We start from the raw sequence: 132,049 nt of genomic DNA, 5'->3' as shown, positions 1-132,049 counted from the left end.
CTGATAGATATGCAAGTCATAAATAATTAAAAGGTCACGTATGCCTAGAAATTCCTGAAGTGTAGCATCTATAGGGATTTTGCCTAGGAATAAAGGGCAGCAAAGCAATGAAAATTGTTCTCTTGAAAGTGAAAAATAGACTTTTTCACTAATCAATGGACAGACAGGAGCAATCAATACCCAATCTAAAGAAGAAAAATCAATAGCACTCAAAACATGGCTCCTCTTTTGCACAGTTTATCCTACGATAACATTTTCTCATCCCAATGGCTTGGAAAATTCCAGTGTCTTTGCATGTAAATTCTCTTTCATCAACAGTGTCCAATTTCCTTTCCCAGCTGTGTCATTGGGATACTCTGGAAAAAATAAGACGAAAAAAACACCACTGCCTCCATTTCTACCACAATTTATAAAGAAGAACTGTTCAGGTATTTTTGTAGCAATCATGCTCCGTAATGATTATTCCATCCCTTCATCATAGTGTAGTATAAAGCTTCTGCTGTTTATTAATTACATTTTGACTAAAATATTGACATCAAAATACAAATTTCTTATCAATAATTTTTATAATATTATAATGAAGTTAAAGAATTGTTAAATAGCTGGACAAAAAAATATCACTGACAAAGCAAAGTTAGTGAAGGAAGTTACAATGACAAATTGCTGATCAATAAAATAGTATGAAAAGCAGGACAGTTTATAAAGATGACAGCTACTGCCCACTGTATATAGGAAAAGAAAAAAATTGGAAATAGAAATCAAATTAACCTTGTTATTTTCTCAGGGAATATGTATAACTGAGGGCTTCAGTAAGAACTTACTCCCATCTGCCACTGAGCAAACGGAAATAACTGCAGGTTTTATGAGCTTTTTTTGCTACAGTTCATCAACACAGTGAAAATTTTATTGTGGATCTAATTAACATGAACTGAAGGTAATAGGATGGCTTAAAAACAATTGAAATTGTGATATATTTTCCCCTCCATAAAGACATCAGTGTGTGCATTTTGCCTTATAAATGCTTCACTCAAAAGCATTTATTGATCCTGACAACTGAAAGGGCGGAGAGTGGACAGTCTCTTGCACAGCTCACTGCAACCACAATAACAAAAAACAAATTCAGATACCCACAACTGGAGAGTGGTAGAATCAGTCCATCCTAAGGTTAATGTAAAATCCAAATCAGTTTGCTAAAAGTTCGCTCACAGTGCAATTTGTTTTTATCAGCATGGTTGTCTTCCCTGTGAAACATCTGGTAAAGCATATGTTGCATCGAGGTAAGGAACTTCTCAACCTTCTGGATAAACAGTTCTCAGACATATAGTTCTTGTCATGGTAAAGTGGGTCAGTTATTTATAAAATTATACAGTTGTCATAAGGAATATCCGAGGGAGATTTAGAAATTAATTTCCAATTGCTGAAATGAAGGAACTGGAAAGTGTCCTAGGTGTTTTCAAAAGAAGGAATTTACTAGTAAAAATTTAATTTGACTAAAGGATAAATTTTAGACCTAAACAATTTCATATACACTTTGCAGCATATTTCTACAGAGCAGAAGTACAGAAAAGAATGGAGAGGTTCAAGGAAGTGTGTGAAACTGTGGGACTAAAATGTGAGAATTTTTTGAAGGATTTGCATTTGATTAATTTGAAAAGATTCCTCCAAAGTCCAGTGCAAATATCTACTAAGCCGCCCCTACTGTGAATATTTATCTCCCAGTCAATTCCTTATTATTTTTATTATTTCCATTCCTCTTTTGCCATTTAATCATTCTATAACTCAATTTTTCCTTCTTTCCTCTGCCTCTGTTCTGTCTCATTTTCTAAGCTTTCAGTTCTCTAAGAGTCCAGTTTTTACTATATGTTCAACACTTTGCAGTCCTCTTAGATGTTTGGTATTTTTTTTAGTGTGTGATATGTTTAAGGTGGATAATTATATGTTTAGAAGTGCAAGGCAGCCTACCAGCCTGTGTTACTGGACTATCTTAATGACCAAGCATAGAATTATAGAATCACGGAGTGGTTTGGGTTGGAAGGGACCTTAAAGTTCTTTAATTTCACCCACCCTGCCTTGGGCAGGGACACCTTCCACAAGACCAGGTAGTCTCTAGAGCCCTATCCAACCTGGCCTTGAACACTTCCAGGGATGGCGGGTCCAAAACTTACCCAGCCTACCTGTTCCAGTGCCTCACCACTCTTTGAGTAAAAAATTTCCTCCTAGTATCTAACCTAAACTCTACTCTCAGTTTAAAACCATTGCCACTTGATCCTGTCGTGTCCTGCATTTGTCTAGTGCAAGACTGACAATGGATAAAAATCCACCTGTGTTTCATAGCTCACTACACAGAAAATTCTATGCCCTCCCTGTGTAGCAGTTTGCCAGCTCCTTCTTGAAAGTGAGGGAAGCAATTTTTGTTGAGCGGTACTCCAGTTATAACATGATGAGTTTTTCTGGAGGGTGAGAGGGTGCTCCTGATTCTTCCTCAGGCTTTGAGTTGCCTCTTCTCTCAGAGAAGATGGGAGTTTGTGTGCCTTCATATGCTGCTGCCAGAAGATTCACAAGAAGCTTTGGAGGTGGTTCTGGAGCAAACAGAAGGAGTGAGTTTTAGTTACACAGGACATCACAGTAGCAATGGGATAATGTAAACCTGGAGGCATGGCTGATATTAATGACAGCACCTACTCTGACCATAGTTAGAACCCATCCAAAGTCATGTTGCCATGATGAAGATGTCCTCCTGCCACTTGTTAAGCTGTCCATCTGCCTCTTCTTTTGTATCACATCCAAGGATTAGCATGGAGACATAGCTTTTGGTGTCTTCTGTGTGCTGCTGCTTTATATGTCCTCCTCACTACCAGAATTACACTTCCTTAGCTACTATTCGGTAACTAATGACAGATTTGAGAGAGTTAACAGACTGTGACTGCAGTGTTCCCCCAGTGATGGCAATTAGTTGCCAATATTGTTCATGCCTTACCTGCAATCAGGATGTGGTACTTCTGCCATAACTGTACCTTACTATTATCATTCCTGCCTGTGCTGTTCCAGAATAAGATATCTGCAATGGGCTTTACACACTCAGTTTTGATGTACCTGGAAAATGTCCAGATTATACTCTTATGAGAAGGAAGATTCCAGAGACACTTGATTGCAAATTCTTGCAAATGGGTAAGTAAAAGAAAATTGAAGACTTTGTATGTCTCGGTAATGAATATTTATAACGGTATTAGGCTTTAGTAGTGTATTCCCTCTAAAACATATAAACTTATCATGAATGATTGAAGAAATAATCCCTGTTTTCATTAAATGAGGCACATCTCCACTCTTCATTTTTCAAAGAAATGTCTGAAAATGTGAATCAAACATAATAATGGGATGTCACTTGCTTGAGTCCACAGAGGCTGAAATAATAGCCCTGGCATTGACAACATGACTCAGGCAGCCCAGTACAACATTAATTGCAAGACATGGTTTTCAAGGATATGCAAGGGGGACAGTGTGTGTGTTTAGCAATGCAGAGGGCATCAGGCCCTGCTTTCCTGTATATGCAATGCAATTCTCTTGTTAAAGCTTCTGGGGCCTTTCTGTTGCCATCCCTACCCATGTGGGATGAAATGCAACAGTTGTTTAGGAGAGGAGATGGATGGCTTGCTGCCACATTTATTGAGAAAGCAGTCCCAGGGGGCTGTTCGTCTTCACCTGAGTGGCAGAGAGGGCTTATGGCCTGGAGTTATAGGAACAAATATACACTTTTGTCTCCAAAATAGGACAGAGGTCATATGTGTCTTCATGGCTCTAAATAGACAGTTCTACTGCATCCAGAGGCAGGAGAAGATAGTTCAAAAGGCAAAGGAATCTTTGCATAACAAGTCTTTTGTATCTATTGTTGTTCAGGAGAACTGACACATGCAAACAAGCCACTGTTTCCTGTCAGAGCTTCATAAGAAGAAACTTAACAAGACAGGGTGGAAAGATTGAACCAAACCACATGGACAATAAATGTACTCATTTCTATGGTTGCCTAAAGTCCAGATTAGTATATGCACAAGGATTGCAAGCTTCAAGCCCAGAACTTGGGCTGAGAAATCACTAGAAGCTAAAAAAATAAATGACTATGCTTATGGTCATAAATTAGGACACAGATTTTTTCTTGCTTATATAATTTGTTTACCTTTACATGAGGAATAAATTGTTACTACCACTGTATTAAAAATATATATAAGTATTGTGAAAGACATAATTTGAAATATGTGAGTCATAATGGTATTTCAAAGCATCATAGACCCTATTATTTAGATGAAACATAGGCAAGTTTAAGTTTGTAGCCCATAAATCAAGAGTAGCAGCAAATTCAGAATTCTCTAAGAAATAGAATTGTGCAAAATAGATTTATTTGTAATTTATTCTATGCCTGAAAAGTCTGAGTCCTATATGCAGTAGTTTTATGATCGGAATTGGATGGGATAAGTGGTAGGCCAAAGCTGATGACATCTGCATCCAGGGCAGATGGGCAATGATGTCATGAGAGCAACATCTGCAATAAGTAGAACAGTACAGATTTTGTACCAAAGAATGATGTGATTTATAGCTTTCATGAGGCTGACAACCTTGATGACAGGTCAAGTGCACATCCAAACTGGATTTCTCAACATGGAATTCTTTAGACTTGAGCACACGTGGGTGGGAAAAGCATGACTTTCTTAATCTAACTCGACTTGGGAGCAGAATCTTGGGGAACTAGTCCTGTCTTTGTTTCGCTTCCCTTTTCCCTCACATATAGTTTCTCAGGTATTTCAGTTTCCCAGGGATTGCTGACTGTGGGGTAAGCAAGAAACAAAATGTTTAGAAAGATTCAAATTTAGTTTTTCAGGTTTATAGATAATATGCTCAGTGAAGGTCTGAATTATTCTTTTGTTTATTCTGGAAAAGGTTCCTCACACAGACTGAATATGCCTGTTTCTGCCATTGACATCCAGCACATTAACTGTTCCTTCTTCTGATCCCAAAATTATCAGTGCACATGAATTCTTCACATAACGTGTTAATGTGAGAATTATACATAAAGCTTTTGTCTGCTATTTGAGCAGTATCCTCTAGCTGGGAGTAAAGCTTATTTATCTCCAACTGATTGCAGAAATAAAAGTGAGTCTAACAAACCATTCTGCAAAATGTGGTGGTGTGCAGCTGTGACTAGCACAACACAGCAGACATGTTTACATAATTATAGGGAGCTTTCTTTCTTGCTTAAGAAGATTTGAACTTTCTGGTTCCTTGTACTCGGAGCACTATAAAATCTGCAACATAGACTGGTCGACTTCATAGGCCAAAATGTTGGAGCATAGCAAGCATAAAACCAAATCCCTCTCTGCCAAAGAAAGATGGTGCCATGTCGTTACACCTGGTGTCTTGATGATGTTCTGCACCAGCCACAGTATGATGGGATTGCAACTGCTGATTCAGATACAAGAAAAAAGAGAAGTAACACAGCTCATCTGACAAAGAAACAGAATGGTATTGGCTAATTAATGCTAATGCACACATATCCCCTGCCATGAGCAGGTTAGGAGGGCGTTTGTTTGATGCTGACATTTGCTGAAATTGCACAGACTAGACTGCAGGAGCAGGTGCAAAAAAGGTCTTGGTGAAAGGATGGGAATTTCAAGGCGATTGATTGATTGACTGATTGATTTAATATGTAATAAGCTGTGCTATTCCAGCTAATAAAAACCAGAAAGTTGAACAGGGGGCATGGAGGGAAGGCTAAAATGCAATGTCCTGAAATGTTCTGCAACAAATTCCAGGAGGTGAAAGAAGTAAAAAGGTGTACAAAAGTTGGTCCAACTTAAATGAAAAAGTACATTTTTCTGTTAGTTCTGTGAAAAGGAATAACTGGCATTTTTATACATTATTTATTTGCATCTAACAGAAGATGCCAACAAGTTACTTTTAAATGCTTTTCTTAGTCAATATATTATTCAGTCTGGGTTTGTTATGTGCTGGTGATATTTTAATTTTATTTTAATGTGCTTGTAACATCACTAGAGCTCCCAGGATTCACATAGCTTTTCTTAGAAGAGAAAAATAGGCTCTTCCTTTTCTTCAGTATTTAGTTACTCCTATCTCTGTCCTAAACTAGATCAAAAGAAGACAATTGTCTTAACCTCTTTAATGGATTTATAGTCATTGGAGCATATGGTTTTCTTCCTGATAAGCCTTCTTCCTTACTCAGCCATTCCACTTATCAACCTTTAACAGCTTTTCCCAATCTTCTGAAATAAGAGTCTGCTTCATGTTAAAAAAGGCATGTGCACTTTAATTCAAATTTTCAAATATAGATCTGAAATGCAGCCTAAATTTCATTTTTAAGAAAAATATCACACTTCTATATTGAAGAAAGATCTGTGCTGAATTTTACTTGGGGATTTGAAATGAATACAGACCATTCCTTTTAAAGTGCAGCATAATATTGCTGAACTGTGACCTTTTAAGTGTTTGCTATTCTACTTTTACCAAGCCATAGGCTCTTTGGATCCGTTTAGTCCTTTGAAACTTTTGAATTTCCTACCAGGTTTCTTGTTCTTAGTTCCTTGAATGGGAAGAAGGAGAACAGAGAGAAAGGATGGTATCTTCATTATAAATCTTCATTCTGAGAGCCCCTGTAAATCATTAAGAGGATAATACTTAAATTACACAGTTTGTGAATAATTGCTCTCCTTCTATAATTTCTCAATAAATATCATTAACATTTACCACAGAAATTAGTTAAAAGCTTCCTGCATTAAGTAAGTTTATCAGAAGAGAGAAGCAGAAGGAGAGGATGCGCCTTTATGAAAGTTTCACCAAATTAACAGCAAAAATTAAAACTGTACAATTTTTGTGGTTAACCTACATTTTATTTTCAATTGCAGCGTGCATGCAACAGGAGGAAACTCATGTTGAGTAAGGAAGAACACAGGAAAAGACAGAAGTTGGGACCATCTCTTAAGACAATTTCAGTGAGCAATAGAGATAATACTTATTCAGGTGGAATCAGGCACATGGGAAGAGTGATGACAGTGACCCTTTGAGATGTTTCTTCCTGCACTGGATTCAAGAGCCTCATGAATTTGATTCCAGCACATTGACACTGAGGGGCCAAAAAAAGCTGTTTCGTAAATGTAGATCCCCTTTTTTTTCTTATAATCAGAAAGATTCTGTCTTAGAGAGCATAATTTCATGTACTTCAGAAGATGATCGAAACAACTCCATGAAACAAAACTGTGGAAAACATCTCATCTATCATTTTGAAATGTGACAATAAATTTTAAACAAGGGTATTCAAGTGGCGCTCTATTTCCCGGTGGTGAAGGTGTTAAATATTAATGGCTATGCTGCACCTTGTGATTGATATTTAACAGCAGAGGACATGTTCTTGGAACTGTAAGTTAGTCATCTGAGCTTTTGGTAATTGTGAGTCATATTTTTAATGGTAAGTTATTTCTTTGAGGAATATGAGTGCTATCAAGCCTTTGTTTTTCCACAGGGCTGTCTTGGGTATCCTGATGACATCTATTATAGTTTCATTTTATTCAGGAAGAGGTAAACTAGTATCTTACCAGGGAATAATTTCAGAGTCTAGATGGGAATCTCATTAAAATCATTGCTGTTTTTTCTCCTTTCCTCTCCATGCACTCTACTTTTTAAGAGAACAGTTATAATGTCACAAGTCTGCTGATTTAATTTGAGATCAGACAGTTAGCTTGTCGTCTAAGCGTTGCAAAATTGCCAACCAAACTGAAAAAAAAAGTTTCTTAATTTGACATGAAATAATCTTGTAAATCAGCTTTATATTTGGGTTTTGGGGAAGACATAGTAATCTGTCAACTCTTTGAAGTTATTTATTTTTTACTGTACTATGAAATTTGGACCTTCATCCAGTTGCAGCTACAGATTCACTCAAACTTTGAAGGATGTTGCTTGGCACCCTACTAAGTTTGTGGTGAATTGAAATTAGTACTGTGAATGTCCTGTGCACCACAAAGCAGCAATATTTTTTCCTAGTGGTTTAACTTTCTAACTAATGTGGCAGGTATCTAGCATTCATAAGGGTTGGGTTTTTGGGTTTTTCTTCCTAGCATATGAAGTAATGAAAAATGTGACAAGGGTGAATTCAGGTCTCAGTTTGATATTATTTTTTGTTGACTTGCCCACAGAAGTCCAGTAGGGTCTGCTGCAGAGATCATGTGCTCTTACCAAAGCACAATTATTGGGGCTGAAAAATTGTTTCAAAGGGAACATGCATGGACAAACTTGAATATACAGAAATTTTAAGGAGTGGAAAAAATCAGTCTCATGTCTATATATTGTTTTCCTGCTTTTATAGGTGTCTTATCCTTTCAAAGCAGTGGAAAATATCTTAAACTCTGCTTTTGTTCATCATTTATTTTTCCCCTTTCTTCATTTGATAACTGTTCAGTTCCTTTTTCTTCTGCTTGTGGATCTGTTTCAGAGTTTCTCACCGGAGTAGCCCAAGTGGAGGTCTGCTGTCTCACAGGCTGGGGTGGAGGCAGGAATAGCCTCCCTGCTGAAGGAGGTTTCTCTCCCATCTTCTTTCCCTCCCTGTGCTTTTCACAGCCATAGATCTTATATTTAGCTGCAAGCATGTCTTCAGTCAGGTCTGCCTCCTCATTTTGCAGCTGAGGAGACTGCCAAGTCTTTGTTGTCAGAGAACTCCAGCTGAACAGCACACCTCCCCAGGGACCACTACTAACCAGCCAGCTTTCCTCCCCTTAGGGAGATGAGTTGAGCTCAGCTGGTTAGAGCATGGTGCTAACAGCACTCAAGGTTTGTGGGTTCATGCCCATACAGGCCATTTACTTAACGTTGGACTTGATGGTCCTTGTGGGTCCCTTCCAACTCAGAATAGGTTGTGAATCTTATTTTCACTTTTCAGTACCTGATTTCAATGTTCTGTCAAAAAGCTTTTTGAGGTATTTTTGCTTACTATGAAAAGTATCTTCTAAATTACTATTTCCTCCCAGAAAACTTCACTTTCCACACTGCAAATTTCACAGCAAAGCCTGTATTTACCAGGAGCTTCCATCTGCCCTATTCTCAGGCTTCAAGCATTAAATTGACCACGCACCTAGTCTTCACAAGAGCCGGGACTCCACCCCTCCTCTCCTGCCCAGCATGTATTCTCTTGGTGCCTGGGTGCCTGCCTTCCCTGTTGCTTAGCACATCCTCCCCAGTCGTTTGGTCCATCCAGGAATGGCTGTAAAAAAGAAGCTTTCAGCAGTGGACCTGCCTCCTCTCAGTGCAGCCAGAGATGTGCTCTGATTCTGCTCCTCACTTGTTGCATTCCCCAGGGAGGTTTTGCTGTGTTTATCATGCCCTAATAACATACCTAATCTTCAGTGTGCAGAAATGAGCACAGTGCAACATCTGCAAGGGATTTTAAGATGGAATTGTTTTGAAATAGCTCTAATAGATAATTTGTTAGATGCTATAATGCACTGTGTCCCCAAAGAAAGAGAAAAATCATGCTTTGAAATCTAGTTTTCTTAAAAAGAAATATTATTAAGGTAAGCTCTGACTGGTTTCCATGGCTACTATCTACTGTACATCAGTATTCACTGTGACCAGCATTTTAAATGGCCCAGGGTGAGTCCTGAGCGCACAGATTCACACCTGTGACATATCATGTGTCGCACCATAGAAGCAGTTTCAGGTACTGATTATGACATTGATATTTTCTGTCATAAAATATTGAATATTAAATCAAAATAATATTTTACTTGAAATGCAGTGCAGTCAGATGAACACCAAAGTTAGAACAAAAATCTGCATTCCCACCTGCCTTTCTTTACAGAATAGATAATATACAGTTTTCTAAAGATAGAGCTAACAAATATGATCTGTGCTCAGAGAAAGGTGCTCTAATACAGTTTTCTTACAAACTTAGGAATACATATTTTCTCATGTGTTAATTAAAATGCAAACATTCTGTTCATAGTGGTTGAATCAATCTCCAGTGACCTTTTTCCATGAAGTTCTGTGAAGAGTAATGTATTCTAAGGACTGCCAACAGTACCTAAATATTATAAAGATTCTGCCCTTGGTGAGACACTGATTTCTTTATTTCTTAAAGTCCAAAATTTTAGAAGCCTTAAACTTTTTTTTTCCCCATCTGCTAATACTTTGAAATTTAAATGAGGAAGGCAGTTCCTGACGTTTTCTTGTCACCTGCTGAAGGATGCAGTCCAGCATGTTAAGTGGACAACAGACTGCCTTTTCCTTAACTAAATGCTGTCTGAATAGTTGGTGCACCTAATCAGCCGTGGTACAATCTTCAGGAGTAGTAAGAGGAATTCAAGTTAGCAGTTTTGCAGATGTTCACAATTGTGCCTCTTTACAATTAGAAAAAGGATATTTTTTGGGGATGTCTCTAGTGAACTTCGGGTATTTTACTGTGCTCACACAAGCAGAAAGAAGAGTCTTGTCAATGCTCACTGCTTATTCTAAGTATCTGATCATTATAAATCCACTGGCGCTTCATTACAACAGGACCAAGTATAATAAATTTACTAAAATTCATAGAGATGTCTAAGGCAAGTGCCAGGGAGTTATTTGATATTGGTTAAGCATTAATAAGAAAATGATTTAGATGAAATTCTGGACAGTAATGAACTATATTAGGCAAATCAGATGTTAATGTTAACAGCATGTTTTTTAATATTAATATCTGCAATAACCTACCTCATTTCTTTTCAACCATGAAGATATTTCCCATCATGAAAACATCACATTTACATTGCTTTGACCTTTCTATGTCAATTAGTTTTCCCCCTTTTTCTCTTATTAAGTTGTATGTAATGCTTCCAGTTTGTCAGAAAATGGAGGTCAATGTCATCCTAAATGGCTTGCAAAAGCTTTTACCAATGATTGTGTGGACACACAGGGCATTCTTAGAAGATGCTAATCTTCAGCCTTTTCTATCCTGATATTGTTAATCTCCCTGTGCACTTAGTCATGAGTTGAATAAAGAAATACCTTTAAATAGTTCTCTCTTTTCTATTGTATACTAAATTCCTCACTCCTGAAGTTTGTTAGTGATGTGCAACGCACAACTCATTCCATACACAAAAGAACTAACAAGAACCTATCCTGTGAGCAAATGATAAAATCAGTAATTATGTTAATGACGTCCAAGGGAAGGCAGCTCCAAACACTTAAAATCAGATGTCTCTGAAAATGAGTAAAATGGGATAAAAGAAGAGTAGAGATTTAAATCATAAGCCCCTTGAGGGCCCCAAGTCTTGTGTGTCCTGTTCCTTCTACCCCCACATTGCTTGATTTGAGCTTCTACCCAGCATTACGGCTGCAAGAAGCTGCAGGGGCTGTATTGCTTCTGTTCCTTTGTCTTGCTAACACATTGCAGAATTTGGGGAGAAAAGGGAGCAAATAAACATTACTTACCTGCTTAATGGACAACTCGTATGAGAGGTTGTATTGCTATCACCCCCTTCTCCCACTACATGCATGAGGAAAAAGTCTTCTTGAATAAGAAACCCCATCTTCCTGAGAAAAATTTAACATAGCTAAACTCTTGGAGAGGAAATCAGATGAAGCTTAGTTTAAAAATCACAGGGATCACTTGAGGGCTACAAGCTGTCAAATGTAACAACCATGAGTGAACATGTTTGCCCAGAGCCTGTAAACCCTTGGTAGAAGCTTTAGGTCTTATTTACCATACGGTTCCAGGCAGCTGCAATTCATCCAGGCCAGCATTTTTGACAGGCAGCCAGATATGTTCACGCTTCCTCTCTGAGAGGCTTCAGAGCTGAATGCTAAGCAGTGAGCATCATCACTCCAAGCACATTTGACACCAACATCCCCAGTGAAACCGTGCAGTTTGGAGTAAGAATAAAGTAGTAGACAGGGATGTGGAGAGCAGCTCAGCTAATTGCTTTGATCAAGAATCAATCTATTCACTTGCAGGAACAGCTACAAAGTCTGATGCAGTAGTGGAGGTGGGAAACTGCCTTTATTTTAATAAATACACACTTACAGTGTGTGACCCTGCCAGGGTGGCAGGAATGTGTGACTGAAGTTTTTGTAGGAGCCAGACCTACGTGTGACTTAGACTTGTTTGCTACAATGGATTTATCTACCTGCAAAAGCAGCTGTGTGTCTTGCCAAATCTACTGGTGTGTAAATGTCCACAGACTATACTGTTACTATTTGCTTATTTGATTGTGTGTGGAAACAGAGTTCACAGCCACTGAAAGTGATCTTACCTGTGTTACATGTCTATCATATATGCATTGGTGCCTAGATTACACATCAGAGACAAGTCCACCATTTCTTGCTCCACTGCCTTAGAGAAAAATCTAGTACATTCTAAAGTTATATTTTATGATGGATTTTTTATATTTCTACAAGTAAACCATCTTACTTAGATATGTGTCAGAAAACAGGCACATCCTGCTATGAAAATAGATATGAAAAAAGGCCAAAGAACTTACCACCACATTGGAAAATGAATCACTTTCCTCACATACACTCACCCCATGTTAAAACAGAAAAGCAAAATGCAAAAATTCCCAGCAATGAAATAGACACATCCTACTGCAAGTCTTTAAAACTTGTACATGTTTCTCAGATACTTCTAACCACCCTTTTTACAACATTTTTCTAAATAAGTCACTAGAGAAATTAAAACAAAAACAACAGTGTGTAAACACCTTTTACCTGCCAGAGGGGATTGATGGGAATTCAGTTTTTTAATGGGATAATAAATAATGTATGTACGTGAGTGTGTATAATACACACACACATGTATACACATGCACCACAGCACACATGTATTAACAACTATGCATAAGTCAGCAGGTTTCAGGGGAAGTAGAATTTTTAATATAACTGTTATTAATGACAATAGATAGCCCACAGAGAGCTGAAGACATTGCAGCTAATAGCAGGGTCCCCCTTGAGTTTGCCAGACTTCGGGTTAGGATCCAAAGTATTGCACTGCTGCCCTTTTCCCTAAATGTTTTCTGAGCAGTGATTCAGGCAGGACATTTGACCAACACATTTCAAGAAGAAACAGATAAAAAAATGTTAATGCAAGGCTAAGCAGAGGCAATCACTATTTCAGTAGTGTTATCAAGACAGAATGTAAGATTGTTAATGCATCCAACTATGTTTTATCGCATCTGATGGCAATAATTTACTTTCAATAGACTTAATGGCCTGAAGTATTATGCTATTATCATGTCAATGCTGTATTAGGAAAGAGTGCTAGTTTGAGTGCTAGCAGCACCTTAGTTAGAAGACCATTATATCATATGCTGTGGAAAATGATATAACATTGTTACTTATAAGGGCATAAGAAAAAAGAACTTCAGCGCTGTCTTAACAGCCATTTCCTAATTCATGGTCTGTTACATACTAACACTGAATATTAGGGTGAGTGGGAGAAGATTAGCTTTGAAATGAGGAAGAATGAGAATTTATTTTATATTAAGAAGAAAAGCTGTAGAAAGACTGAAGGCAGGTCCTCTAGAACTTGCTGACATTTTACAGAGCACAAGTTTGACTACTTTTATTTTTTAAACAGAATTGACTCTTTTGTTTATTAACTTTGTATTTAATCAAAGGAATCTAGTTAACCATAGGATACACAGCATGATTTAGGCTAAAGGTACAGATTTGTGTTTATGAGTCAGATCCTATTGTGCACACCCACATGATGTCAACATCGGAGAACTTTTGCATGTGTGGAAACAATGTGAGCTGCTGGCTGCCTTGCAGGGAACTACTACAGCTTTTACAAACCTAACCTTCTGCATTAGTGTTCAGGGATTTCAGTAGGGGATGTTGTGGGTATGGGCTTCGTAATAGAAAGGACTGGATGCAGGGCCAGGTGTGGTCTTCCCAGTAATTAGGAGAACAACAAAACAGCAGAAAGCAGCCTTTCCTATAATGAGACTGGAGTATGTGCCCCACAGGGTGATGCTGACAGGAGGGAGCTGCTGTCCCCATAGCTCTTCTGATAAATTTGTTCCTGCTCTCATAAGTACCTTGTCCTTATGCTACATCTTCTTCCCTCGGGTAACTGTGGTATCTGTTATGCAGCTCTGTATCAGGCATCTGGTGTCTGATTACAGCAATTATTTCAATTTCTAAGGCTACTGCTAGACATTTTCTGCCAGTTGAGTATTTATGGGAAGGATGCCAAGGCCTTAATCATCTCACATACGTTTTAAATTATTGATTTTTATATAGATGTAAAATCAACAGAAGTTTATTTAGGTATAAGGGTTTTGTTCACTTCTAACGTTGACTTTTAAAATTCAGATAGAGAATTTTCTATATTTAATCTGGAAAACTATCATCTCTTCAGCTTCTTCCCACCATTGTCCGAGAGGTGGTTTGGAAAGCTTTCATACCATCTGATAACTCTTCCAATCTGTGAGGCTTCATGGCATCACCTTTCTATAAATACATATTCCCTGGGAATCTGTTGGTACAGGACTCAGGTGCTCCATCTCCTTCAATTATATCGTTTGATACAGCATGTTTGCTCTCTGCCTGCAGCAGCTGACATGTCGGCAGGCCCAGCTTCCCCCTGAGACAGCTGACGTGCTGAGGATGCTGCCTCCAGGCTGCACACAGGCCTGGCATGTGGGAGCACAGCCACAAGTCCTCTAGTGCAGGTCCTTACCAGTGTGGTGGGGGCTGCAGCACCACCTGAGGAGACCCATTGTAGAACCTTCTTGAAGAGCTGGATGTTAAAAGCCTCCCACTGTATATGCACAGAGATGAACATCCAAATTACCAAGCTCAAGATTTATAACCTGCTCTCTTCATTCCTCTTGGTAAGGAACTGGGCATTTCCCACAGCACCCCACTGGGCTAAGTTAACTCTGTGTAACAGCATTCTCTGTATGTACACACCACATTTTTATATGTATGCTTTATATTTTTTAGCCTAGAAAAAATATTCAGAATATCCTGATCTACCTTTCAATCTGATTTTGATGGTTTTCAGTTAAGCCTGTAGCATGATGCATTTTAAGTGTAAATTATCTTGAAATAATAAGAGAATGAAAATGAGTGAGGAAAAATACACTTTAATTATTTTTGTGGGCATCTTAAGTCTCCTACGATTGCATTTAGTTCAGAGAAAATAAGCTCTCTGCCTCCAACATCAAGTAATTTGCCGTACTAGATTGATGGAAATATTCCCAAAGGAAGCTGCTGCTCTGGAAAAAGAAAACAGCATTAGACATTTAAAGCTTCAATGGTTAAAACGTTTACTTCATAAATATTAAAGCCAAGCCAAAGCTTCTAACTGTTCCAGTCCTGTACAGGATGGTGTTCAATCACAGTGGAGCAGAGAGGGTGTCAGGGAAGATGCTGGAAAGGATCGATACCGTTCCCTAGCAACAGGGCTACGTGTCTGGGGTTCCTGCATCTGCAGGGACCCTCCTGACCTACTAAATTAGGGCAGCAGTTTTGCCTCTGCTGTCATTGTGCTTTCTTGGAACAAACATTTGCACTGCTCTTATTTCTCAGATCAACCCAGAGATAAGAGAAACAAGTAGCAGTGGGGTGGGAGGAAGCTAATTATATTTCCTCTTTAAAAAGGCGACTGTGTTGTCTGTCAGGATAATCCTTTAAAGAAAGGTAGCTTTGTGAAGGGAAAGGAAACTCAAATGCACTGATATAATTATTGCTTTCTAATGTCAAGTAATGGACCTGATGTTTTATTATAGAGCAATCTCAGTCTGTAGCCGTGGAGTATAGCTTCTGAGCAGGGGTGACATTAACTGTGTTCACAGGGCTGCATAATTATTATGGAAAATGCAGGCAGTGAAAAGCATACATGGTTTCTTTGTTTTGCCATTCTTTTAACACTTTTGAACTTTGTAAGTTAATTGTGGGTGGTAGCTTGAAAATAATTCAGTTTCCCATTACGAAAAAGCATTTTTAAGATTCTTCCATTCTACATGAGAAAGCATTGACTCAGTATGCATGTGCCTTTTTCCTCCCTGTGCCCCTGAGAGCCAATATGAGGTCCAAAAAAATCTGTTTTGATTTCAAATTTGGTTGGCTAACCAAACAGTACAACAGGACAAGAGAAGCAGACAAATAAAAGTTAACTAAGATTTAATCCAAATGCTTACTGAGACAATTTTTTTTCATCTGACAACTATAGAACAAAATAGAAAACATTTTGTATCAGGATAAGAAGCATATTTTACTACTGTTACAGGAGTATGTGTTATGTATTAATCTTGATGCCTCTGACAAATTTAATATGATTTATTGACAGACGTTAATTTAATTTTTCTTTAAACGTAGTATCAGGAGCATATGTCCTGTATATTTTCTCTCTCTCTTGTTTTCTTTCTCCTCTTTAAAGGAACCCCCAAATCTCCCAGTGTTCTGTAAGACATTTGGGTGGTCTGTCTGACCCCTGCATGACATGGCTGGGCCCACCAGTGACAGGTACTGGATCACAAAAAGAGCCAGTTTCAGCAGCAAGGCTCCTTGCTACTAAACCTGTATTTCAAAATATCATGGGCTGTTTGTAAGCTGAGATTCATTCTTGTCCTGATCTTAGACTTTTCTTTATAACAAAATACACTGAAAATGCAAGAAGACACTGGAATCATTAACTGATTCCTCTGAGTGGTTATGAAGATCATCTTAAGCCAACTGGTTTCAGTTGCCTTCACAACACAGTTGTAATTAAAAGCATCCATATAGCCTAAAAGTTTTTAAGAATCTGGAGGAAAATGTACCATCTGCTGTTGATATACCAAGTATTGACTATTGCCTACCTTAGAGTAGATAGTTAATACTTACATGGGTCTCTAGTTTCTCCTATATTGAAATAATTTCAGTGCAGTATGTTAAAAGCAAAAAGACTGAAGGTTGTAGAAGCACTGTTGATGCTTTTTTCTCTATTATCCCTATGCTAATTGACTTGTACAAGTATAACTCTGAGTCAAATTGAGTGCTCAGTCACAAAGTAAGAAAAATCTTTCATCTGAAGCCTATGGCCATGGGCCATTAATTTCAGAAGGAAGTCTCAGGCCAGCACCCCTGTCAAGTGGCTAAATGAGGGCAAATAGCACTTGAAATAAAGATGAAAATCCAATGAATCCTTTATTTAATTTTTAAAATATTAGTATTACAATAGGCTGGACTAGTTGTACTACCTCATCTTAAATTATTTTAAGCTAATAGTCAATATACAAACTCCATCTGAGCAGTTTAAGGTGCATACACTTCACATTTATCACTCCACTGTGTTTGCAAGCCAGCCCCTCTATTCTGAGGGAGATGAAGGCCAAAGCAGTATCTCTCAATAACCTTCCTGTTTCTATGACGCACTGCAAGATACGGCAGGGCAACATTATTGTGAATCCTTGGATGAGCATCATTCCACAGCAATTCCTCTCTGCCATCTGAGGAACAGGATTTTGGATCTTGCCTGCAGGAAGATTTTTGACACAAGACATCTATGGTCATACAAGCTGACTGCTGTTGATATAAATAAGTCCCATAAAGCTCTGGCCTGTCTCTATTCTGTGCAGGAAATGACTCTACAATGAGTCCTAAGAATATCCTAAAGGTTGCTAGGTTTTTCCTTGGCCTGAGGAAAACTTTGGCTTTGGCCAGCTCTATACGTTAGCAAAGGGGCCTGCCAGAAGCAATGGATTTTGTTAAAGCTTGCCAGATGTTCACCAATAGAATCACCCCAAAGAAGTTCTGCCACCTAATACAGATAAAAGCAGGCTTGGCAGTTACAGCCTGTGGTGAGGGGAAAATGGCTGTCCCTCTACTTTCTATCAGATTGGTGAAACAAAGGAAAGAAAAACACTTTCTCCACTGCAGTCCTGTCCCAGCCAGTCTTAGCTGGACACCTGTACCTGACTCTGGGGGTGGGCTCCTTACCTAAGTCTGTTCTCAATACGCAGGCAGCAGCTATGACCCAAAATGAAAGGAAGGCCATTTTTGTATAACTTTATCAGAAAAAAATTAATACCCTGGGATAGGGAAAGTCACTTTTTTGTCAAGCAAATGTCCTGACTGACCCACTGTGAAAGATGGAAAAACCTCCCATGCCTCCAAAAATATACAAGAGTAATTGAACAATTTGGGCTCACTGAGGTGTGGAGGGCACAGCTAAGAAGTGCTGGCACATTCTTCAGGGCCTGACAGCTCCTTGGGAAGAGTCTGTTTTTTTGTAAGCTGCTCATTAGTCAGATTCTCTGTAACACTTGGGATAGCCCCAGGACTTTAATCAATTGTCTTTTCTCAGTAGAAAACTAGACAGCCTAGCAAAATGTAATGTTGGTGCTCATAAGAGGCCACTCCCTGGCATTGTGTTGTGTCTTATGGGGTGTGAGGCTCTTCCTGGGTGCTATATGCAGTCAAACTACATCTTTGTTTAAGGATAGCAAACAGTCAGTAGCAAATACAACATTATGGACTGCCTATTTAGACAAAATAATATATCAAAAAGCCCCCATAAAAGTAATTGAGTTCCAAAGAATCAATGGGAAGAGGGAGACGAGGCACCTTCCAAAGGCAGCTACATCCCATCCACACCCCATCACTGCTGGTGGGGAATAGCAGTAGGTTCCTCTGTCAGACAGCCCCTCCTGGGTGTCCCCTGGGAGCAGATGACCTCAGCCCTGCACACTGGCAGCAGCCCCAGCTCTCTCTCTCTCTGTCAGCTGAGCAGCCCAGGCCCTGGACAATGTCCAAATGTCCATCCTTTTACCCTTCCTTTAGGCTACTGCTTTGATAAGAACTGAAAGTTTGTGAGAGCGTATGGAAACAAAAAGGAGCAGGGCTCAGTAACTCACCAGTGGGAGTCCCTGCTGTGGTTGTACTTTATTTAATGACTTCTCATACAAACACTGTCCCTCCTGAAGGAGCTAATCCTGAAGGTACTAATCCTCCAAATCCTCAGGGGACCATCTTTGTAGAGGCAGCTGTAAAGTCTTTGAAATATATATGAATACAATGGTAAAAAACCAAGTGCTTCCAAAACCTTGGACATATCCATGAATAGTGGCAGCAGTCCTGGCTGTACATTTGCTAGGTCTCAAAAATTCTAATGATCTGGTAAGTCTGAATTTTGCTGGCTTACTTTTTTTTTTCCCCATCTTGGTGGCTGGATGGGAGAAATACAGGCTATTCTCTCAATTGAAAAGTAAAGTTTTTTTGTCTCCATAGTATTAATAAAAATCCATGCTCCTTAAATACCTAGTTCATTGTTTAGCAGTGATGGTTGGAATAATGGAAATGTAAAATATTTGCTGTGATTCAAAAAATATTTGGGATTGTTTCTTAAGTAGCACAGCCATATGATATGCTAGTGTATTACATTGGGGTGAAATGTGTTCAGACAGATGACGAGAGTGATTTAACTCTGGGGCATGAGCTGTGTTTCATCAAGGTATTTGTTGGCTTTTGCTGATTTGTCACTATAAAATACTCTAAAGTCTCTATGTCCATAACCATATTGTAAATGTGGAATTGAGATAACTGCAAATGTATTGCAGATCAGCTAAGGAGAATAAGGTGTCTCAAACACAATATTGAATACATGTGGGCAAAGAAATAAATGAAAATTTTGGGGCTATGAAAGACACTGTTGGAAAAAAATGCTTCACACTTTTATCCAAGATGACACCTTGGTTGGATTTGATGATCCTGAAGGGTCCTTTCCAGTTCAGGATATTCCATGATTTTATTGCCTTTTATGAGTCCAACATTTTTCGCTATGCACAGAACAGGAAACTGCTGGTAATGGTTTGCTTCAGAAGGGTGCTTTTTAGTAATAATAATACCAACAACAACAACAAACTACTTTACTCTCTAAGTTTCTCTTGAAATGAGTGTACACTTTCTACACCACATTGTGATGGTCAGAAATGCACCAGCAAGCGTGGCAAAGATTAAGTAGGCACTGTAAGATCCCAGTTCACTCTGAGAGTCATCAGTATCTTTCTCACTGTGTCCCAACACTGCTGTTCCAGGCTTCTCTGCCAGATTCATTCTGCTGCTTGCATATATTTATTTATTATTATCATATGTGTTATACACACAGAGTTGTAAAACAGCAATAGTTTTCAGAGGTACTGCATAGAACAATGTCAAAAATGATTATATGTTACTAATCAATATGGTAATAAGAGGCTTCCAGTGCAAACCCCTACAAATGACCTGAATTTACAATGCATGAGATCAAAACAGGATTAATATCCTGATGATTTGCTATAATTCTACCATCATCTAGAAGAAGCAGTGCTGATAAGACAGAAAAAGTGTTAAAGGACATTGCTTGTTTCATATGTGATCCAGAACCTTCTAAGTACCTTATAAGAAGTAATTGGCATTTCAAAGAAAGAAGTGTAAATGAAAATGCAGATGGAGGTCAGTACTTTCCATGGACGGGTTATAAACAATCTTCCCCATTCACTATATGTAAAAATTATTTCACACCTTTGCTCTGGAAGTGATAGTCACTTGGCATTAGCCACTAGTCACTAGCCAATAAATTAGGTGGTTGGAATAATATTGGAACCTTATGACTGTGGTCCTTAAAAAGTAAAGAAGAAAAAAAAGTCTTTTCACTCTCTCTTTCTTGTACTCTGAGTGCAGTTAATTTTACTGTTGTTTCCCATGACTATCATCCTATATTCATCTGTACTCTTAAATGTCTGCCTTAAGTCCAGTTCACATGTGTGGATTCCTGCAACATGAGACTTCAGTGGGACTGGAAACAGTGTCAAAGAGCAAAGAATCCTGCAGCTTCTTATTTTAAGAAATCTTGATCTACTATAAAAAGAGATGATCTTTTTTCTCCCATCTACTTTGCAATCAGCTAACACACATTCCTCATACAGTTACATGGAATACTCTGACTTAGAATTTCCACATCACAAAACTTAAATAAATTTGTTGTTTTAATTCCAGTAACTTCTAGAGTCATTAACTAAGGTGAGGTAATTTAGATATTGGATATACTTTTTCTAAGAGATGCATCCCAGAATTCTTAAAGACCTTGTATATAAGATCTTACACAGACTACTTACTTACTCTTTGCCTCAGTACTCCTTGCTGCAGGGTTACATCAAGGCTAAAAAATACAGGGTTATTATTTCAATTATTATTGTCTCTATTCTGCAGAGTGCTTCCTGGATATGCTCAAACCTCAAGGAAGTCTGTGACAGAACGAAACCTATGGATTGAGCAGAGTAATTTTCATCACTTTCTTTATGGTTTTTGACTGAAAATTGAGTTGCTTACAGAAGAAAAATAGGTGGGGGGGGGGGGGAGGGCAGATACTCAAATGTATAAAGTAATCTTTGAAAAATTTTTGTCCTGATAATGACAATGTGTCAATTTGTTTTCATGTGTGACTTGCAGTGATGGCAGTCAACCACATGGACTTTTCCAACAATTTAAACTATGGTGTGAGAAAAAAGGAGTGAGTTAGCATGTATAGCACTGAACCTTGACCTCCCTTGTGTCTATTTTTAGGTGACCTAAATCACTGTGAGTATTGATTTCTTACTCATGGAATAGTTCAGTGAGGTTTTAGTGGAGTTCTCACCAAGATTTTTTGAGTAGGATAAATGAACACACATTTCATGCTTTGCTATATCATCAAATGTAATTCCCTGGGAACCCAGAGTAGCAAAGTTTAGTATTTTACACCTCTGTCAGTCCAAAAGGACATCTGCTCCTGTGCAGATGATATTAAAAATAGGTATTAAATTATACTAAAAATAGAGAGGGAAAGAACCCAACAAAACCTAGTAGAAATGTGGTTTTCCTATTGACTTTGCAATTTCAACTATTTATATTTCACGTCTTTCCCTTGTACAGGATACTATAAAAAGATTTAAGCTTAAGAGTGTATTTCCATCTCCACTAAAGATGTTAATTAAAAGGGAGACACTGTAAGTGTCACAAAATTACTTTATTTGAAAGCTCTTATTATTCTAAATGGCAAATAAATGTTATTTAAAACTACTTGTAAACTCATCACGTTTTTCTTCCTCATAATGAGTCTCATAGCTATTTCCATCCTAGTTTTTCAGAGGAATGACTGCAGAAATAGGGATTACCAGATAGTTTAATGCCTTATTTTAAAAGTGCTACTCGGATTAATTGCCATCAGTGCAATGCCATCTGTCATTGTCCCACAACAACATGTAAGCATCCAATTAGCAAACTCAGGATGCAGTTTAATTAATCAAATGCAACATTTCAAATTTAAGACTCCTTATTTCTCTATTCACTTCAATAGCCTCTTCTTTCTTTTAATATGGTCTCATCTCAGCTCTTTTGTTTCTCCTCTTTGTATTACCTCACCTTCAGCTTGCATCTTAAAATTTCAATTAGAAAAAAACACTTTTTCACATTTTTATGCACTTTCCCCATCATTTATACAAAGACCTAATTTAGAAATATGGTAAGTAGTCTTTTTATTCAAAGTACAACCTAATTGAAAACATAATTATGTTTTTGACCTTTGCATTTGAAAAATCAAAATATTTTTGGCTATGGCTGCCTAGGTTTTATTCATATACAAGTTAAAATGTCAACAAATTGCATTAAGCACAGCAACAACTTTCATTCATTATCTTTAGTCCTCTAAAGAAAGTCTGGTAGGCTCTTTTGCCTACGTACATTTGTGATTCAGTGAAATAAAGTGACACTGTGTTGGAAGAGAATATTGAGGAAATTGTTTTCCAAGCTTGGATTATTTTGTATTAAGAGAGGGTTTTTTCATCAAATTTGGTAAATAACTTCACAGATAAATGAGTTTTAGTTACAATGCTGCTTGCCATGATGTGATAAAATATTTCCAAAGCGCTATTATTCCTAGTGGTGGTAGCAGAAATGCCGAACATTCTTGACTATTTGAACCTGTGGGAATGCTTTTGTAGCTTCTCCTTTTGTTCAAATGGTCATCAGTAGACTCTAATTCTATCTCATCATTTTATTCTGCTGCTCTCAAAATGATCACAGCGGAAAATAATTCTTTCTGAACATACTTTATAAGAATAGAAATGGCATTTTCGCTATCTAAAATGTTTGTATTGAGTGGACTGGTCCTAGATTATTCTGAGATAATAAATGGTAATCACAGTATTGAGGAAGACATCTGGCCTCCAAAGCAGGAATGTATATTTTTGGACATTATAGGGACAGCCTTACATTTTTATTATTTTTTACATTGAACACTGGACTGCTTTCTCTTTTTTTTTTTTAAGATAATTCCAGAAACACATTTTAAAAAAATACAGAACAAAAAATAGAGTGAATAAAACAACCTTTTGATACTTGCAGCTGTCATTCATTACTAATCATCTATCATTCCTAAAAGTTGTGTAGCTGTATTACCACCCAGAATGGAATAGGGGTTGCTTGGATTGCATCCTGGAATTATGGCAATTGAGACAAAAATCTTTCAGCAGTTCCTTTGACCCCTTCTTAATCTATGCTAATTGCTGGGTCAGTATTCTGGGAAAAAAAAAAAACCAGTAATAAAAACTGTATTTAAAATGATGCTGAAATGGCTTCATACTGGCACTCTGAGATCAGTGACTATAACCCCTACATCTCATTTCTACCCTCTTTCACATAGACACGTTCTTTGATCCTTTCAGTGGCAGTGTGTGAGTGGCAATAAAATTACGGGCTATTTTGTGCAGCAGCATGCTAAAGATACCAGAGCAGGGTGATGGATGTCTACAGGAGAGCTGACTTAAATTGTGGTCAATACTATGGATCGGATTTTTAGGAAAAAAAGGATCTTTAAGAAATACAATTCATTATTAAGCAAGACTTAATTGCACTTCTGCTTCCTCCCTGATGTCTCAGAGATTTTTCCAGAAGAGAGAGTGATACCTTCTATATCTTGCCATGCCACCCAACTTCTGTATAAAATGATCCCTAAGTTTCAGCCCTTGACCATCAGCTGTGTTACAACTGGGCTGAAACACACAGATCATGCCTTCAAAGATATGATATCATGATACGATATGATTCAAAGACATGATATCATGATATCACATCTTCAAAGATTCCTTAACCTTTGACTGCAAATTCCTTATTTTTCCTGTGTTATTGAAAGACTTCCTCCAGTGAGTGCACATGAAAAGTAGGAGAGGCAGGAGGATGGCAGGATCAGGCTTTGAAAATTGTCTGCTATTTACCAACACAGGAAAAAATGAATATACTCTATACTTGCAAACACAGAAACATGTAGGGGTTTGTACTGTTTTGCCTCTTCAGCATTTTCTCACAAGTTTTAAAATAGCTATAAGCTGTTGGTGCATGCTAATGTAGGCTGGTTTTCACGCTTTCATCACTGATCTTTCCCCTCTGCCTTTTTCATCATTAAGAAGGGTCTGTGTATGGGCTTTCTCAGAAGATTTTGTATTCATTCATCACTGCAAAAATGCAGTTCTGCAGATGTCTGATACTTCCCATGAGACTAACGATAGAAATTTTAAAGGTCTTGTTTTAAGTGGGAAAGGAAATTTGCCAAACAAGATAAGCAATCTGAGCAATGCAAAGACCTTGATATACAAAGCAATTTGGTCATTGAGAGGGACATGCAGGTGGGGCTGTGATCCAAAAATCATTCTTTTGATTGCTGTCTGATCCTACAGGACCTGTCTTGCTGAGGTCTGTGAAAAATGCTTGTGCTTGTGAAGATCGTTGCCACACTGACAAAGCTTGTGGTCTGTCAATGTGACACTACTGACGTTTTTGTGTCAAATCACCACTGCTCCACATGCTCCTCTAGAGCCCCCATAACCCACTCAAGACACCAGCAGGGAGGACTCTGAGGCAAAAACATATGTTCTATTTTTCCCAGGGGCTGTGAGGGATGTGAAAGATATGATGTGGGTGCCGCTCCCCAACACCATCTACAAGCTGTCATTCCAACCAGTGCCTCTTGGAAACTCAGTCTGATATACTTTAACCAGGGGAGTTTGTAGAATGGCTTTTGGGTGAGGTTCACACTAGGTACCCAACACCCAGCGCCTGGGGGATTTTCAGCTGTGAAGATTGAGTGTCACAGGAAATACAAGGGGAAGATATTTGAGTGGCAGCATCAAAAAACCAGGGAAGTTCTGGCTCCACATTCCTCTTAGTGCTTGAAAAGGTCATGTCACTCTGATGTGAAGAGGACAGAGGGCAAACAAAGCAAACACAAGACCTCATGGTTCTTGCTCTCAGGGAAAGACTAACAGCTCACACAGTCCCGGTCAACAATCAATAATGTTCACACTATTCACCAGCTCAAGAAATGGGAGTTGTACAGAGGCAGGCACAGACCTTCCTTGGCCAGTCCAGCATGGGCCAGGTGCTCCTCCTCCCCTGTGGAGAGGCAGGGCACTCCGCCATACCCTGCCAAGGATGTACTCTTGCATTGCACTACAGGCAGAACACAGTGGACAAACATGCACCTGCCTGTGCTAAACAAAGTCACAAACTAGAGGCTGAAACCCAGCAGTGTTGGATGTCTAAGAATTAAAAGTATGTGCAAAGCCTGTTAAAAATTAGATAAAGATTCAGTGTCTTGTGCTTGTCAGGGTATCCCATTTCCCATATAATATTTTGCAATATTCTCTATATTTTTCACTTCCTTATAGACCAAAAATGATCCTACTTTGCTTCTGAGAGCTGATAAAATGTTGTAAAGCAACATGTTTGGGTGTGGAGTTGAATTTATTTGGCAGACATGAGAGAGAAGCATAAAAAGTGATATCTGTTTTTCTCAGAGAAACCACGTAACTCCTCTGCCAAAATAAAATCAAAAGTTTTGGCAACGTATGTGATTATTTTCACTCTATATTCAGATAATACTGCATATAAGTATTTCATAGGGAAATTAGACACAGAGATGCTGGTGATTATATTGCCTTTTACTAATGGTAAGAACCAGAACATATCCAGCAAATTTAGTGACAGTAGAAGAGATGAAAACCTCCCATAAATTTAGTGAAACAGTTTATGAGGAAGTAGATAACATTAAAGCATAGCTGTAGTAGCTGGTCATAATTTTCTTCTCTGTGACATGGCACTATGCTTCCTTGCTCATATAGAAGTCAATATAGGATCATTTCATGGTAAATCATAACATTTATAAAAATTTGCTTATATCTGCTATTGTGTACCTATGAAGAAGAAATAAAACACTAAATTGTTGACTATCACTAGCAGAAAACCAGGTTAATCTTTGAAGCAACAATGATTAAATAGCAGAAATTTAATACTTCTGTTGGAACCCAAAGTGCAGGAAGTGTTTCTCTGCCTGTTCTGAAAGACCCATCCCCCCAGGAAAACACTGTTTTTAACCTTCGTCCATGGAGAAAGCTGCCAAGGCTTTGGGATGAATTAGAATCTACAAGGGTGTGAGTTAGGTAGTAGTATAATATATAGTTTGTTACAGAGTGAAAAATTTAGAATTTTTAGGTTTATTAGTATAGTAAGTAGATGAAAGCAAGATGGAGGATCCCTGTGGTTTTTCAGGTCTCTTCCTTCTTCTTCACCTACTCCATTTTCTGCAGTGTTAGTAGTACAGAATGATTGGTTACGAAATGCCACAGTATAGGCCACGAGAATGGATAGTTCATTAGGCATTGGTAGAAAAGTAAAATACATACGCATTTAACAGCTATTGGATAATTTACCTTTAAAAGGCCTTGAGTTTTCCTGCATTTGCCTTTTGGTATCTGCTCTGCTTCGTGCTATGTTGCCAGCATGTAAGTTACTGATAAGATATAACAAACAACCTGAAGACTGAGAAGATCCAAAAGTCCCGTTCGTCTCTTATTCCTGGCAAGGACTTTCTCCCCCATCCAGGGAGGACACGTGGGGGTCAAAAACCCGCACAATTTCTTATTTAACTGTTTTTTGACACATATCCATTTTTACATGAGGTTCAGAAAAGTACAGTGTTCAGTGTTTGTCAACAACTTTCATGGCTCAGGTTTTATGTCAGTTTTGCACTGAAGTAAGAATGGAGTTATATATACATATGTATCTGTTACTGTCAATGCAAGAGTAAATTTGTCATAATGTTTGTTAAAACTGAATTCTCCTGATCTGCTGATGGGCAGTAGTCTGCTGATTGATTTTCCTGACCAATTGAAAGACCAGGTTTGTTTGGGTGACATGTCTGCTGGAGAAAGAATGTGAAGTCTGGTTTGGGTGCAGTCCCCTGAAGGTAATTTAATTTTTCCATGCAATAAAACAAATCACCAAAGTTTAGAGGTGGTGGCTGGAGATGCTTGGTTATCTAGTCTGTGATGGACATTTAGTAACTTCCAGCATGAAAGGCAGAACTGAAATTTTATCATAAAAAAAGCAGAAAAACCCCATAACACTAAATGAACTGCACAAAACCTCATGGAGGGGGCAGGCCCCTTTCACTAGCAAGCTGAATATGAATTTGAAATGGAAATGCAGCTGGTGATCAGGAGAAGGGAAAAAGAGTACCTCCCCTTTCACTAGCAAGCTGAATATGAATTTGAAATGGAAATGCAGCTGGTGATCAGGAGAAGGGAAAAAGAGTACCTCCCTCTGGTTAAAGGGATAGAAAAAGATTGCAGAGAAATCATATTGTCAGTGCTAAACTTTGTTCCTTATTTCCTTGTTCCAATCACATCAATTACCAATTGTCAGAGAAAAAAATCTGTCTTATAGTTGAAGAAAGCTCGTACAGATAAAGGCTGTGATAACCACATCTCTTATTGTAGCATGGATGGACATAGATTTGGTTGCAATTAAAGGTGTACTAATGTAAATACCAAACCCAAACTAAATTATTAGCTTTTATATTTCACCTTATTTATCTCCCCCCACATAAAATCAGAAACAAAAATCTACTTTTATACTTTGAGATCTTACTACGTGTTGATCTTTGTCCATATTTCGCTAAGAAGCAAACAAAAATTTAGAAATATCTGTGGATGTGTGCAAACTAACAGTGTGTTTCTGCGGCTATAATCCATGCTTACTCCATAGCTCTTTAAATACTGCAGCAACAGAGAGAGGTCAGGGTAACGATACTGAGAGTTGAGGGTGTTCAGCCTGGAGGAGAGAAAGCTCCAGAGAGACCTTACAGCAGCCTTCCAGTACCAAAAGGAGCACAAGAAAGATGGAGAGGGAGTTTTTACAAGGCCATGCAGTCCCAATAGAACAAGGGGAAATGGCCTTAAGCCGAAAGATTGCAGGTTTAGACTAGACATTAGAAAGACATTTTTTACTATGAGGGTGCTGAGACACAGGAACAGGCTGCCTGTCCGGAAAATTATGGACACCCCATCCCTGGAAGTGTTAATGGCCAGGTTGGAGGGGGCTTTGAGCAACCTGGTCTAGTGGAAGGTGTCCCTGCCCATAGTAGGGGGGTTAAAACTAGATGATTTTAAAGTCCCTTCCAACCCAAAAATTCTGTGGCTCTATATTCTATTATTCTATAATTCTGTGATACACTTATCCCGTTAGCCTGCAGATTTTCTACTTTTCTGCTGCCAGCAGATCTTAATGGAACATATATTTCCCTCACGTTTTCCATAGCCAGCTTTGGGGATTATGGATTCATCATGTCATAACAGCATTTATTTCAGTTCATATCAGGAAGAGGCACATTTAATCTCAAGACTCTCTGAAGTGAATTTATTGAGTCAGTGCAACACAGTCAACATTATAACATCTTTTTGCCCCCTTTTTTTCTCTTCTCCCTGATGTGTGCACTGTGTACCCTTCAGCCTTATTTAGTTTTTTTGTTCTTTCTCTGGTCTTCCTCTCGCTACTTCTTTTTATGCTTGCATAACTGACACATCAGTGTGCATCGCTTTTCTTTGCATTCAGAATGAGTTATCCATGGCACAGAACACTAAAGTCGAAGAGCAGAGAAACACAATTAGCTAGGACAATATCCTGCCTTGGAGAGGCCTCAGAACAAACTCTGATATGTAATGAATCAATATACAGTTGTCATGGCAACCTTCAGGGCTCACATTTGACCTTGCTACCATGGAATCCTCTAAGAAACAGGCAAACAAGAGTGTTTGTTGCATGAACCCTCATAGTCCTGATCAAACCTGAACACCAAGTTCTGAAAAGCCTTGCAGCATCTGAGGTGTCATTAGTGTAAGAAAAAAATAAATGCGTTAAATTTTGGATCCATGTTTGATGTTTCTTTGAGGTTACAAGTATGGAAACAAATTGGAATTCTAAGTATCTTGGGATCAGATTCTGCTTGTATAGAACGAGTTGCAGAAAAAACCAGTCAGAAAATCACATTGTCTTTCAGCGAGTCTACTGTGTTTTATTATGCTATCTTGAATCATGGTTTTTGGAGGAGGGATTAGCAAACCTAGTGCATATGCATCATGGCTAATCTTGGTCTACAGGATCTCTTGTGTTTGTGAAACACTGAGCTGTTGTCAACTACTTTATTACTACCTTGCAAAAATTAAGAATACACTTTAAAATATGCCAAAAGCAAAAAATACTAAACAAGAGTTTGAGGGGGGTAACTGGGGTACTTCCACTGATTTTGGAGAGTAATCATTGCCTCCAGTGACGCTTTGAGGCTAAAGGGGTGCATATAGGTGTAAGCTGCTCCAATGGCATAATGCCTCTTGCCATTTTTGTTGCCATCTTGTTTTGCAGTATTCACCATATGCAATGAATACAGATCCTTTCTGTTTTAATAATGTTTCTCCTGATATACAGCTACTTATTATTTCCTGACTGTTAATTTTTACAAGCTTTCTTTTTTGAATTACTGACACATGGCATATTACGGCTTCGTTCTCTTACAGCTGTGCTGTTTGAACACATAAAAAAATGAAAGCTTGTATTATGCCTAGGGACACTTTAAAACATAATCTAATAAAAATCTTTAATGTGTAGTTCTTGCTCTTTGGGGAGGTTTATGAACAGCAGCTTTGTGTTTTGTTCCCTGGTGAGTCTTTGCATGGAACTATATCTGACATCAATATCAAGCAGATCAAATTGTCTGGGTTTCTTATTCTCTCCAATTTCAAGATTTTTTTTTTCTGAAAGGATTGTAGAATACAGAAAAATGGGATCACTGCCTCTCAGCTGAGGAGAAAAGTTCATACTAAGAAACCTGCTAATTTGCTGAAGTGTGTCGATGGATTTTCAAATGACAGGAACTAGGAAGTGATGGAACCTGTGTAAGTTAATACATCTTTCCCTGTGCTCAGTTTTTCTAGGTTTACCTTTTGATTGGCCTTGACCTAATTAATTTTACATTTTTTTGCTTTTGGAAAACTTTTCCTTGTAATGGGGTTAATTTTCAGGATAAGAAAAATATAAGTTATGGGGAAATATTTGATTTCTAATTAAATTTAGGTTTCTGAATGATTTTCACTTTTGCAAAAGGTGTTCCATTAGGAATAGGATGCTGGGTGCTGTGTGTTAAGCTGGCCTAAGGCAGTAAGAGCTACAGCCTCTCTGTAGTGATCTGCATCTTCTTTTTGAAAAAACTTCATTTGAAAAAAATGAAGTAAGAAAAAACTCTATGATCTTTCCAGCCCTTCTGAGTGCAGTCATTCTATCAAATTCTCTACTGATTTCAAACCATTTGCATTTCTTCAGAGTCCCTTTATGTTTGGATAATGATGTACTCTTACTAATAAACCATGTGTGATTTACTTTGTGCATCACTGGAAAAATGCAAACCCAAGTGATGAATGGTACAGTAAAAACTGTTTTCTCTAACAAATTAGATAAATAATTTGTAAAAATTACATGTAATTATAGAAACAAAATCTGGATATTATATGCAAGGGGTTTAGGACTGTTTAAGTTAAGCACAAAATTGAATTTTGTGCTTCTTTCACGGTTTTATTCTGCAGGCAGTTCATTTTAGATTTGCCACTTTCCCACAGTTTTTAGTATTAAATAGTGGCCCAATACTGTTTTATATTGCAATGTTTTATTTTTCAGGTCTCACCTTTTTTTAAAATTAAGATAAAGTAAGTGATATGGCTGTAGTTACAGTGTCTGACCTTTCAAATAACTGTACTCTTTCCAAATACTAGTCCAATTGGCAAGAAGAATATGGCTTCAAATCAAGACCTGTGTTTTATGTCAGACTATTTAGCTCTGTGAGGAGCTAGGAAAGCTGGGACAGGATGGGGCCAGGCTGGTAGGCTCCTGCAGGCATGGAGGCTCCTAATGTTAGTACATCACTGATATCTGATAGGTTTGAGGTGCCCAGGGACAGGAGGGTCATAAAAAAAACCAGAGAGGAAATCAGAAGAATATGAAAAAACCTTCCTCACTCAGTATTTTTAACACACCCTAAGAAAGATAGAAAAAAGATGCACAGAAGGCAGCACAAACTTGCACTGTTCTATAAAAATCTCTGACAGGATCTCTCATCTTTCTGTTAGTTCATATGAGCACACAAAACTGCTTTTATCAACATGCTGACAGGCCTTTAAGATACCACCTCTGCTCCATTCAGCAAGCCTTGCTGCAAAGAAACTGATATTTACCGAAACTTGCTCTCAGTGTTGGCATAAACTTGCCAAGAGGCTCCTGTAGCAAGGTAAGCTCTGACTAGAGAGAAGAAAATATTCTTAATGAGGGTGGTGGTTTTGGAAGGCCAAACAGAAGAACTCTAGGGGTCCCTAGAAGCTGTTCTAGGATATATGTTTTTTTCCTATGTAAATAGAATAAGTCCCTTCTGTGTCTGTTTTAGTGCTAAGAAGCTTCTTGTTACACTGCTTTGTGGCAGCTTAAGCTTCCATTTGCTAAACCATTAATACTTGGGTTTCATTCATTCTTCTTTCTTTGATATCAGAATTACCAAATCATCCCTCAGTGTATGTTGCCTACCAGGCAAAACTGCTGGATTAGAAACATCTGTAAGGTTCCATTTATCAGGCTTTCAAACTCTGTGCTACTGAGCAGGGTTATTTAGCACTTTATGGGCCTATTCAGTGGTAATCCTTCATAATCTGCCTTTTCTTACTCCTTGCCTGTAGGCTTTCATTCTCCAAAATACAATTAGGAGGTTGGTTGCCAACAGAGGAGGTGTTGGGGCAGGGTAGAGAGTGAGGGAATATGATGGAAATGGGGAAAGGCTGACATCAGTGAGATAGGGGAAGGAATCATGGAGCAACTTAGGAAAAAGATGCAGATGAGCATGATCAAGACCCAGGTAGAAAATACACTAACCTATCACAACAGTAAGAGCTGAAGATCAAGGCAACATCTGTCATAAGAACTGCCAGGAACCTTGAAGCCTGTTTAGCTTGCAGAAGATGGAGGCACCTAGCTAGGATGATGGCTAGGAAAAGGATTTAGCAAAGTTGGGAACTAAAGAAGGCATATTCCTTCTAAGGCATAAAACTAAAAAGACACTCCTTTCCTTCACTTAGGTCTCATAGGACACTAGTGTGAGATGAGGTTTCTCATCTCTCAGGTCCATTGGAATGGCACAAGTATTGCCCAATTTCTTTGTATCCTACAGTAAAAAAATCACTTTCCTTCCTCTCACGTGAAATCTCCCCATAAGCCCAGCCATGACCATGTGGCTACAGAAGTCATGCAGGCTCTCAGATTTGCAAACCTGAGTGACAAGGATAACACACCCCCTGGCCATGCCTCAGTTTTGCTCTCTGTCAGCCAGTGTGTAGCCTCCTGCTTTTCCAGGGCCAGTACAAACAGGAGAGCACCATGGGTGGCTGAGATGTGGCAGGGAGCAGCGGCTGGTGGGGATGGCAAAGCAGGCTGCCTTGGCCACTGGCAGTGATTACACTCTCCCTTTTCCTTGTGGGGAACAGAACTCTCTGGGGCTTTGCTTTCTTCTCTCTCTGTATCTCTTCTTTTCTCTTCCCCCTCCTGCTTCCTCCACTCTTCTCCTTCCCCTTACCGGAGCAGAGTAGTCAACGCCCCTCATATCTGGGGGAACAGTTTATGTTAGTTGCACAAAGAGAAATTTAGAACTGATTCTCCTTTTGCTTTTCCCAGCTGGATTTTCTTCCTCCTGATAGTTTTAACGTAGCCACATTTGTTGACTAATTTTTTAATGTTAACTGGCAGCATGCAACTTAAGTATGCCCCACACAAGGATAAAATAAATGTTTCAGACAAGCAGCTAGGTTGGCCAAAATCATGCAAATTTCAGCCAAGTCTGTGCTAAATTTGCTCACTAGTTTTACAAGAGGCCACGAACAAAAAATGTTTCCTGCAGAGCAATCCTTAGAGCTGAAAAATAAGTTTGAAAAAAATGTTCAGGAACTTCATATAATCATAGAATGGTTTGGGTTGGAAGGGATCTTAAAGATCTTCTGATTCCAACCCTCCTGACAGGGAAAGGGGAACCTTCTGTTAGACCAATTTGGTCAGGGCCCTGTCCAGCCCAGTCAGGAACAGCTCCAGGGGTGGAGAATCCACAACTTCCCTGAGCAGCCTATTCCAGTGTCTTGCCAGTTGATAGTAAAGGATTTCTTCCTAATGTCTAATTTAAACCTACATTCCTTCAGCTTAAGGCCATTCCCCCTTTTCCTATAACTACGTGCCCTTATAAAAAGTCCCTCTCCATCTTTCTTGTAGGCACCTTTAGGTACTGGAAGGTGCTGTAAAGTCTCCCCACAGCCTTCTCCAGGCTCTCTCAGCCTGTCTTCATAGGAGAGGTGCTCCAGCACCTCTGCTAATATTTGTGGCCCCCATCTGGACTCAGATATACCCATCTTCATAAAAATCCCCATATCAGACAGGTCTTTGTGCCCAGTCATGAGCAGCAGAGACATATCTGGAAGCCATTCAGATCACAGATCACTGACCCTAGATGGCTTCTCTCCTGTTACCATGACAGTTGTCACTTGGAAGGGTGGTCTTTACATTCCCACCTTTCCAGCTGAGACCAGATCTTCCCAGACTCTGATGTGGCGATGAGAATATTTCCAAGAAAAGCAAGAAACCCCTATCACCAGATTGTTTTTCTTCTGTTTGCACAAGTAATTTATATCAGGTTAAAGGGGAATGTTGCAAGGCCTCTTTTAAAAGAGTAAATCTTGACTTGGGAAAAATACCAAACCGCATCAGAACACACTCTGTTTGAAGAAAATGCAGTAATTTGCATTAGCCAACTGAATATATATAGCCAAAAAGGAACTGAAAATATCCCCTAAAGGTTTCTCATTTATTTTTACTGCATTTAGCAGCTAATTCCAATTATATTTATCAAACATACAAAATCCAGACTTGTATAGTTCCTGGAGAAGAACAGGCCAAACAGTTAGATCCAAAGTGCAGTGTTTCCTTCAGCTTCCTTTGGATCCCAGGAGTTAAGGTCTCCTGTGCAGAGAAGGCTGGGGAAGCCATTTGCAGAGCACAACAAGGTTTCGACTTCTTAGGTGTGATCAATGCTGTACATTCTTGAGTGCCATCTACTGGCTTTTCATTAACTATTTACATACTCAAACAGAAAGTGCTCCTGTAGCCTCTGGTATAATGAAACAAGACAGAATCCCAGTATGATTGTACCTATGTTTCAAAATGTAGTGCAAGGGACTGTATCTTAAGATGTCCTCTTTCTCGTGGTAGAAGAATAGAAAAACAAAGGAAAAGATCCCTAGCAATTTTAAACATAAGCCAAGAAATCACATATTTTAGTAATTCTCAATTGCAAGCATGTTGTCAGGAAATAAAATGTACTCAGTACCTATTTGCCTCCTGTTGCCAGGAAAATTAAATTTTCTTTAAATCAAAGCTGAATGGTTTTGTTTTTCAAAACAAAATGCTGAATTTATTTTGGTTTTGTGGGTAATATTTTAGTTTATTCTAGTTTCAGAGATTGAAATAATTGTTGTCTTTTTAAGAGGAAAATTGAGACACTTTTTAGACCAAGCAGTCATTTTAAAATGAGAAAATAATTTGTTACCAAAAAATATTAAAGTTAACATTTTTGGCATTTTAAAAATTAAACATATAAGTTTTATTTAATTGGCATGAAACATCCTGAAATATTCCAAAATCCCCAAGTTCAACCATTTTTTTTCTTTGGTAGATGAAAGGCATATGATGTTCAACTGAGAATTTTCTGGCCCAGCTGTAGATCTTTTACTCTATATAGACTTGTCTTAAAAAAAAAAAGGCAATTTAGCACAACTTTTTGTTTTTAAGACAAGACTTGCACTTTCTTTTCTGAACTGAACTGTACAGATAAAGTTCATTGTATCTAACAAGAGCTTGAATCTTTGCTGCCACATTAGTTTTTGTACGATTCATCAAACAGGTGATAAAAATTGTAATTGGGAAATTTTTTTGACTCTCAGAGTCCAATTTTTCACATTTGTGCTCCCAGCTTATCACCACTACTGAGAAGATGAAGCTATATTTTATTACTAGGCTTGACCTGTCTGAATAATGCTGGTTTAGTCTGGAAAGTATTTTCAGACAAAAAGTCCCAGTCAGATTTGAATCCACTCCATTGCATTATGCTGCTAGACCTGTCACTTCAGAGGCCAGGGATGATTCCTGAAAGTGTGGTGTTATAAATAGAGAGAAAAGGATTGTTATAATAGTCTCTGGTCTGAAGCTGTAGTGAAAATGGGTATGTTGAACTGAGGTTGAAATGAACTCTTTCCAGTATTTCTAAACTGATTGAGTGGTTTGGTGAGAGAAAGGAATAGAAGGTCTATTATAACACTTTTCCCCTCTGTTTTCCTGCTAGCACTGTCTGAAAATGAATCCCCAGGATCTATAATGTTTTCAGGTTAACAAGGCCATGGAAAAAGACCTGGTTTGTATTGTTACAGGGCAACAGGAGGAAATGAAAAGCACTAAAAAGTGTATCTCTATTTCCTTATGGTGTGGGGGTAGTAACTGATATCTTAAAAATAAATGAAAAAGGTGTAATATGATAAGCTTTGAAACTCAAAGTCATCTACAGTGCAGTCAATAGCAAGCCTCCATTTGTTGTCTTACTAACAAGACTTTTTTTTTTTTGCAGGTCTGTAGCTGGTAATGTCAAGAGGGAACTAAAACAACAGAAGCTGCCACTCACTCTATTCTCCTCAAAGGAAAGGGCTTGCAATTTCATCTGTCCAGCCTATGTAAAGGCCTGATAACATGAAAACTGTCTTCCATCCCTTTGTTTTATGAAGGAAATGTTTTTCTGCATCTGCTGCTTAACCCCAAGCTCTGGCAAAGCAAGAAAAACTCTGCCCAGCCTTCAAAATCCCACTAGTCTGTCTAATATATTGTTTTCTAGGATTCTTTGATGTTGTTTTTCTAAATATGTAATTTCATTGGTCATTGTTAAATTTTAGGATGATTTCTCAAAGTAATTTGTTTTTTTATTCCAATAATTCCAGTTCATAAAATTTCCCATCATTAGAAATTAGATAAAACAAAAAAAACCAAAATAACCCTAAATAGTTTAGTTTAGAATACTTATTTGAGTTGAAAATAACATTTTAGTTACTCCTCTCCTGATCTACATCTGAAAAGTTCCGTCCCTGGGCAACTCTGTTCTCTGTCATAGATTGTTATTTGTGCTTTCATGTCAAAATTTTGAGATTCATACGTTTTAAAGCTATTCCCATGATGATCATTTTGGTTTCTCTTCTTATAAACTGTCATGCATTTCAGCGCTCTGCCTGCTACATTTTCTTGTTTGGCAGTCTCACACTGGAAACAGTTAAGCTGTTCTGCATGAGTAACATTTTTCTAGAATAGCTTTAAATAGATATCCCTGTTCAGTAAGTGTTTAATGATTTTTTGTCTTTCTGGGCATTAAAATCCTGTTTCTGTAATAAGTTGCATTTTGCTGTTTGAGGAAGATGCATTCTGTGGCAGTACACCTGGAAGGAAGCAGACATCTAGTTCAAGCAGCAGTCTTCAAAGGCAGATATGTTATCCTTTTAAGACAGTAGCTGACAGTTTGCATTACTCAGGTAGCTCTTCTTTCATCACAGTTGTTGTTCTGTCCTTTAAACTGCTCAGTTATGTGTCCTATGGCCTTATGAGTTAGCAGCTGTTACTATAAATGGGAAGAAGACCCAAGCATTGAATCCGCCCTTGAGAATCAGCCCATGATATCTTGCACCTCTGCTCACTGGCACACTGATTGCGTAGCAATTAATCTCGAAGTCTGATTAAGCCAGTGAACACTGCAATTCAATACATTTGCCACCTTACCACACTAATTAGGCAAGAAAATCCCATGTGCCATACATCGTGCTGGGTTATTCTCCTGATTAAACCCATCGTGAGTCTTGTCATCTCTCCTTTTTTATATTGAACTTGATAAGCACTTAATTGAGCCTCTGCAGTGGTAGTCATGGCCTAACCTACAGTGTTCCTAGCCAAGGTCCAGCCAAATTCTTTCCTATCAAGTGAGACTTTGTAATATAAATGTCATTAAGAAATCAATTCTAGAATAAAGTGTCCTTCTTTCTGCAGTTCAAAAGTAAGATATCTTTCTCCATAATGGTGCCAATACTTTACCACTAAAAAGCTCACAGGTATTGGTGATTATTTGGACAGGAGATGTAATTTAATCCAACATATCCTTAACTTGCTTCTTATGACCTGTAGAGATGTCGCCAAACAGCAAAGGTACAAAAATTCTCTAAAATGCCCAGACAGCCTCACAAATGTAAGATGTCAGTGTTTGACTGGAGATTTTTGCTAATTTTTTGAGTTTTATATTTTATGTTAAGCCATTAAGTAAAGCAAAGAGGCTTGGGGGCAGATCTGTTTCAGTCTGTTTGCTGTGCTTAGCAAGTGGGTTAATTTCCTCCTACTGAAATTGTGACTTAAAGGACTATCAATCCTTCTGCATCTTGGAACATTAAACATCGCTGTTCATTTTCAGCTCCCTGTGTGTGACTCAAATGTTTTCTTGAAATGTAGCTGATTTCCTGCGGCTCTTACAATGGCATAAGGCACCACCAGATTGCAGAGGGTGCCACAGGGTGGTCATCTCAAGGCAACCTTCCAGATGGAGAGAGACAGTGATCTGGAGAGGTGGCTGACATCTTCATTGCTGAGATAAAGCTTCACCTGCCCTCAGCAGTGGCTAAGCTGCAACTGACTGTGGGAGTTGCAAGAGCAAAGCAAATACTTTACCCTTAAACCAAGTAAACAACCAATTAGAGCAATTTTTCACTATCCCAGTTACAGAATTTATAAACTCCACCTAAATATAACAATATTATCAGGAAAACCAGTGAGAAGTGCCGGGGACATCTGAATGCAGGACTCTAACCTAACATATATACATTCCTTCCTTGTGCTATTGTCCCCCAACAAACAGCAGAACTGGAACATCAAATATTAATAATGTTTAGGGAATTAAGTGCAGTGGATCTACACAATATAAAAACTGTAACAATAAAAAGTGCTAATAATTTTAAGTAATGGATAGATTCAAATAAAGCCAAATCTGCTCGTAGGTCTTCTGTGAGGAAAAATATGCCTAAACTATCCATGTTAATTTTTTATTATAAATTACATGTCTGCCTTTAGATTGCTATGAAAAATATTGCAGTATGGTCTGTGACCAACCTGAATGATCAGTGACAGTTTAGATGCTGTAGGGTACCCTGTCTCCAGACACCGGTGTAGAAGCACACAGGTCCCTTGTAAGTACCATATCTGCCAATCCCATTTGGATGTCTCAGACACCGTGGAGGTTGTTCACATCAAGGGACATTAGATGCCTTTGTTAAGACCTCTGAAAAAAAAGTCAGATATCTCATTTGGCCTACAGTCATCTACCCTGCGGGATACAAGTATGCTGAAATCTTTTGCCACATCTGCCATATGGATGTCCTGGAGAGCTATATGGTCATCAACTCAGTGGAGCACAAGAAAGAATTTAGCTGATCAACCAGGCTCTTAGAGGAAGACAAACCTTGCTCTGAGCTCCAGATATATTTTCTTAGTTTTTTTCTACATTGAATGCAGATTTTTCTAGCATTCCCATGTAACACGTGCACAGAGCATACAGGCAGAAATAACAATCGGCAGAAGTTTCCTGTGAAATTTAAAAGTCATTCTAAGCTATTCAAACTTAAATTTGAGAATGTAATTTTTTAAGCATTATTTCAACTGAAGTATTATGCTGTCTCTATCCCGTTCTATCACTTGTCAGTCTGGTGTCATTTTTCTTACTACAGACTCAAAAGCCCATTTCAAAGGCATTAGTTTTGTAAAGATAAAGTCACAGAACAACTATGAGAAGTGATTGTGAGACTGGAGTGAGAGAACTATGGTTACTATGTGAAAATTGATACCTGTGAAGTTTTATCAAAGCATACCTGGGTAGGACAGCTGATGAATTTCTCTTTTAATGCTGTAAATGTGGTCATCACTGTTTGTTTTCAGAGTAAGCTGTGCTTTCTGCTTTACCGTATCCAAAATGGCCAAGACTTAGTGATGCTGAAATTTCTATTTCCAGTTTTGTAGCAAATTAGGTAGGGAGTATGAAAGTAGCTGTTATTTCACAAGTGATTGCCTTGCTGTGTTATTCTTTGCTTACCCAAAATAATGACTGTCGGATCATAGAAAATTCCACTTCTTTGTAATGTTGCTACAGTTACACCAGTCAGAGCTTAAATAAGCAGGTTAGTGCTTATTTAAGTGCTAGGCTAGTGCAAGGAAGCTTTTACCTCTTTTGTACCAGTTTGTACAAGAGGAACAACAGAAGTTTAATTGCAATAGCAAGCCAGGAGTATTAATGAAATAGCTTATTATGGGTAGTATATTTTGTTAATATATACTATATAATGTATACTATATAATATTATACTGTTAAAGGATGCTGGCTTCAATCTTCACTAGAATTTTTTTCTTCAATGCTCAGAAGTTACCACTGATATTCATGCTCTAAAATCTAGGCTTCTTTAATGCTTCAAGAATTTCAGAGATGTTTGTTAAATACTGTATTTAAGGGGTATTTTTTTTACAGCACTGAAAGGGTCACAAATATTGGAAGCTTAAGAATTTATCAGAGATCAACTTTTAAGTAAATTTAAGGTTCTGTATATCAGCCATGTGCAGTTTACTTGATGTATACCTGGCCAAATATCAGGAGGTGCTTCAGAGAAAGAAGTAATCTTTTTCATTCTTTTTATCAAAGACAGCAGCTCTAAGATAGGAACACTATCTGAGTTCCTGTTATGAGTGACAGCAAAAGGATGTCAAATTGCTATTACAGCAGCCTACTCAACCAGAATGGAATTCCTTATGACATGAAGTCCTTGGTGCATAATAAATTAAGCAGATGAAAAAACATTTCCAGATATTATACTGTTCATACCTGGTATAACATACCTTGTAAAAATTACTTGAATGCAACCATGGTAGAATTTGGAATACCAGCAAACTGAAATTATGTAGCAAGAGTAGGAGTGCTTCTGAATTTGGTTCATTACTGCACCATAATAAATAGTTACCATTACCTAAGAGCAAAATCTTTTTTGTAATAAAATGTTGAAACTTACTTTTTATTTTGAGTATTTAACCAACTCAGCTTGCATTGTATATCAAGCTTTTTTCCCCCATTTTTTGCTGCTTTTTTTATCCCTGAAGCATTTCTATTTCTGAAGTCTCTAACAATTTTTCTGGAGTTATGATAATGACTAAGCATTTTTAATTAGTGTCATTTAATTTAGCAATTAGAGCCCTGTCGTGTAGCAGCACAAAGATACTGTTTTAATATCTCCCTGAAACTATCATCATTTCTATCACATTATGTACTTGCCTGCTGTTCAAATAATGGACTCTCTTTTCTCCTTCCCCTTCGCTACCCGGAGGGTAGCTCATGGCTCAACTTGTTCAAGTAGAATTTTATGTTATTTTTTCTGTATTTGATCCTTATTTACACTGTAAGAAGGTGAAGAAATCTGAATAGGAATTTGCAAATTATTGACATGGGAGTGCAATTCAATGGTCCTTGTGCTCTTGAATTACCCAGGTGCCACTGAGTACTTAATCTGTGCATGTCAGAAAATAATACCCAAAACAGAACACAGCCGGTTGTGCAAGATGCTGGCACAAAAGCAAGCAGGTGTAAACAACCCATGAATAAATGTGTGGATGTTACTGGAAGGTTTCAAACACAGAGATCAACATGAACTGCCACCCACCAGTGTGACATGGAATTGGCTTAGCAGAGGGCTGGACCCTTCAGACCTTTAATACTCTGAAACCATGAAACGGAATTCTGTCTTTCTTCTGCTCTCCTAAAAACTTAGCATGAACAAATACATACTTCAGGGGTGTACTGCAATACAGAAATGGGCTGGAAAGATTCAGTGCCCTTGTGAAATGTGAAAAAAGCAACCACCTTCCATTTCCTATATTGCTTTGCCAAAGCTCCTCTGCAGAAGCAACAGCCTGATTTTTCTAAGTTTTTAGGTTTCACCACTGTTCTTACCAAGTGTCTGGACACCTGGCACTTATACCAAACATGTTAAAGTTTAACCTACAACTCTACTGAATAGCTAAGAGACTCAGACTTCTCAGAATGAAAAATACATTCCTTCAGATTAATGACATGGGGCACATAATAGTTCTGTGCACCCAGTGGCTTCACTTCTTGAGTGTTAGTGAACCTCAGATAATGTAATGTAACCTCCTTTTTTCCCCCTCAAGATTAAATAAGGAAGAAAATGTAGCCATTCCAAGAACTAACATAGTTTATGGAAGTCCCTTGGGTTCTATGCAGGAGTTAAATGAGAACAAGTCTCCTGAGAGTTCCTCTTTACCAAGGAAGAAAAAGTATTTCTAATAGTACCGTATCAGGGTAGAATTACCAAAAGCAGTATCACATTAAAAGCAGTGTTTTCAAGGCATTTGAAAACTGTGAATTTACTGACATGTACTTATATAATTATGCAGAGCTGAAGGAGAGCTTAAGCAAGAAATGAGTTCTTACAAGGGCAATGAATTTAATTTTACTACAAGGATTTCCATTTGACTGTTCACTTCAAGGTTCTTTGCATGGGTCAGAAATCTGCTCAACTAAATCCTTTTTGTCCTAGCCTTAGTTTACCCAGACGTATCTCAGTACATCCTCTCTTCAGATTTAAATACTTGCATGTTCAAGTTGCTGTATTGAAATATCTCCCCAACTGGACTCTTGTTGTTCTAGGCATCAATCAGCCACCCAGCCCTCACTATCACACAGGCAGAGTTGTGCTTATGGGTGACCAAAATACAGTCAGTCACCATCTGGTTTCAACTGAAGAGAGGAGCAAAACCTCAATTAATAAGAGGAAGAGGACTCAGCGATGTCCGGAAAAAGTGATAGCCTCCAAACTTCACTTACTCAACACATAAAATTGACAACATGGTACTCAGTGCATTTTTATAACTATCACAGGGCTATCTATTTTGACTAGAAATGCTTCAGGATGTGTTTGCAGGATAAACATACTGTCATAGAATCATAGAATCCTTTATGTTAGAAATGTCTTTTAAGTAGGAGTCTATCTGTTAACCTAGCCATGTTCACCACTAAACCATGTCCCTAAGTGTCACATCCACACATTTTTCAAATAATTCCAGGAGATTTCACTACTTTTGTGGGCAGCCTATTCTCATGACTGACCATCCTTTCAGGTGGAGAAATTTTTTCTAATGTCTAATTGAAACCTCACCTTGCACAACTTTCCTCTCATCCTGTCACTTGTTATTTGGGAGAAGTAAACCCACCTGGCTACAGCCTCCTTTCAGTCAGTTTTAGAGAGTGATACAGTCATTGATGAACCTCTTTTTCTCCAGGCTGAACAACCCCAGCTCCCTCAGCAGCTCCTCATAAGACTCGTACCCAGATCCTTCACCAGTTTCATTGCCTTTCTCTGGACATGCTTCAGCACCTGAATGTGTTTGCTGTAGTGAGCGGCCCAAAACCGAACACAGGATTTGAGGTGCAGCCACACCAGTGCCAAGTACAAGCTTTGTTTTTTGACAAAGCTTCCCTTTTCAGAATGTTTAGTGCCTCAGCAATCCAAACACAGGAAACCATACTGCTCCACAGCACAGCAATTGAATCACTGTGACCAGCCCCCTTCCCTTTCTCTCTTGACAATATCTTGCCAAAGCAGCTGAAAAATAAGTGGCCCAATACAGAAGAGCCCACCCTGGTCTGTCACTCTCAGTACAGGTGCAGAAGGGTCTGAGATGCTTCTCTTTTCACTCAGTCATATTTAGTACCAATCCATTGCCATAATCTTAGTTATTATTCCAGCTTTAATACAGTGGTTTCTTTAGTATGCATTGATGTGTATTCTCTGAAAATGAGAGCTCTCATTATTTCTATTTCAAGGTGAGACACAGGAGAATGGACTTGCAGTGACTTGCCTGTAACCAATATCCTAGGAATGATGCAATAATGATTTATGAAGTCATGGATATGTGGAGAAGATGCATTACATACCTAATTCATGATTTCTTACTGACTCCAGTAATTCAGGAACTAGAGAGTATCAAGTGAGATAATCAGATGGCAAATTCAAAACCAGTGAGGTTCTTCACACAATCCCCAGGCAAAATTTGGGCAGCACAGCAGGGGTTTTTGGTTTGCATAAAACTTACCTGACCAAACCATGCATTAGACAAAATTATGGAAGGGAAAATCCATCCTGGAGGACCCTGAACTGCATTGGTGGAGGCTACAAGAAAACATCAGAAAAGATCTTTGCTCTTAGGCATCCGTGTTTGACCAGACTGTGAATAAGACATTTATTCACACCAAACCTTTGCTCTGACTCAATTCATATCCCATGGCTATGCTACACATCCAGAAAATCTGTGCCAGATCTGTGAATAAATCCTTGGCTGTCCAGAATATGATAAGCTGAATATATATTCCTGACCTAAATGACAGAAGGTAGAATAAGAAAATTAAACTGTCAAAAAAGGCCAGTTTAAAAGGTAATGCTAATATGGTGAAGTGTGTAAAGGTCAGTCTGCAGTGTTGCATGCAGTTTTCTTCCTGCTCTACTCAGTGCTTCTTTTACATCCTAGGCACAAATCTTACCAGGTTTTGTGTTTCCTTGTCATAAATGATGATAGCATGATATACATTTGAAAGGTTTTTCAGACTTCTCAAGAAAGAATAGAGGCCTTTAAGCCCCAAGGACAAAGAGATTAAAATAAAAACATTCAAATGAAGTAAGTAAGTATGAATAAAAAAAGAGACAGGAACTGGGCCTTTAGAAGTGTTAGCTTTAATAAAAAAAAGAAAGCAGTTTTAGAAGGAGTGTCTGTCCAGGTCTCTACGGCATACACCCAAGATTGTTGTTGAAAAGTGTCTTTCACTCTTCCAGCACGTTAAGATAAAGTGCTACATCTTACATTTCCTACTGGTATATAAAAGCATCAGAGAACCAAGAAGGTATTTTAAAATGACATGTACTGACTTGTATATTGATACTAAGATTTTTTCTATACCGCCCGCAAGCAAAAATCACAGAACTATGGTGTTTCCATAGCAACTGCATTTTAATAAGGTGAAATTTCCAGTTTGATAGCGCTGAACAAGTAATAATGTCAGTTTCCAATGTTGCAGAAGCTCAGATGTCAGGAAGCGTCAGCATAAAACACAAGGCTAAGATTGATTCTTTGCAACATCCATCTTTATTGCTATTATAATTTCAGGAAAAGCCAATAAAAGATATGATTAAAACAGTAATCTTATTTTTCACACACTTCATATATCATAAAGCATCAACACTTAAAATATATCAATTTAAAGCTTATTCATACATCTCTGCAAGAAACATCTTGCTCTTACTGATAGCTCACTTTTCACCTTTGAGCTTTTACTAAACAATACTTCAGGAGAGGGTTCTGAAAATAATTTCCTGGCAGTGGATGTAAAAGCTCAAAAGCTCATACACTGGCCATTGGTTTATGCTGTTGTTTTTCAGTCAGACCATAAAAACCTCATTAGCAGTTTTTGCCGCAAAATCACCATTCCCTTAAGGTCAAAAACTGAATTCAAGTGAGGTTTCTTTTTAAGAACCCAGAAGAAATGACAAATTGGGATCTGGCTTTTAAAGTCGATGGAAGGTCTTTCAAAGGCTAGACAGGTCTTTGGTTTTCTTTCCAGTCCCTTTCTCTGCGTCTGTCATCTAATACAAGCTTTTCTGAGGAGTTACAGTGGTTTTAGGTTGGAGAGACTTGGTAAAATGTGAAGCTAAAGAAAAAATTTATCCCCATGACAGGAAACCTCTTCCATGGGTTAAAGTGCAGAGTTTGCAATGTGAAGTGATTTTATTCATCTCCAGCATGGTACTGACTCCCAAAAAAGGTGGCGCTAGAATTACTTCAGGTTGCAGTATGAAGCTGCTCTCTGCAGCTCCTCCCTTCTAGTATAATAAAAATCAAGATTAAAAATTAAAATAAAGAGAAAATAAAACTAAAAAAGAACTGTGCATCTCAAGAATATCAAGAAGACGCTTCTTAAAAGGAAGGTAGTAATGAAATCACTTATTTCCCGAAATCAGGGTTTTAAATAAAATATCATAGGTGCTTACAATAAAATCAGAGTTGACAGAACAGGATTTTTTTCCTGAAATTTCTGTTTATGAGATTATTTTCCCTTGAGTTTCACAATGAACTGTATGGCTCCATCTATGTTGGGCTGCAATCATGCCATTGCTTGAGTGGAGGTCAACTGGCAAGGAAAGGGCTATGTATGTACTGTAGAATCATCTAAAAGAGGATGGTCATAGCCAAATTCCCTATTGGGACTCACTGGTTTTATTTCCCAAGCTGTGCTTGGGATTGCTGGGAACTGCTGGCAGTTTGAGTCAAATCTGTGCCAGAAACCATTCCTCTGACTTCACCAAGACAGTGGATGTACTTCCCTGGGAGTACTTTTTTAATTCATACCTGTTTGTTTTATTGCGTGAGTGAGAACAGTGACTGGCCAAATGCCTGTACATACTGTTTTGTTAGTGATGCATGCTACAGCCTGGAGAACATATATATCTCCTCATTATCTGTAAAAGAACAAAATATATGCTGGTATCTTGTAGAGCACATTTAGGACCTACTGAATGCAAATGCTGTGTAGTATTACTGTGAATTTAACTCAGATTGTATTGCAATCACAACCTAACTTGGCCAGAGGTAAGAGTTTTTGAAAATTTCACCACCTGAAAATTGGTATAGTATAAAGCCTCCGTAAATTATTTTTTATGTATGTGTATGTCTTTTAATGACAGATAATTTTAGTCCTCTGTATTCAAATTGCTGATTTAAAAACTTAGTGCAAACTAAGGAATGTTTATATTTTACATATATAATACATTAGTGCATGAGAATTAAACTGCCTCCAAATATAGCCCGCATAACCCTACATAGTCATTTCATCTACTTTTTCATTAGTTGCATTTCCTCATCTTTACAGTGACTATTAGCCATATTACACACAATTCATCCAAAAAAGTTATCTAAAGCGATGCATATGAGAAATGATGACAGCACAAAACCATAAAAACATGTAAGTTAAAGTATTAACATAATAATAGTGCACTATCTTGAATAATTAAATGGATATATTTAAAATTAGATGTTTTTGCATGCAGAGGCTCAAATACCATAAATTCAACAGGACTATAGATGGTTTAACTCACAATTTGGACCCGGAATTTCACAGGAATGCTGATTTCAGAGTGCCTTACCTTTGTGGCATGTCTGTGTTCTGCAGTGGGGTGGCAGTGGCTTAAGAGGGGACGTTGGACATCAGGCTGTGGTGAGGATGGAACCTCCAGCAGAAGCCTTGGAACATATTTAACTAAGACATCTTGGCATCAGCTTTAAGCCAGCCTCAACCTGCAATCCTCTTTCTAGCTGAGCTCTTTGTGAAAGATACACCGAGCAGAACACCCATGTCTCCATGCTGGTGGTTATGGGAGGCGTTAGAATGATGGAGCAGAAGACAGTGATCCCATCTCCACGCACAGGCACTAGTGCAGCTGAGGAGCTTGCAGTGCCACTTCAGGAGACACAGACAGGCTTAAATGGACAGCTGGCCTTCTGAGACAGGGCTGGAAGTCCCTGTCCTCCTCTTAATGTGCTGACAGCCTGGTGCCAACTTCTGTAGTGTTTTCCTTGTGTAGCCATTAACCATGGGGAAATGCGGCAAGAATACCCACACTTTGGGATGGCTGGAAAAGAGATTTTACATGATAATAGCACTCTGATGCTCTAGAAATGATCGTGATCATTGCTTTGGAGACAAAAGTAATTTTTGTCTTCTTTTTTAAAATCTATTAATCGTAAGTGACTTAAGGCCTAGGATCCCCCCCCTACCTCCTACTCTGAAAAAACTGTGGGGATAAACTACATCATCTGGAAGTCCCCTGACAACACCCTTGAGAAAGCTGAGGGATGGTGCAGCTCTTGACAGCTGTTCCTGGGCTCTGCATCCCACACATACCAGCCAGTATCACTCTGCAACCTCCCAGCAGGAGCAATGGGACAGAGCACTCTGCCTTTGCCCCTTGCTGTCACTCCATGCTGACACATACTGGGAGTCCTGGTTGCAAAACAGAAATGTTTTTGTCCATCCTTTCACACAAAAATCATGAGACGTTTTGTATTCAAACAGGAAATTGTAACATTAGGATGTAACAACCCTCTCCTTAATTGTGATTTAATCTAGATTAGTATGCTCTGATTGATGTCATTACTTAACCAATATGGAAATTTATGACATATGAATGGTAAGAAGCAACATTCACCAGTTTAAGTGGTGAACGTGACTTATGAATATAAAATATATCAGCCTTCACTGGACTTAGAGAATGCAAAATGCAAGAGATGATCTCTGCCCTGCAAATCTAATAAACCAAGTACAAAAAGACAAAACACCTGAGGTGATGGATGAAATAACAAAGGGTAAAGGTGAGCTAATGACTGTGAACAGCAGCAGCAGCAGTCTTAGATCTGAAGGACATTGAACTTGCTAGAGAAAAAAGGCTGAAAATGTCATGCTGAGGATGAGAGTGAGAGATATATCTCCTAACCAGAGCCCTTCCTGACACTTACAACTAGGTTGCAAATATCCAGCATATGACACCTTTATAATTCCTGCTTTCTTTGTAAACTATATTAAAGCTGCCAAAATAGCTAAACAGTCTGTGCTATAATTTGAAAAATGCTTTAGTACTAAGCAGAAGACTTCATTTTAAATCACATGACAATATGGAAGTAATTAGAAGTGCTCATGTTCACTGGACCTACTACTAATTGTGGTATATGCATAAAAGTAGATGCTGGATAAAAAATTATATGCAATTTACTTTTGCAGAGTGTATTCACATGCTAAATTTCAAAACACCCAGCAGTACAGGCACAGAGAAACCTTACTGTTCTGGACATTTACTAATGTAAATAATTGACTTCTCTCAACATTAACTTCCGTGTGATTATCCTAAGAAATATATTTATTACAAGAACTTGAAAACAATGGCTTATTTTCCTGTAAAAGCTAATGTTGATTGGAAATATCTGTAGCATAGTTGAAGAATATGTATTTGCTTCTAGCTATAGTACAGCAATTTTTCACCAGCCTGACCAGCAGCAGGAGTACGTGGTGATCTAATTAGCAGGGTTCCACGGTATTTATTGCTCCTATTAGTGCAGCATGACAAACCCGGGCATGGCATTTAAATAGCTTGCCTAATGATAGGCAATATGTTTGCAGCAAAATCAGATAAGCATTGAGGAGTCAGAAACTCCTGGCTCTGAATTTCATCCACTAGATCGCACTGCAATCAAATTTCCAGATGTCATTGAATTTCAGAGACTCACAGGCAGACTCATAATGGATTTCTGACATACAGATATCTAGATGGCTGGATAGGAATGCTGTGGGATTCACTCAAAAAACAAAGGAGCTTGGGGCTATGCATCTTGGGGCATCTAACTTGCTTTACAGGTTAGGCTGTATTCTCCAAAGCTTCTTTGGAAAGACGAAAAGCCATGGTCCACATGGTTCATTACAAAAATTACAACGTATTGGGTTAGTATTCGCAACGGAAAACGACACCTTCCTCACAAATTTAAGTTCTATAATATTTTCGTCTTTAAAGTAGCAACATCACAATAAATGTTCATATCAATGCAGTGTTCCTGGACACTCATGGGCTGACATTTGTCATTTTGATATTTCACATAACAACTGGCAATCTAGCAAGTACTGGGGAAAAGGTCATTACAATGAGGGGCATGGGATCACAGGCACACTGACAACAACAAGTCTCAAAGGTTTTATTTTAATATTGATTTTTTTAGATTTGTGAGTGTGGGTTCCTACTCACCATGCCCTGGGCTGCTTGCTCCCCATGCCTGTATGGACAAGAGTGAGGTTGCAGCCAGCACCCATCATGCATTTGCGTCTCCCCATATGGCATTCCAGCTGAATGGCTGCATGGATAAAATCTGAAGGAGGATTATTTAGAGAGTTCAGTTTCAAGGGTGAGCTCAAACCCAAGCTAAAATGACAGTACAAATATATCAGACAGAACATTTCATTTCAGCCCAAGGTTTTTAAAAGCCTGCTACCCTCCTGTTATTTTCAGAGAAAATGTCTAATGGAGGCATGGTATAGAACTCAAAATATGTGACTGGCTGAAATGACTGGTGGAAATTCCAGTCTTTCATAATAGTGATACATGGGTGTTTTTATCAGATGTTAGGCAGCAGAAGACATTCTGATTTTCTTTGAAATAAATAGAAACAATTTATTATGGATTCTCTCAAGTTAAGATGCAGTTAAATTCTTCTCTGAGTTACATGCGCATCAAGCACTTAATAGTTTAAACACACAAATTCAGCAAAAATTTCAAGTGATACATTTTAGTAATTGCAGGCAAGATTGTGAACAGGTTCATAACCAATGGGACATAAAGTACCTAAATTTATGGGCCAGTTGTAAGCCAAGCCTATATTTAAGTTTTATTATGATAAATAGTGCTCCAGGGGAAGAGACATCCGCACCTAGGTGGAGTTTAATTTGAGAGATTAGCAGTGTTGAAGAATTATACTCCAGGAATTTTCTGTCTGTTGGAAAGTTTTTTACATAAGCTATTGATCAAGCAAGAGGAATGATTTCTCAAATTATGCTGGTTACTTCTCTTTTCTTGAAATATAAAATGGATAAAATATCAGCTGGAATGTCTGCAAGATTTTGATTCCACTCAGTTTAGTATTTAATGACTATTAAGGGTAATTTTTCTGACAACAAAATTCAAATTTAATTGGAAGGAAAACACACTCTAAACATAAAAAGCATCTTACTCATAGAGATAATGAGTAAATCACTATGTAAATTTTCAGTGCCGCAAAGAGAAGAAATGTTTTAGCTCTAGATAAGAAGTAGTGTCTACCTGTTGTGAAAAAAGCATGTGTTTCCATGAAAGGCTGTAAGCTTTCTCTGAGTTTTCCTTCTGCAGTGAGCAATGTAAAGTCTTTCACAGAATCATAAAATCAATTCGGTTGAAAAAGACCTCTGAGGTCACCAAGGCCAACCTTTGACCAAACACCACCTTGTCAACAAGACTAGGTGCCACATCCAGTCTTTCCTTAAACACCTCCAAGGCTGGTGATTCCACCACCTCCCTCGGCAGTCTGTTCCAATGCTTAACACCCTTTCTGTGAAGAAATTCCTCCATTCTACAGCAAATGCTTCCAGTGATGCTGCCAGCACACTTTATCTCCATTGCCACTGTTGAAATCTGAGCAATCTCAGCATTGACTCCTGGTGCAGAGATCCATTACTCAGCATCCTCCATCCAACAGCTGCTACTCAACTTTGGCCTCTGGTACTCCTCTCTGCTTCCCCCACCTTCTTTCCTCACAAGATTTACATGTTTGGGCTTTTTTTAGCAAGAACTTTTCCCAAGATGAATCTTCAGTTAGTAGAAAGTTAGACGGGGCATCTGTTGGCATCAGATGGAAAAGAGCTGTTAGCGGGATACTGAGAATTATTGTCAGCCTGTCACACAGCCAAGGAACTCCTGGCAAATATCCTACCTCTGCATCTGAAAATAAGATGCAGAACCCCATCAGTTATTCTCTTCATCCCATCAATTGCATGTATGTCCCCAAACTGACTGTGGAATCACGCTTGAAGTCTAAATATTTCATTAATGGATTTATAGTCCATAAATATCTTCTGGAATTTGTGACAAATTGTCATGCATATAGGGGGTATACATGGTAACATACAAAGGTAGCAGCATCATTCCATCCAACAGGGTGGTGGTTCACCATAAGCCCTACTCCCAGTGTGCACCTGGAACTACATCTCTTTACTCATCAGCTCTCTGAAGAAACTGCTGTGGTGGGTTTTTTCCATAAATGTTCACCACAGAGGGCAAAAGGCAATAACACTACAATTTTAAAAGCACACTTTAAACCCACACTACACAAATACAATATCCTTTGCCAAACATTAGCAGCATGAAACACAGGCAGGAGAGAACATGTGACTGTTTCACAACGCCGCTTTCTGTGACTGTAGAAAAAGTGACCAGTGATTCATTTAAAATCATACAAGCTTTTAGTAATGTGAAGGAAGCTGCAGCTATTCTACCTTTTGGTTGCAGCAAAGAATGATTTCTCAAGTACAAGATAGGCTGCCTGAACTTAAAAATCAAAAATGTTTCCCATACATCTGAGGTAGAATATTTAAAAGGTTTACCAAGAAACCCCTGTAATCCCCGAAATGTCTTCTGTGGTACAAATTCAATAGAAGTAGAGATTTCACAAATTTAAAGTCAAGACAAACATTTCTCAAGGTCAAAGTTGGAAGCTGAATTTCATGTGTTACAGCTGTTTGGATACGGAGTAGCCAGTTCACAGAAAAACTCTTAATAAACAAGAATGTATCCAGCTTCAGCACAGTACCAGTTTACTGTGCCATTTTCTTGTATAAAGAGGAAGATTTTAGATTCTAGAATATCAAAGAGAGGCAGTAGCTATCTACACAGGAAAATAATATCTAAGTGTTCCATGAAGTAAAAATCTAATTTCAGGAAAAAAAAAGTTTAGAAACTCCAAATATTTACAACATAGGTCAGGTTCATTAGGGATGACTTTTTGTCATAACGATCACATGGTTTGTTGGAGATGCATAACATGTTGTATGTATTTTAAAGATGTGGAGATGTAGCAATTTTATGGTCCACGTTAAGTTCTACATATACAAAAATATTCCTACTTCACACAATAATAATCCAATATCTATTTAAGAAAAAAGGTAAGAACAACTTTAAGACCCTCTACAGTCAAAATACGTCACACTTTCAAAGTGTTACAACAATCAGCTAGAAAACAGGACCAGATTGATTCAGAAGAAGCACAGCATCATAAGAAATGTTTGTTGGAAGGGACCTCTAGAGCTCATCCACTCCGACTCCCCACTCAATGCAAGGAAAACTTCAGAGTTGGTTCAGGGTACATAGGGCCTCACTGAGTCACATTTTGAAATTTGCAAGGATGGAGGTTCATAAACCTCTCTGGGCAATTTCTCCCCGGTCTCTCACATCACAACATAAGCCTACTGGAATATCCCATGCTTACAGGGTGCAGCCATTTCCTCTTCTTGACTCCTTGTACATATCTGAAAATAAGTTCATCTTCTATTCTGTACTGTTTGGACAGCAGAATAGAGCAAGAGGAAGTCTTCTCTGCTCTGGACTGAACAAGCTCTGTTCCCTCGGCCTCTCCCTGCATTTTGTGCTCTCCAACCCCTACTCAGCCTCCTGGTCCTCTGCTGGACCCCTTTCAGCATGTTGATCTTATAGTCTTGTCTGTCTGGGGTAGCCCAAACCTGGACATGAAATTTCAGGTGAGATCTCTTCACTGCTGAGCAGAGGGAAATAAACACATCCCTCAAGCTCTCAGCTATGCTTTTGCTACACAAATGTGCAAGTAGCCATTGATGCCAAAGGGGTACACTGGAACATGTTCAATCTGTTGCCCATCAGGACTTGCAGTACTATCCCTAGGCAGCTGAGGCTGTGTTAACAGTGCAGGACTTTGTGTTCATCTTTGCTGAAGTTCAGGATGCTCCTGTCAAGCTCTCTATGAATGACAGCCTTTCTCTTCAAATATATGAAAACCAACAATTTTCTCATCCATCCCAGTTCTGTGACATCTATAAACCTGGGGAATGTGCAGGGGAGATGATGAAGATATTCAACAGGATTGCTCCTGAAGATACCGATACACGAAGAGAGGCACTTGTAACTGACTGCCATTGGCCATGGCTCTCTGAGTCCAGCAGTCCAGCCATGTCTTCCACATACCTTATGAACTACCCAGTCAGGCCATCATGCCTCACACTGACTAGTAGCAAGAGAATTCGAGCTTAAAACCCTGACATTTTTGAGGTACCACAAAACCTATTCCTGTCCTCTCTTGCAGTGAATCAGCCAAGACACAAGTCAATCAGGGTGTTCAGTCATGATTTGCCCCCAGTGAATGTGCTAGGTCACCATTTTTACTTTTATTTATGTGACTTAGGACACACAGGCATCCTCCACAGTCTTTCTAGGCGTAGATGTGAGGCTGACCAGCCTGTATTTTCCTAGATTTTCCTTGCATTTGTCAAAGATGGGAATGGTGTTTTCTTTGTTTTCCCAGTTACTGGAAACCTACCAAGTCATCGCACCTTTTCTAAGCCTAATAGACCACAGCTTTGCTGCGTCATCTCAGAGATACCTCAGCATTTGATCCCATGGACTTGTGTGTATCCAGCTGGTCAAAGTGGTCACCAATTTGCTTGCTCCTTGAAGTGGATAGTACTTCTTTCTCCAGGAAGAACATACTATGCCAGTAAGGACTAGGGCAAAGGAGACACTAGCACCTTAGCCTTTTCTGTGTTCTTTGTTCCTCCCATGCATGCCCAGACCACGTTTTTATATTCATCCTTGGCTGTCTTTTCCATTTCCATAAGCTTCCTTTCTGCTTTTGAGCTCAAGGGTAATCTGTTGAGCCAAGCTTACCTCTTGCAAAAACTGCCTGTCTGCTAATTCATTTATTCAGACTGTTATACCTTGAGGAGATTGTCCTTGAGAATCTATCTCTTGCTTCCTTTGCCCTTTCAGACAGCCTCTTAAGGGATCCTGCCTACCAAGGTTCTGAAGTAACCAAGATTGTTCCCCTGAAAACCAGTTGTTTTTGCTGTTTGTCTTCTTTATTTCCCTTAGGTGCTTAAATTCAGCTTATGTTCACTGCAGTCAGAGCTCCCAATGTCTGTCATTGGTTGGAGAATGAGTTTTTCATTGTTTATGAGTAACAGGATCCACAGAATATCCTTCTCCGTCAGTCTGTCTCACAGCTACACAAAATAATCATCGCTTATGCCCTGCTTTGTTGCACTCCTAGCAGATATTGGAGTGATGAATGTCCCCAATGATAACCAGAGCTTTCAACTGAGGGGATCCTTCAAGTTATTAAAGGTTTTCCCACCTTCTCCCCTTATTACTTGTGCAATCTGTAGCAATCCCCCAGGTCTTGTCTTCACAGCCTGTCTTCCCCAAAGAGCTTCTGCTTAACTATTGCAGTGGTCCAGTTGTGAGATACCTACCAATCTTCATAATCCTAAGTGTCATGTTCTATGTTTTCTCAGGATTTTTTATCTCCTTCCCTATCTCTTTCCCAGGAAGCACACATTAATTTATAGCTACTTAAGATGGGATCCTTTTTTGCTCAGATCTCTTGGGAGAGTATAGGAACCTCCCATACAGGCACACTCATCCCCTATTTCTCCCCTTAAAAGTCAAGGAGAGGAATTCCTTATGGAATCTAACATAATGACAGCAAGAATCATTGTGCTGCTTCTGTACCAGATTCATCCCATTTCTCCATTGCAGACCTTCCAGGCCTCTTGAAATGACTGCCTGAGAGCAGAACCAATCCCAGCAGCAGAGAACAAACTGCAGGCTGCATGTCCTGGTGCCCCAGGTGTTCCCTCCTCTGCCTGGCTGCCAGGCTTCACCAGCACACACCTCTTCAATGAATAACTGAAAGCTGTCAATCTGGAAAGAGAGAGGTGTGACATGAGTGTGGGCACTGTAGCAACTGCCAAATTGAAAAACTAACCTCAGAAATAATTTGATTTTCAGATAGTGAAGGACAACAATTTCTTTTAAGTTAACAAAACAAATGACTCCTGCTTTTGCTAAGGCTATATTAATTATTTGTCCAGGACAGTAGGAGAGGTTCTGTAATGTGCAAATTTTGGTTTCTGCATATATCCACTTAAAACATGTTTTAGGGGTTTTATTTTAGAGGAACTAAATTAGCATCTGGAGTCAATTAGGTACCTGCGGTACATTTTTTGAATTAATTTTCTGCCAAGAGGAATACAGCTTTTGCTGTCAAATACTGTTGCGTGCTGTAAGCCAATTTGCTTAAAAATGCACCAGTTGAACCCAAAATACCTATGTAGATTCTTCTACAGAATGCATTAAATTCTTACTTACAGAGAATTTACTTCTTACTGCTTACATGGTGAACCATATCATTTCATGTTCAATGCTACAGGCAATAAAAGTTTACAGTTTTACAGTTTTTGCATAACTGTGTAATAACTTTTAAATTTCCTTTCACGTTAACTATGGGAAAAGTCCGTAGACAATCCTTTCACACAATTTTCTTCAAAATATTGCTAAGAACAACAAAAGAAAGTCATACACAAAAACTATTATTTTGGCTGAAACCGGTAAAACAATTAAACTGATTCTGTGATTCTGATTTAGATCCAGTCTAACTTCTCACAACAATTTCATATAGAAAGAGAAAAAACATTATAGGAGTTATTCTTCAAACAAATCTCAAGTGGATATATAAGCATTGAGAAGTTCTGCAAGGAAAATAGTCCCACTGACAGACTCAGAAGGGTAAAAATTTATTTATTCCATTTTTGATTTCTGAATTCAGTCATGACAGATTTATTTCAAGACTGATTTTTTTTTTTTAAGAAGAATTTTAAAAACTCAAAAGCATGTGAAAAATAAACATAAGCACACCAAAATTTTAAAAGTACCTCTTGATAAATAGTTTATGACTGATTTTTTAGGAAGTTCTGTTACTGGGGAGTTTCAACCTGGGGTTTCAGGTATGTATTTCAAGATCTTACTGACACTAGAAGCTTTCAAGGTCACAAGAAAACACTGGAAAACAGTTCTGTTTTCCTTGATTGCCACAGGACCAGCTGTCCACTTAAGCCAGGCAGCCACTTGTTGAATGCTATGGAGGGTGTTCTGGCTCCCTGAAAAAGTAATTAGATTCATCACCCTTTAATGAGGAATGCCTATTTGTTACTTTTAGGTACATTTAAGCTGTGTTAAATCATACCTAACTCAAACCAGATTTGCTTGGTTGCTTCTTAAGGTTTTTTGTCGTTTTTGCTGTTTGCTGCTAACACCCATGCCGTCATCTATCATTTCTTTCTAACAGTTACTGTTGTTCACCACTACTTTTTTATACTTTATTCCCATAATAAAGGTACACATTCACCCTCCTTAAAATATCCAGCTGGGCTGAGCTTATGTTTGATGTGTTAGTGCTAGTGAGCCTTGGCTCTTAAAATACTCCCCAATTTCTTACTGAATTTGTGCATTGAATCAGATTGGATTCAAAGTAGCTCTTTTTCATTGATGAAGAATTACACAATCAGAAATTTCTTTGGTGTAATACAACACAACCATCTTTCCCAAGCCTACTGAAATCTATGTAATCTACAATTTATAACTCGTAAAACCTGTTTATTTCTGGTTACATAACTTCAAATTGAAAACATTGCATACTAAAAAAACAATACAACTCTTGTGTGACTTATTTGTCTTAAAGTTACAATTTGAGGTGGTGAAAGCCTTTTAATGCAGGAACAGGACAGGCCAAACACTATATCTGAGTTTGTATCTGACATCTCAGGTATCCTCTATGGAAAGTTTCACCTGTGATGCTTTGGATGCTGAGATGGGAAGAAATTTCCTGAGTGAATTTCCCCATTTCTTACTGCTGATTTCTGTGGCCATCTGGGACAGTGTGCAGAGTGCCTCCTCTTCACCTAGGAGAAGGCTGCTGCTGCAATGCAGCTGAATCAGCAAGGCTGGGGCAACACCTGTGCCCTGTGGGACAGGCAGAGGAACAGGGGCAGAGAGAGACCCCTCTTCCTATCTGCTGCCAGTGCTCCCATCCCTCTCCTCCACACCACTGTGCCCTTCTTGCTCACCAAGTCTGCATGTAACACACAGGGCAGCAAGTGTGCTTGAGTGGTAGGGAATTCAGAGCAGCAGTCTCACACCAGTGCTTCAGCAATCTGCTCTGCATTGAAATATGTACATCAGGACATCATTTATTAAGTGGTAACTGTCAGCAGCCCAAGGCAACAAATTAGAAAAGGCTATGATGAGGCTCAGTGGAAGGGAATGAAAGAAGCAGAGAGAATACTAGATGTGTGCAGGGTTTGTGCAGTAAAATCAGCATATGGGGACATCTAAGCAATTGGACAAATCCCAGAAAACCTCAGAAGAAGGTACACACAGGCTGGAGAAAGTGATAGGAAAGGACTGGTTTAGTGGCATAGCTAAGAAATTTAAAACTTTAACTCTTTCATGCAACTGCGGAGGAATGTGATTGATTTACACTCTACACATAGTTTTATTCTACCTTTTTGCTGGTCAGCCAGTATTTCAGAAAGCCTGACAAGGACACTCTGTACAGTAGGAAAATTATTTATGGGACATTTGGGCTCAGCTGTTTTTGAGAGTACCTGAATCTTACGGAGACAGAGCATCAATAATATATTACTGTCATAAACCACTTAAGGCATGAATGGGAAGTCTTTCTGCATTCACTATCTGCCAGTTTTATTTGCTGATTTTTATGCAGGTCTATAAGATATTGATTTATTTGCCTCTGCAAAATATAAAAGAAGATTAACATGGATACCTCATTATTCAATTTTTTAGTCATGGTCATTTTTTTCTCAAGTATTCTGCTATTCTGAAACATAAAATAGATCAACTAATTATTTATCCAAGAAGATCATGCAAGGCAACCATGATCCCTTCTTTCTATGCAAAGAGTTTTAGGTCCAAAGACCTAAAGCATTATCTGACATTGAGTAAAACAAAATACAGCAAAACATAACATAGTGATTGAAGAAGAATGGGAAAAATTACCTGAAAGAGAAACATGCTATGGGGTTAGATGTTAGTCTCTGAGTCCTCAGGTGTGCATGGCACAATAAGCAAGGACAAGTGGAGGCTCCACTCCCAGAAAGTGGCCCTTCCTCAGCTTGTTTATGCCAGGCTGTCCAGCCTTCAGTTGGCCTGTGGTAAGTACAGCCTCCACCAGCACTTCTGCTCTCTTACATCTTGTGGAGAGAGGAACAGTAGGCACATTTTTATTTTCAAAGGAGGTGTAAGTTGTCACTTGTTATTAGAACAATTTTCAGTTAACTTTAAATATCACCAGATAAAAACCACTCTGTGAGCCTTTATCTTGTTTATCCTTTTTATCCATTTTCAGAAAATGCCACAGTTTTGATACATAAATTGCCTAACATATCTCAGACACTCTGTAGACTTTGATCATAACTTGCCAGCACCTTGTCTTCTATTATAAAGCTAAAAGACTTTTTCTACAATGGGTCCACAATCCTATAGCTAAATTGCCATGCTACAGCATGGGAGGCCTGCTTCAGGTTATCAAATGACATCAAGCATATGATGGCATTTAATAATAAGTCTTGACTTTTGTTAGTGAATTGAGATGGGTTTCTCACCGTGAAGTCTAACCTCTCTATGGAAGCATTGCATTTCAACAGCTGAGCTAGTTTTACTGTTGACATACAGAAGCAAACTGCTTAAATACGTTTTTTAGCTTATTGTCAGTTATAAACTGTACTTTATTTTCATACATTGTTTCAGCTCATCTCCAGTACTTACAAAGTTTCAGCAGGCTGGATTAGGATATTAATGGCAACTGTGCATCCATGGCTCTCAACAATTCTACTGAAAATGCTCATGAGGGGGAGGGACAAATGCTGATCTCATCTCTCTGGTGTCCAGTGACAGGACCTGAAGGAGTGGCCTGAAGTTGTGCCAGGGGAGGTTTAGGTTGAATATTAGAAGAAGATTCTTGACCCAGAGGGTGGCTGGGCACCAAAACAGGCTCTCCAGGGAAGTGGTCACAGCACCAAGCCTGACAGAGTTCAATAAATATTTGGACAATGGTGTCAGGCACATGGTGTGACTCTTGGCGATGTCCTGGGCAGGGCCAGGAGTTGGGCTTGATGACCCTTGAGGATCCCTTCCAACTCAGTGTAATTTGTGATTCTGTGATTCTGTGACAAGTGGGATCATCTTAATCTTCGTGGCTGCCAATTGCAGAGTCAAAGGAGAAAAAATCTTAGTAAAAGGTTTTCAGTATCCAGGTGAATAGTTATAAGTCAGTATTGAGAATTAGATCTTTTAATAGAAACCACTTTTTTGGTTATTTTTAGACTGTCACTGTAACTCAAACTGCTGTAGTAATAGTGTTTAGTGCTTTAATAGGGACAAGCTAGTTCTAGATTTTAAGGGACTCCATAGGACACCGTTAATCTCAATTGTGTCATTCTCAAGGCTTTGTTGTTACAGGTCTGTATGGCCTTTAATGCATTTGCACTACCTCATTAACATGTTACTTGCTATCAGCAGGAGTTTTGCAGATGCAAGCCCATTAAAATATATGAGTTGAACATTAACACATGCTGAGGCTTACTAGTTTCCTTCTACATTCAGCTAAATATCTGCTGAAAAGAATACAACAGATGTAGGAAGATATTCTTAACTACAGACATAGAAATTAATTTTATGAAATGCTTTTTTTCTATTTTTTTGTGCTTTCAGCTTGACTACAAATTCATGATTCTTGCTACTTTTAAAGTGATCTTAATTAATGTCATGTTTTACTTTGCCAATAAATAGCCTCTCTTATATTTATTTCAATTTTTAAATGTTAAATAAAACTGGCCTCTTTTCCGTGAGAATTTTGTGTTTTATCCATTTCCTTTTCCATAGTAGCCATTCTTCTCCAGGCTCTGATATGCTATCTTGCAGAAAGGAAGGTGAGGCAGGCTACCACATCATAATTAACAATCTTAATCTCTGGACTGTCAATTAAAAAGTGAGTTTCTTGTTCTCCTTCACCTGTGGCATGACAAAAACAGTACTTCAGGGAAGAATCAGAGATGTAAGCTCTGGATTCAAGTTGCTGCTATCTCAGCGTGGACAAGATACACATCAAGATGCAATATCTAAAAACTGTATTTCCCTTGGTATAGTCTATCAGACACACTGTCTATTGTCTCCACAGGATGGGTTCTGTAGATGCAACGTAATTCACAGAACCACAGAATGGGTCAGGTTGGAAGGGACCACACAGGTCCGACCTCTCTGTGCAAGCAGGCTCATCCTAGACCACACAGCACAGGATTGTGTCCAGACGGTTCTTGAATCTCTCCAGTGAGGGAGACTCCACAGCCTCTCTGGGCAGCCTGTTCCAGTGCTCAGTCACCTGCACACTAAAGAAGCTCTTCCTCATATTCACGTGGAATTTCCCGTGCCTCAGTTTCTGCTTATCGCCTCTTGTCCTGTTGCTTGGCACCACTGAGCAGAGTCTGGCTTCGTCCTCTTGGCACCCTCCCTTCAGCCACTGATAGACATTGATGAGGTCCCCTCTCAATCATCTCTGCTCAAGACTGAGCAGGCACAGCTCACTAAGCCTCACAAGAGAGATGCTCCAGTCCCCTATTCATCTTTGTCACTCTCTACTGGACCTGCTCCAGGAGCTCCATGTCACTGTTGTCCTGAGGAGCCCAGAACTGCACACAGCAGTCCAGATTTGGCCTCACCAGGGCTGAGTAGAGGGGCAGGATCACCTCCCTTGACTTGCTGGCAATGCTCTTCCTAATGCACCCCAGGATACCACTGGCCTTCCAGGCCACAAGGACACACTGCTGGCTCATGAACAGCTTGTTGTCCACCAGAACTCTTGGTCCTTCTCCACAGAAGGTCAGCCCCCAGCCTGTGGTGGTGCGTGGCGTTATTCCTCCCCAGGTGCAGGACCCTGCATTTGCCTTGGTTGAATTTCAGCTGCTTCTTCTCTGCCCATCTCTCCAACCTGTCCAGGTCCTTCTGAAGGACAGCACAGCACTCTGGGGTATCGGCCACTCTTCCCAGATTTGTGTCCCAACACATTCTCCTCGTGTATTGCATATAGAGCATAGATGTTGCTCAGTCAGGGATTTTGGGGACAGGGATGCTCATGGTTGGATACTGTCCCTCTAGTTACTGGTACTTAGGTTTCCTTTGCAGTCTTCAGGCATTAGCATTACAGTGCTGCTCACTTCCTCTCAAAACTCCCAGTTACACTTTCACTTATTAGAGCTCAATTCTTCAGCTAGGCTACCCCAGAAGTATTTCTGGGGTTTTTAATATTCAAATGTTCACTTGCTAGTGCTCACTCCTAACTTAATGCTTTAACAAGTGATTGCTCTCCCTGGTCCAGGTAAACATGAATTCAAGTATTCATATAAACAGAGAAGCCCTAATAGCCCGAGTCCCTACCTAAGCCCAACTTATACCTGTGTGCTAAGAGCACCTTGCTGGGAAATAAGAGACCATGATTTGAGGTCTTTCTTCCTTTCCCTCAAGACACTGGATATACAAGTAAGATTAGTGAAGTTCCTGGTCTGATGATCCTATCAAGAGTCAAGTATGGCCTAAGGCTCCAAGCACCATAGTAATGTCATGGCTTCATGTTCTGCTGGTGCCCAACAGTTAAAAGATCATAGTATTAAGGGGCAGACGAAGTGGGGTGTAGCGGGTTGCTGTTGTAACCGGGTGGAAACACCAATTTAGTGTAGTGGTTTGGTCCAAGATGCTCATTACTGTTTACCTTCTGTGAGATAAGAATTAGGAGAAACGCAAAGCAGGCACTAATCTTGAAAGAATATAAAGAAGTTTATTAATAGACCTAAAAGAAGAAGAAAAAATTATACCACACCTTTAGAACTCTCCTCCTCCCCCCACCTTTCCCCCTTCTCCCACTGACAATGTAAAAAGACAACCCTTGAGATGTTCAGTCTGTTTACCACTTCCATAATAACCTTGTTCAGTCCATTTAGGAAGAGGAGTCTCTCTTGCCCATGCTATGAAAACATTATCACAACGAGACAGCCGCCCACTTCCAAATAACTCTGTTCAGTCCATTTAGGAAGAGGAGTCTCTCTGCTTGCATGTGAGTCCCTTCCCCCAACTTGCAGCTTTCCCACGACTGCTTTCGAGGGTCCACTCTTGAAGTTTTTTGGGGTACAATTTTAAGATTGAGCCGTTCAGAAACAAAAGTTCTCCTCACCCATCTCTGGGAGCATTTAATCTCTAACAAATCTTTGGGAGCGTCTCTAGGAACTGAGGTTTTCTCCTTTCCCGTTTGGAGCAAAAGTCCTCATCGCTTCCATCTCTCCCTGTTCGAACGTCTCATCAAATTACAGCTGCGTCAGCATCTGCCTATCTCAGCGCAGGTGCTTTTGCTTACGAGCTGAACACTCCACCCCCCATATCTTCATGGAATTACAACGGGATACTCTGATATATCATAGCTTCACAACAGAATTTCAGCTTTAAGCATCTCCTCTTTCTCTTCCCTCATGTTTTCGGCTCTTCACAGCAATAAAAGGGTTAATCTCACCTCAGCCTTGCAGCTGGAATTTGGCTTATCTCAGTGGAGGGGTGGGGCTGAGCAGCTCCGTCTTCCCGCAGCAGGGCTGTGCGGGAGGTTCCGCAGGTGGAACAGGGCCCATCGACTCCAGGATGGCCGTGGCCCGGCCCAGCCTGGCCCAAGCAGGGCCTGGCCGGGCCCGCTGGCCCCCACACGGGGCTCACAGCCACCTGTGCCAGCACCAGAAACGAGACAGAGAGGCTCTGCCTTGGAGTTTCTATTCTTAAGTGTGCATCACAGAGGCGGTCACAACTTTAAGTGGCTTAAAGAATTGTCCATATCCAAACTGGCCAGCTGATAGGTTCTGTCAGGTCATAGAGGAAGCTGTAAGCACCCCTTTGCAAGAACATCACTTCCGGGACTATGCTTGCTAACCCATGACATGGGGCTAAACAAGAAAGTATAATACCATCCTTTTCTCCTTACCTCCTTCACACTTTCAAAATAAGAGAAATAAGATTTCATTCCTTTTCTTTAATTCATAGGTGCATCCCATGTAATTCTTCTGATTTCTAATCTTCCCTTTGCAGGAATTCAGATACAGGACACCAGAGCACTCCTACAAACACTCCCTCAGTTAAGGTTTTACTGGCCTTCTGTACATTGACTTTGCACTTGTGCTAATGTCCTCTGTCCCTTTTGCCTCTTTTCTTGCTATTTTCTGTGTGTATCTATGTCTCTTATCTTTTGCCCAGAAGATAGCCAACAGATGCAGGCCCTCATTTACCTCAAGCAGGCCACGGCTCCTTCTCTTTCTGTACCATTTTCTGTACACGACTCCTTTTCTTTCTGTACCCATAACCCCTTCAGCACTTTCTTTTGCCCTGCTATCTCATAGAAGAGTTTATACACTGTAAATTGCTTTCTGTCTCCCTTCCCATTAAGTTACCATCTGTTACGCATTATCCTCAAATGCTATTTGCAGTCCAACAAACTTCCACTAAAAAATATGGGCTATTTCTCCTAATTTTATTTCTCACTCTAGATGTGGCTCTGTGTTAAGCATATGTGCAGCTGTTTAATGCTTGTTCAGAGGTTGATCTGCTACCTCAAGTCTTTATCTGCAATGTCTTTTATCTGTCACTCAGTTTCCTGAATATTTGCTTTCCTTTTTCTCTCTAGCATGAAAGAGTGAGGCATAAGTGTGCCTACAGTCTCTCTGCAAGGATCTGCAACCTCATCCAGTCTCTACTATTGCCATCAAGTCAGATATCAGGGTAGGCATCCTTACAGTTTTGCTGTGAACTCACTTGCCCACTCAGCTACTTCAGTGAAATGTGACAAACTGCCGGGTGAAATGTATTTCTGTGCTTTAACATTTGCTTCAACAGAACACTTTCTTCGCTTGCCTGTGTGACTTTTTATTTGATTCTGAACTGTAGTACATGGTGACTTTCCTGTAACATTTCAGAGATTCAGCCTGAAGCTTTTCATTTTGCCACTTCTAACTAAATGCTGCAGGGATCCACACAGCAACGGCTTTCCTCCTGCTGAGGGGGGCAGATGTGGCTGTTTGTTCAACACTGCCCAGCAGTTTTTCTGTAGCCAGCCAGACCACAGACAGCACCACCACTGCCACCCTCCCTAGCTGTTATTCCTCTTCATGCTAGATGGAAGATCACTATTTCAGCCTTGCAAATTCCTGTTTACAGTTGGTAAAACTGTACTTGCAAAATATGTTCAGAAGCTTATTCCTTAGACCAGGATATCTTTCTGTGAGTTATTTGTATCTCAGCATTGCAGATGGTACACAATTTGTTCACTGATCTCACTCACAAGAACAGTGTTCTTTCCCTCTCTTAATCTATGTATAGCTTTTTCATCTTGGCTTTTTACCAGTGACCTGGACCCCAAAGATTTCCTCACCTGTCACCTCACCTTCTTAATTTTCCCCTGTGTGTTTTATGCCTGATTGATTGCCCTTTGGTATGAGCATCTTTTGCTTGACAGCAGGTGGATACAACTCCCTCCCAGAGGTGATCCTTCAGACCTACAGTCCTAGTGGAGTTCAAGGGCACTCCATCAGCTAGGCTCAGGTTCTCTCTTCTGTGGGCTGAAGGCAGATTTGGGACCATGAGAGAAAGTCAGGTTGTCCCTTTTCTTTGGGGACTAGGGTACTGCCAAACCCATCCTTCTAAACTCGTTATTGAAATAAAACTTTTAACTTCTGCAGAGTTATTTCCCTTTAGGTCTCCTTCCTAGGTTCTGAGCATGGGAAATGTATTTATTTTACATTTACAACATGCTATATCAATGTGCCCCTGCCCTCTGTTGCTATATTAGGATTACTTCAGAAACCCATTTCTTGCCATCCTGAAGATAAATATGCTATGAAAAATTTCACAAAACCAGTGATACAGATGGTAACGTCCATATGAACGAAGAAAGGAAAAGCTTCACAATCACAAATTCTTTCCAGCTATTTCCACAGACAAATGCTGTTGAAAATATTCTAAAAATTCAACTTCTCTTAAAGCTTTTTATTATAAAGTGTGCTATGTTAGAATAATGGTATTAGAGTAAATAATAAAATAGATAATGTGAAAGTGAATAACATTGAGACATTTTATTTTGTATTAGTTCAGTATTTTTGGAACACCTTCGACACAAATGAAGGAAGTTCAAGAATCTCAAGAGATATGCCATTAGCAAAGAATGAATACTATTTTATAATGTAGAATTGTCCTAATAAAAAGAATTGCAAGTATGGCCTCAGAAGCTTGGATTTCAAGGATAGATCTGAAGCATTGCAAGTTGACATTTTGGATTCCCCCTGCATTACAGTTTGGACAAATTAAAATCCTCATAGATATCCAAACAATCCCTCTCTCTCCTTTAATGAAATTTTCAATGGATTTTATAGAAATGACCTCCCTCCAATATTCATAGTGGCATTAGAGAGACAAATAGGCTCTAACAGTGACACTTTCTGTTCCTAGTGGAGTTGGTGGCAGAATTTCAGTGCTGTCAGGACATGTTGAAATGCAATACAAGCATAGCAGGTCTCAGCAGATTTATTTAAATCCAGAACCTTGATATTTTGAAACTTCTGGTTCTATGTTACACCACAGAACTTAAATCAGACTTCATTGCCTTGCTATTCCTCCCTTTTGGCATGTTCTTCAGTATCTGGGCTGCCTCAAGTCACAGAGACTGTGTGAAGTCACAGTTTAAGGGGGCTGTAGAATGCTGTATTGCCCAGAGAGACTGTGGAAATCCACTCTTTTGTTCCCTTCATACCTGACTGGAGTCAGCCTTTAACATGCCATGTGTATGCAGTACATGGCCTAGTATCACTTTTTATCCAGCACAAGGAGAACAGAGATCTACTGAAATTGCAGCCCATATATAAAGGTGCTGATCAGTGAACACTGTTTTTATTGGATATTTAAGTCTTCAGTCCAAATAAAAGAAGTCTTTCTCTAACTGTAACAGCACCATACAAGGCAAAATGCAATGTTCTGTTGAATTTTGCTTGAAGGAAAAAAATGTAGGAAAGCTGGATATTGATTGGCTTTCTACTTCACTGTGATGTGAATCTATTCTGGCTTTATCTTTTCCCCCTCAATTACCTTTGTGTATATATATATATATATAAGAGATGATCTAAGTAAAGTTATGTACCATAGATAAGAAAAAATATCTGAGCAACTTGCTTGAATTGACCCTGCTTTGAGCAAAGGGTTTGGACTAGAGGGACCTATTTTTTTCTGGAGAATGCATTTTTAAAGAATCCCCAACAAACAAACAAATGGCTCTTAATCCTGACTGCTTTTAAGCTGTGGCATGTTCACATGAGTGTTTTCTTCAGCTGTGCTGAACTCCATCCTATTTTCAGTCTGACCTGAGGCAGTAGAGGACAAGGTGCCAGAATCTTTCAAAGTATGGTCATTTCATGTTGTTTATGATGGCTGTAAAACTGTCAAATACAACAAAATAACTGGATTGTTTCCACTGGGACTACACCTCTAGAGAAAATTATGTCCGGAGGATGGGAGTTCAAGCTTTTTTGTTTCAGTGATCTGGGTTCTGGGGTGATATAGGTGAACTCAAAATCAGATCAGTAAATTATAAATCAACTGTGTTGTCTGTCTTCATAAAAAATTATGAAGTGAACTGCACTGTTTAGGCTATTCTCTCATGCTATTTTCAAGAGGCATGTGAGTGCAGTGTTACTCTAAAGGAAAATAGCTCCCAGTTCAGATAAAGCATTAACAGCACTGTCCACAGTCAGTTGTTCCTTCCTTCATTCCTGGCATCTGTCACTTGTTCAAGACTAAGTAGAGATGGGCAACATATTTCTACTCCAGTAGTATCTTGTTAGTACCAATAGTATCAAGAGTATATTTATGCAAGTGTCCCCAACACCCACCGACGACAACATTACCAACTGTGATCTCCCAGTCTTTGCTGCTTTCTTGGCCCTGTCCCAGCAGGGCAGACACAGAAAGGCTGGAAGTGGGCTACATGCCCTTCCCTCTTCACTGCAGCCAGTGGTAATTCTGCTTGCTCTCTTCTTTGAAGTGCTGGAGCAGGGCACAGCTGCTCAAAGTGTGGGGATAAACGAGGCTCTACACATGCAAAAGAGAAAGTCATGTGGCGTTACCTGGGCAGGTGCTGTCAATGCACTGCTGAAGCCCTTCCTAGTGCAGCCTTCACTGTGGAGCCCAGGGGCATCACCAAGGGCAGTTCCTGAGACCAGACTGGTGGGGAGAAGCATTAGACACAGGGTGGGGGGGTTGAAAGGAGAAACTGAAACCCTAATGGGAAGTCTTAAAGAAGTTCTCTAGCTCCATACAGCTGGGTGGATTCCTCAGTTGACCAGGGGAAAGTGTGCTCTTTGTAATACTGCAACAAGTTCTGTGGCACCACTCTTCATGGACAGGCAGGCTGCTCTCGGAAAGAGACAGACATGAAAACATCAGGGCTATTGTCAGAGTTCACTGAATGATGTCCAGCCCTTCCCAGCTGAAAGGCAGCAATGTTTTGTTTAATAGAATTTGCAGTGAATGAAGCTTTCTGTCAGAAGCTCTGAAGGTACTCCTTGGAGTAAGCCCACAGGAAGAATAAGCACCTTCCACCTCCTCCCTGACCACACAACAAGTAACCTGCACACAACACCTGACCACAAGTAACAAGCAGCTAGTCTCATTGATTAAATATCTTCTGTTTTCCTCAACTCCTCGGGGGTTTGTTATTATTAAAAGAAGTCCCTGCACCCTCATGAGCTATTGGTCTGTGTCCTGGGTTGCAGTGTATTCTATTACCATCCTCAGGAGCTGTTGAAACCAGGTGGAGCAGTGTTTCCTTGCCTTCTCCCTCTGGACTATCTTCTGTTAATGAGCCTAATCAACACTTGGCCTCATGACTCATCATCCCATTGTGAGATGCTCCACCCAGAGGGAGGAACCAAGCATTCCATCCTGGATATAATCTGAGATTCCGAACACCACAGACACCCTTTCCACTGGATTCCCAGAGGACAGGAGCTACACAGCCACCACTGAACTTTCTGAGGAAGAGCAGACCCTTTCTACAAGATCACTGCTTCGACAGAGCCACATCCACCACTTCAGGAGGACTGCAGCCACCATCTTATCGGACTGTTACCACCACCCTGACTAACAGGGTGTCAGGTTGTATCCTGACTGTCAGTTTGAACCAGTGTTTTCTGCCTTATTTTTTGAATTTCCCTATTAAATTGTTATTCTGACCTGGTGCCTCTCACTGGCTTGTTTTCAAACTTGTACAGTCTGTAACTCCTACAGATGAAGATTAACAAAGATGTTGCTAGGACTGGGGGACAGGACTGACTGAGACCTGTGTCTCAGATGTCTTGCAAAGTTGCTTACAAACTCTGGCTTCACAGAACATTATTTAATTTTGTCTTTTAGGAAATGCAAGGCTCCAGCTACCTTTTCCCAGGGCAGTTGGGATAGCTGATTGATGCTAGAATTATCTTTTTTCCACGTTACTTGAGATGAGGTTTGCTACTGACAACATAAGCCTGTTTGCCCAGCAATTTGCGTGCAGGCAATGCAAACAGACTGTCAGTTTTGCTCTCCAAGGCTTGGTTAGGATCATTGTAAATGCAGGTATTGCAATCTTTTACTTCCATAGAAGTCAGACATAGTTAGAAGACCTTGAGGTCAAAAAGGGAACATTAGACATGATAATACATCTGGGAATATTTCAGCAGAGGAATGAAGTCTGCTCACTGTGTGATGAAAACACATCTTTGGCAACCTGGGGAACATCTGAAGATGGTATTTGGCTTCCCTGTCCACACCACGATGCCAATCTCCCAAGGCAAGTCTCCACTGGGAGTGTCTGCGGCTCTGCTCTGTCCCACAAAACACAGATCCGTGACAATAGACAAGCTTTTTAATTTCCAGGAAAGGTGAGATTCATTTCCTGGTGACCCAGCAGAGGCTCAGACAGTTATTAGCATGTGGACTTAGCAAAAGAGTACCAGGCAAGAAAAAAGCATAAGGTGCAGTTGGGGCTGCAGTGACAAGCCCTGTGCTGCTCCCCATCCTTCATTCAGCCCTCAGGGAGCCCCTTGGACAGGTTTGTGGGGCAGTCCAGGATCCCTGCTTCCCCCCAGACAAAGCCTGAATTTCTGTGAGGTCCCATGACAACTTGAACTAGGTTCTCCTGATGTTTACATCCTCTGAATATGGCCTTCTGCCTTATAATTGTCTTAAAAAGAAGCTATTGTATTTTGGTTTCTTATGACTTTGTGTTTAGGGACCTGATGCATATTTATGTCTTTGGAAGTCCAAACTTTTTCATCATATTACCTGCTATGAGGAGTATTTGGCACACCTGTATTTTACTAGGCTGCTCCATTGGTAATTTTTAACACACGGTGAGACCACACAGGCTTGAAGGCTTTCTGAAAGAGGTCAGACATGCCCACATCTCTGCGGGTAGGCTGCCTTCCCTCGACCTTCCTTTGTCCCTTTTGAGCATGTCAAGTCTCTGGCAAACACTAGGAGGAGCTGGGCTTCAAGGAGAGAGCCTAAATTTCACTGGGTTGTGCAGCTGCAAGCAGAAGAAATCTGCTGCTGGTTTACCCAGGCTGTACACTTCCCAGATGGTGCACAATTGTGGTTATAAGCCACTTCCCTTCCAGTACATGAATGCATCAATAAACATAGGTATAGAATGGGATTGTCTAGAGGAACAAGACTTGAAAAACACTGTTCATTTATAGGAACATCTGAAGGCAACCCATGAGAAAACTCTGAGAAAAAAATGTGATTATAGTGTTTTACCCCATGTACTATGGTATACTTCAAAATTTTAAACCAACAAAGAGCAGCTGGAGCAGCTGTTGAAGGCTGCAAACTTTGTCCAGACACTAAAAATTTGGAAAAGGGTTGGCTTTAGGCTATCTGGTTTTACACACAGCTTGTGACTGAGCTGCTTTGATGCAAATTTCTGTTATCTTTGTCAGCACAATATGTTTACAGTCTGGACACATTTACCAAACATTTGATTTAGCTGTAAAAGTGAATTTCTGGAAACACAGTCACCAGGCAAGTGGATGCAACATCAGTGACTTCAAAGAACGTGTGTCTTCCTGTCATAGAGCATTATACATGTTCCTGGTAGGTCACATTCTTTTCTATATGAAACCTTTTCATCCCTCTTCCTCAATATATAGCAGCTTTTTCTTCCATTTTGAGGCCCATTCACAATATTCTGCTGGACAAAACAGAAAAAAATCCAGATATTTTGCAGAAAAAATCTAGTCCACCTTTTAATCTCGACCTATAACTTTTGTCAAAGCCACTTCCATTGGTTACCTTATCATACAATTAAATCATAGAATCATAGAATGACTTTAGCTGGAAGAGTCATTAAAGATCACTTAGTTCCAACCCCCAGCCATGGGCAGGGACACCTTCCACTAGACCAGGTTTCCCAAAGCCCCATCCAGCCTGACCTTGAACACTCCCAGAGTTGGGGCACCCATAATTTCTCTGGGTAGCCTGTTCCGATGCCTCACCACCCTCACAGAAGAGAGTTTCTCCCTAGTATCTGATCTAAACCTACTCTCAGTTTAAAGCCTTTCCTGTCACTACAGGCCCTTGTAAAAATTCTCTCTTCATCTTTCTTGAAGGCTCCCTTCAGGTACTGAAAGGCCTCAATTAGGTCACCCTGAAGCCTTCTCTTCTTCAGGCTGAACAATCTTTTCCTCATAGGAGAGGCGCTTCATCCCTCTAATCATCATGGTGCCCCTCCTCTGGACTCTCCTGACTCCAAAAGGTTAATGTTCTTCTTATGTTGAGAACCCCAGAGCTGGGTGCAGCACTCCATGTAGGAACTCACCAGAGCAGAGCAGAGGGCCAGGATCCCCTTGCTCACCCTTCTACCCATGCTGTTTTGAATGCAGCCAGGACAGTGAGTGCTCATTGTTGGGTCATGTCCAGTCTCTCATCCACCAACATTCTCAAGTCCTTCTCATCATCCTGCTTATTCCTGAGAGGCTGTAGGTGTGGGAAGTGGGCACAAAGAAGCTATTTTAATTTTGATGCTCCTTACCGCGGCTGATGACCCTTCAGTGTTATGGCTCAGTGACCCAGGTGCTGATTTCTGCAGACCAGGCCTCACAAAATTTCATCAGAAATTGCAAATTAAATGCAAATGGGAACACATGGGAACACAGCAAATGGCTTTTGGTTTACAGTTGAAAGTAAAAAGGTCAGATGTGCCATTCATTCCAGGCAAACAGATGTAGAATGAGCCATACAAAAGCAAAGCCCCTCACAAAATATCACCAGATTAGACCTCATATCTTAATGCATCAATTTTATTTGCAAGCAAGAGTAGCAAGAGTGTTCCCCAAAGGCAGACAGTTTTTAAGGCTGTGCTCATGCAGACCATTTCTTATCATGAAAGTGACAGTATTCCAGAGAATTTTGGAAATTTGAATCTATTCCAAAGATTTCCAAAAATTGGAAGCTGCAACGGTGGCCTGGCCAGGGAAAAGCCCAGTGTTGTTCTGAGTGCTGCAAGGGAGGATTCATCTCTGTTTGCTGAAAGCAGCTGGCTAACAAGAATTTGTACCATTCCCAGGATCACTGTTTTACAGGGAAAATCTAGATCTCCAGAAGTCTCTGCTGGAACAAATTTATCTATTTACTTAGTTAATTAGTTTATTTCTGAATCTTTTTCCCTGAGCCATTTGAGATACCATGAGTGAAGGGCACTTTAGAAAATAAAAATTACTGTAATATATTATATTTTTGTCTGGTTTAGATCTTTTTCAATCCAAATTAAAAAATAAATCCAATCCCTCTGCCTGACTGTTGACACCTAGAGTGTCATCTAAGGTCACTTTGTCCTTGTTCTTATACAGGAGACTCTGTAGTTTATGAGTTTTGGGTTCTGGTTTTATTGTTATTTTTGCTGTGTAGAGTAGCTGCCAAAAACCTGGCAGCACAGTATCAAAACCAGAAAGAGGGCCAGTCAGGCCTGCACAGGATCCATAGGGCTTTTCACTACTCCCAGCCTGGAAATTCTCATTTATATTCCAGTCCTTGTTTATGTGATATCCTAACCTGAAAAACATTTTTAAAAATCCTCCTCTGCCTTTCCACCCCCCACTTTGGACTTCAGTGTAATGAGAAGGTACCAGATTTGTGGCAGCTCTAATTGCCTACAGTAAAGGTGAGAAGTTGGCTTCCCTTATGCTCGAACTCTCTCATCTTTTGCCCCATAGGGACAGCCTGTTCCTGAGCCCCCAAGCTTTCTTTCTTTAAGTATGTCCATCCTTCCTGCACTCCTTGGTTTTTAAGGGCTGTTTCCCAAGGTACTCTCTGAGTCAGCATCCTGGGTAATAATCAGAAGGCTGAAATAGTTCAGGGAGTGTCCTGGTAATATCCCATACCAGGGCCCCAGGGAGCCAGCAGACTTCCTGTGGAAGGGTCTGGTCAACATACGGGGTCCTCAGTTCCCCTCAGAAGGGAGTCACCTACTACGACTGCCCTTCTTTTCCTCTTAATACCTTAGGCTGTGATCTGTCTGACAGACAGAGTGCACTGGGAGAACTTCCAGACAGACTTTTTTTCTCTAGTGTCATCTGTCCAACCCTCTGGATCCAAGGCCTTGTACCTATTCTTAAGGACACCTGGGAAGCTGATGGGGGTTGGGAGGGGATTATTTTACCTCCCGTACTAGGGACCCATTTACATTCCCTTCCATCTATTGGGTCTCCTCCTTCTGCCAGATGGCAAGAGGAGAGGGGCTCCTTTGACTCCTGCTGAGCTTCTCTCAGGGTTGGAAGGGTGTAACTCAAACAGTCTATTTCTCTTTTCTTCTCCCTAATACTCCTTAGCCTTTCCACTTCTTCCTTAAGCTCTGCCACCAGACTCACCATGGTGAGAAATACTTCTCCGCAGCAATTTTGTTCTGAGGAGTCAAGTTTCCCCATAGCCCCTCAGTTTAAATCCTGCTATGCCAAATTTGTGACTGTGATGCTATGCAGCATTTTCTATCATGTTACAGAGGTCTCATCAGTCCACACTGAAAAACAGAGACACCTCCAGCACTATCAGTTTGGGCCAAGGAAAGGATTACTTCTATAGGGTTTTAGGTTACCTCATTTTTCTGCTTCATTACCTCTCACATATAAGTTGGGGGTTTTGTCAAATGTGAATGCTACTTAAAAGAGTAGAGCAGGTACCCAGTGTAAAAAGTGTCAGAAATATCTCTTTTTTTAACTATTTTCATGGCATTTGGCATTTTTACTTTGCTGCCAGGAAAAGGTTTCTTCTTACTTTCCAGAAGCTGAGTGTGGCACTTGACCAGTGTGAGCATTACTCTTGTACCAGGAGAGCATAGCAAGGGAAGGAGGTCATGGAAGTGTTACAGGACAATATTGTCATCTCAGAAACAGCAGCCTCTGATTGTTCCATTGGCCTTATTAAAGCTTTTATTTATATTATATCCAAGGATGAGGGAACTGCTTCTGATAAAATAAGTAATAATTCATGGGATGATGTCTCAGGATCACAGATAACAGTATATCTCCTCTGGATGCCGCAGTCATCCAGATATTGTTTGACAATATCTGTCTTGTCCTGGATATGCAGGCTAGAAAACTGTATTGAAGAATGGCCTAAATCTAACCATGATTCTCATCAAAACTCTTATTGTAGCTTATAAAATTTTTATTTATAGGCAAAAGAACTACAGGCATGTATCAATTTTTATTAAAGAAAAACAGAGCTGTTTCTTTGTAAAATTAACAAACAAGCTGGCATTTTAGTCTCCGAGGTATTTGATTTTTTAGATCAGTGTTAAAACTTTCACCACAGAGAAGGCATTTTTGCTATCGTAACAGTTAAGAAACCATCTCACATATACCCACATTGTCCCTTTATTCTGGAAATGAAAGATATCATTGCTTTAGGAATCAGTATTCAGTATTTTTTCTTGCTCCCCTCCTGAAGTAAAAAAAGACTGGTGAATTTGAGTATGGTTAGAATGCTGTGCCAGGTATTACAGCTGCTCCCCTGAGAACAGGACAAAGGGTTCTCAAAGACCCCAAGGCACACAAAACCTTCTCCAGCAGAACAGCTTGTGCATGTTCCTACATACATATCTAGGTTTGTTTCCATCTGTGCAATGAAGATCAAAAGAACTGAGCAAATGTGTACTTTAGCGTCCTCTGAAATAAATAGACCTTGTAAGAAAAGTATTTAAATGTTTTGCTCAGTTCAGGTTAGAGCTGATCAATCCTAGAGAAAGCAGAAGTCTGGATTTTATTACAGTCACTTGAATGCAAGCTAAATTGCATGGGTTTGATGTTTTTAATCAGTGGGTTTATATGAAATTAAAAAAAAAAAAAAAAAGATTCATGACATAAACAAGGCAACATGAATAGAATTATCACCTATGACCTCCTTTTTTATTGTCCCAGAAGTTGAGCAAGAACCTTTCTATATAAAACTATCTTTCTTTTTTATGGCCTAGTGGCACAGCAGCAAAAAGGTTACTAAGAGAGCAGTTCAAGATTTTGAAGCAGAAAAATATAACTGTATTGCAGCCTACCCTAGGAATAGCTTTCTTTTATTTAAGGTAGCTTTTGGGACTGTCAAATATTTGTGTATTTTGTTTTAAGAGTTTGGACCAATGTGATTTACAATAGTAAATTATGAAAAATATCTTTCTAGTCCCTGTCCTTATGCATCATTTGAGATTAAGTTTCCAGCATCTCTGTCACAGTATTTTGATGGTCTGTTAGCATTGGGCTTCCACTTTCAGAGCCAAGCAGAGAAGAAATAGTTAAGAATCTTAATATAAATAAATGCTAAAATAAGGTTACCTAAGTCTTAAAAGCTGATGCAGTATGCTAAATTCTAAATGTCTCTCTCAAATCCACAGTGCAATTTAAATTCTACCTGCTTTTTACTGTATTAAATTTTTTTGTTGTAAGAAAGTCTGGCCAGTTTTTTGTATTCTTCAGTTAACTGTGATGGAATACAAGGAAGAATAGTTTCCTGAATGACAAACATTAGAGTAATTCAGGATTCTGGAGTATATTGCTTTCTAATAAAATGTGCAACTATCATATTTCAGTAATGTTTCTGAATTTATTCCCTTGGTTATGTGGAAGATGGGGAGCATGGAGCAAATCACTTGGCTCAGCCTTTGAGCCAATTATAAAAAAAAATTGGTTTAGCAGAGGCAGAACTCTTTTAAGGGATTTCAGTCTTAAATGGCATCAGATTGTGAATGTGGGAATACTTCACAACATCTACTTTCTAGACATAAAAAACGGAAAATCTGTTGCTGATTTGAGGAAGAGAGATGAGGGAGTGGAGAAGAGGATTTCAAGGCAATTTTTCTAATATTGGTCCAAGACCTATAAAATTCTGCGGTTGTGTAAGCCAGCAGAAGACTTCAAAACCAGGCATGTTCAGTATGAGTACAACACATCCTGTCTGTGTTCCAGCAAATGAATTTCTAGCAACATAATTAGGCTTTTAGTTACACAAATAACAATATGTACATACAAATGAAAACTTAGTTTTGAAACTCTCTGTGTTCCCTAAAATATCTCCAGCTGACAGTAAATATATCTGTTTCTACCTAATGGGAATATCCAGGTAATTTGCTTAATTTTTATCCATATTCCTTCACAAAAAAGAAATAGTACGCTAGATTTTGAATCAGCTGTATTTTGCATGTAATCCTGGAAAGGGGAAGTACATGATTTTACAACTTCAGTAAAATAATGGGCCAAGAAATACACATTTTGATTCATAAATTCATTGTGAAGTTGACAGCTTTTCACTTAATCTGCAGAAACCCTGTGCTGGCTTCCATTTCTTTCCTTTCTAGGACAAGTATCATGTGATCCACCCACTAACTCTCCTTCTTTGCTCATTTGCACATGGAAGAAGAAACAGGAGTCCTTTGGATCTATATAACTGAATTTCAGTTCCCATCAGTTGGAAATTCAGATGTTTTTCTTTTTATGACCATGAGGAGATCATCCACACACAGCTCTTTACAGGGCTGCCAGCACCATCAAAATTACAGCCTCTGTCCTGGGGAAGGAAACCACTGAAAGTTCCCTCAGGGCATGCCATAGTGTTGTAGTGGGGATTCCTACAACACGTATATACAGCGAGGCCTGTGGAAAAGAAATATAAGGACCGATTCTTGATAGATGTTTTCAGAGCGATGTTTATTTTTCAGCCGCATGGCCGGGATCTGCCGAGGAACTGCTGCAATCACGGGACCCAAGGGTCCTTGCTGGGCAGGGGAACACAAAACAACCAATGGGGAACGAGGCTGACCAGGGAGTAGGGAAACCCTGTGCCTCCACCCCAGGGTCCCCCTCTCCCCGGACCCCACGCCAGGGGGGAGGAACCCCAACACCATAGCTTCAGCAAAAGTATGATCAGTACGAGAAGTTTTCATGCTGAATTATTCTCTGATGAATGAATAAGCTTTCTCCAATGAGTCAGTTGCAAAACAACTTTAAGTGGAGTGCCCAGAACAGTGTATTATGAACAACCCCACAATTAACACTAGAAGGTTAAGGTATTTTAAACTTTTCATCCCTGACTTTTGAAGCTACATTTGAATTTTTCTCTCACGCTATCCCCACAGGGCAGAAGTTATGTATCGATGCATTTCCACCCTTCTAAAGGTTTTCATGCTGACAATGATGTTTACTCTGACCTGTAGAAAGATACCATATCTCTTAATTCCTCATCAATTTTTGAGCTGTCTAGGAATATCTTTCACTGTTAAATTTTAGCAATAATAATGCAATTATTAAGAAATCTAAGGACACATTATTTTTACTTTTTTTTTAACCGCTCAATTCATAATCACTTAGGAGTTGTTAAATGTAACCAGAGTAGTCTAGCAAGGCTAGGTTTCACTAAGCAGCTGGGTGACGTGTTACTTTTATCTTTTGCAATAATGACATTACTTTTTGGTTGTCTTCCTGTTACACATTTACTCTTGCCCATAGCTATATTTGTTTAAACATGTATGTAAATTATACCTGCACTGGTGGAAAATAAATATCTAAGGGGAATCTTCACTTTTGCTGCTGTTTCCAAAGCAACTACAAAAGCTCACACCCCTTGAGATCATGACCTGTCTGTCTTGTGAGGAGGTGCTGGATGGCAACAATGACCATCATATAGAATCACAGATGCATTTAGGTTGGAAAAGGTCTCTAATATCACTGAGTACAACTATTAACCTAATACTGCCAAGCCCACCACTAAACCATGTCCCTAAGTGCTACATCTATGAGTATTTTGAACAGCTCCAGAGATGGAGACTTTGTTGGGCAGCCTATTCCAATGCTCAAAAACCCTGTCAGTTGAAAGAATTTTTCCTAATATCCAGTCTAAACCTCTCCTGGTACAACTTGAAGCCAATTCCTCCTGCTGGCCACAGAATCACAGAATCAATTAGGTTGGAAAAGACCTCTGAGATCATCAAGCCCATACTATTGCAGACACAGGCCAGGATGCCATTGGCATTCTTGGCCACCTGGGCACAGCTGGATCATGTTCAGCTGCTGTCAACCAGCCAGTTTTTTATCCAGTGAAACACTCGCTCATTCCAGCCATGAGCATCTTTGGCAAAGGAAGGTTCTGGTTCCATTTGCATCAAGTGCAGTGGGAGGTAGAAGCTCTTTGTATACACAGCAGAGTCCTCACCAAATTTTGTTGGAGTGTGACCAGCAACGGTGCTTGTTCTCCTGAAGAATATTTATTAGTGTCCTTCAATTCTTTAAAATCCATCAATGGAGGATGGATCCTTCCCATACAGTCAGGCAGTTGCCATGGGGCAAATCATAGCTTAATTGCATTGCCTATAAACAAGCACTTGCATTGACTTCAGAGTCAGAAAGCCTTTGCAGGTCAGAACTCACAGCTATGGAAGGTAACAATGTCTCTTTTTTTTTTTTTCTATTGCAGCCTTGTGGATGGAATATTTATCTTAGTTTAAATACAGTCTGTATTTATTCACATGACTCTGTTCACATGCTATTTCAACTCATTAATTTGACTACATTGTCTTTTTGGAACACCTAAATACTTTCTGTCACCTAGAGTTATATTTCTCATATGTTCAACTACTAATAAAACTAGAAGCCAAGATTGCCCCTTGTTTGTTTCCTTCAAGCTTTAGAAGCAGAAACCAAGCAGGGTTTTTTCAGGTATTTTTTCCTGGATATGGACAGACTAGGTAAAATAACAAATGTATTTGCTATAAATACTAGTTCAAAGTTGCCAACACTAACCACAGTTTATCTATTCCTTTTATGCTTTGTATCTTAGCAAGAAATATTTATGATAATCATGCCCCATCTTTATTCATATTAACATTGAAGCCAGCTTACAAATATCTTGAGTTCTCAGGATTTTAACTGTACCAGCTAGACAAGTGCTGGAAGTTTTGTTGGTTAGAAGCAGCAAATAGATATTAGTGTTTTCACTCCTACAGATTATGTTCTAATCACTCATTTTTAAATTAACTAAAAATTAGGATAGAATAGCAACAACAAATTGAGTCATGCTGGTGTAGTGACAGATTCCTTCCTTAAGATTTCCTATGAATTCCTTTTCCATGCTTTTTATGGGTATACCAAATTCACTTTATCTGTTTACATTCTATCAGAGAGGAATTCTTTTTATCATAGAGATTTTGGTTTCAGAATATGCTATGTCTCAAAAGAGTGAGAATGGGGAATAATCATGAACATAAAAACATCTGGTAATACATTTCTCTTTTTTACTTTAAATGGATAACTCAGAGGCTTATTTTCAAAGGACCTATATGATGCAGCTCCTGAGAAAGTCAAGCCATTGTGAAAGCAGGTCCTAAGTATTTTGAGAGACACATTTTGTTCTTTACTAAACAAATATAACTTTTAGTAATACTGTTTTTATTGTATGTTGAAAAATGCACTGTTTTCTCTGTAAAAAAGCATGACTTCTTAACATCTGCAATGCTGTGAGGTCACCTAGTCCTGCACTGACTTGTTTAGACCAATATACTCTATACATTTTTCTTTGTTGTAATGGTGACTTTAATAATAGTGTATATACTGAGTCTCTTCTGGCAACATCTTAGAGCATTCTCAAAGCGATTCTAGGACCTTGATATTAACAGTTTTCTTTGGTCAATAGTTCTCAGTTTTGTTTGAAATAGAGCTTATCTGGGTATACATACCCTATTTTCTGGATCCTTTTAGAGTCAGAGTTCTTCTTCTTGGAAATATAAGTCTTTGTTGTAAGTAGGTGTTTTTCCAGATAACCATTCCCAACACACACGTTTTAAAAAAAAGATCTAATGTCTCTTTATCAGACTGTAGTTCTACTCTTTTTTACAAATATCAAAGGATGTCATTATTCTTCCTCTCACAAGAACTCCAATTTCCCTGTCACACATGCAGACTTTTGGATGAAGATTCTGGTATTTGTTTCTGCTGCACTTAATCCACTGCCAGCAGAAGTTTCAGGGCAAGGGGTGGAGGTTGAGCTCTTTCATGAAACCTTTAAATTTCTGGTACTGCTTTTGTAGAAGCTTATGAATAAAAATTAGGAAAGGCATTTGATAATTCCATGCAATCTGTATTTCATCCTGGACTCAGAGTGGCCATTTCTCCATCCAAATTTGTGTGCTTAAACTCCAGTTAGAGTATATCCTTCAGAGTGGGTAGCGTCACTCCACACAAGCTAGATGGAGAGATAATATTCAGTGTTTGCAATTTCATATTAGAATAAGCCCAAGGATATTAGAAAATGTTGTGATTAACATTAGTAATGGCATAATATCAAAGGCAGAAACATCGGCTACTTGTCTGTCTCTACCACAAGGAATAATGAGTGACTGCAAACAACAGAAGGCAAATAGTATAATCATAAATGAAGAATAATTTTCTCAATATCGAGATGATAGTGAAGGAAAAATTTTTGCTGGGGACATAGTTGGCTGCTGTTACTTCATCTTACTATTTTTTCAGGTTTTTAGAGGATTTTCTTGGAAGAGAAAACTCCAGGGAAGAAAATAATGTCAAATAACAAGACTGTCAAGAATTAGGGTTTTTATACAGTTCTAACTGAATTATCCTCAGCTGCTATTATAATCTTTCTTTGATTTATTTTAAGCTTATGGTTTACCTAAGTAAAACTCTTTCAAAGTAAATATATCTTCAATAATGCATTCCCTTAATATGCATATTTTCTCAGAGTCAAGCCAGAATTTTATAGCCTGTTCCAACTTTTTATTTCCACATTTCATGAATGACAGCAGTATTTCTCTCTGGAGATTTTTGAATGTCCCATTAAAAAAAAGTAACAACCCAAAAATGTTGGGCAGTGGTCACTTGTGGGAAACACAAAAAATGGAAAGGGTCTTAGGTGTGAGAAAAAAGCAGGCTTCAGAAACAAAGCCAAAGAACTTAGGAATCAGCTCTGGCTGAGAAAGCTTGAAGATAGAAGAAGATACAATGATATAGCAAGCAAGGACACTAAAGCAATGGTTAGAGTTTTTAGGTTTGGCTGAGATGGGTCTTGAAGTTGCAGAAAATATGCTTAGCAAGATAGATAAGTTCAATCTTAACAATGGAATATTGTGCATTATTATATAAGGCATAACAAGCAAGTATTGTGTGCAACAGATATACGTGTGTTACTGAAGTTTGGTTAAAACAGTTGTCTGTAAACTTTAGAAGCATACTATTGGCTAAAAAGCCTTTGAGAATGCCTGTAACAGGGAAATCTTTGGCTGCCTGTGACGACGTGAGCCTTGTACCATCTCTTGTGTCTCAACACTGTATGTGAGACTGATGCTGGAATAAAATAATAAAAAGGCTCCTGGAACATCTGCCTGGGCTCCCTGTCCCGTTTGCTCTTCAAAAACGCTGACAGTCACTGAACTTAGGGAAATCTGGTAACACAAAGTCTGCTCCAAGCCTACGCAGCTGGACAGTGGTCTGGTGCTGACTGCTTATTAGAAGAGCTCCCTCACCCCTTTTTGAGAATGGAAGTGGACACTGTGAGGTCACAGCTCATCCTACTGCTTACAGAGGGCACAGTGTTATCCCTTTTCCCCACAGATGGTCAGGCTCTTCACAACATTCTGCTGCCCAGTGAAGTGCTGTGAAGCTCAGGCTGCAGAATCACATGTTCCTGCTTTGCAGAATCACATGTTCCTGCTTTGCAGAAATGTATTCAACCTGGATCCCATGCCAGAAATCTGCTATGAATTTCACTAAGCAGAGTCTTGTGGCAAGGCATTCTGGTCTTTGATATCTTTGCAAACTAAGCCATCAACACCTGGCATTACAACAGTGGCATGAAAGGTCGTTTTTGTAGGTTTTTTTTCTGTCTTCACTTTAGAAATCAAGAAAAAAGGCCTGGAGGCTTTTCTAATTGTAAACTTTGATTTTCACCTCACTGTTCAACTAGTTTAGCATTTGTTCCCACAATGATACATTACTCTGATGTAACCCTAGTCCCACATTGTTAAGAGCATGGGCAAACAACTGTAGTCTGTCTCACTCTCTCCTCCTCCTTTTTCTTCCTAACAATAAAAAAAATGTAAAACACAGCATAAATATAGGATAAAGAGGTAATAACAGAAGGAAACTAATTATGTTGCTGAAAGTGTAAACACAAAGCGTACATAGAACTTAATCCAGTTTTGCAAGGCTCAATTCAAGTCTCTAGTAGTAGGAATATTGTTAAACTTACTAAGGCCCATATAATACATATGAAAGCATTATTCCACCCACAAAGGATAAATGCCTTGCTTACCTGTTGCAGGTAATTTTTCCATGAAAAGGATATGCAAATTCTAATAGTTTTAAAGATGAGCACAAACAGTAAGAGAGGAGATCAAATGTTTCAGATTAGGGATTGCAAAACAGAATCTGTAAAGAAGCTCTTCTGTGTCTCTAATCCCCAGAGTTCATCCATGCAGCATAATTTGACATGTACATGAGATACTGCAGGCTGGCATTCAGAGTGACAGACATAATGGAGGACCTTTTCTTTACTGAGAACTAAACATTGAAACCAAAATATTCATTTATCATGTGGGACTATCACCCTACATCTTTTTCATTACAGTCAGGTTCTAGTATAATTATCTTATCCATAACAGCAGTTAGAACTTGAAATCTAAAATGAAATAACTGAAACCTTAAAAAATTTAATCTGTAAAGCAAATAACCTGTAAAGGAAACAAACTTAAAAGCAAGGTAAAACAAATTTCTTTCCTTGCTCCAGTTAGTAGGAATTTAAAACACTGGACGACAGAATTTGGATTGCTAAATCCAATGTTTAGATGTCAAGTCCCAAAATAAGTTAGAAATTATAACTGTTTAAACCATGACTCATAAGATGTGCAAGACCATGCTTGCTTTTTCTTTAGTCATATTCATTAAAAATACATGGATCCTGCATCAAAAAGATACCACACAAGGCATGTAACTTTATTTTGCTTATTTATAGTTCTATACAAATTAAAAAGCAAATTTTCTTATTCAGCTTGAACAACAGCATTCTTTTCTCCTATGTAAATTAATGTAATGGTATAGAATAAGACCTTAGATGGTAACATGCACTCAGACACAAAGTCACGAGTCCTACTTACATGATTCACATTCATATGAAGACAATGGGATGCAGTAGAAAATTCCATTTGCATGGAACTACATGCGGACACAAGTTCTTCATATTGAATAATTTTGCTTTTTTTTACAACAGAAAATATTCCAGGCTTCTCTACATACTCACTACAAAATGTGCTAAGTTAGATCATGTCACTGCTGCAAAAGCAAGTAGAGGGGTAAAAATTCCCATTCCCAGTATATTTATTGTTACTGATAGTTCTTGTTCTTCATGCAGGAATCAGGCTCAGCTTCACAGTTCCAGCCCCATCTTCTCACATCATTCATGGCTTTCTCTGTTACAGAGGAAGAACAAGGTGCCTATGGCTCCTGTTCATGGTAATTTTGTTAGAGGCAAAACTCATCTAAGAAGTTCCCATTCGTTTAACCATTTACACTTTCACACAGAGAGTGACATAAATAGAGCTGAAGAGGGATGCCAGATGAATGAGTAAAGTGAAAAGAATGATTAGCTGGATGTAAGCAGAGATGATTTTTTTTAAACTGGTATTAACACTTGGAAAATGTTAACATCAATCTGGAGTCTTAGCATGGGATCCACAAGGCTAGTGCACTGTACATAGATGTTCACTGTAGGAGATGGGGATCTGGAGACCCTTGCTTTTCTACAGGTTTTGAATACAAATCTCTGTACAGGAAGGAGTCATCTCCTGCTGAGGATTTGAAAGCATGAACCTCCTCACTGAGATAATCACTTCCTCTTTTTGACTACAGCTCCCAAGAAAGAAGAATGCCAGTCTTTATACCAGCAGTTCAGCAACCCAAATGTTCATCTAAAAGTAGATGTTCAACTTTTCTCCTACTTTTGCTAAGATAGCAGCAAACTAAGCTAAAATCTCCTACCTGTCAGAGAAAAGTGCTAAGCTCTGGGCTAGTGGGGTGTCCTGTCATGTCCTGGACCATATTCAGTTGCTCTTCCTAAAGCTTATGTATTTACTGGGTCAATATTCCGCTAGGACAAGGCTAGGTATCAGGCTGCAAAATTCTTGGTCTTACATATTTTTGGCTCAGTATTTTTTGACACATGATACTGCTATAAAACAGAAAAACTAAAGGACACAGCTTCCCACAGCTCCATAATACAGGATTCCACCACTGTCTACAATGCTTACAATTATTATTGCAACCTTATAATAAAAATAACCAAAGAAAATACTATTTTCCCTACAGTTTCCATCTGACATAAGAAAAATAATACAACAGTCTTGTAGAGCAGAGCCCTGAGTTCTAAGAGGACTAAGAGGAATTGATTTGTGTCTAAAGTGCAGAGTGGACTCACAATGCACCATTTTTCAGCCTTGTACGCTGAAGATCAGATATTTCTTAGGAGATACCCAGAAAAGTGTTTGGTGGCTTCTCATATGCCTTCTGTTTTTAAAGTACTTGTGACTGTGGGGAATTGAATGCAAAGATTCAAATGGCACCTTTCAGTGCTGTACTCCTGAAGGCTTCACAATTTAAAAAAATATTTAATTGGAATGTTTTCACAGCCTGTTGAAAGTGAGAATCAACTTCACTCAGAAAGGCAGAAAAAAAAAATGTCTAGCACTGATGGATTTTGTGCTGCTTCAACTTGCTGTTTGCATCTCTGGCTCTGTAAAGAGTTAGTTTTAATTGCCTGAATTTCAGTGTCATTTATATTGTAAACAACACATGAGATGCAGTTGTAAGATTATCACTCAGTATAATAGTTCTCCCAAAGAGGGCAAAGAAAAAGGCACAGGCTTTACCATTACATTTTCACTGAGGGTACCCCATAGGTTTCAATGATCTTTGTAACCTCTCAAACCTATAACTGTGATAAGACCTGTGTAAAATGATATAAAATACCCTCATGCTTAAAATGTAGATATGGGGAAGCTAAAAAAAATAGAGTTTGAGATTAATTCACTTCCAGTGCAACAAAAATCTACAGAAGAAGAAATATCTACTATAAATATAGTGGAAGTAGGAATTATTGGCTTTGATTATGGAATGCAAAGTAAATCACATTGTAATGCACTCAATCTTTTTTATATTTATTGACTTTTATTTGTATATACTACTCTCTTCCTCTAGTAGGGTTAATTTCTCTGTATGTTTTCTTCTGCTATATGTACTCCAGGTATCATTTCTATTTTAAAAGTCTGTGTGCTTGTAGACATACAAAATTACCAATGACACATTTTCTGTGGGGTGGGGGGAGGGAAAAATAAGAAGGTACTTTGTTCACACAAATAAGACACAAAATTTTGCAAAGCAGGTAATTTCTTTGTTCCCATTTTGTTTTGGCATCTTTTATAATCTTCCTGCAAGTCCTGACGTGTTTTAACATTTGCTAATACCATTTCTTCCTGTAAGCACTTAATGCTCGCACAAGATTCCCTGAAATCTTTACAGAACAAAGCTCCTGCTGTCATCCTGTGGAAGTCACAGCTCCATGCCAGTGCTCCTGAGCAGAGAATTTCTCCTGGTCATTTCCATATCATGTAACAGATGATGTCATCACCAGAACATGCCTAGATAATATCCTCCTGCTATGAGAAGAGTGTGCCTCTCTGTTCACCTTTTAATTATTTTGCTCTTGATAGCATATATTAGCAAGTGTTTTAATATGCATCCATCTCCAACACCCTGATTTCTCAGGAAGCAAAGATATCTCCACACAGAGATATGAACATACCAGCATTGCTGACAATACACAGTGCATTGGGATGAAAAGTCAATCCTCTGTTGTGACAACTACAGTGGTTAAACAACTTTTACAGATATTTTAGTGACAATAAACAATCTGCCAGTGTTTGATCAATTTCAGGTTCTGAATATATTCGCAGAACCACCGAATAGCAAAAGAGTTGGGGTTGAAAGGGACCTCTGGGGATCATCAAGTTCAATGCCACAGGTCAAGCACTGGAGCAGGTTGCAGAGAATCATGTCCAGGCAGGTTTTGAATTCTTCCAGAGAATTTCTGGAACTTCTCTGGGTAGCCTGTTCCAGTGCTCTGTCACCCTCACATTAAAAAAGTTTTTTCTCATATTCAGAAGGCACTTCCTGTGTTTCAGTTTGTGCCCACGTCCACTTGGAAAAGAGTCTGACACCATCCTTTTGACATCTACCCTTAGGATATGTGCATGTATTGATAAATGATGTATTGCTTGCCCTCTGTCTTTTACAGGCTAGACAGAATCAGTTCATTCAGCCTTTTCTCATCACAGACATGCTTCTAATCATCATCGTAGCCCTCCACTGGATCCTCTCCAGCAGTTCCTCATCTTTCTTGAACTGAGGAGCCCAGAACTGCACACAGCACTCCACCTGAGGTCTCACCAGGACTGAGTAGAGGGGCAGGATCACCTCCTTTGACCTGCTGACAATGCTCTTCCTAATGCACCCCAGGATACCACTGGCCTTCCTGGCCACAAGGACACACTGCTGGCTCATGGACAGCTTGTTGTCCAGCAGGACCCCAGGTCCTTCTCCACAGAGCTGCTTTCCAGCAGGTCAGCCCCCAGCCTGTACTAGTTATGCTTCCCCAGGTGCAGGATGCTGCATCTGCCTTTGTAGAGCTCTGCCCTGCCAAAAGGTGAATCTACCAAAGTGACAAATAGGATAGGAGAAGAGAGCTACAGATGTGCATAGAGCAAAAGGTTCAACTAAGACAAAAAAAATCTGGATTAAGGGGTAGTGCTTCAGGGTTCTATAAATCCATATGTTCATTATCAGGACATAAATTATATTTAAGAGGCTATAATCTAGACAAGTAAAATGTGCTGATGGTAATTCACTGTAGCCTAATGTGAAGTAATACATGTATGAATCAAACATGATAAAAACTGCAGAAACTTACATTTAAGAAGTGGCCATACACTAGTTTATAAAGGATTAAACTAATCTGAATTGTATTTCCCTGTACAACTAGTTGGGAAGCTTTTTGTTTTATTAAAGGCTATTGCTTCTGAAAATGTTACAAACTTTTAATCAAAAGAAAAATGCAAGAAATCAATTCCTATGGTTTTCACATATTGAAACAGACCATCTTTATGCCAACACAGAAGAAAAACTAACTGAATCAATAGCAATGAAAGTAATGGAATAAAGTTAGCATATTATCATTTACACTTCCACAACCATTCAGGCACCAAGTTGGACAGTATCATAAATCATCTCAGGCTAGAGAGAAAGATCTGACAGAAAGGGGATTTTTGACAGAGGTAACTCCACATAAAACAGTGACCAGGAGTTGAAGGCAGTAAAATAAAATTTCTGGAAGTTTTAATCTTGATCTTTTCTACTACTTTATAGACAATGGTTTGTAATTAAAGAGCAGAGATTAAGCATTAAGGATTTTTTTTTTCTATTATTTGTAATCAAAGTATCCTTTTGACCATTTAAGCTTTTGTAGGCAAGACTAAATGTTTTAAAACTACAAGGCAATGTCACCTCTTGTTCTTAAAGGCTAATATCAGCATGTCAGAAAGTTAACAATGACAAATTGATGTGGAAAGGTCATGACATTTCATCAAGAGAGGTCTCTTGTTCTCAGGCAATCAGGCCTGTAAATACACACAATTCTGGAAAGTTCTGCTGCTCCAGTAGCTGCCAGTTTAGAAAATGTTCTTAAATGCCATGAATCCCTGTTCTAGTAAATCTGTTTCTATAAAAACAAGAGTCTTACCAAAACATAAATTCAAAGAAATCAATCAGTTTAGATTAGCAATGCGAATCTCGTGTTTCTGTCAAAACTATTTCTTTTGTTTAGTTAATTTCATTTATTTCTGTCACACTCTTTAGAAATATAGGAATGCACAGACAGGTAAGAAAGGAAAATTCAATAGCAATCAAATGAGCTGCAGAAAGGTTTACCAATGGCATAAACTTTTGTGTGGCAATGAAGGCCACTTGTCATGAACACTGAGGAGTGTTGCTCTGTGGGATGCTCTGCCCAAAAAAAAAATAGGATTCTATAATGCTTCCTTTCTGCTCTTATTTTGTTTCCATGGATCAGTAAATGTAGCTATTTAGGGAAGAGCAGGGATTAGCTCTTCAACACAGAAGTTATGTTTCCTTGCAGTTCAGGGAGAAATGCAGCCACATTTAACAAGGGAAAAAAGAGAACCTGGACACAAAAGACACACACGCCCTGCTAATTATGGTCTTAGGGCACCAGGAATTCTCTGCTGTATTTAGTACTGGCGGGGGGGAAGAGAAGGAGATAGTGTGTGGTTCTAAACTATGGGTTAACATAGCTGCCTACAGACCAAGAACAGTAATCTCTGCCATATAACACACCACTTACAAAAAAGTGCCTACTGTTATCAGCTGAACTGGAGCACAGCTCCAATAGTTCAGAGTACCTTTACTGAAGGGAGAAAAACTAGCTCAGTAGAGGCAGGTGGAAATTTCAGAGAAAAGAATGAGGTTCTGCCAGCTTCCTATCGACAGCACTGTGTTCTACAAGTACTTCCACTGATCTGTGGAACTATTCATGCAGTAATGTTCTTTGTGTAAGGGAACAAAACTGGTTAAACGTAAATTCAACCTCAGCGTGGTTAAGGTGCACAATCTGGCTCATCTGTTTTGTAGCTACAACCCACTGACTTTCTAAATTATTATGAAAGTATCAACAGCTGTTCTCTCCACCCAACTATTTCGTATTGAGCTGGAATGCACACTTATCCATCAGTAATGAGAACCAGCCCTTTCAAAAACTATGAATAAGCAAAGAAAATCATACTGGAAAAACTGGAGATGTAAAAAGTTATTTAGAGATAAAAATATCCCAACTGTCTCAGTGAAAATAACACATAGTTGATCCACATGAAAAATCACCCTTGTGAAATGGGGAAAAAAAAGAATGTTCTGTTTCTCTGCTAGGTGAATGAAAACCTGTGACAAATTTGGGAGGAGAGATTCATCCACCCCTGGGGTAGAATGTTATTAGCATTTACATACACAAAAAATGACAGCTGTTAACAGCTGAAACTCATAATTTCCTTCTGATCCTTAGCTGTCAGGGGACTTTACAGGTAGCCCAAGACAGAAGGACATTACAAGTGCAATGAAGAATTTTGCACTGCACAACATTTCTCAGCAAAACCAGAGCTCTCACAAAAATATCTCTACAGTATTTAAAGGCATGAAATGAAAGGAAAACTGGTACCTTTGCTATTCAACAGAAAGACTGTTCAAGCCCAGGTTCAGAAAAGCATTCAAAAATAGTTTATTTTTGACAAGGTTCTCTCATTTTCAGTTTTCATTACATGTGCTATTCAGGAAGGAAAAGGGGGCAAAGAGCACCTAAAAATTCCTAGCAACCATCACAGGCACACTGCTTGTTCTTGACAAGACCTCTCAAGTCCTTTTTTCTCTATGAAATTACCTGAGTTAGAACTAAGATGGAGACTCTTGGACTGTTGTGCTTCCTTCCACTGTAAGTCCCAATGCGGGTTGCATGAAATGTCATCATCATCAACAGCACCCAGCTCAGCACCCAGCTCTGCACCAAGTGTAACTTTGAAACAAAACAAAAAAAACCAAAACCAACTTTGATATTAAACTTAGAAATATGTTACTTTATCCTACATTAAACATGAGAAATACAGCTAATGCACTTTTTCAGATCTTAAGCTTTAAAGTTGTGTTTCCAACCTGTTTGCAGGCCACAGAATCACAGCTGAAGACAACAGAGTGCAGATGGACTGCACATGATTAGGAGGATATCCTGCACCAGATAAGGCAGGTGTAGACAGTTGTGTAGCATGTAACTCATTACTGGACAGAGACAATGGCAGGAAGTAAGGTAAAACTCTCAAGCAAGTACATCTAGGCTGTGATTTAAGCAACCATCAGCCTGTTCTTGAAGCCAAATGTGTCTCTCATACTCCCTGATGGACTCTTTAGATGATAATTAGCAATAACTAGGGAGAAAATGTCACCCTTGCTACTCAATGCATACACACATATATAGTTGAGGGGCAAGATTGGCATTATTAATCTCCTCTGCTCTTGTTTTGTTGTTGATGATGAACAGCCATTTGGTCCTGTAAGCTTTTCTGGAACTGCCCAATGCTGCAAACTGCCAGAGTAGTGGGATTTATGGCCAGTGCAAGCTAGAGCTGTCTTGCATAATATGGGGTCATAACTGCTTGGCTACAGGCACCACAAAACTGGCAGAGCGAGAGCTGGTGCAAAGAGCTACATTAACAAACAGGCACTAGCCCAATCCATTATCCAGTATAAAAGGATGGGCATGGGGATGGGGTCCAAAGGAACACTGTTTACTCTTCATCATTGCTAACAAAAGCAGGAGAGTCCCACACACAGTGGTTAGAAGGATAAAGAGCAGTGGGTAACTAACTGTTCTTTACTGCACCCAGCTGGCACAGGACAAGATGAAATAAATCCCTTGGAATAAGAAAATTCACAGGAAAACTATTCCTGACTGCAAGCCATCTGTAGCTGTAAATGTTCCATGAATAGCAGTTTATATGAGACATGTTTGAAATTACTGAGTAGGTTAGCAAGACTATTTGGCCTTAGGTTTCAACACAAGATTTTTAGCTGAATCACTGAACTGGTGTGCCAGTTTACTGCCTCCATACGGCATTTAGGTCCTCAGCACATTCATAGCTAATGAATACCAAATGCCCAGAGTGAGACCAGCAAAAACAACAGAAGGAAGAAAACAGCAAAATAGCAGGCCTAACTAGAGAATTAGGGATACTCTGGTTTTTTTGTGCAGCAGAAAAACTATGACATAGTTGCCATCACAGAGACATGGTAAGATGACTGATACATATGGAGTGGAAGGAAAGGCAAGGAAGGAGAGGCGGTGGAGTGGCCCTGTATTTTAGGGAGGGTTTCAGTTGTATAGAGCTTAGTGATGGCAAAATAGGGTTGAGTGTTTATGCTTAAAAATCAGAGGAAAGACTAACAAGGCAGATATCACAGTGGGAGGCTGTCACAGACCAACCAAACAGGATGAAGAGGAAGAGGAGATATTTTATTTCCATTAGAAATTAATATTTCTATTTCCTGCCAGGAGAAGTCAGAATCGCTAGCTCTTGTTCTTTGGAGGACTTTGGCTTACGAGATATCTGTTGGGAATAAAATACAGCAGGGAGGAAACAGCCTAGGAGGTTCCTGGAGTGTGTGAAAGGTAACTTCCTGGTGCAAGTGGTGAGTGAACCTATAGAGAGAGCCAGTTCTTGTGAACAGAGACAGACTGGTGGGTGATGTGATGCCCCGTGGCCACAAAATTATAGAGTTTTCTTTTCTGGTCAGCAGAATTGCCGCCTTGGACTTCCAGAGGGCAGACTTTGGCCTGTTTAGGTGACTGTTTGACAGAGCTCCTTGGGACACAGTCCTGAAGGGCAAAGGAGTCCGGGAAGTCTGGACCTTCTTCAAGAAAGAAATACTGAAGGTCCAGGAGCAGGCTGTTCCCATGTGCTGAAAAATGAGCCAGTGAGGAAGAAGATTGGTCTGGCTGAACAGGGAACTTTGTATGACATTTGGAAGAGGGAGTAGACAATGTGGGAGGACTACAAGGATGTTGTGAGGTTATGCTTGGAGAAAACTAGAAGGGCCAAAATGCAACTAGAACTTAATCTGGCTACTGCTGTAAAAGCCAGCAAATAATTGTGCTAGAAATAAATCAGCAAGAAAAGGAGGGCTAAGGAGAATTACTGGAAGTGGGGGGGAGAGGTAGTGATGAAGGAAGAGGAAAAGGCAGAGGTACTCAATGCCTTCTTTGCCTCAATCTTTTAATATCAAGACCAGTTGTTCTCTGTGTCCCCGGACCCCTGAGCTGGAATACAGGGATGGGAAGCAGACTGAAGCTCCCGTAATCCAAAAGAAAATGGTCAGGTACCTGCTACACCACTTAGACAATTGCAAGCCTATGGGGATGGATGGGATCCACCCAAGGGGACTGACAGAGCTGTTGGAAGTGCTCACTCAAGCATTTTCAACCATTTACCAGCAGTTCTGGTTATCTGGGGAGGTCCCAGTTGACAAGGAGTTGGCAAATGTAAAGCCCATCTACAAGAAGAGCTGGAAGAAGGGTCTACAGGAAGAAGAGGATCTACAGGCTTGTCAGTTGACCTTGAGGCCAGGAAGGGTCATGGAGCAGATCATCTTGAGAGCCATCCCACAGCACATGCAGGACCGCCAGGGAATCAGGCCCAGAGAGCCTGGCTTTAGGAAAGGCAGGTCCTGCTTGATCACTGGTGAGGTTGCGCCTCAAAGCCTTTGTTCGGTTCTGGACCACTCACTACCATAAAGACACTAAGGTGCTCGAGCATGTCCAGAAAAGGGAAATGGAGCTGGTGAAGGGTCTGGAGCACAAGTCATATGAGGAGTGGATGAGAGATCTAGGGTTGTTTTTCCTGGAGGGAGGAGGGTCAGAAGGGACCTTATCACTCACTATGACTACCTGAAAGGATGTTGTAGTGAGGTCGGGGTCAGTCTCTTCTCCCAAGTAACAAGTGACAGGATGAGAGGAAATGGCCTCAATTTGTGCCAAGGGAAGTTTGTATTTGGTATTAGGAAAAAAATCTTCATTAAAAGAATTACAAAGGAAGGGTTACTGGAAGTGGTTGAGCCACCATTCTTGAAAGTGCTCAAAAAAAAATGTGGTTGTAGCATGGCTTAGTGGTTAAGATAACAGTGCTGACTTAATATTGGACTCAATGATTTTAAATATCCTTTTCGACTTAAACAATTCTACGATTCTATGAAAAGTCCTAAGATACTCACTGTCATGATCTGAGCATTACTGATGCTCTTATAACTGCCTTCCTTTTGTCAGCAGTGCCAAACTGAGAAAGGTGCTCATGCTGCCTTGTAGCTCACTGCCTGCTCTGAATTCTCACCCTTGAGTAGAATGAGTTTAAACCTCCCTTTTACATGACAATGTCCAACATTGTAAAGCATGTTCTTGAGATGCTGGGGAATGAATGAAATGATTTTCAGCTCTCCCTCTGAAATGAACTTCCAAATCACACTGGGGAAAAAGAGATTTATTATAGAGCTCCGCACATTCATTTTGGCTTTTCCTATTCTTTTTCCATTACTTGAAAGCATGCTTCTCCTACCCATATTAAGCACCTAAAGCTATTGCAGGCTTTATATTTAAGACACATAAAATGGTTGAAGTATTCTATGCTTTTGGTGTAAAGAAAAAAATTAGAAACTTTAAGGCAGCTGCTACCTGTTATTGAAACATAATCTTTTCCAGATCAAAGTACATTTGTGTCAATATTTAAGTGATTTTCAGAAGCAGGGAACACTTTAGTGGTTAAAAAAATTACTAAAACCATTTTAAGACACAGATATTGCAACAAAACCCAAAATGGCAGATTTCTCTGAAGATCTGAACCCAAATTCTTAAGTAACGAATAGCTCAATTAAGAGTAGTTTTTCTTAAGAGTCCAAGTGTTTCTTTTCATCTTCTGCTTACAAAAGAAAATCAAAGAAAAATATTTGACTGTGAAAACTTTTCCTTCTATATGTCTGGATGCCAAATTAGCAGTTACATGATTTATAGCTGCCATGAGATACATTAGTAGTGTGCATTAAAGTGAAGCCTCTTGTTCCCTCTTCATTTGCAGTGAATTCACATGTCTTAAATTACAAACTAATACTGGGCATTAGGGTTTACTAAGGAGATCTGCAGTTATACTGCACTTCTGTACTACAAAGAGGAGGGCTGCTGTAACACCACGTAATTTGATACACTAAGATTTTTAGAAACTAAATGCCAGTGAAAAGGAGAAAACACATCAGAACATAGTACACATTCATGAAATATTTGATCCTTAATCCACTCACAACCTGTTTGTTTACTTGTGTTGTAGAAAATGTGGCAGGACTTAGGTCTCTCTCTCCCTCTCTCCCCATACACACAAACACCCAACCACACCCACGGCCATGCATGGCTTATAAAATTCTTTTTATTGATCTTCAATTTAACACCCTTTAACATAATATATTACTGAGTTTCACTAAAATATGGCAAAGTGAAAAGAAAATAATTTCTCTGAGACTTTCATCACTTACAGTATCTCAGGCAAGTGCTCCCAAATTCTTCTTTGCTTCAGGCTGAATATAATATTGGCAATTTATTTTCAGTTTTTCATTGTAATATAATGGTATTTTCTCCTACAGATACCTGTAATTCCCCTATGGTTCATCTAGGCTATCATCCACAGGGGACTTCTACTTAAACACAGAAAGAGGAATTCTTCTTGAGATAATTGATACCCAGTATTTGTGATTAGGTGTAAGTCAGATCAATGCAGAGATCACTAATGATTACAAAGACACATTTTAAATCATAACAAAAATTCACTAGAAAAACATGGGGAAAATAAATAATTCTTTTTGCTGCTTCTTGGAATTTTTGTTTATTTTACTTTAACAAGAATAAAAAAAGTCACAGGATACTAGAAATTAACGTTTGAAATAAAGCCCACACCCGTCTGTGTTTTGACTATGCTTTCATCACTCTGTCTTGGTAATTTTGACCACGTGACAACAGCATGCATTTGCATAGAAATATTCCAGACTTTCTTATCTAGATCCAGTAGTAATAATTCTTTCTGGCACTCATATGAGTTTGGTTATTAAATATTTGTAAAGCTTTTCATAGACAATTGCAAACCCAAATTATACTTGTTTTGCTTTTTTTTTGCTAACATATATCCCATAAGCAATACCTGGACAGCCAAACTAAGCAAGACACCTGTACAGACTGCAAAAGCATTTTGCCACCACACACTGTGAGAACAAGATGAGAGATGCAAGGCTGTCCCATTTTCTAGCCTTATTTAACTGAGAATGAATTCCTTCTGAAAATGTCATATTCCTTCTTTAAGTACAAAACTGATATATCCAAGACAGCCAAAACTGGGACTGGAAACAGATAAGTCCATTTTTAAGAGGTTTTTTTTACTGTCCCGAGACCTAGGGAGATGAACAATTTCTCTGACAAAGGAACAAAGCCCTCCATAGGAAGAGGTTGTGGAATAGTTTAAAACACACCACATGAATGAGATGTGTTCTCATGGCTGGGATAAAATATTCTTTGATGTATTTCAATGAGAATTTTGAGTCATAACTGGGAACTGTGATGAATAACAAAGCAATAGCTAGAAAAGGTCATGAGAAAGGGAAAGGAACACATGCCTGGCTGTGGCAAAGTACTAATTCTGTCTCCTGCTACAGCCAGCCTCTACCGACCTGTTCCTGAGGGTCCTTCACCCAAGTCTAAAAACCTCTTTAAGGCAATGGGACATTTAAATCCTGAGTATTATTTTCTTCTAATAGTACTGGTATATACTGAGGTGGTGGTGTGAACTGCTCATGACGCTCAAAGCTCTATTTCTTTTTGCAGTAAAGTCAAGCAGTGGTGTGTTTGCTTCCCCTGGATGTAAATGCTGATGAAGGGTACCTTGCAGCATGAGTTACAGAAATACTGTCATGGACAAGACAAGATCTGCTTGTTCTCTCCAGTGACCTTATATAGCAGAGGGAAATGGAGAGAAAAAAATCTGAGAGGGAAGAAATTCTCTCATCTCATTAAAAAAAATTTTACATATGTGAGACTATTTCCCAGTAAATCAGACAGAGAAAAAAGCGGACGCTGCCAAAACACACAAACAACATTCCTTGCAAAGTGGCAGGACAGTGATACCTTCATTCATCACGTGCCTGTGAGATCATAGCCAACACCATGTTCCAGATTGACAAACTGTCAAGATACAAGATAAGTACTTCTTTTCACACAGGGGCAGCAGAAAAACTGGTGCATTATGTGTTCATCAAATAATCACAGGGTTTTTTGTATTTAAAAAAAAAAAACACGAAAAAAAATCAAAGAAGTTGGATGGGAAATCTCAGTTTGCTCCTCTTAAGAGTGCTATATAAAGTATTACAGCTTTTATTTAGAAAAAAATATGATTTTCTTGTTCAATTTCACAGTAGTACTACATCTTCAAACCAGGGCCAAAGCAGAGACTGATTTATTTATGGATCAATAAAAATCAGGTGCTCTTATAAATCTCATTGCCCTCTCATCTTCTGTGGCTCAGTTAGCATTCCTAGTTTTTCACCAAATGAAGCACAGTGTCTCAACACACCTGGGAGACCCAGGGCCACCTGCTACAATAACAATTAATACTTTGTAAGACCTTTCATGGTTCACAAACCCAAAGTAACATGGAAATCATATGTATTATATGTGAATTATAGGTATAAAAATGGGGATCATAGATATGATAATTTACATATAATGATAATTTATGATATTTTGGGCTTGAAGATAGGAATATGGTAACTGATTGAGACACAGAAAGTAGGCAAAATAGCTTAACTTGTTCATCAATGACTTGAACAATGGGATGGAGTGCCTCCTCAACAAGTTTGCTGATGATACAAAGCTGGGAGGAGAGACAAATACGCAAGTGCTGTGCAGCCACGCAGCAAGACCTGGACAACAAGCTGCAGAGATTGTCAGAGAAGAACCTAATGAAGTTCAACAAAGGCAAATGTAGGGTCCTGCCCCTGGACAGGAATAATCCCGCTCACCAGTACAGGCTGTGGGCTGAACTGCTGGGAAGCAATTATGCAGAAAAAGACCTGGGGGTATTGGCAGACAACAAGCTGTCCATGAGCCTGCAGTGCCCTTGTGGCCAAGAAGGCCGATGGTATCCTAACGCGTTAGGAAGAGCATTGCCAGCAGGTCGAGGGAGGTGATCCTGCCCCTCTACTCAGCCCTGTGTCCAGTTCTGGGCTCCCCAGTACAAGAGTGACATGGAACTCCTGGAGCAGGTCCAGCAGAGGGCTACAAAGATGACTGGGGGACTGGAGCATCTCTGCTATGAGAGAATAGTTTGAGAGTTGGGCCTGTTCAGACTTGAGAAGAAGAAACTGAGAGGTAAACTCATCAATGTCTATCAGTGGCTGAAGGGAGGGTGTCAGGTGGATGGAGCCAGGCTCTGCTCAGTGGTGCCAAGCCACAGGACAAGAGGCAACAGGCAGAAACTGAGGCACAGGAAGTTCCACCTAAACATGAGGAAGAACTTTACTGTGCAGGTGACTGAGCACTGGAACAGGCTGCCCAGAGAGGTTGTGGAGTCTCCCTTGCTAGAGATATCCAAGACCAATATGGACACAGTCCTGTACAACTTGCTCTAGGAAGACTATGATTGAACAGGAAGGTTGGATCACATGAACCAGGTCCCTTACAACCTTCTGGGATTTTATGGAAAATCATGTTACTGCCTGATCTAGTATTTGGCAACCTCTAGTGCTCAGTATGCTTGCCTCCATAAGAACTATTCAATATCTGTAACTGGTCCTAAAACATACTCTGTTTCTATGATGGTTTTCCCCAAACTTGTTGGTCCACAGGCAACAAAAGCAAATAAGTAACCCACTACTTAGATTTTCTTATAGACCTGGGGAAGAAAATACATCTGCAGAAAGTGACATAAGACAGTTTCAGAACCTGTAAATTGGGGCACTCTGTGTTACAATTGTGGCAATGAGCAGAAATGGCTCTGTTTTATTCTCACTGAGTAAGGAATCTCTGGCAGTATTTCCCTTAGCCTTGTGCTGATCTACAGATCTTCACTAACTTCAGTTCTGATACTGAAAGGACTTAGGTCAGTCACCATGACTGCATACAATCACAATTATCTAGGAATCACAGTAAACAAACCACACAGGAATGACTCCTGCCTCTCACTGCAGGTATTACTTACTTAAGTAAGTAATTAGGTACTTAATTAAGTACATAAGTACTTACTTAAGTAAGTTTGGAAGATATTCTATTCAGTATTCTGATCCACCCCAAGCTTGCTTCATTTGGAAAACTTGACAAATGTTGTTTCAAATCTGTATTGGTATTTTTCTTCCAAGAATTCTGATCTTATCAGAGCAAGACCATGCCCAACATGACAAATCATGAGCCTGCATAGCAGATGTTATTCACTGAATTCAAAAGTTACCTTTGATCAAGCAGTGTGGGTATTGTCAGGAAGAGTATAAGCCTTCTAAGAGGACAAAGTTCATGTGTAACATGAGGGCCACAAGCCAAAAGAACAATTTTGTCTTTACTCCTCAGGAAACTTATTTCTCTTAAGAGTAATCCCTGCTGTGCTGAATCTTAATTACAGGGCAAGTAGATTGCAACATAACTAAAGGAATACATATGGGCCATTAATTTCTCCATATAGAAGTTTATAGTTTACTCATTGCAGAAATTATTTTAAGGTAGCTGAATACATAGATACAAATGTTTTCAAGGATGAGGATCTGGCTATTACCCGTGGGACAATTTTACTTGCAGTCACTGTGACAGCTGCTATTGCAGGACAGTTTATGAATCCTCAGCAACTCCAGACAGCCTGTATAAATGCTTTTAAGTCTGAAAGATAAACAAGTCTCTTTTATTGAGATATATCCAAACCTTGGGAGCTGCTGATGGCAGAGCATTTGCAGCCTTGCCCTCCTGCGCTTGCAGCCGAGGAGCTGAGGCTGCTGCCCTGCCTGCTGCCAGCAGTGTGATGCCAAAGGGGAGCATGGAAAGTGACTAAGACATACATATGCCTCTGTATCTATTGGTGAACACACACACTGGATTTATTTGCCTCTAAAACAATCTTTAATGATTTAGTACTCTCAAGTTACGTGCACTTAGCCTGGACTTGTGTCACTGACATCAACTACTGGCAGAGGAACAGAGCCAGGGCAGCATGAAAGCATATTCCTAGTGCTGTTATGTTCATTGACACGTGCAGTTTGCTCTTCACTGACTACTTTTGTTCCCATGGCTTGCTGGGACCTGTTTCATATTGGACTGCAAGTTGCTATGAGCAAAGTATGTGTGTACTTGGCCATACCTACAGGACCCTGGCTTGGGGCTTAATTGTTTTTATTATAAGTAATGCATAATAAAATTAGTCACATAACCCAAGAGAACAAATAGCACTAGGCAGTTTCTAAACAACTTGCTGATGGGAATTATACAAATAATTCAACAAGTATTCAGTATGAGATATTTGACTAAAATAAAAATGTCTCATGAGTCACTATCTATAGGCAAAGCTGTCCATGACAAACTTGAACTGAGCTCTACTTAATGTGCAAAGGCTTTACTTCCAATTGCTTAGAACTTTTCTAATTGTTAGCAGTTTTAAATGAAAGTTGTCTATTCTACCTATTACCTGAGTTGTACCTCCCCCCCCCCCCCCCCCCCCCACAGTGTTTCTGTCTGAATATTTCTGAGAATGAGGTAGGGAGAAGAAAACCCAGCTGTTTGGTGTCATATGAAAATATTTTAATAGCGTTCAGGGTTTTACAGTTTGAAAGGAAACAACAAAAGACGTTTTTTATCTTGATCAAGAACACAAATCAAAGAGTTCTGCTAGGAAATATTTAGAGATATTTTGATGAAACCTATGTGCACAGTGAATATTCTTCGAATGTGTTTATTATTACTGTCAGAGAAATTAACCAGGGAAAATAAGTTGTGTCTTTTGGTTACTGACAAAAGCATACACACCTTGCTAATTATCAAAAATTAGGAGGATCCAAAGCATGTTGTTAGAGCTGGTATGTTAGTGATCTGCATGTTAGTGATGAACATACTGCTCACTGCAGGGGGTTCGGATTAGCTCACCTTTAAAGGTCCCTTCCAACCCAAACAATTCTATGATTCTATGAGTACAGTGTATGCTAACAAGGTCAAGCTAACCCAGAGTCTTATAATACAAAATTAATTATATTTCTTTTTTCTTTTTCATAGAAGCTATTTCATATTCACAAACTTATTGAAAAATGTCAGCAAATCAATTTGTCTTAAGAAAAAGTAAGTTAAACTCTATTCTGATGGAGCTAGCATAGTGGGTAATCTCAATGTATACTACAATATGGTTATGGCCTAAAATGTTAACAGTTTAACACAGTAAATGACACTGGGTAGTCCATAAACCCAAGCATGGGCTGTGCTAAGTGTGCTGATAATAGAGGCAGCCCCATACTCTAAATTCAGTTCTCTTTCCTGTGCACATCTTCACTCCTAACATTTGTGATGAGTATGATAAAGTTGCCACAGAAACTGACTTTATTCCTGATGGTAGCTGAGTTTGAAAGCAAGAAGACAGCATGCTTTAAACTGGACTGACAAAAGAAAGACACTATGGCAGTATATACATTTTAGGACAAAGTATATATACATATATTTATATTTATATTTATATTTATATATTTTTAATAAACCTTTGTGTTATTTGCACCAAGAATTCACTTGCTTTGGAAAAAAGGTCCTAATTCTGATCTTACTGAACATGCAGGTTTGTGCATTGCAATGACATAAAACATCAAGATTATAATTTCTAAAGTTTATATAAGACAATTTCTAGCCATGTTCGTGAAAATGGTAGGGGTATGGTAGAAGTAAAATTATAATCTCAAGAAGAACTGCAGAATATATACAAAGAAATATGAATTCTGTACTACTTTCTTAATGATGAATGACAAAGATCATTAAAGCTCCAGATAATAGATTTCTAGACATAATTTACTTCATGCAACGTATAATGAGCCATCCATCTTACACGGTCTGTCATTCTGGAGAGACAAGACAGTGGAGTTGCTTTGGGTTTCTGTTTGTTAATTTGCTGTACAATTTACTGCTGAAAGCTTGAGCAAGACACAGTGAGTCTATGGTCAAGGTGTGACAGAACTGGATCAAGATCAAACAGTACCCTAAAGTCAGAGGGACTTCAGGTGAAATCTCAAAGCCTGTGTAAATAAATCTCCAGGAACAATTCTATCAATCTTCTGTAATCTGCATTTTTTTTTCTGCCATCACTTCATGGTGTTTGGAGAATTGATTAGAGGTGTTATAATTGGACTAAATGCTAGCAAAACAGATACAAAACAAAAACGACTCAGAGTCCTCCAGGGGAGACAGGCCACAGGAAAAGCAGAACATTGTCTTTATTTCTTAACCTGAATTCCTGATCAACGTGTTCCATTGAAGGCAGTGAGGTTTTCCAATTTTTATTGCATTTGTTTTAATTAAGACAGATTCATACTTTTAAAAAATCATTTTTATGAGTCACTGTAGATTTTGAAGTTCAAGTATTGTCTGCCAGTCAGAATACAAAGGCTCAGATACATACCTCCATAGAACTAACTTTCTATCTTATGCTCTGATATTTCTAGGGAAAAAATCAGGGCATTTTCAGAACTTCTATTTCTCCTGTGGGGCCAACCACAGAAGAACTGAGAAACTTAGAAGTGATTCCCTTGGACACTGTGCTTTCTTTGCAAAGGTGAGCACTCAAAAAGATAGCTCATGATTGAGCCCAAATTCATTGTGTCAACAGCCAGACTTTCTTTTTTTTAGGGCTTTTTTGGCTGGACTTCCTTATACTTCTAGGAAGTTCTGAAGATCAGAAAAAATAATAACTCTGTGTGCAAAAGATATTTTTCTGGCTTTAAAAAGATTCTAAGGAATTGAAAATGTTTTATGCTGTTAATATTAATATCAAATTATAATATTATGAACTTCCCACAAAATATTCAGTGATAGAAAAGACACTGTGTCATTGGGCAGTTCTATTATTATCATGAAAAAAAGCACATGTAATGATATGCAGTGTTTTGAACACCACAATTTATTGGCCTTGATTTACGATAAGACTGAAGCATATACTCACTAGGACTAAGCTTGAATGCTTTCCTGACTGGCACTTCATTAAATTTGAGGAAAAACATAGCCTGCTTTTTCATTTTCAAATTCAAGAACCATGGTATGAAAATTAATTTCCTTTAGCTAAAAGGAAGAGAAACCACGTAGGAGCTAGTACTGTCCCAGTTCATACAAACCATAAATGAAAATACAAGCTTAACTTGCACTACAAAATCCATTCTAAAACATGCAAAGAACCTCTGTGAGTTATCTTGTTCTCCCTTGTTTCCGTCTCCTTTCTGCTTCCAAAAAAATCCTCTGAAGTTGGTGATGATTTGGCAAAAGCTCTGAGTTCCCCATCTGGTTCAGCCTTTGCTTCCTAGCTCAGAGCAGAATCACTAAGGTACCTTTCAATGCCAGACTAATGCTCCCTGAGGGTGCTCTGACAGTGCATGTGTGACTAAATGACACGTTACACTGCATATTTCACACTGCGAGAACTAAAGGGATTTAATAATGTTTATTGCCTAGTTAGAGTCCTCCTCTCCCTCTCTCTAGCCTTCCTTTCAATCCATAAACCTATGCAGAACTGATGGATTGCACAATATTGCTGAGGAGTATACCCATTGTTTCAGCAAAGGAAGAGCTATTTTTCAAACCACTCATCCAGAAATTTGGCTGATCACAATAGCACTCTAGGTCCCTTAGGGTATTTCCCTTTTCTTCTAGATAAGACAAGACACTGGAGAATACGTAATTAAAAAAAAAAAAAAGCCAACCAAATAACAGGAACAAAAAAACCTCCAAACCCTACATATGGCAAAGTAAAGCAAACAGGCATTGGAATATTTTGCTTTTGTGACTCATTATATTCCTGAATTGGGTATGACAAGTATGCTAAAGAGAACATTTGGATGCTTGACTAGCTCTGGATGTCCTGAATTTCAGCCTTACTTCAATTCAGTAGTGTACCTCTGAGATGAATTTTCTGATCATCCTCACCAGTTAGATTCACAGGGGACCAGGCTCTGGATACCCATGTGTTGCGATCCGGTTTAAACCCAGAAAAGCAAAGCAAGCTAAGTCTCTGTGCATAAACCATAAAGAACTTAGAAGGTTCAAAATATTCCCAGAAACAAGGTTAAAACCAAACGAGGTTAGATGTTGATGCCAAAAAATGGATGTATTTTATTTAATAGTGAAAGAGGCAAAGAGAAGAGAAGAGAAAAGAAAGAAATAAAAAAATAGAAAAAGAAGTGTGTGTGAGGGGTGGGGGAACAGGGAGAGGTGACAGGGGTTAGGTGGAAGCACATCACCCATCCAAGGGTCCCAACGACGTCTCATTGCTCCCCTCCATCTGGTCTGCTGGTGGTGAGGGTCCCCCATCGCCGCCATGGCCACGCCACCACGCGCCACACCACGCGGCCACACCACGCGGCCACACACCGCGCCACACCATGCCGCCACACACCACCACACGCCAGAGAGTGCAGAATCCCATGGATTAATGCACACTTTGGGCCAAGTGGGAATGCCCACGTGTCTCCCTTTGCAGGGGCCAGCCTGACACCGTCCCTTGCAACACTGAGGGTCTGTTGCATCATCTCTGGCGCTCTGGTGCTCGGTCTGGGGACCCCTTTGGGGGGCCCCTGTGCTGTGGATAAGCTTCCCCTCACCACAGTGAGGACCCCTCAGCTGGCCTCTGCACAGTGGAGGATGGGCAGTCACTGCGCCTCTCACCAGAGGCTTTTCCAAAATACCCAGAGCCTCTCCTCCCTCCACCCCTTGGTTCGAGGGTCTGTTCGAGCCTGGCAGCTGATAGCCCTGGGGCTGTGGTCCTCATCTTGGAGGTGTTAAGCTTGTGCTCAGTGAATGTCCCCAGCCCTGAGTTGTTACTTTATCTTATCTTCATCAGCGAGCAGCATAAGGCCTCAGTCAGGGCCCCATTCAGGGTGCAGTAGTCTTTTTTGCAGCTTTTGTAATACAGTTTTAAAAGTCCTTCAAGAAAATATTTAAGTCTTAAATGATAATATTTCAGTCTCTGACACCATGTGAAATTTCTTTCAGATTAAATCAAACCTGAAGTGGGATCCCAAAGGATGCTCCTCCAAAGTCTAAAATATTTGGTCCACGGCCTGTAAAGCTGCAAGTAAACTTCCCCTGAAGTCCATACGGTGTCAGTGTCAGACCTTAGCACACATTCATTTGCTCTCCAAGTGCTTCTGTAGTGCTGTACTGATTGTTGCTATGATCGCTGCCTCTATGGCCACATTAGGATACAGTTTGTGCGCACAGTCATGAAACCTATTTCTGCAAATAAGAAAGAGTTTTGCCTACAACCATTCTGGGAAATCAGGCTCAGTGAGTGTTCTCTCTGTGACACAGCTACTCTCCAAATGCTGCAGGTCAGTATTTCAAAGCATATGACAGAATGACTAAAGCTGAAATCAATAAAGGCAGAAACTCCGGGTGTTTAATCCCTTAAGATTTAAAGATCATTTTTATTTGTAAATAAAGATATGTCTAACAAAAATTGCTGTTCAGAGATTTTCAAAAGATGTCACAATTTTTACTGTTGTTCTTATATTAACATACTTACACCTATCTATAGCTTCAAACTGGTGAACCATCAATCCATTTGATTAAAAAGACCATTTGCAGACCCATGTTCATAGTGCTTCTATACGCCTGTAGGGGGAAGATCACAGCAAATTACTACAAAACCTGATGGAAGTCTCCAGAAGCAGTAAAATTTTAGTTTATTGCCAACACGTGTGACCCCAGACATGATGAACCCCACTAAAAGCATTTCGGGCAAGTATATATGTATGAACACGTGAGAATGATCAGAGAAAGCTGGATAAATTACTCTGTGAAAGCATCAGTGTCTCATTACACAAAGAAAGAGTAGTTTGGCAGAAGCAAGTATTTCTGCATTCAGAAGAAAATGGAATATGTACACGCGAGTTGTTTAAAAAGTTGAGGTCATAATATTTGTGTCATATTACAGACTTTTTTTGAGTATGAAAGCACATTTGTGCTGTGTTTCTTTAAAAAAAATATGTACGAAAAGTAGATAAAAATGGAGTCCATATTTTCACTGTCTTTGGGGATCACACAGGTAAGAGCTGAAAATAGTTACTAATGGGAAAAGTTTTGTACAAAAGCTCTCGCTCCTTGCAAAGAACAGAAACAGAAGACAGTGCAATAGAACAGAATATCAACACGCACAGCTGGTTAGGAAGAATTTTTGACTCAGGCAAATGCGGGAGGAAAAATTGTTGCTCTGCTGCAGTTTTCTGAGATGTAAAGCCCTAGATTTTTAAGCAACAATTTATGGAGCAAGCAGACAGTGTACTGTAGAAATGAACCTGTGTTTATAGGATGTAGAACAGGGAAGAAGGTAATAGGTCTTTTTCAATCCAAATACACTGTTCTTTTCCTTGCTGAAATTAATTCTGGAAAATGGGTCCATAGATGATGATCACTGCTTCAGAGCCAAAGTTGCAAAATCCAACAGAGTACAGTGTCAACTACAGCCAGGGAGTAGTTTCAAGAGACAAAATACAGTTTAATGTGACTGGTTTCCCAGCTCTTTTTCAGAAGGGTATGCTGAATTTTTTTCAGAAAAGCTCTAAAATATGAAGGAAGTTCAGAACACTGAAGTACACTTTTAAGGATTCTTTAATTATCTTGTTTCAGACATTTCAAACTCCTGACCAAGGCTACTCTCCGAACAATAAAGTCCCATATTAATATATTTTTCTGAAAAGTATTGTAGGCTGAAGCCAGAGATTAAGTTAAACCAACCTATGTTAGTGTCTTTGGAATATTGTTGCCTTTTCTCTCAGTGATGCCATAGTAAAGATGCTGGTCAATGTAAAGACCAAAACAGGGTGATTACTCAGACTTTTGTGGTTTCAGTGTTAGGTTGGAACAGAGTTTCAGTGGCAGACACAGCTGGATAAAACAGTGATTTTATCAAGATGGAGAAGAGGACTCCAAAGACTGCAAGAGTCCCCAAAGGTCTTCAAAGAAGAAAATATCTTCATATTTTCAGACATATCATATTTGTCTTTTTGATTGCACTCTAAGGTTCATTAAGTGTAGGCAGACCCTACATTTAGCTCAGGAATACACAAAATCAGTTATTCAAGAGTGCAGTCAGGCCCTTAGGCACCAGAAAGCAGATCAACTCTTCATCCTGAACCTTGCCAGCTGCTTTTGTTCTCCCCCTCTCACTTTGTTAGGGCTTTGTTTACATGGAAATATGCTATAGGGAGTGTATCACTTTTTAAAAACTACATTTAATAGAGTAAAATGATGAAATGGCCTTTTGGTGAAGATGGCTTGGACTGAAATTCATATATAGTGACGATCAGGATTAGGGGTTCCAAATAGAATGGGTGAAACACCATGAAATACTGTAAGATGACTTGAAGTATTGATTAAGAGTTCACAGCTTTCCCTGATAATGAATGGCATCAGTCTATGGAGATTTTTTTGTTGTTTTTTGGTGGGCTTTTAGCCCTTTTCTTGCAACACTTTGTTGTTTTTAGGTTAAATGCTTGTACTATAATATCTTAAGTTTATAATGGCATTCTAGAAGGAGAGCTGTCAGAAAAGCTAGAGCCACTTGCTTGTTCAATGGCAATAAGTTTTGTTGAAAAGCTTTTTAGGAGTATGTGGAAAACATAAGTGGTATCTGTTCTGGTAATACCATAATTGTGTGTCCCACAAATGATACTTGGTCCTTCAAGGCTCCAGCATGGTAAATCCTGGTGATGCATTTCCTCATAAAACATATCAATACTCCAAAGCAGAGAAAAATACCCCACCACTTTATCAAAAATATAATAAGAAATAAATATGAGATTTCAGAGACTACCAGAATATTGATGTGCAAAAATCAATTTAATCGTAATCATAGAAACCCATATTCTTTATAATACACATCAATGATTAGTAGAGTTAACAGTCTGTGAGGTAATTTTTCAGGTGATATTTCAATTGGCCATGCAATGATATTATTACCCCTGGAGGTATTTAAAAGACATGTAGATGTGGCACTTAGGGACATGGTTTAGTGCTGGATTTGGCAGTGCTGGGTTAATGGTTAGACTCCATGATCTTGAGGGTCTTTTTTCAACCTAATGATTCTATGATTCCACTGCCATAATGGCCTTGTAAAGGCAACCACTCCAAATGCTCCTTTCTGGAATTTCACTCTGACCGGAGTCCACAGCTGAGACTATTTGGCTTGGGTAAAAAAAACCCCAAATCAGCATAAAAACTCAAACATTTTTCTCTTAGGATTTGTTCCTTGTGAAACAATTTTTGCAAGGGCAATTGTGAGTCACCAGAAGGACACTATGACACAGCAGCCCTGCTGATGGGGTGCAGAGGCACATTGGATAAAACGGTGCACAGCTGAAGAAGCAGCATCAGAGGCTTTGCAGATGGAGTATTAGAGATCATGACACTGGCCACAGGAGTACTGCCAGGCTGATTGCATTGCAGTTCCTCTACAGTGACCTCCACAAGGCTTTCTTACCCTACTAAAGAAAAAAACTTACTCTTCATCCATATTATGGATGAGTAAGATGGATCCTTTTCATTTCCAATTCTACTCATTTTCTATGTTCGTTGTTTAAAACTGGTCACCCAGCACCAGCATATTTATAAAAACTGATTAGTTCTATCAATCTAGCTGCTGGCTTGTTTATGAGGTTTGTTATTTACAAGATAGGAAATTAAACTTTGCATAGTGAATAAAATCAGATTGTTACTATTCCAGTCATTAATTGTACTTCACTTGTAATTTTCATACTGTCAAACATATATTCCAGTTCGCAATTAGTTTAACAGCTTTTGTTTATTCCATCATATCAACTTTCCTCTTAATTTTAAAAAACTTCTAGGTTTCCTAATCTGAATCCTGTAATTTCATTATAGAATTATGATTCCAATGCTGATAATACTTTCCAAGGCAGTGTTTAATTATTTTGGGGTGGATTGAACCAAATGTTCGGGAAGAAAAAGAGGACAGAGAATACAATATCACTTACTTGATAGTTTGGTGTCACTATGGATTTCACTCACTTATTCTGACCTGGATTCTCAAAGAGCCTTCTGCAGATGCAAAGCATGCCTGCTCACTTACAGCCTGGATATTCCACAGGCAGAAAGAGAAATTTAACTGGATAACTGGTCCCACACACAAAGTCCACTTCCTACATACATCTGCAGTTACTTACACCTAATCACATCAGTCTAAGTCTATTTATAAAATTGCTTACCTTCTCACATTGCCTATGCAAGCATAGGAAAAAGAAGCTATAAATGTCCCTTACCCCAGTAGTCTGGCCACATAACAGATATGCACTTCCCATTTAACTTCCCACACTGTTTTCCACTTGAATATGAACTACAACTCTGTTACTTTAAGAGACAATCTATTTTTTGCAGAAATATCATACAAAAGCAAAATATTAAGGATATTTAATGAAGCCCCATCCTCAAAACATAATGGAAATTGGACAGATTACAAACAACTAAGTGAAAATTTGACAAATATTTTAGGCTTTACAATATTAAAATTAATCCAGATGATCAGAATAAATTAGGTTAGGAGCTTGATTATTATTGTTTAATGCAAAAATAGCAGATCCTGATGGACACTCCTATTTTTATAAACTATATTTCATTCTGTCACTTTTGCCTGCTTTACAAATAATTTTTAAAATCTAATGTTAGACACACTACTAAAAATTGAATAGTTCAGATGTATAATTTGGAAAACTGAGCCATGAGACTTGTGGATGGAGAGCTTGTCACTTAAGAATGTGTTTGTTTGTCATTTGGTTAAATCAGATCCAGACAATGTAAGTACCACCAGATGGGAAGTATTAATTACAATAATAGTAATAATAATAATTACAATAATATTAATAATAATAATAATAATAATAAAATTTTAAAACCTTCACAGAAGTACATTTGAGTATGCACTGATTTGTACTGGTACATAAATACACAAATGAAATCTGTGGAAGTAAAGATACATATGGGGTCATCCTGAAACTTGCAAAAGCGTGGAGAAGCCTCCACCGAAGGAGTTCAACTTCTTCTGAAAGACAGTGGAAAACTCCAGCCAAGTTTTATAATGGCTGAGTGAAACAGTCACAGTAATTGAATCCTCCTCCAGCATAAAAAACTAGATGGCTTGTAACCCAGTATTACTGCATCAGGCCATATGTGCTGGATCATTAAAGGCAGTTAAATAAACAGATAAGCAGGAAATCCAGTCTGGCTTTAAAAATCTAGAGTGCAATCAGCCACTTCCACAAACTTAGTGAAGTGATCCAGAGCTCAGCAATGAACAATGAAAAATGTTTATGCATTTTACTCATGAATTGTCCTTCACTGAATGCTTGGGGCATGCAAATAAAATGCTTTGTTTGTGGGTTTGTGACATTGAGAGAACAGGTACTCTTAATCCATAATAAATATGTATTTTAAAATCTGTTCTTTAAAACAATACGTTAACAAGGAAATGAAAATCAAGAAATATCAGTAGCCTGTTTTTCAGTGATTTTTTCAAACAGATATTAATTAAAAAAATATATTAATTAATGGAAGAAGCACAATTTTTACTTAGTTTAGGGTACAGCCAGCCAACATATCTAGGTGATTGATATCCAGTATGCATAGTCTTGTTCAAATGGTCTGCTGAAACCAGAACAAAATGTCTAAATCTGAGGCAAAATTAAACACTCTGAGAGACAGGAATAAAGCTAATTATTTGTAAGGCAGATATTATATATTGGTATTTTGAACTGATTGTTTATTTTGTCTGGAAGCAAGCCTGTCATTTTTATACAGCTTTTTGGGGATTTTTTACCAGTTTTATGCCACTGGGTAGTATCTACTGATGAAATGCAGTCAGAAGAGCTTTCTGCATAATTGCACTTGCAGTGAAGCAGTCAGATCCTCTTCTTCAGCACTTGCTTGCTCTCACACCCACATATTCTTATTCGTATGCAGTGTCTTATCTCTTGCTGTCTGGCCTGTGAATTATGTGTCTGCTTTTATGTTTTCTGCCAGTGTTTGCTCATCACTGGTTGGTCATTTTTCACCTCCTGAGCTACACAGTCATCACTGTTACCACTCATACTTCCATGATAGAAAATGAAAAGTATGTCCCTTCACTTCAATATTTAACCCTGTTTCTGCTGAAAGAGGCTGAGGACTATTCTAATCACAACATGTGGAAGTTTTTTTCCTAATCAAGATGTATCTAAAGCTGAAAAATAAGGTAATGTTTCCATAGTATATTGTTACTAAAATTATCAGAGTCAGCAACAGTCTTGGCCTCTGTCTATGAAATACTGGGCCATAACAGATGACTGTGAGGTTAAGTCTGCTCTTCCATATTATGGTGCACAGCAGGCTGAGTGGGGGAGAGACAAATTAAATGGAGATGCACACAAGTGTGTGCGAATCAGAGAACACTGCAGGGCAGCAAATGGCTTCCGGAAAGCAGCAAGAAGCACTTAATCAGAGGGACCATGTGAGTGGCAGGAATTTCTTGCTCCCTTAGCTGGGAGGTGTGAGAGCATCTGCTCCAATGCTGCCATTAAGTCATCATAAACAACCCCCATTCTCTGCCTTGCAGCACTAAGAGTCAGATACTGGTGGAATGACTGTCTTTCTGGTATTTCTGTCAAAAATACTTCAAGGGCATGTGGGAATGGAGGAAAAAACCCAACAGTTTGCTTTTCAGACTGAATTACCAGCACAAAAATACATGCATTTTAATGAAAATTCTGTTTACATAGCAAAGTGTTCAAGAAATTGAAATACCTATGGGATTTCCAGTAGTATATCCTAAGAGGATTCCTCTATTTACTGTGACTTTTATTAATAAATTAATTGCTGGCAAATTTGTTACACATTGTGTGCACAGATCTTCAATCGTCTTTGGCTGTGCATTTCTTTAAAAGCACTTTGTTCTTGACAATACCACGAAAGTCTCTAGACTGAAATGAGTCTAGAAATGCCAGAAATAGTAATATTTATGCAAATTCCTTGGCCCCAACTGAAAGTCAAGAGAAAAAAAAGACAGTTAACCATTTGCTAGAAAAACACCAGTATTGCTTACAAAGGGAAAAAAAAAAAAAAAAAAAGACTTAAATGACTATTTATTTCTGAAATGCTGAGTCATGGAACCAGATATGCCAGAAACCTTGCCAGGATATGTTTCCCATCCTGTTTGGGGTTTTTTTACTGAAAATGGATTGAGAGAAATGAGTGCATTCTCCAGATCACAGACTCTTTGGCAGCAGTTACCAGAAAAAGATTGATCATGAGAACAAACTCATCTCCATCTGGGAAATGGGTTCCATGGATTCTGTGCCCATGGCAGAAGGGTTGGAAACAGATGAACTTTAAGGTCCCTTCCAGCCTGAACCATCGTATGACTGTATGGAATTACAGTCTGACGGCCCACTTTGCACAGCAAAGCCCTGTGGCCAGACACAGGTGGGACTCCAGCTTCAGAAGCACGAGACTGTCTGACCTGACCCCAGGGTCCAGCCACACCCCTCCTGGGGTAGCTCTGGGGGAAAAAAAAATCCCCCCTTGCCCAGCCAGGGCACTAGCAGCCTGCCAACATGGGTGAAGCTGAGCTGATCAGAGGCACAGTCAAGTGCCTCTTACATGGTCAAGTACCATGACAAAGCTGGCCAGTCCTCAGAGAGCTACAGGCATGTGCTGGAAGTCATAGCCCCTTATTTCCAACAGACACTCAAAGAAAATCAGCACCCGAGGCAAGGTCAGAGGAATGCCATATAGGACAACTTCTGAAACACCTCCAGTTAAAGTTTCAAAAAGCACAAAAGCCTAAAGAAAAGCAGTTAAAAGCTGCCTTTCTGCAGATTGGAGCTAAATCGCAAGTCACACAGCAACTTCTTTCTCAGGAGGTCTCTGAGAACAATCAGCAAATTTGCTGCTGGGAAGTATAAAAGGTAACATATTCACAACTATGGTTCCCATTCCTGAAATGGCTGTGCTGCCAGCCATGGTCTATAACCCCTGTGTATTTTGTGCTGAAACTGCCCTTTCTTTCCTGAGAGCTAGAATTAGGGTGAGAATGTTCAGGCAAAGACTGTCTGGTCTGAAGACCAACACTGTAGAAATGAACATGCAAAAATTCATTGTCGTTTTCTGCAGTGTGCAGCAGTTAAGTATTCATACCCAACCTTGTGAGCCTGAAAATGTACTGGAAGCCCAATTGAATAAAACAACTGCTGTAGAGCATGGAACAGTATCTTGTGCTGCTTTAGAATGTAGCTGTGTAGCTAAACAGTGCTGCTGGTGGGAGCCTCTTTTATAGAACCAAAGCAAAGGACTGTGAGCAGCGTGTGGACAAGGCATCTTGAGTTTTGTGCAAGCGACCTGTGCTGCCAACACTCTTCTGACCAGGGAGTAATTTTTAAATGTATGGAGAGAAGAGTGCCCTAAATGAGGCTTGCTCCTTGCAAGCAGACCAACCTGAAAATGTGTGAATCTTGGGGTTTACAGAGCAAAAGTCTAGACAAATCTAGGAAATTTAATACATTTTGAAAGGCTCAGAGGGGACACATACTTGCTTTCTCTCCCATTCAGGACCTAGAAGCATCTTCCATAGTCACAGTAAAAGGCCTTAATTTTTCACCTTCCAGCTCACTGGAGGGCAGACAGGCCACTATTCACAATTCATGTTTACATTTTGTTATGAAAAACCGTGCCATTCTGGTCATCTATGTCAAATACTTGCCAATAAAAACCTAAAATTTGAAAAATTCTCCTCACATGACACATGAATTTTCCTGAGGGCTGAAAGATTTTTAGGACATGTCTTTTACATGAGTACTCCATTGCAAAATATCATCTTCTGTTATCTGCAGTTTTGGAGGATGTGATTGAGTTCCACTGTGCTTGAAGAGAAGAAAAACAAGCTGTTTTCTCTGGCTCTGGAGACTGAAACCACTGAAACAACATGGTTCTCTAACGCAAGAGCCAATTTCTATAATGAACAACTTGAAAACAAATCCCAAACCTTTCATCACCTTGAATATTCTAGAACAGACAAACCTATTTTATCTCACACTTGTTATTTTGACTTCAGAAACATCATGGGTTCAAAAAGTGGAACAGCTGGACAAAAAAAAAAAGATAAAAAGGAAAAGGAAATCACGGCAAACAAAGCTGATGGGATGTTCAATTGTGGAGAGATCTGGAGATATAGGAAAACAAGCCCTTCCCTACTCTAATGGGCTGATTCCTGGTGCCTGGGTTTATGTACCAGTCATGACTTTTCCTGCTTTGCAAAGGATGCTAACACCGTAAGCCCTTGCCTTTCCCTCCACTCTCTGGCAAGGAGAACACTCATGGCAGGGAGAGGCTAGCACAGTTCGGGAGGCAGCGAGGCCTGGGAAACCCTCATCTCCCCAAGGATGCCTCTCCCAGCTGGCTTCCCTCTCAAGGCTCCCACTGTGCTTCCACATCATCTCCCACTGCTATGTAAGACTCTCAAATGCTTTGCTGTGGGCATCTAGCAGAGTATCACCTTCAGGAGGTGAGCAAGGGGGAAAAGTTATTCCACGCGCATAAGGTGAAATTCCAGGTAAAGCTCTCTGTGCTGCTGAGTAAACAGTCTGGTTTATCCTGCGCAATTGCCTCCTATCTCCCCATGAGATAAGGACTGGGGCAGTCCGTTGGGACAGTGACCCAAAGTCTTTTCCAAAGCACAAGAGATAAGACAAAATTGAAACTGAAAGAGATTACATTTAATTTCCTAGCTGCTGCCAGAAGTCGTGATCCGGTGGGAAAAACTGTGTTTGTGCATACACATTCACATCCTCTGTGCTAAAGGGAATGGTCAATGTCTGGTGTTGCCAGCAATTGTTATTTTGCCTTTCAGGACAAAAGCTCCAGAAAGGAGAAGGCATTGAGGCATAATTTTAGTCTGGGGATGCAATTACATACTTCCACTTACACTTTTTTTTGCCTTTTTCTTTTTTTAATCGGCAGTGTTCTAGCAAGTTTTAGATGTGCTAAAACTTATGCCAAATCAACAGCACACAGTTGTGGACATGCACTTCTGACAAGTGAAAGAAGCCCTTGTTCCTGAGCCACTTGTTGTAAGCAAAATGCAAAATGTAATTGTGAAAAAGAATATGAAAATTCTGCTAAACCAGACCTTTACATGGTCTACTACCTTTCATTATGCAAAAGTTTTCAGGTTAAAATAACAGATTCAGTAGGTTATTTTTAAGTAGATAGACAAATCCTTTCTCAGGCAAGCACAACACATTCTGAACAAATTATTACCACAAATGCTGTTTGTAGACTATTCTCCTTTCCTCTTCCAATGTTTTTCATTCAAATTAACTTTTATAATTTCTTTTTTTTTTTATAAGTACATTAGTAGTAATAAATACTCTAAAATAACATAAAATTATTGTTCATGTTTCAACTTTCACCTTTCAACTACTCTCAGAAAAGTAAAAAAAATCTTGCACAAAATTTAATTAAAATATGAAGTTAATATTCAAGAATAAAAACAGGAAAATGAAAATCCCTTGAGCTATTATAACTTTCTCGGATTCAACAGATATAAAATACTGTAGCATAAAACCAATTTCATGCTGCCAGATAAATCAGTGTGTCATGCTCACATTACTATGTGTTCTTGTTAAGTAAATGTTCACTTGAGACAAAGGATATGCTACATTATTTTTTAAAAGCATGTAGAAATGCATGTATATATATATGTTATGTGGCACTTAGTGTAATTACAACTGAGCTGAATTTTGCAGGAAAATTGGGATTCACCTGACTTTCAAACCTCTGCAACAATAATTTCAGCCTGCAGACATCAGCCCCACAGTCAAGAATTCAAAGGAGAGCTTTATATCAGGATTCAGTTGACCCATCATTTATTTTCACTTCATGAGAAATATTTTTCTTCATTTGCAGTAATCATCTAAAACAGAGAAACATATTTCCAAACAAAGAGATGAAGTAATTTTATACATCTTTACCAGCTATCTCCTTTTGTTATGTGCATTGATAAAGATGACTTTTTAGCTTAAGATTGTTTTCACTAATCATTAACAAATGTCATCCTATCAAAGATGTTATTCAATACATGTGTACTTTAGAGTTTTCTAGGGAATATTTATTGCGAAATGTATTTAAAACCGTGCTTTTTTATAAAACTTATTATATGTACATCAATGAATTCAAGACAGCTTCAGTTTTAATTATGTTTTTTATATTTTTTGCCTATTAGTCCTCTTATATTCCTGAATATATTAAAGCAATCTCTCGAGGCATTGTTTATAAATTCCAGAATAGCTTGTATTTTCTTATATCCTTTTAGTTAAAAGCTTGTTTTCCTTACTCTTTTCATATTCCATGGAGATATTTTAAAATTTCAAGTTTATCTAATTGTTCATTTCAAATTTTCAATTGACTTGTGTTCAGCATTATTGCCTGTATTCAGTTTTGATATACTTTCACGCCATGCAGATAAACCCCAATAATTCTGGAAAGCTTCCAGTTGTATCAGCACCATTGGCACATACCGAAGTCCCATTTGTTATAACAATGATCATAATTTGTCCTGTTCCAGTGAAAATTCCCGGAGGGAGCCCAAAGTGCTTTGTAGCAAAGGCTACAAAGGTCTTATTTTAGAACTTGTTTTGGGGTTGCCATTGCTTGGGGACAGTATCCAGCCATCAGAACACCAACACTTCACAGCACTCTGCAATATTCAGCTGTCACGTTCTCAGCCTCTGGCTCCTCTTTGATACCTGATTGATTTGTTTTCTCTGGCTGTGGGGCTGACTGCTGGTGCCAAGGCTCCCACAGTAGCAGCTCCCCAGTTGCTGGTGACCAGGAGCAGTGTGGGGTCGGCCAGGAGATCCACATTCTGTGGAGCCTCACTTCTGGGGAAGGCTGACAGCATGGAGAAGTCACAACATGAGCTCTCAGTTCCTGGATGTGTGGCACATGAGATGTTATACAGACATCAGAACAATCTGTACCAAAATGCTTTAACTTAAATTGCTTAGCTGGACTTTAACTCACACTTCAGTTTCACAGCAGAAGGCACTGTTTAGCTAGGTTACAGGGTCAGCACGGGAGAGCCAGGCTACGTTCCTTCCTTTGTATTCTGCTCATTATCCACTGTGCTGGGTTTTGAGGCATTGCAATTTCATTTTTGTAATGATTCAGCTCTCATACTGGGAGTTAGCATCTTCTTATATACTTCTTTGTCCCCCTGCAGTTTTTCATGAGCTTCATTCAAATTCCACTGAATGAGAGCACTGCCCAAATGAAGCCATGATACTTTTTTAATAATAACATTTTTCAACCATGGTTTTGGCCGCCTTTATAAGAGAAGTTTTAAGAAACAAAAGAGAAAATGTGTAGCCATTCAATCTATTTTAAGGAAAACCAACAGAGTCAAGCTGCTAACAGGTACCTACTACTCTGGATGTCCTCTCTGATCACTGAAGTCAGGATGTCTTTTTTACATGATATGTATTTTCTTTTTCTCTAAATAAATATGTACCATGCTGAGTCTGAGGTTCCTTAATTTCACAGGTCAACCATAATTTGTGTTTACATAATGAGCTTTAGTCCAATTGTCTGTACTGTGATTACATCTATACCTATTAGAGACTTCTAATTTTCACTCTTTGCTTTAGTAAATATTGATTATCTGTAACTATTTTTGATATCCAGATATGCATTGGGAACTTATGCATTTTACATAAGCAAATGATTAACAGAGAGCCTTGTAATATAGAGAAGACATGGAGAATTATGTAGTGTAATAATCAGAATGTGAAATTTGGGATTATGTGCACAGTGAGAAAAATAAATACTGAAAGCAAAACAATAAATATTTTAAACTAAAAGATTACCTTGAAACACTAACAGAGAGGTAGCTTATTTGATTAAACTGAGTGTATTAGAGTATTTTATAGTTTTTGTAAACGACATGATCTATGTAAGCACACTTTTAGCCTTAGAGAAACAACAGCCTGAGGTTGCATTTGACTCACTGGGATAACAGATGACTTAAACATCTTCCTTCACTACCTTTAATGGTTGAATTGGATAGCTTCCTGTCTGTCAGAAAGAAACCTTCTTTCCCCATGGACCTGTTCTTTCATAAAGGTCAGCACAGCCTCTGCTTTGCCTTTGTCACTTTAAAAAAAAAAAAGAAGTCTGTAAGTGTACCAGTATATTTGCTAACCCTTGACTTCCTAAGGGGTTTTTTGCCCTTTTTTAATCAACTAAAAAAAAAAGAAAGGAGAAAAAATGAAAGATACTTTTCACTGAAAATGTTTGCTTTATGATTTTGTAATATTTATATAACAACAATCTTAAAAAAAACCCCATATTGGTGTTTTGCAAGTATTTCTTCCCTTGTCAGAAAAAAAGTTATTTTTACTTAACAATTAAGGCACTTGCTAAGATGCTTCTCAAAGATATTTCTTCCCATGCAACTATTTTGTCATATAAAGAGGATAAATGACTCTTAAGAGATGTTTTCAATGAAACAAGCTGGCTGAAGCAAAATATGAGTGCACTTCCAATTGCTGGGCACAAGGTATTTTAAATGCATTTTGGTTCTATACAGTCTTCCAGTTGTTTGCATTAGCTGTCAACCATAAGTTGACTATAAATTTTAGCCACACATTAGTTGGTGTCTGAGCAGCAGTAATGTATATTATAAGAAGCCTTCAAACAAGAAAGGCCTTGGCAAAACCGAAGTCACCAAAGTTAGTTTCTGGTTATGATTAGGTCAGTTTTACATATGACAAGTGATGTTTTCAGGAGTTAAACCAACAAGATACTGCCTAGGGCTTCACCCTTCTCCCACAACCCTCACTACAGCACAAGTATGAGGAGGACATGCTAACAATTCCACCCTGGGGTGTGATGCAGCAAGTGCTTGTACATCCACACACGTTCACACTCCTCCACAAATAAATGGAAACCATACTTTACAATCCAGAACATATCCCCTGCCTTAAGAAAAAAATTTCATTCACTCTTTTTAACCAGCTATTAATGCCCCTCAGCTCTGGCAATTGGGTCCACCAGACCAGGCTCAGGCCAACACACAGTGGATCCCAGAGGCAAGGCAGCTGTGTCAGGGGACCTCATCAATGTCTGTCAGTATCTGAAGGGAGGGTGCCAAGAGGATGGAGCCTGGCTCTTCTCAGTGGTGCTGAGCAATAGGACAGGAGGCAACGGGCAGAAGCTGATGCACAGGAAGTTCCACCTGAATGTGAGGAAGAGCTTCTTTACTGAGCCATGACTGAGCACTGGAACGCCTTACCCAGAGAGGCTGTGGACTCTCCCTCACTGGAGATACTCAAAAACCATCTGGACGCAATCCTGTGCTGTGTGCTCTGAGATGACCCTGCTTGACCAGGGAGGTTGGGCCAGATGACCTGCTGTGGTCTCTTCCAACCTGACCCATTCTGTGATTCTGTAATTGAGGGGGTTTGCCTCTCTTTCATACACACTACTTGTCAAATCCTTAAATTCTTCTACTTTATGCCTGAAGAACAGTGTTTGTTGCATTGTAAAATCCAGTGATACAATAAACAATAGTTTTCCCTGTAAAAATGACACTATTTTTGCTTGATATTGTTGACTTTAAAACAATGGCATTTTTATACTTTGTTCATTTAAAAGTTTTCTAAAATGTTTCATTCTCTTTATGTACCTACAGGCTTTCCTGCTTGCAGACCTCTGCCTCAGATTTTGGACACTTGTTGACCCAGAACCCTCCCTGAAAAGGCATCTTCACAGGATGCCCCTCAGTGTACAGCCTTGCTCAGTTAGCTCCACATTTCCAGCATGGGATTCAGTTTAAGCTTCATGTGTTCAACCAGCAGCTCCAGCTGACCTCCTTAAGGGACACTTACTTACCAAAGGAGTTTTTGTAGCAGTAGTATTTTTCAGTATCACTGACTCTTACTTCAGATCAGTTTACTTTTATTGCAGTCAATTTCAAAACTCCGAATTGTTCCAAAGTCCATTATCACCCACTATCTGGCTTTGTAAGTCTGTGTTTTTTCCATGTAGCACATGTATTCCTAGAAGAAGGATTACAATTAGAGACTCTCTTGTTTTTTTAGTCTTTAAGTCAGTAGGAAGCACATCTTTGCATATGCAACTCAGTGATCCAAAAAGTATTCTTGCCTTCTATTGCACGGTCAGGTGCTGAATATTTTAATTCCAGTTTCACCCCTCAGTTTGCCCCCCTCATTTACTGCCTCAGCTAAGCAGAATAATAAACTCCAAAAGCATATAAGGGACTGTATTCTTTGCCGATTATCCCAACAGGGCTAACAGCAATGAGACACACTCGTGTCTTTGCACAGCCACGGCAGAATTTCTTTGCACTGCTGGTAATTCCTCAGCACGGTACACACCGAGCGTGAAGAAGAAGAGGAGGAGGAGTTGAGGATGGCAGCCGGGGTGGATCAGAGCATGTCCCTCACTGCCGTGCATGCCTGGGCTGCCCTGATGCGAGCGGGGCACAGCCTGTGCAGCAGCAGCTCGATGGGTACCAGCCTTGGGCAAAACACTGCCTTGGCCAGAAGGCGATGGCAGCGCCTCGGGTCGAGCTTATAAACTGCATGATTACTTCACAGGGTTTACTGCTGACGTTTTAAAGACAGTTCTGGCTCCCTCTGGTGGAGCATGAGTCACAGGCAAGGTTTTCTCATGCACTGGTTACACGTTTACCTATTCCTGGCCCTAAAGTTCATAGAATAATAAGATAAGCCTTTTCATTAAACAGATGAAAAGGACTTCACACTCTGATTGCTAAAAAAAAAATATAGTTCCTTTATCTGCACTGTCTTCCTACACTAAACTACCACACTCACCAGCATAATGCCCCAATTCTTCACCAGACTTCAGCAAAGCTCCAGAAGGCTCCTTTCCTTCCTCAGCACTTCCCTGACTGCCTACCTGATATTCACCTTCCACCTCTAGCTCCTGCATGCACCAGACCTGAAGACAGAAGATGCTCTTGCCAGAGTTTTCCCTCAGCACACAGTATCACACAAAGTTCTACCTCTAGGATAAACAGGACCAATACTGAAGATAATATTTCTAGTTCATTCTTGTGGTTGTTTTCTGAGATGATTCAATTTTTTTTACAGCATCTCTTTCAAATGAGTGAAATAAAAAGTGACACTGCAATGTGGTGAGAATAGCTAATGTCAGATACATAAGTAATGCATATTTTCCTTTTCTTCCTGTGTGTTTCAATTCAGCTCTCCATGGATCCATAAAATATGAAGATGACATCATCTTACTCAATGCTCATGTTTATTTGATGGTTCTTCGTGATCCGAAGTCCTTTGTTTCCTTCATTAAGCAGAAGAAAATGCAAAGTGAAACAAGAACCAGGGGAGAGAAAAAGCATAATTTAGACTTAAATCTAAGAGGATCCCATATTGTGTTTGACTGGTGAGATAATACCTTGCTGTTTCACTTCTACATGAAGTTTTCTATGCGATTTTTATATGAGGTATTAATTCTTATGGCATATCAAAATAAGCAATATTTTTTAAGATCAGAATTCTACTATGTGCCATGTTCATCATTGCACTCAAAGTACAGACCACAACAGAAGAAGTCAATTTTTTGTACAAAAACTGTTTTTAAAAAAGCAAGTTGTATAGCCTTATAGATGCAAAAAGGAAAGTGATGGCATTGCAGGATTGTTCTGCAGCACTTAAAATGCCACCCATTAGTCTTACTGTTCATTAATAAACTAAAGCAAGTAGCTTTTATATGACATGTTTTATTTCTGTCTATAAGTGGTAATAGATATTGCAACTGATAAGTGAAAAAAAAAAATTCACAAGACTGTCAATAAGAGAGGTGTATGACTTTACAAAGAAGCATGCCCCAGAAGAGGGTTACTTACATTTTTCCCAGCCTCTGCAGGCTTCCACTGAACCAGGGAAATGCTTCCAGCACAGTAAAGTGTTGTGTTTCCCTCCATGACAGCAAAGGGAACAAATGCAACAGCTGCTTCCTAGGAAATTGCAGCCAAAATGAGTAATATGGGTGCTCCTGGAAAAAGAATGGATACCTCCTACACCCCTCACATGTATTCTAGTCTTGAAAATGTTTATATAATCCCAATCCAATCTACAGCAGGCTACTCAGTTATCCCAGGCCGAACTGTTTGGTTAGCCTAATCCTTCTTACTGTGTAAGCACTCATGCCAGAAATCAAATAAATAATAATAATAATAATGCTAAGTAGTGCTCCTTGAGAGAATGTAATAATTTTGATTTGAAACTTCTGCACTAGTGAAAGCTGTCAGAGACAACAACCATCTTTGGAAAATTCCTGCTCCTCATAAATTAAGGCTGTTATGGTGGTTATACTTTTTCCTCTTACATTTTTTATGTGTTTTATTTTCATTTTTAATTTTCAGAAAAACAAGTACCCCTAGCAAAGAATCTAGTTTGCAATAACACAAATCTGTGAAAGTACAAATGACTCCGTCAATAAGAACTCATTCATTTCAATAAGAACTCATTTCATTATGGTTGTGACTGGTCTTTGCAATATTTTCTTTGAGTATTTTGAGGCAGCTCACAATCAGCAAATTCACATCTACCAGGAACTTACCCTCTTACTCAGATGAACTGGAAGAATTAAGTGGCAAACACCGATTCTGCCAGTATTGCTGGTTCTTAGCCAGTCAAAGCTCTCAGCAAAGATGACTTGCACAGAATTATACTTTTTTTGGCAAAAATATTTTTAAAATATGATATGACAGGATAAAAAAAAGCCAAAACAAAATGAAAACCCAAGTGTGCCTCCTTATTTCACCCTTGAACATAAACATAAATTACATACTGGAAATTGTTCCACGCATAACAAGAGGCTTACAGGAATGTCAAAAACAATGCATATGTGTTGCTAAAACCTTCAAAACTCTGATAAAATCAAAACTTTAGGCTTCTTACCACCATTACAGGGCAAGAAAATATTTTATTTGTATGTAAGGAATCAAATTATATCATAATTGCTTTTCACAGGGAAACCATTGATTTTAAGATGAGTGATCAGTTCTTGGGGACAAAGTAAAAACATAACCAGGAGTTACCAGTTAATTCTTTAAATAATCATTAAAATCAAAGAAACTCTCTTTTCTCTCCCCAGAAAACTACTCTTTTTAACTTCCACCTTCAAAGAATCAGCAAATACATTAGTGCAGTTGTGCTAAATCTGTTTTTGCTTTTAATTATGTAGGAGATATAAAAGTGTTTATATTAAAAAAAAAGTGAGTGTGAGAAACACGCTTTGAAAATATTTTCTATAGGACTGAAAGGTACTATTGGGTCATTTTATTTTGTCTCCAATAGCCTGCTAGCAACAGTATTTTTGTATTGTTACCACACCTTTTTTTTTTTTTTTTTAATCTCTATTTATCTCTGCCACAACACAGGTTAAAGGTTAAAACACAAAGATAGGGGTTTTTTTCCCCTTGGTTAGAAGCCATCTTCCAGGATCTTGCCTGAAGTTATTTGCAAACTAATTACACACATCAATCACCCATTGGTTTATCTAGCATCAATTACCCATTAGTTTATCCAGCTCTTTCCCATAGTGCTCAGTCTCTAGATTTACCCTTGAGTAAACCCTGTTCTCCCTCTTTGGTAGACAATAATCAGCCAGTTCAGTTTGCTTCCTTTTGCACCAAAGGATCTCTGCCCCCTTGATATCGAGTGTCTGCATCAGTTCTTGTCAACTTTTATTTTTCCTGTGTATGCTCCAGTTGTCTTCCTTCAGATCTATATTTCAACAGCACCTTAGCACTAATGTTTCCTCTATTCATGGGAAATGCCTTTACTGATGATCTGCCTGTTCTCTCTGCCTAGAAATGAGAGTGATCTGGCATGATTATTCCTTAAAATAAGTCCTTAAAATTCCGTAAAATGCAAGCTGGAAAGGGAATGGAAATGAACAGCCCTTCTACAAAACACTTCAGACATCTGTACCAGTGAAAGAAATGTAGGATTCTGAATGGAAGCCCCTAAAAGTCTGAAATACTAGGTGTGGTTGCCCAGACCAGTTAGCATAGCTGAGAATGGATTGGGTAATTGATGTAGGCTGAATGTGGGGAGAAGAAACATCCTGTTATCTTGTACCAGGAGAGCATACCACTTGGCAGAGTGGTATATACTTTGGCAGTGGGAAGTGTTATGTTGGAAGTGACCTGGTGAAGGTGATGAGACCCAGAATCCCATCAGAGGAGTTACCCATGTAGTTGTCCAAAAATCTGTGTCCTAGTGTTGAGAAAGAAAAGCAAACTCTGCTAATGATTTCAGGGAGGAGAGAGTTTGGCAGAGAAGGTGAAGAAAGCAGGGAGAGAAGAAGACTTCCAATGGTCAGCAGTGCTGCCAGGAGAATCAGCTGTGCATACATAGGTAGGTCAAGTAGCAGAACATTATATGCTAGTTTAGCATTTCTAGGGGAAAAAAAAGAGGAAGAGGAACAAGGAACACCAAGAGAGAAGATACCAGTTTCAAGGAACTGATTATATTTCACCGGCAGAAAGGAAGTACACCTCCAAAAATATTTAAGCAATTGAATCATCTGAAAAAAAAAAAAAAAAAAAAAAGAGGAAACTTAAAAATTGAGAGCAGTTGTGGGTCCTCAATAATCTGAACTCAAAAAGAAAGTAAACAATAGGAAATGAATGAGGGGCAAAAATCATTTTGAAGCATGAAGGACAGAATGTGGCTGTTCAAAGTACACAAGCAGATCCAACAGGCAAAGGTCATAAAGAACAGAAGAAAACATGCTGTCCACACGTATTGTAATGGGAATGTTTATTATTCATATTGTAAGGGCAATGTTTACTCATTGTCTGCTTTAGAGTCCCACTCACAAGTCTGTATTTTGCTTTGTGTTGGCTCATACCTACCAGGTGCATCTTCTTATTGAAATGCTTATTTTCCTACTCTTGCTCCCAGAATCACCTCAGCTCATCAAGGTTATTTACAGTATTTATCCTCCAGCATGCATTATACCCCTCACAGTTCCATGGCACACTCTCCATCACATAGCTAATATATGGGTTAGCATGGCACACAGAATACATCCTTGCAAAATTATTTTCTACGTCTTTGATAGTGCTCTCAGTGTCAAGTTTGTTTGAAATCTGAATTCTAGGTCATGCACACAGCTAGTTATACATTGCCTTGGCCATGTATCTCTTACAAGTCTGTCATAAATAACAGTATCAAAAGCCCTAATAACACCAAGGCAGATTAAATTTACTGCTTCCTCTCTGTTCAAATGACATGTTATCCTAACAAAGAAAGAAGTAATAGTGGCTCAACACAACTTGTTGATTATAATTCATCTCATTTTGATCTTTCAAGTACTTACATGTATTTAGAAATTTTATTCCAGAATTTATCTGGAAATTGGAGATAGCTGACTGGTCTACAACCGCCCACCTATTCCTACTTTTCCTCTTTCCCTTCTTCTCTTCCCTACTTAAAATGAGTTCCACATCTTTTTTCTCAGCACTTTTCCTGTCTTTCAAGTCTTCAGAGAGCGCAAGCAGCTCTAATCTTCAAACAATTTCAAACAATTTTAATTTGGGTTTGCATAAAATGTTGGCTGATGCAACATCCTTCCTCTTAATTGCTGCTCTAAATTCTATTATTTGAGAAGGACTACTATTGAGTAGCTCTCAATAGTATAAATTACAGACACATCTCCCTACAAAGATTATTTCCATGTAGCTCAGAATCAGAGGCAAATAGACATGTTTTCAACCCCTTGTTGAAATTAAGACCACTAATATAAAGTTCAAAAGTTTGCACTTCACATAAAGTAAAAAATGAACAGGAGTATGTTCAAGTAACCAGTAAAAATTCTGTTACTCTCTTACAAAAGGTGTATCAGATAACCTATTAAAAAAAAAAAAAAGGACTGGAAACAAAGAGTGAAAAAGATTAATATATTACAGTATTATGTTTACAACAATAAGCATCATAATTTATTTCATGGATGGCATATTTTTGTTTTCTCTCCTCATTTCTGAATCAAAGTCTTTGAATAGCCAAACACTTCTAATCACTACATTCCCAAAAGCAGAACACAGTGTAGCCTGAGAAAGGAGAGTATTGGTGGAAATGGAAGACAAGAAAACAATCCATATCTCATAACAGATGTCTGGTCTTTGGCATTTTAGATATTCTTCCTTCATGTTTGCTGATTCATTTCTTGACTCTCTCTTTCTTGGAAGTCTCAGCTACTTAGTCACACCCTTCACTTTTGTATCTTTTGAAAAATAACATAATTTTTACCTAGTGCTGACAGCTTGTCATCTTTCTCCCAAGAATTCAGACTGAGGGACGCTGATCTTGATGTGTATCCAAGATTGAAAGAATCTGCTTTTGGTTTTCACTTAATGAGCTAAAATCTGTAAAGAGCTGTGGTACATGAGATTGCACTGACATACTGAAATCCATTTTCATTTACAACTCTTCTCAGTGCAATTCTCTAATTTTTAACCCTTTATTTAAAGGAAGCTTGTCAGGCATAGCCTTCCCTGTTGGAGAAGAACTTGAAGGATTAGAGCTCAGGGTCAGAAGGACATAGATCTGTCTTCCCCCAGAGCAAGCATCCCTACCTGGACCCCAATTTTGCGAAACTGGTGCAAAACACTTCTCCTAGTTTCTTGTAACAGCAGTGTTTGACCTCCTCTCAGGAGTAGGCCCCCTGGAGTAATTTTGCTTTTCCCAGTCCTTTGTTCTTTCTGCAGTGAACAGTTCAGAAATGAAGGACTAGCCTACAGGAACCCTGGGGATGTAGTGTCACCAATTTTCAAGCCTGGAAAGTTGGCTAAAAAGTCCACATCATTCAGACATGGCTATACCCAAAATCATGACAGTAAAGACAAATGAAGTTTTACTTATGTAATAAAATCCTCAATAATTAGGCTAGGGAAAAATCTATTTAAAATATATCTCATGTACCACCACAATGCCATGACATACCACTGAAGAAGATGAAGTCTAACAAACACACACGAAAAAAACCCAAAAAATCCTGAGAGTAGAGCGGATATGCAAAGGAGCAAATAAAACCCTGTAAAACTAATGGTTAGTTCAGGTTTGTTTAGTTGCTTTTTTTTAAATTGAGAGAGAAGACCTGGGTGGCTATAATTTCATTACAGGGAGCATTACCCTTATTTAATATTAGAATGGAAGTTCTCAAGTGCTTTTATGATGTGGTTGTATCACAGTGAATATACAAAACTCACTAATTCCATTTGCAGTCACACAAGATTCCTGTCTACCCTGCAGAACTGGATGAGACACCATCATCTAAGCATGAAGTGTCTGGAGCAGTGCCTGCTCAACATGAGCAACCAGCTGTCTTAAGGCCACCAACAAGTGTTTGCGGATCAGAAATTCCAAAATCCTTCAATAAACAAATATTTAGAGCATCCATGCTTACAAAAATATTTTCCTGCTACATTTTCCAAACCCACAGAATAGAGATAGAAAAGCGGTGAAAGGTCACCAGAAAACACCGTTCCAACATCTGTGCTTCCTTTAAGCTCTTCAAAATGCAGACATGATGACTCGTACAAACTCACACATGATCACAAATGTAATACAGTTTTTCAGGGCAATACAAATCTGAGAACAAAAATATGAGCACACTTAGTGTCATCTACTTTTCACCTTTGCTGTTTAGAAAAGGGCAAGCAATTTTTGGTACTGCTCCATTAGGAAAAACCATCACAAAGAATGACAGAGCTGTGTTAGGACACTTCAGACATTCCCCTAAAGCCCTGCTCCTGCACAGAGTGGTGGTAGTACAGCACCACGAACTGAAAAAAAACAAAACAGGGACTGAACCATACTTGGTTTTCTCTAGCTTTGCTTATCAGGTTGGCTGCAAACTGCAAGGTTTCATAATTCCCTCTCTCATGTTGATTATCTGATTTACAACAAAGCACAAGTTTATATTAAAGCCACTCCTTCTTTCAAGGCATTGAATTTCTTTCACCCAGCTACCAATTTCACAAAACTTGGAGGAACTGTGTATCTTCATGATAGCCAGCTTGCTGTTCATATAAACCAATGAAACCAGCATTTTGAGATAATAAGGTACAAATCCTTTGGTAGGAGTGCTTAAAAGACAGCATTAGGCTAAGAGGAGGTGGATGCAGTGATGATGTAGTGTGTAGGGAAGGACTCCTTAAAAAATATATTTGCTTATGAACCAAGGATTAACTGGCTCTAAATAAATTCTCTTCAGTAAAATACTGACAACAATTAAACATTTCCAAAATTTACTTAAGTTGATTCCATTTCTAAGGTTTGGAAATCTTGGCTTTAACAATCTTATGTATTCTATTGAGCCTTTGAAATTTTTTTCTCATGACCACAAAAATCTCATATATTTTTTGCACAAGAAACGGTTGATAATGAGGGCTGTCCAATTCCTGTACAATCCTTTCACTAAAAAGGAAGAAGATCTAATGGAAAAAAGTTGAGATTATAAATGTTTTATAGTTTGCAACCACATACAAAATGTTACCAGTACTATGACAGGGTGTTTTGCACACTGGTGATTGTTTACAAATCAACTGTACAATAATTTAAGAATACATTACACATGTATTCTTAAATACATTAATGTAATGCAATATTATATGTATAATATAATAAACAGGATTCTATCAAATGAGAAAGTAAAATGTGTGCTTTTTCAAAGACACTGCTTTTGCAATATTTAAACAGTAACTACTGGTTATGGTCTAACTACGAAAGAAGCTTGACAGGTCTGTGTCCAACAACTACTGCATTATAGTGTGACTTGGTGCTACAAGGAAGTAAATTATTTAATAAGTCAATCACCAAAGTTTATAAAAGAAGAATTTACATCCTTCAGTGTCAGCACTTTACACCCTCACATATCAAATCACTATGCCACCACTTCTCAGAATAGTAACCTGAATAGATTTGCCGCCCAGAATTTTAGATTAATTAGGAAGACAAGGTATTTGAGAAACCAATCCACTTCTGCACTCGTTATTCTTTTTTTATTTTTTCTAATTTCATCTTTCCAAGAGTGAAGAGTATGGATCCAGAAAGAGACATCTTACAAATATGGGACATTAGGAAAGTTTGGTGCATTTGGAAGGAATTAGTAGAAGATAAACTACTACGAAAGGTCACCTAATCCGTTTTTGAAGCACATACAGTTTCAGATAAACACATACAACAGGAAGTCAGAATGTTATAATCTCAAATAAACCAGCAGCTATAGGAATACTTATTAAAACCTCTAGGAGTACACAGCAAATCTGACCTTGTTAAATTGGCATCTGTTAAGGACATGGCCTAAGCCAGAGATGAGCTACAGGGAAAGTTTCATACCCACTGCAGTTTTGTACTGCAGTACAAATTTGATGTGTAAACCAACAGCCATTTAAGTTTCCAAATTGGCAAGGCTACAGCTCCAGTTATCAGAGCACAGTATTTGATGTAATCCCTCAAACATGTTTTGTAGCTAACAAAAAGGTGAACATGTCTATGCAGAATTTAACGCTGCAGGCTACCTAGACTGCCAAGTTTCAGCTGCATATGTTGGCCAAAATCTGTCACACTAAACAAGGATTGCAGAGCACATCTCTCCCAACCTCTGAACTGTGTTCCAGTCACCTAAATTAGGAGGCAGAAGACAGGAACTCAGAATGACCATTGGGCCTTTGTGGTTTTGGAGATCAGACTAAATATATATTCTCATTTTTTGCAAGTTGCTGAATTTAGGCAACTTTCTTTGTTAAAGACCTACTCAGGGTTCTCCAATGTGATTTCAGGTAAGACAAAAAAAGGCATTTTTGTTCAATAAATCTTTTTTATTCTGAGCTCAAACAGTTTTTGTTCTACAAATGCATTTGAAATAACATGGCATCTTGAGGTGTATAATTATTCACTTTAATTTAAAAATATCAGGTGGACCATCAGCTTTATTCAACACCTAAGTGGCAGAATTCAAATTTTGAATTTATTGAATTCATTTTTGGCTTACTGACCTGTTTGACTTGAAGTTCCACCAGAAATAATAAATGTGTAACAGAAAGAATTCTTCTGGTTTATAACCAGCCTTTATATCCCATAATTACCTTCTACTTGGTGAAAATGTAGAGCATTACTTCTACCTAATGGGTCATTTTCTTCAGAGCAAGAGGCAAATGACCTATTAGATAAAAGATAATTTTATCTGCCTGCTTCTTTTTCCATGTCAATGAAACAACCAGGAGGACACTTAGCAGTGGTAGTTCTGAGTGTGCAGGCACCATGTTAATTTTTAATGACAGCACTGAGTGACAGTGGCACTTGGGTGAAGCAGTTAACTGCATAATAATCACTGTGGTGAATGCCACTGGATTCAGTTAGCAATACACTTACCAGTTTATCACTCTATAAATCAAATAAACCATCTTTCAGCCTTGGCCCTTCTACTGATACTACTTTTCTGCATATCTTATTCAGAAGCATGTACCTCTGAAATCAATCTGTATTCATGGGCAAATCTGTATTCATGGGTAATCTGTATTCAAGGGCAAAAAACCTGATTGTCTCACAGATGACACAGAAAGGGGAAAGCAAACAAAATCTTCATTGGTTATTGAAAAGCAGGATAGCGAATTAAATTGCTTGTTGATAAAGTTCAAAACAAATAATAAATTACATAAGAAACAGCATGAAAATGTTTCCACTATATGCAACACCTTTGATTTTGGCCCTAACACTGTTGAGCAATGAAACACTTTCCATAAGCATTTGCCGCTTATTTTCATGCTGCTCCAAAGCAGGTCCTTCTTTCCCACCCCACTGTAGCAAGGGAAACAGCAAGGGAAGGGCACCCTTTAATGCACATACAGACAGACCCAGCCAACACTGACAGATACCTGCAAAAGCCAGAACAAATATTTGCTACAGCTGGCAGATTGTATCAAGTTTTAACTGGAATATTAGAAATGTTTTGTGTGAACTATGCCAATTTTCTCCCATTTGTGGGCAGCTAGAGTGAACAAGTTCCATCCTAGCAAGTATTTTTCTTCAGCGCTTCTCCTCCTTTCAGAAGTCAACCAGCCTGTTTTTACTTAAATTTTCCTGAAATAATCTATCAATAGTATTGTCAGGCTGGGAACAGACATGTCTTTATTCAGCTTAAATAAGAAAAAAGCAGCAGCCAAGAAGCTCTTGGATCAACAATTTTACATATAACTAATGTCAAAAATTATCTGGGGGGAGGGGGTGTTCCAGCTTAAAAACTCTATTCTAGTCGATTTTCTCCCCTCAAAGTAGCCTTGGAAAAAAAGACCTTCAACCTTTTTTGGTGAAGATACTAGTAAAGGATGACACTTGAGATATCCTGATAATAATAGAAGCTAAAGACATCTTACTTAGAGAAACATGCTTTATTTTCTTTTACCACACTTGTATTGCACAATTTTTTTTAATCTTCTAATTCTTCAGCACTTCTTACAGAGATATTGAAAACCAAAACCTGTATGTCAATCCTAGTCCTCACTTCCAAAAGTGTTTTCAAATTGTAAGAAATGGAAAATTTAATTTTAAAAAGCATGAGCACTGTTGAGAGCACCAACAGGCAGATCTCCCCTAGTAAGCAAGGCAACATATCATTCTCTTGGGGCTAAAGTATCCTGCATTGCTGATTGCACCTTAAGCTTCTCCACACTGTTTAGCTTACAGCCTTGTTCCAGAAATCACTGTGAGGCACATAAACTTGTGCAGCAGCAACTGCACCCTCATGCATGCTGCCAAACCACTTCCAGCCCGCCCTGTTTCAGGAACAGCCCTCACCTGACTCCTGGTTTTGTTTAGCTGCTGGCTCTGTTCGATTGCCACGTAGCACATGGCAGAGTTTCACATGCAGCACAACCACAGCCTGTCTCACATCCAGAGCATCACGCAGAAAGCTGCCTGGCTGAAAGATGAGACCCATTTCCAGAATACTCATTTTCCCCCCTCCTCCTCTTCCCATTTATTTGGTGCCCCTGTTTGGACAGGAACAATCAATGAGTTTCTTACCATCTGGTCTGGCACTGGCCTGCTTTTAGATACTCCTCCTGGTTCTACCTAAGCCACTCATCCAAGCTGTGCTCCAGGGCTTAGCAGTGGTAACTCCAACCTTGACAATCCTGAGCAAGTTTTAAATTTCTGGACCTGAAAGCTTTTTGAAATACTTCTAGAAAAGGGCAAAGAATATATTTAATTGGCACCAGAAGGACCTGGGAGGCAGGTATCCTACTGAATCCAGACATCCGAGGGAGGGAAGCTGGCATCCCATTGAATTTTCTATTGATGTGCCTGGTGAAAAATGTCTTGATCACTTTCTGAAGCTTGTGTTGGAAACACCTCCCCAGGCAAGGAGCAAAAGGATGTCGTCCTGTTCCCCCTCCCTAAAGGGGCTGCCCTGTCTTGTTCTGACCACAGCAATTTCTGGACTGCCTGGGTAGATCTCCATTTGGGATGCAGACAAGCTTGAAAGGTCACTGTAGGATGTAGGTTTTCTCAACAGGCTCTTAGGTAATTTGCCAAGCCAGAAGTTACTGACAATGGAGGGTTTCTTTGTGGTGCAATGGCTAAACAGATCTTTTGATAGAGTCAGAGAGAAGCACTTTTCCAGCAGTTTAAGCTTCCATCACCTGGTTAAAAGTTATTCCAGAATCCTTCCTCAGGTGGCTTCTAGATGAACAGAGGACACTTGTGACTTGACTTGTTACAGCCTTGTGCCACACATCAACTCCAAACAGTGTGAACAGGAAGGACAGAAGAGACATAATCTTTCAAGGAGAAAAATGGAAAAGCTGGTAATTCCTAGCACTTGCCATACACTAAGCAACTCTTGGTAAGCTATATACACACTAATACCAACATGCAAAATGCACTGAGAACCCAGCCCAAGAATGGCCAGTCTTGGGAGATGGAGCCTAACTGGGGGTGATGACAGGGGTGCCCATGCACCATTGTATCCTCACATTGTTCTTTATGCAATCAAGGGAACATACTTCTGATCTTCCAGTGCAAACTCTTGTATAATATAGTCTTCACAGCTGCATATGCTCCACTGTATCAACTAAAACACTTATTGTGAGACAAACTTGGCTTTTGAACAATTTTGTAACCCATGCAGAT

General features: G+C 39.1%; 2 long non-coding RNA genes across 2 annotated transcripts; both read right to left on the bottom strand.

Annotated features, from left to right (window-relative positions):
• Positions 1 to 46,662: 46,662 nt before the first annotated feature.
• On the bottom strand, positions 46,663 to 68,470 carry LOC116453043. The gene is made up of 3 exons (XR_004243658.1): positions 68,379 to 68,470; positions 64,097 to 64,099; positions 46,663 to 46,674 (listed from the first exon to the last, which is right to left on the bottom strand). It is a non-coding gene; the product is annotated as an uncharacterized LOC116453043 (long non-coding RNA).
• Positions 68,471 to 79,594: 11,124 nt separating this feature from the next.
• Positions 79,595 to 89,530, bottom strand: LOC116453038. The gene is made up of 2 exons (XR_004243657.1): positions 89,403 to 89,530; positions 79,595 to 80,084 (listed from the first exon to the last, which is right to left on the bottom strand). It is a non-coding gene; the product is annotated as an uncharacterized LOC116453038 (long non-coding RNA).
• Positions 89,531 to 132,049: the final 42,519 nt, after the last annotated feature.

The sequence above is a fragment of the Corvus moneduloides genome, chromosome 1 (genome assembly GCF_009650955.1).
Source record: "Corvus moneduloides isolate bCorMon1 chromosome 1, bCorMon1.pri, whole genome shotgun sequence".
Taxonomy (NCBI): Eukaryota; Metazoa; Chordata; class Aves; order Passeriformes; family Corvidae; genus Corvus; species Corvus moneduloides.
The sequence above is the reverse complement of the archived record's forward strand: the minus strand, read 5'-3'. Positions and strand labels throughout refer to the sequence as shown.